Consider the following 144,179-nt stretch of genomic DNA (forward strand, 5'->3'; position numbering starts at 1 on the left):
GACGGTGAAGTATCTCGGCGTGATAAATGACACTACTCTATCCTGGCGGCCACACATTGATCAAGTTTCTGCAAAAGGAGTTCGGGCCATTGACATCCTGCGCAGGCTTTGTAGTGCTAGGCCAGCCATGAGAATGCATACACTTCTGATTTGTAAAATGTACATCCGCACAATTTTGGAGTTCGGCTGTGTTTATTCTCAGGAGCTCATGCCTATAAACTTCGCCCTCTTGTGCTCTTGGGGCGTGAGGCGTTGCGCCTACGTCTGGGGCTTCCAAAATATGTCGCCAATGCTGTTCTGCACCTTCCCATCGTTATCAGCTAGGTTTCGCCTTTTAACAGTTCAAAAATTTTTAAAATTGTGCGACTCACCTCTTCACGCCTCGAGTATAATATTTCTAAGTCAACCTTCCGCCTTTTTAGTGCCTGCCGCCTGTTCTCGTTTTCATACTCCGCAGATAAATTTCGTGCAGTCCCTCCTTGATCCCATAATCATTCATTTCACGGATGTCCGCCAAATGTATAACAACTCATCTTCTGTCCAGATTGAATTCGATGACATTTTCCCATCGAATGCAAAGCAGCAGCCATTTCCTCTTCTTCGGGATTTGTTGCAGGACCACCTAAGCTCCTTTCCCTCTCATGTTCTTATTGCTACCCTACCGATGCCTCGCAGGATCGCGAAAAGGCAGGTGTGGGAATTGTTTCACCTTCACTGGGTTGGTCTTTTGCTCTCCGGCTTCCTGACTCGACTCCAATTAATCTGGCTGAATTATTAGCAGTAATCTTAGCCTTACGAAAATTGGAAACTACTGTTTCCCAGGTCGTGGTTATGACGGACTCTCTGTCCATTTACTCTTCATTATCCTCACCCATTGAGTCTCGGGCATTACGTCTCTTTAAGTTCCTGATTCCGCTCCATCTAAATTCGGTAAGCTTGCTTTGGGTACCAGGTCACTTGGGCTTTCACTTAAATGAGGTTGCAGATTCCTTAGCAAGGGCCTCGCTCTGCGGCCCAATTATTGCTGTCCTGCCAACCTGTGCATATACAGCGGCGGTGAGGTTTCGCAGCTACACAATATTTCAGGAATTTGCTGCCTCGGCTCTTACATCACCTTCCGTATATCAGCATCTTCTGCATCCTTGGAGTAGCAAAGACTGGCGCTAGCGCAGACTAGAGGTCTTTTTCACGCGTTTGCGTTGCCGGGTTCCCCTTCTAAATTTCTACCTTCACCGATCTGGCCTGGCGGTTTCCCAATTGTGTTTTTTTTGTGCCGAACCTGAGACGATAGATCACTTCCTGCTGTTCTGCCGCCGTTTTTCTCATTTGAGGAAGCGTCGTTTGCAAATTCCATTTCATCAACTGGGCTTGCCTGTGTCCTCTGCGGTTGTTCTTTCCACTGGCGCTCCTTTGCTTGGGCGAAGCGGCAGGAATGCGCGCTCTGATGTGCAAAATTTCCATCCAGAAACGCAGCGACTCCCATTCTAATTTCTTGTTTCCGCTCTCAGTTAGTACGACATTGAAATATTACAGGCATTGTATACTAATATGCTCATTAAGCCATTGTCCCGTTTTCAATCTCCAAATTAACAGGACCCCTGTCCTTGCGTCTTCCAATCTATCACCCTACATGCTATTACCACTCCTTTTCCTGTCAAAACTTTCCTGTATCCAGCAATTAACCGCCTGTGTCTTGGCCACTCCCCGCAGTGGGTATGTGCCAGCATTGTTTGAGGCCTACCTACCTACCTACCTATCTAGGGGAGTTGGTGCGCTTACGCAGTGATTGAGGCCAAAAACTCCCTCTTTCTCACAACCTGTTGCTTACAGAGTAGAAGCTACGAGCACGAGACGACATCTTTCAAGATCCTGTGGTTGTCTGGTGAGCGTGGAAGCTATCCTTTAACGATTGCATCTGCCATTGACGGCACTTCGCGTTCCCCTGCGGCCTGTGTATACTCCGTCGTACACTGACTTCCTTATTTTCCTGTTTTCCTTCCCATGACCGGTAGCTGTTAAACGTCGCCAGGAAATGAGTAGGCCTTCTACCTCCGAGGTTCGTCCTCGCAAAAAGAAAGAGAAAACGCCCGTTTTCTCTTCGCTCTTTTCTTTACCTTCTCCACCGTTAAGAGAAAGAATTTATGAGGGGAGGAAATGGGAGGTGAGCACTCACTCCTACTTCCTGATCGCACTCGCTGCTTGGAGGAGCAGGAGCCTGGCCAGCGGAACCACATTCAATGGGAAAATATATTTGAAATTTCCCACTGACTCTAAGCGCAGCTGAGGTACCAAGGAGGCTAGACGCACGGCGCGCAGCGAGAGATCGGTATGCCCAATAATTGCAGGTCATGTCCGGGACCACCCCCCCCCCCTTCCACACACACACCAGAAAAAAATACGGTCGATTTGCGCAGTTAGACCAAATGCGAATTAGGTGCACTGCCACTTCGGTTTTCAGTTTGGTTCCAGTGTTCAGATTCACTGTAAACGGATGGAGGTTGTTCGAATAGTGACAATGGGTTTATTGTTCATATATCTGGAATTGGTCGTTCTATAATTTACATTCAGAGACCCCTGGGAGTTCTCAGACCACTCCTGGCGCAAACCAGCTCGAAAGAGAGACGAACCAATCGAAAGAAAGACGAATAGGAGTGCTAACTATCAACTAGCAATTCTAATTCAGAAAGCACGAAAATATTGGCTTCAAACGCCTTTTGTTTGCCAGTTGATAGTCAGCGCTTCTGTTGAAAGTCTCTCTTTCGACCCGTCCTTCGCGCTATTTTCAAGACCAGCTTTTCTTTCGCAGGAAACATACGAAATAAATGGGATCGCCACTAAAACATACTAGGCAAATTGGCACTAGCAGCCAGCAATATTCATAGGGGATGCCGGTGAAATGTATCTGCGGAGAATCCCAGACACAAATCCTCACATCTCCACGAAAAAATGGCTGGTGGTTTAGCGTTGCTAGGCATTAAACACTGTGTTGCAACACAACTTTATGTAAGAGGACACCGCCGCTACGTACTCGATTGAGATGTCCACTGACCCATGGAGCCAGTTACGCGTCTTCGACTTTTTCATCGTCAGTGCCAATTCACCCAATGTACGGAGGCGGTCAGTGCTCCAGTGCCGCGTTTCTGCAGCAATTTTGTCAACGCCAACGAGTATTGCTCTAGTGCCGTGTTGCAGCCACAACATTGTCCACGTCAACGCATGCAGTGCACATATCTCTGTCACTACCGCCACATAGCTGAAAGCACGATGATTAGTTTGATAGTAGTATTAGTGGATGAAGAATACTGTGCAGTGCACTTCGCGAGAGTGTATTGCAGTTTAACACGAGGCGTGTTCGGCTGCTGCGATAGCCTAGGGCTCCCGCACAGTGGACAGTTAAGCTCATCTGTTCGCACCGGCGCAGGTGCGAATCCCTGTCGCGGTAATTTATTTAATTTATTTTTTTTGCTTGCAAGAAGCCCACACACATTGCAAGATATTGCTCTGCGTTTACTCACCGGGAGAGTGCTTACGCACTAATTGTAGATATCTAAACTCTCGAAAGCACAAGCAAAGCCATGCACTTTCGCATGATGCTTTAAAGATAGCTAATAACTTCAATCTGTATTTTCAATCGGTTTTCACGCTTGATGACAATTCTGTGCCTCACATAGATTCTCAAATAGCTGGCTGTAGAATAGACCTTCCCGAACTAACTCTAAACGAATCAGGAATTTTTGCTCTTTTACATAATCTCGACGAGAATAAATCTACTGGCCCAGATAATATTCCGAATACGTTCCTCAAGAGATACGCAGAGTGGGCATCGAAATATTTGCTCCTTGTTTATAAGAAGTCGCTAGAAAACGCAGAACTGCCGAAAGACTGGAAAATCGCAAGGTTGTCCCCGTTCATAAATCTGGAGACACTACAAATGTATCTAACTATCGCGCTGTTTCACTCACGTGTGTTGCATCCAAAATATCTGAACATATTATTCTTAAAAACATCCTAAGATTCCTTGAAGAAAATACTCTTCTGAGTTCTAGCCAACACAGCTTTAGTAAAAGGCTATCAACTACAACTTAACTGCGGGAAACAACCCACGATCTGGTATCCACACTCAACAAACGCAGCCAAGTTGTCTTATTTCTTGATTACTATAAAAACGTTCGATCGTGTATCACACCCAAAATTGATGTTTAAACGTCAACACTTCTTTGGCTGTAATAAAATTACAAACTGGATACAAAATTATCTTTCAGACCACTACCAGCATGTGCAATATGACGGCCATGCATCGCACCGTGTCAAAGTAATGTCTGGCGTACCTCAAGGAACGGTATTAGCACACATATTATTTATAGTTTAGATCCATGATATAACATTCAATGCCAACGCAACGTCCGAATGTTCGCAGACTATTGCATTATTTATAAAGAAATTAAGTCACACGGCGATCAAGTCGCATTAAACAATGCAATTGGTCGAATAGCAAAATGGTGTCGAGATTGGCAGATGACCCTTAATCTCGAGAAATCAGTGTGCATGACTGTATCAAGAAAAAAAAAACCCGCTCGTTTTCTTGTATGAAGTCGGAAATAAACCTTTAAAATCAGTCCAAAAATACTATTACCTCGGTGTTGTCATCTCCTCTGACCTGAAATGACATAACATGTAGAATATATATCGTCAAAACACTTTCCGCACTCTTTTCACTTAAGCGATCAATACCGTCAGCCTCTGCCGACACCAAGCTAGTGGCATACCGTTCTCTCGTCCTTCCTGTACTTTAGTACAACATCCTGTGTTGGTTTTCGCACACACAGAAATGCTTGAATGCTAGAAAGCGTTCAGCGGAAAGCAGTAAGGTGTATTTTTAACAAATAACAACATAACGACCCTCCAACTGAACTCTTAAACAAGGCAAATCTCTCCACTATTTGTAACCGTGCCCGAACCTCGCGCCTTAAATTCATCTTTCTCCTCTTAAACGATGCTCTAAAAATAGATTCTGAACTCTACTTAGTTCCTTCACCAAAACGAAACACCAGAACGAAACAGTGACAACACTTAACAGACTATAAATTTCGTACTGACACCCTTCATTATTCATTTTTTTCCGCTAGCGATTAGGGAATGGAATATGTTACCTGGAAATGTTAACTCTGAATCTGCGAGCAGTTTTTTTTGTAACCTGTCATAATTGTTCATTTGAACTTTTTAGTCAAGCATTGCACGTGCTTTTTTCTGAAGAAATAGTTTTCCACACTGCGCTTTATATTGACTTGCTTAATATTGCGTCATGTGTATTGAAACTGTCTCCCATAATTATCCCTTTTACGAAGTTATTTCAGTTGTGTGAACATACTTTGTGAATTTTTTTCATTGTGACGCACCTAAAAAAGAAAACGAACCTGTCCCCAATCCTGAAACAGCCTCGAAAAAGCTTCGAAGCAGACTCGAAAGAGACTAGCAGTATGTTCCAAATAAAAATAAAAAATAATAAATTTCACACGCCCCCCTCACAGCCATGCGGGAGTGGGACATTACGCCGCTGGCTGCAGTAGCGAGAATCTCATCTGCTGTCACTTGGTAGCCGTGCTGGGTAATGTCGTCGTCTTCTTCGCCTCCCCCCCCCTCTCTCTCTGTAGCTATAAAGCCATGAGTGAGGGATGAATGACGAATAGCGGATGGTGTTGGCGCTAACCGTACGTGGCGAGTGTGTCTGGCACTGTCGGGAGGGGATAAAACATAACTGTTGACGACGACTTTGGAGTCGAAGTGGGCAGGCTTCAGATGGTCCACGGAGACCGTATCTTCCGAACCGTTGATTAGCAGGAGAAAGCACTTAGCAGCACGCTTGAGCACCACGTGAGGACCACCGTATGGTGGCGCAAGGGTGAGCGCACTGTGCCGTGGCGAGCGAAGGCGTGACTGCAGCTCAGTTCAGTTCAGTTCAGAAAAACTTTATTTCCGGCAGATGGTGGTCTCTCTACCCCCTCTCAGGCTCGGCCGAAGCCTAAGCCCGATTAGGAGAAGAGGCCGTCGGCTGATGACGGTGTAGCTGATGCTTCACGGCCTCAGCCGCCACGCGGGTGGCTTTGCGCTGCGCGTTGGGGTCCTCGCTCCGCAGCAGCGCCTCGCAGGCTTCAAAACTATTTATTTCTTCCTTAGCCCCTGGTGAGCTAAGACATTCCCAAGTAATGTGGTTTAGTGTACCCTTTCCCCACAGTCGATACATTTTTCGTCACCTGGGTTCTTAGCAATTTTGACTGGCGATATGTATACCCCTGCTTGGATCCTCCTCCAGATATACGCCTCTTTGTGAGTAAGGGATACGTCTGGAGGAGGGTATATTCTTCTTCCTAATTTGTAACCATTCGTAATTTCCTTGTACGTGATTGGGGCATTCTTAAGATTTGTGCAGACCGGTTGCTCCGCTGCTGCCCGGAAGTAGGTTACTCGGGCTAGCAGGTGAGCGGCCTCGTTACCAGCTATTTCTTCATGTGCTGGTATCCAGAATAGTGCAGCAGACCTATGTTTTGGCATGCTTTCCAGAATGCGTTTGGCTTCCCAAGAGACCAAGCCCTTACTAAAATTTCTGACAGTGGATTTACTGTCGCAAAGAATGTACCCTGCATTAGATCCTGCCAGGGCGAGCGCCACCGCCACTTCTTCAGCAGTTTCCGTGTTCTGGGTTCTGACTGAGGCTGTGATCAGGGGTTTTCCCTGATCGTCTACAACTGTCGAAACCGCAGCCCCCTCCAGACCCCCAGCAGCGTCTACGTATGCTACCTCCTCAGCAGGCAGCTCTCTGAGCTTTTTTGCCATAGCCTTGGCCCTATGTTTTTGTCTATCTTTGTTGAACTGAGGTTGCATGTTTTTCGGTATGGGAGGAATTTTTATTTTGGACCTGATGTCGAGAGGTATATCTACCTTGCCTTCTATTTTGCTGTCAGGCTGTACCCCCACCCATTCCATAATTTTCCTGCCTGACCGGGTTTTGCTAAGTCGTTCAAGCTGTGAAATTCTAACTGCTTCCTTAAGCTCCGCCCGTGTGTTATGAACCCCATTTTTTCTAGGTCTTCAGTGGATGTATTTACAGGTAAACTTAGGGCTCTTTTTACACTTTTCCTAATGATTATATTCAGTCTGTCTACCTCCCCTGTGTTATGTTCCATGAAGGGGGTGGCGTAGCAGATCCTGCTTGTGATGAAAGCCTGCGTGAGCCTGAGCAGGTTCCGCTCCTTCAACCCCCTTCCTTTGGTAGCTATTCTTCTAATTAACCCTGCTATCTTATCTGTATACTGTTCTAGTTTCTTTATTGTGCTAGCGTTCTTGCCTTTGGAATTGATGAAGAAAACAAGGATTCTGATTTCCTCAACTCTGGGAACCTTGCGGCCCTCAACTTTGATGTTGATGTCTGGTTTAGGTCCGTATTTTCCTTTGTCGTACACTAGAACCTCTGATGTTTGAGGAGAGCAGGCCAGCCCCCTCTCTTTGGCATATTTAACAATGATGTCCGCAGCCTGTTGTAGCTTATCTCTGGCTTATAACGTACCAGGTTCGCTGATCCAAAGATTTATATCATCGGCGTACAAGCTGAATTTGAGGTTGCTAATTCTGTTGAGCAGGGGTTGAAGTCCTCTCATTGCTATTTTGAAAAGAAATGGGAATAGTACTGCCCCTTGTGGCGTGCCGGACCCTCTATCTTAATTGGTTCCGACTTTGCATCCTGAAACCTCACTATCGCTTCTCTGTTTGCGAGAAAGTCTTTTATGTAGTTCTATGTTCTTAGGCTCAGGTTTGCTTCCTGTATGCCTCTAAGTATAGCTTCATGCCTAACATTATCGAATGCCTTAGTTAGGTCTAGGCCTAATATAACTTTCAACTCATATGAACGGTTCCTGATTATAACCTGCTCTAGTCTTAGCATTATATCCTGAGTGCCTAACCCTGGTCTGAAGCCAACAATCTCGTGTGGCCATTTGTTATTGTCCTCCATATGCCTGGAATGTCTGTTGAGCACTACATGCTCCATTACCTTTCCTACACAGGATGTAAGTGAGATTGGTCGCAAACTATTGAGTTCCTCGGGTTTCCCCGGTTTTGGTATAAATACTACTTCTGCCCGTTTCCAGGCTTTGGGAATCTTTCCGGTTTCCCATACTTTCCCAATGTAGGCCGTGAGGTTGGTGACGGATACATCATCAAGGTTTTTAAGTACCTTGTTGCCAATGCCATCTGAGCCGGGTGCCGACTTAGTTTTTAGATTGCATAACGCAGCACGCACCTCCGCTTCCGTGATTGATGCATCCAGCTCCGTGTTGTCCTCACCACCATATTCTGGTAGAGGCCCAGCCGGTACCTGGTTGATATATACTTCTGCCAGACGTTGAGTTGAGTTGAGTGGTTGTAAACTACCGGTGGGATTAGCCTCGCAGTTGCTGCCGGCAATTGCTCCACCGTAGCGACACTTAAATAGAAATCACAGAAACACTGTCCGCAAAAAAAACCAAATAGACACTCCTGAGGTCACCATGAGGAGGCCAAATCCGTGTCCTGCAGGTAAAGTAGAAGAAGGCGAGAAGCATCCCTTCTACTCGACTGGCTCCCGCGCGGGAAAACAATGTCCTGAAGAGAACTGTGAGGAACTCCTGCCTCCTTGAGGGATCCGAATAACACAGCCCGTTCCGCGTTATACAAAGTACAGCACAAGAGGTAATGTTCTATGTCACCACACACACCACACGTTGAACACAATGGTGACAACGCTAGGCCAATCTTATACATCCACGCCGGCGTACGAGCAGAATCCGTGCGAACGCGGTGCAGCAAAGTGGCTTGGTACCTTTTGAGACCCTTGGTCACACATGGCTGATGAGGAGAGCTCCACAAAGAACTGAAGTGGCACAACACCACATCTCTGAACATTTGCTTGACTTCATGAGGGACTCCATGTACTGGAATCCCGGAGAGAGCTGTATGGACGAGGTTGTCTGCTATCTCGTTGCCTAAGACACCTATGTGCGAGGGCACCCATTGAAAACGTATAGAGAAGCCTTTGCTATGTAGATTCTGCACCAAACGTAGGGATCTAAGACTCAAGGCATCAGTGGGGAACCCGTACTCTAACCTTTGAAGGGCAGATTTTGAATCCGTAATTATGACAGTAGGTTGAGGCGTACAACACCGTAGCTTCTTTAGAGCTGCCTCAATGGCAACGCTTTCGGCCATTGTGGAGGAGACGACTTTAGTAAAACGAACAGACCAATCATACTTCAAAGACGGAATATGAAAAGCAGCTGCACTAGATCCTCTGACCTTGTCCACAGAGCCGTCTGTAAAAATTTGAAGATGACTGGCATATTCGGTCTCAAGATGTTCCAGTACGAGCGAACGCATTGCCGCTAAAGGAGAATTCCGCTTAGCGCGAACGTGGGGAATTGTCAAGGAACAATCGAGGCTCGGAAAGGACCAAGGTGGCTTCAACGTCTTAGATCGATCTAGAAGGTCGAGACCCAGAGAACGAAGAGTAATTAAAGCCAAGTACGCCCGGGACTAAGATCTCTTTCGAAGGCGCTGTAGAAGCGCTCTCCCGGCAACAGTCTCTCTGAGGCGGCCAATTTGCAGCAAAAGTCTTTGTGAAGCGGCTAGCCGAAGAGGTTTCGACTGAGACTCATACAGTACTGCATTGTTTGGAGGAGCCTGCGGAACGCCGAGAGCCCTCCTTAGTCCCATTCTGTGCAAAACCTCAAGGCGTTCCAGCTGCGATACCGAGGGGGAAATTAAAGGGAGCTGGTACAATATGCGACATGTCAGCAGGGCATCGTGAAGCCTGATCATTGAAGCAGGATGGTTTCCCCATTGCTCACTAGCAACTCTACGAAGCACATTGAGACGCGAAGATAGTGAAGCCACAATCGAGTCCACAGCTCGTCGCCACTGTAGACGTGAGTCAATAGTGACGCCGAAAAAACGTATGTGGTTAACCTGACGAAGGCAAGACTGATCAAGGTCTATGCTCAGCCGCACATACCGTCGTCCCCTACCTGGAGACAGGACGAAGCCAGATTTTTCCACCAAGAGAGTCAATTCAACACCTTGAAGGTAACTTTTAACCTAAAGCACGGCCTGTCGCGCTAATAGAGCTAAGCGTTTGTGTTGATATCCGGTTAACCAAAGACAAATGTCGTCTGCATATATCGACATATGGACATGCCTACAATGTTTTTGCACTTTTGCGGGAAGACCAGCCATGACAACATCAAAGAGTGTTGGGGACAGGACACTATACTGAGGTACCCCTCGCGATACCGCCCTTTCGGAGCTCATTCTACTGCCTAACCGCACTCGAAATTTACGATCACTGAGAAATGAGTGAATGAATCGCAGAAGATAGCCCTGTACGCCTATGACCTGCAGACTATTCAGTATTGAGCTCTGGAGGACACTATCATAAGCCTTTGATACGTCCAGGAAAATAGCTAGTGTTGAAAGTCCAAAAGCACTCTGATGTTCAATGCGGCTTATCAAGTCCAGGACGCTATCTTGCGCGCTTAAACCTGTGCGGAATCCAGTCATTCATGTTGGTAGTGCCCTTCTATCCTCAAGCCACCAAGACAAACGCTTACTTGCCATCTTCTCCATGAGCTTAGCCACACACGACGTCAGCGATACAGGACGATACGAGGCCGCGTCTGTCATCTCTTTGCTGGCCTTCAGTAGTGGGACTACACAAGCCACCTTCCATGAAGGGGGAACGTCACCAGACTCCCACACTTGATTGAGATAGGTCAGGAGCATCTTCCGGTGTTCCAGAGGCAGGTTCTGTAACATTTGATTGGTAATGCCGTCAGGACCTGGTGCACAGCGACGCCGCAGGCTGCGGAGCGCTGTCTGTAGTTCTCAAAGTGTGAACGGGGCGTCCATAACAGACGGAGACGTAGCAGGCAGAGCGCAGGGATGTATGCCTGGTCTGGAATTTACAAATGCATCCGCAAATTCCTCTGCCAAGCACACGAGATGTTTCTGCGTGCGCAATGCAAGCGCCTCGAAAGGTTTACTCGGACGAGAGCCACCAGCAAGACTGCCAACGACACGCCAAATTCTCGTTATCGGTGAGAAAACAGTCAAACTAGCGCAAAAGGATGCCCACTGGGACCTACTGAGCTTGTTCGCATGACGTCTAATGGCAGAGTTGAGCCTGTTGAAAGTTGTCTTCAAGGCTCTATCGTCCTTCTTCCGCAACAGTTATCGCTCCGCCCTTCTGCGCGCTGCGCAGAGGTTCCTGAGTTTTAAATCCGGAGTCGGAAAATGATCAGGTAGCTTGAGCGCCGTGGTAGCAGCCATCTTAGCATAAATCATTTTGTCAGTCAAATCACCGGAAACACAAGCTAAGTGCTCCCTGTATTTGTCCCAATTAACAACATGGCAAATTTTAGGACCACGCAGATGGAAGTCGGCAGTAAACACAAATATCGGGTAGCGATCACTTCCCATTCGGTCAGCTCTAGTTGACCACTGCACACGGACGTCAGGTGAATGTAAGGTTAGGTCTATAGATGTGGGTGAGGTTGGAGGCCGAAAGAAAGTGGGACTTCTGTCATTGGCCACGCACAGGTCCAAACTGTCGATGACTTCTACAAGTTGGCGTCCGCGAGGATCTGTGTTCCTGTCACCCCAGGCAGGGTGGTGGGCGTTGAAGTCACCGCAGATGATTCTGGGTGCTGGGCAGCGGTCACAAAGTTGCTGGAGGAACAAAGCCATATCGACCTTATTCCGCGGGGACACGTATACTGATGCAATGGACAGAGTTCTGCCAGACGCTCGCATTGTTGTTCATCTGTGCCGTTGAAACTGTGCCTGTCTTTCGTTTGTCTAACTCTTGCCTCTGATTTGGTTTTATCTGGGTCCAATAAGTGTATGATTATATTCCACGTCTTTGTCAGACTCATTCCCTTTTCCATCTGGTCGCAAGCGCTTAGCCAATTTTGTTCGCATACCTGAAAGGCATGCTTTTCTATTTCCCTGTTGAGTTTTCTTAGGTCCCTCGTTATCCACCTGTCGTTCTTATTTTTCTTTTTCCTTTCCTCGAGGGTCGTTTTCTGCCGAAAAAGACTGAGAAGCCTGCTGTCCACGTTTTGTGGGGCGTCCTTGTCCTCTACCTCAACTGTAGTGTCCTCTACGTGTTTTTTCAGCAGGGTGGTCCACTCGCATATGTCGGTTATGCTGCCCATGTGTTCTGCTTCTCTTATGGCCCTAAATTTATCCCACTCCGTGATGGTTGGCTTCTTATATTTTCTCACCGCGATGCCCTTTCCTAAAGTGAGGGATATGATAATGTGGTCGCTACCTAGGTTCTGCCCTGTGGTGGCCCAGGTTGCCTTAGTAATGTTTCTGCTGAGGGTGAGGTCCGGAGAAGTATCCACCTTTCCTCCTGATCCTTCTCTCGTTGGCGTGCAAATATCGTTATGCAGTGTGATTCCTAGGTCTTGAATGCATTCTAGCAATTGCCGACCCTTGGAATTTGCCTGCTTGTAGCCCCACTCCGGATAGGCCGCGTTGAAATCACCCATAATAACTAAGGGACATCTGCCTGCGATTTTGATTGCCTCCTTAAAGGTGGCTTCTAAGTTGAATTTCTGCCTTGGGTTGCTGTAAACGTTAAGAAGAAAAATGCTGTTAGATTCCCTCCTTCCGGTGATTATTTCAACAAAGACTGAGTCTGGTCCTTCGGACTCTATGTCATGTTTTATGACGGCCAGATTCTCTTTAACCAAAGTTGCCACCCTGGAGACCGTCTTCCCGTTCCCGTAAAACTTATAGCCGGCTATTGTCGCCCCTGTTTTCGATGTTTCCTGCAGGGCCACGGCTATGGGTTCGACACCGCACATCGTTATGTACTGTCGCAGTAGCGCTCGTTTTCTGGAAAAGCCTCTGCAGTTCCACTGCCACAGAGCTTTAAGCTCCGGGCTTTCCTTGGGATTACTGTGATTGGGTTTCCCTGCCATTTTGTTCGTTTAAAAATTCCTCTATTCGGACAATTTTGGCCCCGAGGCTTGTCCCGATACTGTTGAGCGCAGCCGAGAATGCTTGCATTTTTTCGGTGATGTCTTTTATCTGTTCCTGAAAAATCTTAAAATATCCCTCGTATCCCTTATTTTTCTTTGCCTGATCTCTGACCTGTTTTTCAAATGGGTCCAAGTCTCCACTTTTCCTTTTTGGCGGTGGGGGTCTGGCCTCGTCTTGTTCCATGCAATCAGCTGACTCTGTTTGTACCAGGCCTGTCGTAGTGTTTTCCTCCACTGCTGGTCTCTAAGCTGTCGCCGCGGCATCCTGGAGAGCCTGGCCGTTTGAGATCTGAGCTTTAAGCACCTTAATTTCCTGAGTTAAGGATGTTATGAGCTCCCTCTGTGTTGCATTTGCTTTCTTTAGCTCCTCTAGTTCTTGATTTATAGCCTGGGAGGCGCTGCTAGCAAAGCTCACCCGTTTGGCTTCTGCTCCATTCTGCTGGCCCCAGGGGTTTGTCGGGTCCCTGGACGGCTGCCCAGGACCTTTCCGTGTCGCCGCCAGGCTCTGCCCACTTCCTGTGGTGGTCACCTCTGCATCCGCCGCAGCGTTGTCCCTGGTTGCAGATTTGGACCGGGATCTCGATGCGGTCTTGGATCCTGGCCTCGAACTCGACCTGGACTCCGAGTTGGATCTCTCCCTGTGGCCTGGTTTTGTTCTAGACTTGGGGCGGCTCCTGTCGAAGCTGCCAGTTGCTTCCTCTTCTTTTTGGTGCTGTTGTCGTTGTATTTCTGTTTTCTCCCATATCCGTTTCTTCGTGAGGTAAGGGATCCTATAGATGTTCTTGCACCTGTTGTCTCCCAGCAGATGTGGTTTTCCGCAAAGTTGGCACTCAGGATGACAATCGTGCTCTTTCTCTCGGTTTTCTTGGCAGCATCCACGGCACGTCCTCTCATTTGGGTTTGGGCATACGTCTGCCCTGTGTCCCAGTTTGCCACACTCGTAACAGACCTCATATTTCTTTCGGTACAAGTAGCACCTCATACTCATTCCCAACATAAAAATCCGCATGGGAACTCGCCAGTCCTCGAAAAGGACCATGATGGTCTGTCCCTTGCCGAATCTTCTCACCCCCATGATGGGCGGGTTGCGTTCATCCATTCTGATGATTTCTTTCAGCTGTTCACTGGTGCGTGCGGTGTCTATCCCATGGATAACACCTTTCCAGCAGTTTTCTGGGGCGACCTCGTAGGCCGTGACGTCTACGACGGAGTCCATGCTCGTGGCCAGGCCCTTGATCCTCAAGTATTTATGTGCCCTATCTTCATTCGTGGTAGCAGCTCTGAAGGTCAGGGATGACGTAGACACGACAAGAATGCTGTCGTTGACGTGGGACAACGACAGTGCGCATAGCGCTGCCCAGACGACAGGACTAAAGTCAGCAGCCACGATTGGCGAGGGCTCGAAGAATTCGCCAGGCGCACGAAGAGTGCTGCTAAATGTTAGCTTTGCTACACATATATTAGTGTGAGAAGAGAAAAAAGAAAGGGAAAGGATGTTGCCCAGCCCGCAACGCCAAAGCTCTGCGACACAAGAGGAAGTCACTCCGAAGTGCTGTGCAGATGCCAGGCAGAACGAAAGGAAGGCGCTTAATCAATGAAGAAGGGAAAGGCGGCGCCATAAATGAAGCTATCAAGTGCCGGTACAAATGTTCGATGGCAACTTTCGATATAGAGTGATAAGAGGTCGTCTTGCTTTCAGTGACACAGAGAAGCCGAGATCAGTTGGCGAATAATGTTGAGTCTAATCGACGATCACGGTCAATCGTAATAGTGGAAAAGACACCGTAGTGGCTTATCCGCAGAGTGGTGAATCTCTTGCGTTGGACTCCGCCGTTAAGTCCCGAAGGGGCATCGGTTCAAGCCATCTGGTGAACCTGCCATTGCAGGTTAAAAAGTTACTGTGGTTTCCGCAGAGACGGAGGACCGATATTATCTACGTGCAGATGGCTGGCGCAGGCGTCCGGGGGCGGAAATGTGCCACGATAAGTCGCAGGTGTCGAGCTTTGAAATGCTGGCAGGCACGAGCGCGACCTGTGGCGAACGTCTACGCTGATGCTAAGCCGCACATAACGAGGTGTGACCGGTCGCTGAGTTGCTCGAATGTCAGGATGGGTCATATAATTGAGGGCTTCAAATGCTTGGTATAGCTTGGGCAACTGGGGACGAGGCGATCGGTCGACGCACCGCAAACGAGGGGAACGGCGCAGTCAGGGAGCAAGACGTCCCCCAACACCCGAGAGTGCCACGGAAGAAGTTGCAGCTTGTCACGGCTCGCTGAGCAGCAGCCGTAGCCTTGAAGCAATGATCGGTCGTCTATGGCCGCCGTACTGGCTTCAGTACGAGAAAGAGTGTCAGCAACTGCGTTGGACTTACTGCTGAAGTTACGAATGCCACTGGTAAACCCGCGTATGTCGCGCTTGACAAGCGTGCTAAGTCGTGTCGTCGTCCTCTTCGGCCACACCACTACGACACGCTGCACATCCATGCTTCGTTCGACCGCGACAAACCGGCAGCAGAATGCCTCTTTAGGCGGGTAGGCGTGCTGCCGTTAGTCCCGGAGGGGAAGTTACAGCCGTCGAGGCAGAGATGGTCGCCGCTGTCGGTTCTGCATCAGCAATGGCGGCGCCGCACTCACGTAAGCCTCTAGTAATGCGATGAATCGCTCCCCTGCACAAACAATGCTAAACAGCGCGTTTGTGAGACTCCTGGAATGAGGAAGGCAAAATGTGCGAACGCCTTCTCTGCACGACATTTCTCGGGTCAAGCACGCGTATATCCAAAGCAAGGACATTTACCAAATGATACATCACGCACCTTCATAAAACAGACAATCCAGGCTTTTGTTTTCCGTGCCGACCCACGAGGCCACACAGCCAGGTAGTGCGAGGCACTCGGATAGCGCTGAAGCGAGCTCAGCGTCCCGGCCTGTGCTCCGCGAAGGGTAGAGAAGAGGGAAACCAGGTGACGAAGGGCGGCGTGCGCCTGAGGGGTTCCGGCTCATCAGTTCCATTTTTACGCCGGCGCGTCCTTGAGACGGCGACACTTCCCGCCAGTTCTCGCATGCACGGAGGCGGGCCCTCTGTGCCGGTGAGGCGATTTATACGTATTGCTTTCAATATACGCGCGCCCGGACGGCTTTCTTCAGGCGCAGCGCGTTCCTTTCTTGGCCGGTTTCCGGGCTGCAGTGTTCATTATTTCCTGCCTCTTCCCTTCCCGCACTCGTTCCTTGGAAGGGACGTCAGGTATGCGAGCTGATATCGCGGGGAATGAAGGGGCCTCGCTTTTTATCTTTCAGCTGAATTACGGCGCCATCTGTTCATGGTGGCAGCGCATCGCCTATCCATCCGAGTTAGCGCTTTTATGGGTTTGCACTACACTTTTGTTTTGTTTTGTTTATCCTTATCTTACTTTGAAGGTTCAGCGCTCGTCTGTCGTCTTGTGTGTTTCTTCTCTGTCTTCGTCTAAGTTTTGCGCTAACTTCTTCTATATCATGCAAAGCCAACTTGCCCGACAACACGCTCTTCTGGATTAAAATCAAAGCCCTTTTTCTTCACATTTATTTTTTAGCAGCTTCGCCTCATCCTTTTTTGACTCTTCTTTTCACTGTGGGGCCACTGGTGAATTTGACTCATGACGAAGGAGTTGAACAAGGCAGTGCTACCGCCTGCGTTCGCGCACTGAACCTGGCTGGATACATAACAAACACACCTCATTAAACAAGAAAAATGGGTATGTTCATGGAACTTCGTGCTGTCGCCGTGCATCGGCATCCGGAACAGATCACGAAACGCCGGATGCTCGTACCCTTGCCGTTGCATGTGGTAGGAGCAGACCGGCAGGTAGTGCTGGTGGCACTATCAGCCAGCGACCGCCCACAAAGAACAACAAGGGCTCACAGACCATAGCTCTCGCAACCCTAGCTGTCTGGTTCAACCACCTTTCTGTTTACACTCCCCGACACTTGACATGACCTAAGCATATTGGTGGAATTTCTTACCGCACTAACCTCGCACTCGATATCTACAGCATTCTCCTTGTCTTTCCTCAGTTATTTTTAATGTAGTGTCTTATTAGTTCCTTCATAGGCCTGAACATCAATATGCTAGTGTTTGATTGCCATCTCAGTAAACTAACCAACCTTATCTTGTATCTCACGAACTGCGCCCATAAGACCTAAATAGCCTTATAACGTATCACCGCCCTACAATCGCACCTACTCCTTCCCATCATCCTCTGTCGTCTTAAAATACTACGCCGTTAACACAGTTCTTGTCATAGTTTTCTGGCTAACAATCGCCTCATCCATCCAACCAGCGCATCGGTTCTCCCTCCATGGCCACTCCGAAGTCTCTTACCCCCGTGCGCTCGGATAGTGGCATTCCAAGAGTCTTTCCTGGGATAAGCCGTAGGCGGAGGCGGCTTTCCCGCTCATATTTCCATACCTACATATCATTTAATACCCCATTACAGGGGCTTGAGGTAAAACAAAAATTAAGTGCACTAATAACAATAACTTCGAAAACGAGGACAAAATTAGCATACGTTGTCCACACCAAAGAAACAAAAACGTATGACACAGATCAGGTCAAATCACGCAGTAGTGTACTCGAAAATATTCGGTCCATTATTCGCAGTCTTTTTTACATCCATCTTCAACAAACAGTCTTCAAAAAATTCGTATCTAAGGGCTCCCAACAACGCAGGCCGCCATTGCGGGAAGTAGGGCACAAACATACGTGGCGCCGCTTACCTACCGTGGCTCTGGTGATTAGATTCCGACAGTCGCCCTTCGAAGTGACCTTGCAAAGCAAAAATAAAAAATCGGTCATCGAGCCATTTGCTCCGCCAATTCTGCTTCCCACTCGACGGCTGCTCACTTCACCAAGACTGTCCTCGCTACCAACGTGAGTCCTATGGTTCTCGGTCGCACACAAATGCAAAAAACAAACTGCGTTCCTACGTACCGTCAAGAGTAGTAGTGCATGTTAATGACCTTTTTGAACGTCTGGGTCTCTTTACTTCGTTGAGGTTGCTGTGGCGGATTCAAATGTTTTTTAGCGCTTCTTTAGTCCATGATGCAATCTGTAAGTGCTGCAAATGTTGCTTGAAAACGGCGAGACATGCGGTAATTCTTGTATGCCTGAATAATTTCGTTTTTTTTTGCAATTAGTAAGCACCAGCGCGCCTTCCTCTCAGCTCCATAGTGCCACGCAATGTGAGCAGACGCACCAAGGCCAATGCAAGTCACAACGAAGTTGTTCTTTTCCAACATACGTTCTACCGTACAGGCACAGCGAACAACCTTTTGGAAGCTGTAGCAAGTCTTCAAACACATGGCAGTCGCTACTATTCTCGCAGTTTCAGTCTGTGTTTCCTAACAACACCGTGATTAGGACGCCTCTGGACAATATCTAGTAATAGCGATTGAACTAAAGAAAAATTTTTGTACAGTTTCAGAACGAACGGTGAGATTGCAATTATCTCACATCACGCGTTTGTATGAACGAACCATCATTAACGAGCGAAATAAAGACAACAGATGAAGAAGACGATAACACAAGCGCTTGTGTTGACTTCGTAGATCGCTTGATCTGTCTTCTTCCTCCCCTGTCCTTGTCTTGATGCGCTCTTTAACGACGAATGCCTGGTAACGTGCCACGTTCTGCATGGACGATGACTGCCCGAAGCCTTTTACTCAACCAAGATCAGATGCGCACAAGTGTGAAAGATTTTGCCGCACGCACGACTAGACACGGCAAAGCGTCTATCCTGACTTCCAGCGCCGGGAGGCAGAAGCGACTGCAAGAATGCCGTAAGGGTGGTTTTCCTTCTGCGGCCAAGAGAGCGAGGGTGTCGTTTAGCCCCATGGGAAGAACGGAGGCATCGTCGCTGCCTTAAAGATGAAGCGTTGTGAGTGTTCATTTGTGAGATGACATTATGACAGTTGTCACCACGCTGAGAGAAAGGTAAAGCCACTGGCTCTGCGTGCGTTTGTGGGATAGGCAGTGTGCTGGTTTGCGCGCACCGCTGGTTCACGGTTTTCAGCTGCATGGTTCTTAATGACCCCCCGCGATTGTCTTTGCAGAATGGGGCCGCCTTTTCATCGTCATCTAGGCGCTATTACTCGCCGTGACTGCGAAGGAATAGACTTAATGCTTTGCCTCAATGAAATGTGCAAGCCGGCAATCAACTCTTAGCATACCTTTTCCAGCCGTACTTGTATGCTCTTGGCGTTGTCTTTATTGCGACGAAAGTATTGTTAAAGCAACGCAGTTAAGCTCCTCCGTGCACCTGGACAGTTATATTCGCCATTTGCTTCCGACCTGTGAAGGCGTAGCGGTTACTGAGACAGGCAGCACTTCAGCACTGCGATCTTTTTTTTTAATTTGCTATTAAGCACTTCAGGAAAAAGAATGACCATTACAACCTCAGCCGTCCTAGATTTGTCCTTTAGGCTTCCTTTTAATCAGTAAGCGCAGTGTTTCAGAGCGAAGCATGAAACTCTTCTCGCCCGAAACGGCAGAGCCGAAGACGATTGGAATATTGCTATCCCACTGCGTGTACGTTAGCAGAGCAAAAAGATGGGGCAAGAAAACGAAGCTAGCAAAGTGGAGCACAACCGAGCGGTGATGAAGGAGACGACAAGGGAAGTGGGAAATCACCTGCGCAGAGGCACACGATGAGAAATGGGACGGTGGACGGTATAGATCGTCCGAACTAATGGAATAAAGCATCGCACGGAAAAATTATACCTGCAAGAGGGTTGCCCTAACCACGCGGCGTTACACATTCCGGCCATCCGAACTTTTATGTTAGGATTTCCCTACCTCCTCCTGCACTAAGGGTGGCCATAAGTGCTAAGTTTGCAGGCCTCTTGGTGAATATATCTGACTTCCTGTCATCCTGGTCACCTTTTTTTCTCCTGAGGTGGTGGGCAATAGCAGAAGTGAAAGAGCTCGAGAACCTGATAAGAATAGCGGTGAGGGTGCAGGCGCGCTGAATATATGACACTCTCTGAGCGCTATAGTCAGAAAAGAGGCGCCAAGAGAAAGCGACGCCACGTAGCTTAGGCTACGACTCCGTTCCATTATTAATATCTTTTTCTTTCCTAGAAATGACAGGCACGCCTGTGCTCAGCTTAGAAGTGCTTAAAATAAATCTGAAATTCCTCTTCGTGAAAGCCCTGACAGGAATCTTGCTTACTTCTGTTGTGTTCTTATATGAATGTGTAATTTTTCCTTTTTCTTTTTTTTTGCACCTTAAGCACCTGCTCACGCTACTTTCATGTACCGATCTTTAACTAAGATATTTTACAATTTACATTATTGCGCTGTCGGAGTCATCACCCTGTCAAGGAGCTTAGCCACACAATTCTTGTCGTTACATTCTGCACACATTTAATGGGATTTACATGTCGAGGATTTATGTAAGAAAAATTTATTTATTTATTTATTCATTTATTTATTTACTTATGGATACTGCGATCTTTTACACAAGATAATAGCAGGTGGGAAACATTCTGTTCACATACAAAAATACAGACACAAACAAAACAGAATTGCACATAGAAAGTCAGCAAGAAAACACCGCGGCAAGGTCGTAAACAACAATCATTTCAAGTGCTCTTCAAACAAATGCGATAACGTCTGCCTGACAACATCATCCGTGAGGCTATTCCAATCAGTGATGGTCCTTGGAAAAAAAGAATATTTAAAACAATTGACTTGCGAATGCAATGGTGTTACGGAAAGAGAACGGCGATTTCTTGTTTGGTACCCGAGGAATAAGTAAGGATATTAGAGGTGTCAAGTTTGAAATTATTCTTAATTGATTGAAAGAAAAACTTTAAGCGACACATGCGATTTCTGTTACGAAGAGAGGGTAAGCCGCTTTTTTTGAGGAGGTCACTGACTGATGCTCGCCCGTAAGTGTTGTATATAAACCTTACTTCTTTCTTTTAGATTCCTTCAAGTTTATTTATGTTTACGTTTGTAAAAGAGTCCCAAATAATTACTGCATATTCTAAGATTGGCCTAATGATAGTGTTGTAGGCAAGGAGGCGTGTACAAGGGTTTGCTAACTTAAGCGAGCGCCGTAATAAAAAAAAGCTTTCGGAGCGCGTTTGCTGAAACATAGGCTACATGCTTGGCCCAAGAGAGGTTATCACAAATCCATAGGCCTAGATACTTACATTTTGTAACTTCATGAAGAAAATTATTATTAAAAGTGTAGTGATATAGAAGGTTTTTTTTAGTGTTATTCTCATAAATACGGTTTTTTTTCAAAATTAATTGACATTTGCGACTTCTCACACCAAGAAACAATTTTTGCTAAATCAATATTCCGCCTAATTTGATCTTCAGTCGAAGTTATTTTCTCATACAGCGCGCAGTCGTCCGCATAGAACTTAACACGTACTGACAGGTCTTTAACAATATCTTCAATAAGTATTAAAAACCGTAGGGGGCCGAGAACGGATCCTCGGGGAATGCCAGAATCGACAGGAACTTAATTGGAGCAGGCTTTATGTAGTTCGGCAAACTGACGGCGATCAGATAGGTACGATCGTATCCATGTTAATATCTGTTTATTATTTATAACAATACTGAGTTTATGAAGTAGTTTCTTGTGCGAAACCTTATCGAAAGCTTTTCGAAAGTCCATGAAGATAACATCTGTTTGTTTCCGAGTAACACGGACAATTGAGCTAGTTGGTACATATTTGAAAACTATATATCTCGACGATTATTTGGTTTTTGTTGAAAACGGTGACTTTAAGAGACAAGTAGACGAAACCTTAAAAACTTTTGTAGGCAATAGTTATGGTTTAAAATTTACCTTTGAAACCCCGGACAACAATCAACTACAGTACTTGGATATCAGAGTGGAACTAAAACTGGATCATGTTTGTTGGTCCTTTCTGCAGCGTTCGGAGAAGCCTTTGCTTAGTTTCCACTCAGGGCATTCCAAGCTGGTAAAGTGCGGCATAGCAGTGTCGTGCTTAGGATCAGCAATTCCTAAGTCGTGTGCTCACGCTTTTGATAACTGTTTCAAACAGCACGTCCAGAGGCTGAAGTCAGCAGGTTTTCCTAACGACGTGATCACACTAGCCTGCAATAAACTCTTGAAAAAGCTTATGCCATTCGGAAAACAAGATCCACCAAAGCCTCCCAATAACGAGAAAAGAAAGTGTGCAGTAATTCCGTATGTTCACAGATTATCCCACCGATTAAAACAAGTAGGCACTAGATATGGGGTAAGGGTGCTGTTTTGTGCTCCCCAAAAACTTAGAAAAATCTGGGCTATAGTCGATAGAAGAGCCAGATTAGAAAAACAAAAGTCAAGAGAAAGTAAAAAAAGAGTGCAATATAAATCATAAGTTGCTGTTTGCACCATGTGCTGAGGGAGTGGTATATGATGTATCGTTCACATGCGGCAAGAGTTATATAGACCAAAGTGATAAATGTGTAAGCACACGGCTACGCCAACATAATACGTCTTTAAAGGGGGTTCCTACCTCTAATTTGGCCCTGAATTAAAGAGACTGCGAACTTAAGAATTTTAACCCGTTGGACAAAAATGCATGCGTACCTCTGTTCAAAAGAACAAACATTCTGTATGGACATTCCAATCAGCTAACAAGGAAATTATCTGAGGCATATCATATTCACAAAAACTCCGACATGTGCATCAGCATACCATCTGTTGTAATCCATGATTGTGAAATTCGGCATCTTTGTTCAACACAGTGATTCGTTTTGTCACAAGTTTTGGGGGAAGGCGCATGCGCTGCTGGCTGCCTTGTGTGAGCTATTTAACCTTGTGCTTTTTCCAATAAACTTCAGTTGATAGTAGCGCTTGTCCTTCGTGTCTTTTTCTTTGTGTCCCCTATCGCAGCGCTTTCGAAAGTTTTCAAAACTGTTTGTTTTCCTTCGTTGATTGCTGTCGCAAAATTGTGGATTGTTTCGACCGGCTGAGTGCATGTTGAATACCCTCGTCTGAACCCATGTTGAACAACTGCCAGTACATTATGCTCGTCGAGCAAATTAGTTAGGTGGTTATGAATGACTGGTTTCAATAATTTGCACGTTGTCAAAGTTAATTAAATGGGGCGATAAATTTCAATACACGTCCTCTCTCCACTTTTATACAAAGACTTAATTCTAGCAGTTTTCCAATCACACGGTAAAACACCTTCTTTCAAAGATAGAGTGAATAGCACGCGCAAATACTTGGAACACCACTCTGCAACTATTTAAGAAAGGCATTCGGAATATCATGTGGTCCAGGTGATTTCTTAACATCCAGTTTCAACAATAGATTTAAAACACCCTCTTCAGAAATTACGACATCAGGCATGGAAGGAAGGGACATGCTAAAGGGTGGGAGACGCTCATCATCTTTTGTGAAAACTTCCTTAAAGCTGTTAATAAATGCTGAGGAAGCCTGGACATTGCCACTTACATGGTGCCCATTTATAATAAACGTATCGGTAGAACGAGAAACTGGTGCAATTGACCGCCAAAACTTTTCAGGTGAAGTTTTTATAAAAGATACATCTGCAACCGGAGTAACATCAAGAACTCGAGCGATTCTCCTGACTGAAAATAAAACTTCAAATACCATCACGTTACACTCATCTCACAAAATAAATATTGCAGTTTAACAGGGCTGATAACAACTACCAAAATCTTTTGTAAAATCCCCGTTTTCCAGAAGAAGGCTCTTCGTCAATAATTCGTCTCGACTATTTATCTACCACTATACATTTATTTCAGCCCTACCAGATTCAACGCACACAACGCGTGAATGAATACAGACTTTTGCGTTCACACTACCTCACACCTGCCAGTTCTTAACAGTTATCTGAACAATTGGTCCATTACGGCGCCGTACTAACATCCTAAAGACCTGGAGAAAAAAAAATATATCATTCCTTCTTCATTTTCGCACCGATTTCAAGCTCCAGGCCATGAGCCATAATCTTTCATCAGTTTTAATTAAATACAAACGTATCAACTGTCCAGCATACGTTACACTAGTACAGTTATTTTTTTCAATTTGCAATCCGAATTTTTCTCCCAACTGTGCTTTTCTTGTTGTTCTTTTTGCGTTTGTATGCATGGCGTCAAAAAAGTATATTTGCATTGTTTCAAGCAGCTTGTGTCGTCTTCAAAATTTTCCAATTATTATGTACACATTTTTTTATGCTATATTGTCCTCTTGTGATTGTTTCTCCCATTCTTGTTGAAGAGCACATTTTCATGTGTACTCGTAGAGCGAAAGCTCTACTTCAAGACCAAAGCTGCAAAGGCCGATACATCGCTGAAGCCTTGACCTTCACCTTGAATGAATAAATATATATTCCTCGACTACGTTTCGAACCTCCGGCGACCCGAGCACATCATCTTCGCTGGCCACTGTGCGAGACCACTATGTTATCGCTCCAGCCGGTCACGCCTCGTGTTAAGCTGCAACACACTCTCGGGTTATGCATTGGACATCGGCGTCTTCATCAGCTTCCATCTGCGGTGCGAACAGATCCCATCAGTTTAACCTCGATCAGAGCTTAACCAGAGTCTAATATCGTTTCCAGACGTGTCGACGACCCAGCAAAGCAAAACTGAACCGACAAGGTTAAAAACATTGCTTTCGTACGTCTACTCTGTTTAAATATACTTTAAAACCCAGCCATTTTTATTCAGAGGTCTCGTCTGCGCTGCCTTGTAAGGGCTGTCTGGGCCTCTTCCAGCTGTTTCACTACAGCTTGTAGCCCAGGTGACACACCAGAACTTCTGGTAAGGTTCAATGTTGAACACATATGTCTTCTCTCCTACACGTAGGATGTTTGCTTGAAACGCAATAATTTCTAGGAGAGTTGGAAATATTAAAGGAAGAAAGCTTAGAAGAGGCCCTCACTATTCGGTCTGCATGACAAAAAGTATGCCGGAAGTCACGTGCTTTAGCAAGGACTACTTAGACTGTTTGGCCGATGGCGCAGCCATGACTAACGTTATAGGCGCAGCGGCGTCGTCTTCATCATCGGTGCGTCTGACAGCTTCCGATGCCCCGGCAGACGCGACATTATTGTGTACTGCGCATGCGCAAGCATGCCGAGACGACCGCCAACTAACGAGGTGTAGCTTGCACGTCCAGCTTCAAAGAATATGACGTAACGGCTTCTCCTTCTTCCCTGGCGCCATGGTTGGAAACAAAAGAAAAGGAGTACGGTTTTACCAAAGCTAAGCCAAGCAGACGCGCGGAAGCATGTGTTTAACCTGGTCGGATCATGGTTTTGCTTTGCTGGGTCGTCGGCACGTCTGATAACAATATTAGACTCAGGTTAAGCTCTAATCGAGGTTGAGCTGATGTGATCTGTTCCCGCCGCACATTGAAGTTGAAGAAGACAACAACGTGCAATCCACAGCGTGACAGGGCGTTGCAGTTTAACTCGAGGCGTGATCGCCTGCGGCGATAGCATAGTCCCCTCGTGCAGGGGCCAGCGAATCTGTGTTCGCGTCAGTGCGTGTTCGAAACCGAGTCGCGGCAATAATTATCTTGTTTCTCCAGGGGCTGTTGCTATGCAAGGTTTTGTTTGCCGAGGTCAACTTTAAGGTCAAGCTTCACAGAAACTCGGTGTGCCGGTTAGAGTTCATGCCGTAGTGCGCACTAAAACTGGCGCCTGGCACTGGCAAACCGTGATGCCTTCTTCTATTCAAGCCTTTGTTCTTCGATGCTTTTTTGTCTGCACATAATGGCGGTGAGAATTCGGCGGTTGCTCGGTGCTGCGACTTATCAATTCGCTGCTCTGCCCGGCCGCGCGTTTCCCCCTCTAGGCATTAGTAAACGCTACTTGCCTTTTGTGTATTGCTTGTAAATACGCCCCGCGTACGGCAATAAATGCTAGAGTCCCACGCTTGCCTCGTGCGCGTCTGTTGTCGGAGCACGTGCCGGGCGCATGACTGCGATGTAAAATTCGGTCTTCTGAAACAAAAGGTTTAGGGTTATGGGGGTTCAACGTCCCAAAGCGACTCAGGCTATGAGGGACGCCGTAGTGAAGGTCTCCGAAAATTTCGACCACCTGGGGTCCTTTAACGTGCACTGACATCGCACAGTACACGGGCCTCTAGAATTTCGCCTCTATCGAAATCCGACCGCCGCGGCCGGGATCGAATTCTGAAACAAAAGCCATTTCGGCAAAATAAAAGTGAGAAAATGGACATAATCTTCTCCCGATCGTTGATAATGCATGTTTCAATTATTGCACTAAGTGTACGGCTTGCACGCATCTGTTGAATCGCACTCCTTGGGTATTTATTGATCTGTGTGTCCCTCACGAACACCGGTCTCATCACTGGACGATAGACAATAAATGTGTTCCGCCTCGCAGCTTCTTCGTGTATGCTGCGGGTTAGCGAAGGGGCGTCCTTTATGAAACACCGGACGCTTCCCTAATGCACGTTTTTATCGCAAGAGGAAAGATTTGCCCGCTTCAAAATTTTACGCCATTAACGGTCGGCGCGAAGGCTGAAGGACACTTAGGATAGCATAGACGCCGCCAACGTTTGTGGAGTTATTGGAATGCTTTTTGCTGAAAACTCAACATATACCACCACTATGAAAAAGTGGAAACTGAAATGAGAGTTATCGCACGTTTGCTGGACCCTTCTGGTTTAAAAGACAGAGCACATCACCGCATATCAAGCCACAGAGAGGATTGTGAGATGAGGAGGAAAGCGAGGAAAAGCCGTACGCGTTTCCTAAACCAAGATGTAGATGGCAGATATTCTAGAACAGTACGCCCGCGTGTCCTTGAAGGGAATAAGGATTGTGTTCTTCTGTACGCGCTCCAACCGCTCTTAAATGCCGGCATATTCAAGCTCCTTTTCGGAGACCCTAAACACTCCCCATCGCCACAAAAAAAGGCGATAAACGAGTTTTGAGCGGAATGCTAACAAAACTGAAGTGCTTTTTAGGAATCCTGCGGCTCACTGGCAATGATTCCGCAGTGCGGGACTGAGTATTATTGCAGAATACAAGGAAGTTACAATAAACCCATTGCTAGTGCTTTGAACCGCTGCATATTTTCAGCCCTAACTTGCAGTCTGAGTGCGGCGGATATAAAATTCACAAACGACGATGATAGGCACGCCACAATGCTCCCACTTCCCAAGTTTTAGGTGTTTCTAAACAACTGTCTTTTTCGTATTCTCCGCAAGAATGTTATTGCGGCATTACTGAGGACAAGGGCGTATGCTTCAGGCACCAGGTTAGAGCAAGATGGCTTATTCTGCCTACAAACAGCCTGACCGCTTATGGCCTACTTGTTGGCCGTCAAGGAAATTTCGTCTCAAAACAATAACAGTGTGAACGAACTTGGGCGCGAAGAAGCTGGTTGGAAGTGAAAGCGCATTACACGTTCGTGTTTGTTTGAGTTATTCATAAAAATAAACTTCAGGCGCAAGGCTTCGTCAATCGCTGTAAATTAAACAGGGTAATCGTAGTGAACCGCTCTATAAAGTGACCCCTGATAATGTAAAAATTAGCTGTGGTTTAGCTCTGATTAAACCTGGTGGAATTTTGAAAGCTTGCTTAGCTTTCGCCTTAGAATTTAACTGTTCCGAAGCAGTGGAGCAACTAGATTCAGATATAGACTCTTCGTCGGTAACTTCCATGGCGAGACTGATCAACCAACGCGTAGCGCACCGCTATATATCCCAGTGAAGCCTCCACGGAGCGAGCGCAAGGCGAGGAGGTCGTCATATCAACGCAGAGACCACTTGATAGGGGCGGCGCCGGCTCGGCAGCCACGGCACACGCGAAGAGCGGCTCACTTCTAGCTGCGGCGGGGAGCAAGCTTGGAATTTAACTGTTCCGAAGCAGTAGAGCAACTAGATTCAGATATAGACTCTTCGTCGGTAACTTCCATGGCGAGACTGATCAACCAACGCGTAGCGCACCGCTATATATCCCAGTGAAGCCTCCACGGAGCGAGCGCAAGGCGAGGAGGTCGTCATATCAACGCAGAGACCACTTGATAGGGGCGGCGCCGGCTCGGCAGCCACGGCACACGCGAAGAGCGGCTCACTTCTAGCTGCGGCGGGGAGCAAGCTTGGAATTGAACTGTTCCGAAGCAGTAGAGCAACTAGATTCAGATATAGACTCTTCGTCGGTAACTTCCATGGCGAGACTGATCAACCAACGCGTAGCGCACCGCTATATATCCCAGTGAAGCCTCCACGGAGCGAGCGCAAGGCGAGGAGGTCGTCATATCAACGCAGAGACCACTTGATAGGGGCGGCGCCGGCTCGGCAGCCACGGCACACGCGAAGAGCGGCTCACTTCTAGCTGCGGCGGGGAGCAAGCTTGGAATTTAACTGTTCCGAAGCAGTAGAGCAACTAGATTCAGATATAGACTCTTCGTCGGTAACTTCCATGGCGAGACTGATCAACAAACGAGTAGCGCACCGCTATATATCCCAGTGAAGCCTCCACGGAGCGAGCGCAAGGCGAGGAGGTCGTCATATCAACGCAGAGACCACTTGATAGGGGCGGCGCCGGCTCGGCAGCCACGGCACACGCGAAGAGCGGCTCACTTCTAGCTGCGGCGGGGAGCAAGCTTGGAATTTAACTGTAACGAAGCAGTAGAGCAACTAGATTCAGATATAGACTCTTCGTCGGTAACTTCCATGGCGAGGCTGATCAACCAACGCGTAACACGCTGCTATATATCCCAGTGGAGCCTCCACGGAGCGAGCGCAAGGCGAGGAGGTCGTCATATCAACGCAGAGACCACCTGCTAGGCGCGGCGCCGGCTCGGGAGCCACGGCACACGCGAAGAGCGGCTCACTTCTAGCTGCGGCGGGGAGCAAGCTTAGAATTTAACTGTTCCGAAGCAGTAGAGCAACTAGATTCAGATATAGACTCTTCGTCGGTAACGTTTATGGCGAGACTGATCAACCAACGCGTACCGCAACGCTATATATCCCAGTGAAGCCTCCACGGAGCGAGCGCAAGGCGAGGAGGTCGTCATATTAATGGAGGGACCACTTGTTAGGGGCGGCGCCGGCTCGGGAGCCACGACACAAGCGAAGAGCGGCTCACTTCTAGCTGCGGCGGGGAGCAAGCTTGGAATTTAACTTTTCAGGAGCAGTAGAGCAACTAGATTCAGATATAAACTCTTCGTCGGTAACGTTTATGGCGAGACTGATCAACCAACGCGTACCGCAACGCTATATATCCCAGTGAAGCCTCCACGGAGCGAGCGCAAGGCGAGGAGGTCGTCATATTAATGGAGGGACCACTTGTTAGGGGCGGCGCCGGCTCGGGAGCCACGGCACACGCGAAGAGCGGCTCACTTCTAGCTGCGGCGGGGAGCAAGCTTGGAATTTAACTGTTCCGGAGCAGTAGAGCAACTAGATTCAGATATAGACTCTTCGTCGGTAACGTTTATGGCGAGACTGATCAACCAACGCGTACCGCAACGCTATATATCCCAGTGAAGCCTCCACGGAGCGAGCGCAAGGCGAGGAGGTCGTCATATCAATGGAGAGACCACCTGTTAGGGGCGGCGCCGGCTCGGTGGTGGTGGTAAACATTCATTATTTATAAGGAGGTGTTTGGGCCCAGGTAATATGGCCCAGGTCCTCTCAAATCTACGTGGAGCCCCTATTCCGGAGCCCCTATGGCGTCTAGCGCCGCTCGCGCCCTGGCGACCAAGGTCCGTTGGAACTGCAGGTCATGGCAGCTGAGCAGCGCTGCCTCCCAGGCCTCCCGGGAAGGGTGGGAGATGAAGGATTGGGAAGGGTGGGGATTGGAAGGTCAGGCCCAGACCATATGTAAAACGTCCGAGAACGTCGCTCCGCACAGCCTGCAGCCACCATCAAATTCTGAATTGAAGTGTTTCAATACTGCCGGGAACAGCAATGTATTTGTAAAAATTTTGAGAAGAAGCCGTTCGTATGCTCTCCGGAGACCCTTATTGGGTTCCGGAAAACGACGATGACTGTCCTTATAATATGTAGTGATGTCTTTGAATGTAATTAGATATTGGATAGGCTCCTAGTAGGCTTCCTGAGCAAGTGTGAGTGCCCGGGGAGAGAGCGCGCGGGCCGCCTGATCGGCTAACTCATTGCCCTGGAGTCCCTGGCGGCCGGGAGCCCAGATGAGGTTACAATTTGGAGGGTCGCTGGACCGACATCAATTTTGTAGGATGCGCCAGGAGAGAGGAGGTATCCAACCCAGCTCATAGTTCCGACAGGCCCCCTTCGATTCGGTAATGATGTGTTTCACTTGTGCGAGGGAGAGTGCGATCGCAATCGGAATTCCCTCCGCGTGTGTTGCGCTGTAGGCGTGGAAAGTGAGTCCTACCACTGTGGTGTTGTCGTGGACCACTGCTGCGGTGAACCACCCCCCACGGTGGCGACCGGCAATGTCCACGTAGTACACGTGTTGTTGTCGACCATAATGTCGCTCCAGTGCTTCCGCACGCGCCTGGCGACGGCCATTGTGGTCAGAGTTTGGCATGTTGCGGGCAATGGGTCGGACCCTGAGGGCGCGTCTCCAGGGTTCTGGCGCTTGTACCCGTTCCTCAAAGGTGATGGTGCCTTGCGGCCTGCTCGGGGGCCACGGCACACGCGACGAGCGGCTCCCCTCTAGCTGCGGCGGGGAGCAAGATGACGTTACGCGTCGTCATAGCAACGAAGAGAGATGACGTCACACCACCTGCCAGGCGCAGCGCCGGCTCTGGCGTACGGCATACGCGACGGGCGTTTAGACCTGGCGTAGTATCGCTTTCGCAATAAAATGTAATTAAAACGATGACTCTACCACAGAGTGCGGGGTTCGATCCCCACTGCCGCCGGGTACCCACCGGTTACACGATACGTACTATCGTCCCCTAACCTGGTGTTCGGATTATTCTGGGTGAAACGCTTGGGAAATGGGTCTTTGACCTTACCTTGAGCAATCGAAAATACCTTGTGCCATGGAGCTCTTTGGCCACAGATGTCCTTGCGCCATAAACATTCACTATCACCACCATCAAAAGTAAGGCTGTGCGTGCTTTTGAGGACTAAGCGAATGCTAACGATAACATCACTATTTTTGTTTGGAAGGATCGCGACATTGTTACTATTGCGTCCATTGCTAATGACATCGAACCAGAACATGTGTTTAGGCGTTAGGCGAGGCAGAAAGAAAGCAGGAGCAGTTTGGACGAGCTGGAACTTATTTTCACGCATAATAGTATGTTAGAACACGCGACCGGATTAATAATAATGTATGAGAATTCCACATTGGTACCTAAGAAAAAAATCACCGGACGGTTACGACTGCGTTTGAGCGAATGTTTGAGCGTAAACTGTGGTGTAGCAGCCAAGAATTTTTCACAGACATGTTTTCTCTTTTCCTTGGCGAAGTGAAGCAGCCAAAGGTGAATCCGAACTTGCTCAGGGCTGCATTGATACTCTGCAATGGGTTTCGGTTGGTTTCGAACGAACTACCTCACCCAGTAGAGGCGGACGCCCAACCCAATAGTTTATATTTGGAAAGACAGCGCACATTTAGACACGGACAGAGGCAGATATAACGTCAGCGCAGTGTCGTTATATCTGCCTCTGTCCGTGTCTAAATGTGCGCTGTCTTTCCAAATATGAGCTACCAATTAGCGCGTTTGAGCACCCTTGCAACCCAATAGGCCACCCGTTGCCCCCCACCCTTTATTCGCCCTTCCTTCTCTTCCCTGAATTGGAGAGGAGGATTTCCTATTCTCACTTGTCACCTGCCAACCGAGAGAGGTGGCCGGTACCAAATGGCAGTTAGGAGAGCAGAAAGTTGGGCTAGTTGGTTGATATGCATACTGAAGAAGTTGGCGCGGAACAACGAGGACAAGCGAGACAAACAAATACGAGCGCTTCTCAGAACTGAAGCTTCAGTTGTGAGAAGCGCTCGTCTTTGTTTGTCTCGCTTGTCCTCGTTGTTCCGCGCCAACTTCTTCAGTAACCAAATGGCAGGTGGTGTTGAGGAAGCGGACAGCGCCGGCGATGATGACAGCGCGAAACTGAGGAAAGAGCTGGTAAGAGCTACCGCTCTAAAACTCATGTATGCGCCTGTTTTATCAACGGGACATTTGATGCAGTGGTACTGTGCACACGTACAAGTGCAATTATGACAACAGTACTCCCCGGTGGTTGCAATATCTAAGTCATCCAGGCTTCATTCTAAGCTCTGTAAGAGCCTCACAGATCAAATTGTGATCGCGAAACAAGCGCAGAGAAGGTGTGTTTAATAAAAGCAGAAAACCTCAACTCAATGTGTTAAATGAGTTGTTTCTCTATATACAATGGTCCTTCAAGTGGAACCAGAACCACACCAAGTAGTGCATGCTCCTAGTTTCCTACGGATACAGTGGGCCAAGAAACTTCGGCACCGAACTTTCAGGCAAATATGGAAATGTGTGTCGTTTTCTGGACACCTGTTTGTCATGCTTTCTGAAAAAAATTCCGCCAGTAACATTTTTCGTGTTTAGGTGCTTACGTTTTCCCAAATGGAACAGAATCTGCTCGCTATAAAACTATTTATGGTGCGAGGTTGTGCTTTGAACGGCGAAATATCTCGCCGGTGGCAGAGACCCTGGCCAGTGCAGTCAGCGGCTGGAAGGAGGCGGCGCGGCGATAGTAGCCCGGTCATAATTTATTTTTATCGCTCTTCCTCGAACACCCGGAACAAGTACGCTACAGAATAAAACAAGGGTGCTGCGAAATTCGTGCGTGGCCTGGGCGGCAACTTTCGAAGCCTTTGCTCGAATAGAATATGAGACTATCACGCCTGGCCATCCACTGCTGACGGCTAGCAAATAAATCGCATTCTTCGCTGGAGTGTGGGTGAAAGAATTTTCTACATGAATTAGTAAGACAACGAAATATTTCTGAAGTAGGCCTAATGCGAAACCGAGGGACCATCGCAAAAATCAAAGTGCACTCGCAGGCTAATTTAATGATGACGCATTATGTAAGGGGACAAATGTTGTCAAGATGGAATAATTCAAGTTCCTGAGTCCAATGCAGAGACTGAATTATCATCTATCGCTGCTCAAACCCACGTCATATTCGGCTACTACCAGCCAACCATATAAGTGCAAGCTTAATCGCTCTGTGAATTCACCTACGGGAACTGCAATTTCCACGAAATAGGCGAAAGCATTAGATGGCTCATCGACACGAAAATACGGCTTCGCCCAAAGAGCAGTGCTGCAGAACTCGCGATTACTCGCAACGTTGTGACGTCATCCAAGGCGGGGAAAAATTGGAGGAGACACTTAAGCTCCGTATTAAGGGTATGACGCTATAGCGTAATTGGTTAATTGGATTATATGCAGAAGGCGATCTGACCACCCGTTGTCTGACAACCCCGCGGATATCGCCCGGCGAAATTTTTCACTCTATAGGGTCTGGAATGCCAAGCGCGCGAAGCTTTCGCTTGTATATCCAGGCTTGGCCACAGTTCAGCCACAGCTATTCTTCGCTCACAATACCGACAGCACAATACAACTGAAATAGAATTCGAATCGAATTATAATGGAATCGGAATAGAATAAAAATATGCTTAGGATATATTGGAATAGAAGTTACAATGCTTAAGCATTACTCGCACGTAAGTTCTGAGTGGGCTTGGTCATTCTTTTTCACACTTTGTTCATTCAGATGAAATAAGAAGGTCACACTGCTCAGGCCTCTGTTAGGTATCTACGTCCTGACGTTTTGATTATTGCTCTCGCTTGCTGCTTTAAAGCAACTATGATTAATATCTGATTCTTAATGGGTACACATATAGGTACACAGGGTGTCCAGGTTAACCTTAGCCAAAAGTTAAAAGATAAAATATTTGAGGTAGGCCAGGGAAACCACTTACATACAGCTACCAGCCGGCTTGCGCACCAAAGGCATTTTTTTGTTTTGCAGTTATTTCATTACCAATTAAGATGATTTCTCTAAATGCGTAAATATTGACTTGAATGTGAATAGCAGAGTTGGAGGGCACCTTCAGAAACCCGCAGTCCGTTGATTTGCGATAAAGAAAGCCTCACGTGTATCTTTTTTCCGAGCTACAAAGAAAGCCCGCGAAATGCAAAAAAAAAAAACCTCACGTGACTAGCGCATTTGCGCGCCACGCTTGTGCTGCTCTCATTCCTGGCTTGAGTGAACGAAATCAGCGACGACCCCATTCCTCCGGCAGGCCGATATGTCGACGGTGGTTGCGACGCCCGCGCGAGCCAGTCTGTAAGCGTGACGCTGCATGCACAGTCATCCTTGCAGACTGGCCCGCGCGGGCGTCACAACCACCGTCGACATATCGGCTTGCCGGAGGAATGGGGTCTTCGCGTCATACCAGCGGCTGATTTTGTTCCCTCAAGCCAGGAATGAGAACAGCGCAAACGTGGCGCGCAAATGCGCTAGTCACGTGATTTTTTATTTGTATTTCGCGGGCTTTCTTTGTAGCTCCGAAAAAGATACCCGTGAGACTTTCTTTATCGAAAATAAACGGAATGGGGGTTTCTGAAGGTGCCCTTCAACTTTGCTATTCACATCTTTGTCTAAAGTCAATATTTACGCATTTAGAGAAATTATCTTAATTGCTAATTAATTAATTGCAACACAAACAAATTTCCTATGATGCGCAAGCCGGCTGGTAGCTGTATGTAAGTGGTTTCCCCGGACTACCTCAAATATCTTATATTGTAACCCTTGGCTAAATTTAGCCTGGACACCCTGTATATATGGGTCCCTCTGTCTTACTGCAGGCAAACAGGCAGGCTTGCGCGCCGTAGTGTCAGGACTTTCGGGTTCCTTTTTTTTCCCACTTTCTCAACATGTTCCTCATTTGTGAGGTGGTAATTATTCTGCGCGAACAAAAAGCACGCAATGTGCGGCTAGTGCTTGTGTGCGGCCCCTTTGTTCCCTGCGTCCTGACTCGGCTCTGCGCTCTTGTATGAAAAACGCGTGCAACCTGCAAGCCAACATTAGCCAGGAAAGAGTATGAATCAGCGTAGCTTTATTACCACAGTGTCATTGACGCGCAAGGAATTGCAATCATCATTAACTACTCAAGCAATGTAGATGTTATATTCTATTCTAGTTCTAGTATTTATTTTTTTTTTGCAGTTTTAGCAATGTGGAATCTTCATAATATCAGATAGGAGGTGCTCCGAATTTCTATGGCACACTTCGCTGCTACCGCCTTGTTTTCTTCAGGAGAAGCTTAGCTGAGAATTATGTGACTAACCTTTTAAAGAAGAACGATCGCCCCGTCAACTAGCATATCCCTAATGTCTTCACTTTCCGGCTGCTGACATTTTGTTTTGCGTCTACTCTATGTGCATGTATTGGACAACACAACTTGCAATGCCAGTGCCAATATGAAATGAGAAAAGACGTTGTGTCAGAAGAACTTCAGGACGCTAATCTGCATAAGATGGTTTTTATTTCGTCAGTAGCACTTGAGAACACCAACCGACAAAAAAATAGAGGAACAACAGCTTCGTACGTTAAGCATTAATTGAGCTTTCGCGATTTTTACTCAATGCCCCAGGAGGAACTAAACAAGAGAGCTGGAACGACTGTTTCCCAGATTTCATTAAGGCGCCAGGCAATAGCGCTGCGCTTTTGTGAGTCCCCTGCTCAGATAAGCAGGGCGCTGGTGCGGTGTAAACACAGGTAAGACATCCGAAAGCCTAGCGCACTTTCCAGTTTCGCTGCGCTGCCGGGAAGAGTGCTTGCAGCATCCGAGGCTACACGCAGGCATCGAGCGGATCACAGACCGACACCAAAGACGTGCGCAATAAAAGAACGCCTGAAAGCCCGCACCTTTCAGGGTGTTGAACGACAATAGGGCGATGAATCCGGTAACTCAGAGCGTCTTTTCGTCGAAGCTGCACCTCTGCGAAAGAAGAAATCGGGTGGTCCCGCTGCGTAGCTCTCGTATGTTTTTCACAGTGATTTTGCGCCACTTCTCGTCTAAGCTGCATGAGACACTAAATAGAGAAATTAAAACACCGCCAACCATGAAATACGCCGAGCTATACAATTATCGTCCGACTCCATCGAACGTCGTCGCTAAATAACGGCGAAGTTGGAGCCCAAAACAATGGTGTTCAAACACCAATTTCCTCTGCGTTCAGCAAAAAAACTTCAAAGGCGCTCCGAGCTGACTTCGAACGGATCGCAGCGTAAACAGAGCAGTTTCGCTTCTCCGCGTATTTTACCGCCCGAACATCGCCGCAACAACGCGCGCAGTGTGTTGAAATTGGCACATTGCCACGTGGTGGTGACGGCAGTCAGGCTTTCAAAGGAAACTGATTATTGAGGGAATGTGCCCTCTAAAAATAACTCAAGCAAGTGCGCTCGGTGGTGGACGAAGATTAGATTGTCCACGGTGGCTCAAAATTTAAAGCTAATGAAGAACTTTCGAAGTAAGGCGTGCAGTTTGGCAGCGGCAAGCGCCGGACGTAGCCACGTTGCGTTTCCTTTAGCAATATGGTCCGATGCAAGTGGACTATGGACAACCGTTTCATTAACAACCTCTGCGACCACCTCAGCGCAACGGTTCTTCACTCCTTCTTTTAACTTTAAATCCCGTGCATTCCTCCCCCCCCCCCTTCCTTTTTTCAACTTATGCCTCATGGCACACTTCTCCGTCCCAAGAACAAAGAATGCATCCTGGCTTTAAATATCACCTTTAAATCGCAAAACATCGAAATAGTAAAGTCGTTTAAATCACTCGGGGAACACATGCAGTCGGAACACATGCAGTCGGAAGAACAAATAAACAATATTGCTCTAAAGGTATCCAAAGAAAACGGCTTAGTGTTCCACCGTAGAATCATTCTACCCCAGAAGGTTAAACAAATTTTACACAACGTTCTTTTTAGTTCTCATTTTAACTACTAAAGCCTGCAAGGATCCGGCACGTGAAGGTAGCGGGTCTTTCACCAAGCAACCCTGCTTCATACATTGCTTGGACGCAGGGACCGTACCATCGTTCTCTACTGGACTTCATCAGATCAGCCAGCCTTTTGTCATTTTATAATCACTGATACATATTTCATTACACCTTCACTCATTATTGATGCCCTGCGGCAATAAATTTCGCTTAAAAATAAAAACTACTGCACGTTAATATGGGTCACAGGCACACATTCAAATACACAGAAACTTGCTGCCTTAGACAAGAAAATACTTCGACTGGTATACAACCTCCTCCCTCGACACAAAGAAAAACATTTGTTTCCACAATTCGAAATGATCAGTGTGTTAGAACTATACTCCCACATGTTACTATATCGCTTCAAACTTGAAAGTAAAAGGCGTCTTCCATTTATAAACACGCAAGCCTTGCTGCGAGATTACCTACCATCTTATTCCCATCGCCACAGATCATACTAGACTATTCCTACCGCAGGGACACCAAATTTCACATTATCAGTTGCCCGTCATCCTAAATAAGTACGCGGACACCGAGAAGAACATTATAGATATCAACAATTCAGTTATTTGACATTACAAGTGGTTCTCCCTGAAAATCAAATGTTTTAAGTACCATTGAAAAACCATTTGTAACCTCATTACATGCAACCACCCGTGAATGAGACATGTTATCAGTACCATTGAATACGCATTTGTTTTGTACCACACCGTTAATGCTGCTGAGTAGTATCATGTAATTCGCGTGTTCCTTTATTCACTTCTTTTTAATAGTGTAATGCGTATATTGGATGACGCCCGTTGAACCCTGCCGCTGCCCACTGTAAAGGGATTGAGGATGTAGTCAAGCGCGCGCCGCTTTTATGTCCATCTCATCCAGCACTCTGTATTGATGGTAAGTAAAGATTGTTACGATTATTACTCAAAAAAGCACTTACTACAAACTCGAACAAAGTACATGCAGATGCGCGTGGCTACAAGCATTTCCGATAAGTATGGTGGCTTCGCCCATAACAAACAGTGATAGCAGCCTAGTGCAGGCGGCTTTAAGGATCAACAGATTAAGATTACAAAGCTTCGCGGCAATAGAGCGCCGGCGACGCCGCCCGAACGTTACTAAATCAGCATGCATGTAGATGCTGCACCGTTTAGAGCGTTGTTAATTGCCACGCATGAAAACGCATATGGCTTACCCCACCTCATACAAGCGAAGGGTAAAGACATATACCATCATCAATATTGTTGTCGCCATCCTTCCCGCGCGCATTCAGCACATCCGTATGTTGCAGTCGTACAATGAAGTCGAATGCGAGCGATAGGTAGAGCCTTTTCTAGGCAGGGGACGTTACGCGGGTTCCACGCCGCAGTATAAAAGGTCTGAGCAGTGCCTTATGGGTTCCGGGTGAAGACGAAAAGGCGCTCGAGAGTGTTTTCGAAGCAGCAGCAAACAAGGAAAACGCTCCTAGGTGAACCTCGGTGGATCGCTCGATTGCGTTAGCGGCCAAACGTTCGTTGAATCCGAGGTGACTTAGGTTCGTTATATCAGAGGTCAACACACTGGGCTCGTCACATTCTGGGTCCAGACACAAAAGTTGGTTATATCTGAGGCGGCATAGCAAGTCTACTTATATCTGAAGTGCACAAATGAAAGGTCGTCATATCCGAGGTGGCATATTAAAGTTCTTTATATCCGAGGTAGTATACTAAGTTCGTTCGCAGCCCTGTGGAAGGTTGCCCCTCCCCACCATTGTAGGTGGCTCAGGTGCCACTGGCTGCTGGCGGACGGCGGTCGTCATTTCCGTTTGCACAGACCCTTCTAACGCCAATGCATTAATATAGCGCGCGATTACTGTGTCACTTCAAGCAGCCAGGAACGAAGAGCGTATTGTGGTCCAGCTCAAAGGCAAGCGGCTGATGACGGCGGCCCGTAAAGGAGCGAAAGCAGCCAGGGAGGTCAGAGGTGGGTGAAAGCGCTGAGGCGTTCTGTAGCCAAGGTGCTAGGAGTACTTGGCCGAGACTGATTCAAAGAATGGCGTTTGAACGATTTTTGAACTGGCTTGCAATGCGCGACGCAGGTAGCGCAGTGCATTTCACGCTTGCAGCTACTCTCGACGAAGAGATAGATCGCAAATTTCGTTAACCGTTCCTTGAACATATAGCTGTACCGCACGCCTATGCGCTCACGAAAGTGAAGCCGAAAGGTTTGTCGAAACCTTGCGTCTCACGTCACTGATGACTGTGAATAAAAGTGAATTCAACGTGCACAAAGAGTGGCTAAAGGAATACAACGCAAGTCCGCCGCAGTAAACAAGAATGCCAAACTGGCACATCAGCAAAAAAGGTAAGCAAACAAAGAAGAAATCGCAGCCTGAAAAGGAGTGCTCTGTCAGGTGGCCCACGAAGCAAAAGACACCAAAAGTAGGGCATCTGGCGCCGGTAATTGGTGCGGTGAGCGGATGAGTTAGCTGGTCTTCTGTTCGTTGCGTCGCTGTGTTTGCTGGCACCAAACCTGTCGTCCTTGAGAGTCGAGACACACGCGACTGCAACATGCTCCGGCGAAACGGGAGAGACACTGCGGGAAAGAAGGAGGCCAGTCGAAGCAGAAAACATCCCGGAGAAGCTGACACACGCTTCCAACTAGCCACGAAGCGCCGATTCTTTAAGCAGTCCCGCAAGGAAAGAAAGGTGCCAGGACAAGAAGAGTGCATAGATGCTATTTAGAAAAAGCAAAAGGGAAGAAACGACCAGCAAGCACGCTATTGAGGGCCTTGCATGCTGCTAGTAAAGAAACATGCGCCTTAAAAGCGCCTGAAAGAGCTTCCTCAAGTGGAGCACGTGTAGGAAGGCAGACGGAACAAAGGAAAGTACTCGATGGCGCCGGTTGTTTCACGATCCGAGAAAGAGGGGGAAACACTGCCGTTCATCGTCGCTTTGTTTTCTATAGACTGCTTTGTCTGCTTCTTCACCCCCCCCCCCCCCCCAACACCCAACAGTTTTTTTTATTTTTTTTTTTCACAGCGTAAGAGCCGAAGTCCTGGGGGAAAAAAAAAGAAGGCATGAATGACCTGTAGACTGCTGTAAAGAGAAACGACCGAGTTCACTGCGGCTGCAGGTGAATGTGCAGGGCATTACGCTCATAGTTTTTCTCGTGTCTTCGTTCGCTTTGCTTCTCCTGTTAGAGGGCGATTACGGTGATTTGTTGCAGTCAGCTGGGCACGGAGCAAGCACAGGGAAACAACGCCTAAAATAATGACCTCGAAGAAATAAAATTCTAATCTATGGCCGCCTCTTCTGGTTTACGAAAGAGCCATTATCGTTGTTAGCGATTCACTCCTTCCTTTTTTTCTTTTATTATTTGCTTCAGGCTTCCCCATGAAAGGAAGCACGGCACATTTAATCAGTAATCATTTTCGTCCTTAATGGGCGCGACGACTTTAATGGATCACGGTAGTTTGAATGCAAAATCCCGCTAAACGAAGTCTTCATGTTAATGGCCGACTAAAGCAGTTTGAGAAACATTTCAAATCGCGCACAAACACAGAAATACGGGTGTTTTCGCAGCATTACCGCCCCATGTAACGCGAGACGTGTCGCTAACGCGCATGCCTCTTTTAGCTGTCATCTCTCGGCTCAGTTAAGCGAAACAATGCAAAAGCAATACTATCACTCCTGCAAACGTTGTGAAAATAACTAAAAAATGAACGGACAGCGTACGTTCAGACCATCAGCACATGGTTACAGTCACCATGCTTTATTCGCTCGTGCTACGCGCCCGGCTTAAAGACGCATGGCACGCCAGCTACTTCGGCAGGGGATCTGGTGTCAGCATCATAGCTTTAGGTAGTCGTCACACAAAAAGTTTCGGACTTCTTTGTCACAAAATTCCGCAAGTGGTCAAAAGGGTCGTGATGCCATCAACACCACATGACCACCGGTGGACCAATCTTACTTAGAGCACCACCAAATTCGAAAAACTGAACATCCCCATAATGTCAAAGTTGGCTCACCCCCTAACATTCTAAAGCACCCGTAGAATTTTGCAACTAGGCCCTCCCTAGAAAAGAGATTAAATTGAATTAGTGCGACATGATAGTGTGATTCCATATGGTGTTCTAATGGAAGGTATGCGAAATCTAGAAGGTGATGACTCACGCATAACTTATAAGGGCAATGGAACCTCTTCCAACTGGAGTTTTGACGGGATAACCGCAAGGAGGTCATTAAAGACTCATCGTAGGCACCATAGAAGGAAGCCTAAATGCTGCCTCATCTTCTTCTTAAGAATGTATTAGGAAGGTTCCCAAGTTTTCCGATACTCTTTCAAGTGCACTATATTGAAAACGAACTTAAAGGCAAGCTGAGGACAAAATAAAGTTGGCACAGATCAATAGGTTACCGTGTTTTAATTAAAAAGGACGGTTTGCACTGAATTCGTAGCATATACAAAACAAATAGCCTGAAAATTCGACACAGCCATCGCTGCCACCGGTCGTTTTAACAATTGTCTGGCGCAAATCTCTGGGGCTAGGCTACACTGCAATTGGCTTGTAAACAGTGATCATGAAATATTGAAAGGCAAACAGCGCAAAGACGAAGAGCGCCGCACAAGAAACACATGACGAGAGCTCTTTCTCATAACCTAAAGTTTATTCGAAGACAGCAACACAACATATGGAAAAACCGGCCAACCTATCAACAAGCAAGGAAACACAAACCCATGTTGCTACGTGACACCAAGGCATGCAACCTCACTATCATGCAATAAAATAGATGGCTTACTAACGCACAACCTTGTTTTCTTCCTCATGTGGTAGCCTTCCATAATCTCACGTGTCCAGCGGGACGGGTGCTTGTACAGGATATCACAATAGTGCAGGGGAGAAAACAAGAATTGCAGTCACGGATATGGTCAACGAGATTAATAGACTTGTTAGCGTCCAAATTATTTGCATGCTGTTTCAAACGTGAAGTAATGCATCGCCTAGTTTGCCCGATATACACTTGTCCGCGTGACATTGGGATTTTGTAGTGATCGTGGTGCATATTTCTGCATTCACTTCTAGGGTTTAGTTTGAGTGTCGGGGAAAAAGAATGTGCTGTGCTTAAATCCAATTTTGTCAGGAATAAATACGGCTTTCGCTGCCGACGGAGCGTAATCACAGCAGCCAAAAAGAGCTACGTAATCAATTTATTACTAAGACCTAAATTTGAATGCAGTTGTGCTCAGTGTCGCTTAAAACTGTGAGAGTTCGCACAAAAATTGCCTGGGGCCCTCAAGTAACATACGAGCGAGTAATGCGAAAACAATGCGACTTTATTCCAAATTTATTTCCATTCAATTATAATTACATTCCAATTCTTTTTTCATTCTATTCCAACGGTAAGGCGTCGACCCATGGCGTCGACGGATTTTGATGACGCCGCGGTTAATCCGGCTGAGCCGTAGTTACTCCCTACTCATCTGCCGCCTCCTGCGATTCTAGGCTAGCAGGTCCATGCGGATCGCTCAAGGGGGAGTGAGGGACAACCGGCTGACGCTATTGGCTGGAGGAGCTCTTTTGAGGGGCGTCTGCCGCTTTGTTCTTGAGTTGTATCCGACCATAGTACTGACTATTACTGGTTAACATTGAGTGTTTTCCCGCCTTTGACGACGTTACACCGTTTCGACCAATAATGAGTTTTATACTGCCGCCACCCTTTGAGCGACGCTGGGTTTCCGTGTCGATGAGCCGCCTGATTCTTTCGCATTAATAATATTCCGAGTGCACACGGGCAACGTTGGTGCCAGCGACGCGGTGTTTCCCCTTATAAAAATGGTCGACAGTAGGGGCATGCGAATACTCGGAAATATTGAATCCCGAATAAAATACGCTCTTATTCGATTATACGAACAAACCAGATACTATATATACGCTCAAAATTGTTCGCAATGAATTGAATATGTCGTCAAGTTTTGGAGTACTTTTCAAATAAATGGTTAGGCCTACCGCATTTTTGTTTCACGACTACCCAAAATCAGAGATCATTCACGTCTTTATCATGCTGCCGCGATCAGTACGCGCGGGATAGAGGGTCCATTCAAGTGGCGGTGTTCATAGTCCTCATACACGATTGAACGACGCGGCAGGGCCCAGGCAGGCTCAGCAAATGTGGCCTTTATGCCTGACCTCGGAGGCATATGATTCGTGCGTATACCTCTCACCCGTCTCGTGCACTGAAATGTGGCGCTACTTTATTATCTTCCGCTATCAAAAGCAAAACGCACTTTTCCTGTGAATATAACCTGACAATGACAAATTGAATGCACTGATTTCGTGTTGCGATCCCCCAAATCGAGATCAGTGTTGCGTAGTTTAACAGATAGAGCTAAAACTGCGAAAGCAGCGCTTCCCTGTTTCTCACGATTTCTCACTGAATGTTCCCAAAAGTAGAAAATGTTCGTAAAAATATTCGATTCATATAAGATTCGATAGCAAAGTTACAATATTCTTATTTGATTTGGTTTGGGAAAAGTACCATTCGAACACCCCTAGTCTATAGGCTTTCTTGAGATTTCTTATATATATTTCCCTTTGACTATTCATTGTCTGTACTATTTGTAGAGAAGAGACCACTAAGTGGACGGCACTAAACCTATTCCTCAAGTAGAAACTGTTCGTATTCTTGGTCTTCTTCTCCATACATCTGGACTGGCACCCCGTGGCTGACAGCCACCCGTAAATCGGCTCACGCTACTCTAGGTCTGATTCGTCGCATAGCTATGCGCTCTGGTGGCGCACGTGCTCATACGGCCCGCCAGCTTGTGCGCTCTATCCTTCAGCCACGGATAGTATATCAGGCTCAATTTCAACGCCTCACCCGCAGACAGTGGGACTCCCTTGAAGCTATCAATCGTGAGGCTATGCGTGTCACAACATATCTGCCTCGTTTAACACCCATACCTGTGCTACAGGAGTTCGCCCAACTTAATACACTCAGTGAAATCATCGACCAACGGGTGGGAAATAGAGCTCGGAAACAGTCTCTCAAACTTCATCGTTTAAAGACACTTCCACCGTGGTCCTATTGCCAGCTCACTGACCATCGCCCCACTGTTTCCCCGTCGGTATCAGCAGCGTATCTGCCTGATGGGTGCATATTATACACGGATGCATCACATTCTGCAGAGAGGGGAGTTACTGCTGTGTATAGTCCATCTCATCCGCATCTCAACTCTCGCGCGACGTATACTGCGGATACGTGCACTCCCCTGGCATTGGAACTTCGAGCCATTTATAATGTCATTGGTTCCCTTCCGCTCGTTCCAACATTCAATACAGTTCATATACACCAACTCCCGCGCCGCCCTTCAACAGCTTAAGGCTGTTCGACGGACATTCCAGATTTCACAATACATTCATGTGCTCAGCGGAAAGTATCCATGTCCTGTGCGCACACACTGGATTCGGGGCCATGCCCAGGATCCACATAACATTCAAGCGGATGCTATGACTCATCTTCATACATCAGACGATCCGCCACCTTCCCCTCTTCCCCCAGGTCCGTTCCTGTCCCATGTTTCCGATTCCGAAGTTCTGCGCCAGCGAACACGCGCTTTAATTCCTCCGTGTTCGCACCCTGTCCCCCGTAGTCATACTCGGCAAGAGGAGGTATCCGTGCGCCGGCTCTGACACCATCTGTCCGTCATCGGTGGCGTGCCAAGGATCTGCCAGCACCTGACAGGTGCCCTCACTGTAGAGCTGCACCGGACATTTGTGATGTGCGGCATTTGTGGACGTTCCCAGCGACGGCTGATATCAGAAAACGGCTCCTCAGGGAGGTGGGCCTGCGGTGGAACCACGAAAGTGACTACGTGAAGTGGACTACGGACAACCGTTTCATTAGCAACATGTGCGACTACCTCAGCGCAACGGGTCTTCACTCCTTCTTTTAACTTTCTATCCCGTGCATTCATTCCCCCCTTCCTTTTTCAGCTTATGCCTCATGGCACACTTAATAAAAAAAAATGTTTATAGATTGCCCATATGATTTATATTGTCGATAGACTAGTCTACAGAATTTCTCTACAAAAAACATCTACAGACTTCATTGACAACAGTTCATGGACCGTCTATGGACAGTTTAAAGAAAGATTTGTAAGGGCCGGCCCGTTGGGGTGTTCCACAGGCAATGGCTTTCCGTTGCTCAACTGCAGTGCTGCTTTCCGTTTACGATTGCGGGGGCTGCGCTTAGAAGGATCAAAAAAAAAACAGCGCACCGAGAGCTCGGTGCGTATTAAAAGCGGCTCAAGCGCTGAAAATGAATTTGCAGCCGTCCTTTAGGAAGCACATTTCGAAACTCGCGCACATATCACGCACTCAGAACACCACTTCGATTTTTTTTTCTAATTAAGCTTCTTCTCTTCAACATTTGGCACTTCAAACTACTTGGAGCGGCCCACACTGCGACAGGTGATGTTTTTTTTTTCTGAGCAACAGCACGTCCCAGGGCCATAAAACGGGGAAAAAGAGGCACAAATGCATACAACTCTGATGTCTTTGCTAATAACGTTCATCATTTTCAAGCCAATATCTGGCGCACCAAATAAGCAGTTTGGCGTACTTTGTTACTTCTTTATTAATACGAAAACAAAACAAGATACTAGTCGAAACGGTGTGACGTCATCAAAGGCGGGAAAATACGAAATGTTAACCAGTAATAGTTACGGCATCTCACGTCCCAAAGCGGCTCAGGCTGCCCGGGACGCCGTAGTGCAGGACTCCGGATAATTTACAGCACATGTGCATCTCTAACATGAGCTGACATCGCACAGTTCACGGGCCTCTAGAATTTAGCCTCCATTGAATTACGACTGCCGAGGCCGGGATTCAACTTTGGGGTTGAGCAGCGTATGCACGGGCTGAGCACCGCATGCACTGAGTCACCGCGGCGGCTAACGAGTAATATTGCATCTAACTGCGCCAAACACAAAACATTAGAACAGAAACACAACTGAATTAGAACAGAATTTCGATAGAATTGAAATATAATTGCACTGGAATTATAATGCGATAGGAAATAAATTGGAATTAATTCGAAAAAGAACAGGAATAAAATTGCAGTGCTTTCGCATTACTCGCACTTAAATTCCTTATGTGCACCCAGTAACTTTCTGTCGTCGGGATAAATGATGCAATTCACGGACTTTGAAACCCTGCTTCTCTATCTAACGTAATCGCCGGTGAACTGAATTACTAGCCTACTTTTTGGAATCAAGCGTCAGGCAGCAACGTATCCCAATATACACAAAGGAACGAACCAGATCTTCCCTCTTGTGATTCCTCTGCTCTCCGGCGGGCGCAATGCGCCTGTCACAGCGGAACTCAGAGTTCTATGCTTTCAATATTCTATCTTTGGACTCACCCCTGCTTCTAACGTACTGCTCAAATAAACAGAGCGCCAGTGTCCTTCAAAGCCACTGCATTCGATTCGCCCTCAAATCGCCTTGCAACAAAGGATACCAGCAAAACTTGTTGTTGGGCTGGTTGGTAAGCCATGATCTCAGAAGAACCAGCGCAAAAAAGGACAACGGACAACGTGTCTCTCCTTATTTCGTGTCTGTGGTACTTTTTTGCGCTGGTTATTCTGAGAAACAAAGGATATGCCTGATCGAGTAGAGCCACACTGACTGTACTGCGAAACCTGTGTTGAGGTATCTCGGAATGTACTTAAAGCGTGTCATATTACAGCGATACATTCTGCAAATGTAACCGAAAGGGACAAAAAAGCAGGTAAAAACTAAGCGCCATTCTAAGCTTGCACTCGTAGAAGAGAATCCGCTCACACAAGTGAGTCTGAAGGGGGAAATGATTCTACACTGTTTACCTCATACTTCGAGAGCGGCCCTACTGGGCCTGCATGATTTACCGCGCTAACGGGGCCGCTGCTTATGCGTTAGCACTGCCCTAATGCGGGACTCGGAATAAGAAAATAAAGTTAAGTCGTGGCGCAGATTTCGTCGTCATAAGTCGGAAGCATAACGATTCGCTTGACTACGTCTACTCCTGCAGGGAAAAGACCTCTTCTCATATCCCTCAGTTATGTAGTCCAGAGTGTGATGGAATACCGTCTGGCGAGGGGCGAACATTGTAGAAATAAACACACACTGGCCAAATGTTTCGACGAAAAGGAAACACGACGTTTCGGGGCCCGTACGGGTCCCTTGATCACAAAGAGCGCCCCATGGAAGGACAGTGGCTTAAGTACGGTGGAAGATTTCCACGTGTCCTGTTAAGAGCATGCTTCGTGTTATGTATATGAAAATATTCCAAAAGAAGGCGCGATGATAAGTTTTTCTCTGTGGCAATGACTGATGCTTCTTCCCAATCGATGGTGTGTCCCGTTGATACGCTGTGTTCCGCCAAAGCATCAGATGTGGAGCGGCCGTTCGTGACGTCATTCTGATGCTCTTTGAGCGCGCGTCTGAACTTTCCGGTTTCGCCAATGTAAGCGGCGTTACAGACTTGACACGGTATCTTGTATACCACGCCCGGGTACCTTGAGAGATCTAGACGATCTTTTACCCGGACCAGCTGTTGTTTTAATTTGCTGGTAGGCACATGAGAAATGTGCACGTCATAACTTTTGCAAATGCGTGAAAGTCCTTCGCTTACCGCGGAAGCATAAGGAATGCTCACTCGCTTGGCTTCTGCGTTTTCTGCTCTTGGCCAGGACGGGAGGCGTGAGCGGAGTGCTCTTGGCTTTTCATTAGCTGCTGAGCATATCCATTGTTTTTCAAGTATTGCTTCACTTTGTAGATTTCGCAGCGGAGTTTTTCTTGGCTCGAGCATAGGGTGAAAGCGCGATTAAAAAGCGATTTGGCGACTGACTGCTTGTGACCAATTGGATGTGCGGACTGAAAGTTAAGTTACTTTCCGGTGTGCGTCGGTTTTCGATATACTGAGGTTTCAAACACGGTTGTTTTTCGTTGCACGAGGACATCGAGAAAAGGGATTTTTCCGCTGGCTTCTTTTTCCACGGTAAATTGTACTGATGGCTGAATTGAATTTAGATGAAGTAGGAAAGGCTGCACATCTTCGTGATGCATAATGCTGAAACAGTCGTCCACATAGCGTAGGAACAACTTTGGTGCCGGTTGGAATGTGGAAATGGCTGTTCTCTCAATGGCTTCTAATTCGAGGTTTGCGCAGACAACGGAGACAGACGCTCCCATTGCTGTGCCGAAGCTCTGCCGGTAGAAAGTTCCGTTGAAAACAAAATACGTGTTGTCGAGACAAAATCGCAAGAGACGGCATAGGTGGTCCACGTCGAACGGAGTCCTTGAAGGCAATGAGCTGTCTACGGAAAGCGTTTCCTTGCAGCACTGTACTGCGAAGTCCAAAGGGACGCACGTGAACATAGATTTCACGTAAAATGAAACCATGACGTCCTCGTCTTCAATCGATGACAGCTTTAGTTTTTCCACAAAGTGGCGAGAGTCCTTAACGTAGGTCGTCGTTTTTCCCACTAGCGGGCGAAGGACTTCGCGCAGATGACAGGGACAGTTTGTACAGCGGTGAACGCCTGTAGTGGTACACCTGGCTTATTCACTTTTAGAACTCCGTATATCGCGGGAGCCGAGCCGTTTTGGCAAAGAAGCTTGTTGAACAAGTGTTTCTTCTCAGGAGGTACGTACTTGAACACTTCAGTCAACAGCTTCTGCAGTTCCGATTCAATTTTCTTCGTTGGATCGCGCTTGAGTTTCATGTAGGTGTCTGCATCCCCAAGAAGTTCGGACATCGTTGCGATGTAATCAAAACGGTCCAAAACGACGGTGGCGTTGCCTTTGTCGGCGGGTAAGATTGCGATTTCTCCGTTCGTCTGCAACTGTTTGATGGCTTTCTTTTCTGGCAGCGATAGGCACCCTGTTTTCGTCTGCGATAGTTTTTCAACGGCTCCAAAAGCACGGGAACGTGCCTGCTCTTATCGACTGGGCTCAACCTGTCGAACAGCTTGTTCGACCGCACAAATCATTCTTGCGGGGTTAGGGGCAGCAGCAACGTTGAAGTTCAGTCCATGGCTGAGCAGGGCATGCTCAGCGGAATCTAGTTGGTGCGAGGAAAAATTATAGAATTTTGGCGAGTGGATGTTTATTTCTACAATCCCTCAGTTAATCCTGTTCCCTGCCAGCTGCGGCCGCCTTATTCCCGCAAACTTCCCACTCTCATCCACCGGCCTGGCTCGCTGCGCGCTTTCTTATCACCTACAAGTAATTACCGCCAATTTCATACCTTTATGGCTTATGGCGGTTTAACGTCCCCAAGCGACTCGGGCTATGAGTTAAGCCGTAGTGAAGGGTTGCAGAAATTTCTACCACCTGTAGTTCTTTAACGTGCTCTGACATCGCACAGTACACTGGAGTTTCATACCTTTTTAATGATTCGTCATAGATTTTTTTCTTTTTTGTTGCGTTTATATGCAGTACGTGTAGGGGTTATATCAAAAGCAGCCGATTAGCGTGCTGCGCGTCCTCTTTGTTGTTCGGTCCCAAAGTCGCGCTCAGCTCTTCGTGACCCAATGTATCAGCTCGCCAGGCCTTCTAGTCCTCCACTGTCTCCCGGAGTTCGCACAATTCTATAGTGATTGCATCAGTGGTGCCAGCTAAGCATGTCACCCTCTGCCCTTCTCCTTGTGCCTTTCCCAGCATCAGGATCTTTCTCAGAGACTCCTCTCTTCGAATTGGGCAGCCAAAGTAATTAAGCTTTGACTTCAGAATATGGCCTTCCAGTGAGCAGTCAGGGTTGATTATCGTTAGTACTGATTCATATAACCTTCTTGCAGTCAACGGAACTCTCAAGAGTCTTCTCCAGCACCACAGTTCAACAGCATTAGATTCTTCGGCGCTCAGCCTTCTAAAGTTTTCAACTCCCACAGCGAGATCTACATGGACAGCCTCACAAGGGCTCACCCTCGTGAAGTCCTCCTCCTTACATCATAAGGGCTTCACTTGATGAGGTGAGGGAAAAGGTGGATTGGCACAGAAAAACTGGTGAGGACGAGGGCGAAAGAGCAAAGATGCACAGGTTGAGGCTGAAGGTGTGTCACAAAGTTCGTGCCTGCCCTGGCCTTTCTTTAATTTTGTCGTCCGGAGCAAATCTGAATTTCAGATCAAGCAGAGACTTGGAGACGATGATTAAAGGAAAACAAGCAGTCAAATACTGTATTATAAAGGTAGCGACAGGGGCAGCGACTTGGTAGCGACAGGGGCAGCGGGACAAAGCCTGACCGACCGCACGCTTTTTCTTGTCACCCACAGATACCCCTGATCTGCTGTGCTGTGCCGTAATCCACGTGCCAGGATTTTTATCCTTCGGAAAAGAACTTTTTGTGACGTCACGGCAACGCCTGCGGTGCCTACGTCTCGCAAGTTATTTCTGCTCATCGCCGAGGACTGCAACGACAGGGAACCACCACCAGGGGCCATCAACTACATAAGCGCCATCGGACCAGCGTCTACCTCACTTGGCAGCGACAGGGGCAGCGGGACAAAGCCTGACCGACCGCACGCTTTTTCTTGTCACCCACAGATACCCCTGATCTGCTGTGCTGTGCCGTAATCCACGTGCCAGGATTTTTATCCTTCGGAAAAGAACTTTTTGTGACGTCACGGCAACGCCTGCGGTGCCTACGTCTCGCAAGTTATTTCTGCTCATCGCCGAGGACTGCAACGACAGGGAACCACCACCAGGGGCCATCAACTACATAAGCGCCATCGGACCAGCGTCTACCTCACTTGGCAGCGACAGGGGCAGCGGGACAAAGCCTGACCGACCGCACGCTTTTTCTTGTCACCCACAGATACCCCTGATCTGCTGTGCTGTGCCGTAATCCACGTGCCAGGATTTTTATCCTTCGGAAAAGAACTTTTTGTGACGTCACGGCAAAGCCTGCGGTGCCTACGTCTCGCAAGTTATTTCTGCTCATCGCCGAGGACTGCAACGACAGGGAACCACCACCAGGGGCCATCAACTACATAAGTGCCATCGGACCAGCGTCTACCTCACTTGGCAGCGACAGGGGCAGCGGGACAAAGCCTGACCGACCGCACGCTTTTTCTTGTCACCCACAGATACCCCTGATCTGATGTGCTGTGCCGTAATCCACGTGCCAGGATTTTTATCCTTCGGAAAAGAACTTTTTGTGACATCACGGCAACGCCTGCGGTGCCTACGTCTCGCAAGTCATTTCTGCTCATCGCCGAAGGCTGCAACGACAGGGAACCACCACCAGGGGCCATCAACTACATAAGCGCCATCGGACCAGCGTCTACCTCACTTGGCAGCGACAGGGGCAGCGGGACAAAGCCTGACCGACCGCACGCTTTTTCTTGTCACCCACAGATACCCCTGATCTGCTGTGCTGTGCCGTAATCCACGTGCCAGGATTTTTATCCTTCGGAAAAGAACTTTTTGTGACGTCACGGCAACGCCTGCGGTGCCTACGTCTCGCAAGTTATTTCTGCTCATCGCCGAGGACTGCAACGACAGGGAACCACCACCAGGGGCCATCAACTACATAAGCGCCATCGGACCAGCGTCTACCTCACTTGGCAGCGACAGGGGCAGCGGGACAAAGCCTGACCGACCGCACGCTTTTTCTTGTCACCCACAGGTCTGTGGTTATTGCTCCTTTTCACGTTTATAGTATTATAGTACCTTTTGCTGCTGTCGCTGCCAAGCTGACGTTGCCTGTGAAATATGCCAATTGATGTCGAGAAGGTACGTGAAGAACTCCGAATAGAATTCCGAAAGGAAATTGCTTCGTTGCGTAGCTCAATCGAGAGGGATGTTCGGAAAGAGTGCCGCGAATTATCCAACAGTGTTGAATTTTGCTCAAAAAAATTTGATGACATAGCTCCTGAGTTTACAGCGCTTAAGGAAGAAAACAAGGTAACCAGAGTTGAAAATGCTACACTGTCATCCGAGCGTGATGCACTCAAGAAGCTTGTAGAAGACTTTGAACAGCGATGCACTGTTCTAGAGCAGTTTTCCAGAAATAAAAACATTGAAATTAAGGGTGTTCCCGAAACTGAGCAGTAGAACCTTCAAGACACATTACAGAGGGTTGGTGAAGTGATCAATGAGTCCATAGCGCTCGATGACATTGATGCTTGTCACCGTGTTCCTACCAAGAATACCACAATCCCGAACATCATTGTGCAGTTTCCCAACTGCTTGAAGCGGGACACCGTTCTAACAAAGGCGAAAAAAACCAATATGACTACAAGCGACCTTGGCCACCCCGGACATACTTCCATTTACATAAATGAGCACTTGTGTCCTGCCCTGAGAAAGCTGCTAGGAATGGCAATTTCGCGTAAAAAGGAGAAAAGCTGGAAATTCGTCTGGACACGTCATGGCCACATTCTAGCTAGAAGGAACGAAAGTTCGGATGTGGTCAGGATCGCTTGCCTAAAAGACTCCCCTCCCATGCATTCTTTTTGTTACTAATGTGGTATCCGGCCTCTTTACACATAATGATGCTTCATCTTTGTACGCAGAAAACAAAAAAGCGTCAACTTTTTTTCATCTGAACGCACAGTCACTCTGTAACAAAGAAAATGAAGTTGTTGCCCTTTTGGATGCTTTTACCTTTGATTTTGATGTTATTATGATAACCGAAACGTGGTATAAAAAAGATATGGTGCCACTGAAACTGCCGCAGTACGATATTTATCTCCAATCTCGCCTGAATAAAAAGGGCGGAGGCGTGTTGATAGCTGCTAAGAAATGTTTCCAATGCTGCCTTACTCCAGAATTCTCAAAAACGAACGAAAATTATGAGATAATTTCTTTGAAATCTGGCAGTAATGTATTTTCTGCTGTATACCGTCCGCCAGCTGGGAACATCTCAGTCCTTTTTTCCTTTTTAGATCTAATGTTATCTTGGGTAACCGAAAATGACTTTAAGCTAATACTAAGTGGTGACCTTAATATTGACTTTTCGTCCTCATCTCCTGAGTCACAAGAAGCAAACAGGTTGTTCGAATGTTACGCCCTTACCAACTTCATAAATGAAGAAACGCGACCGTTAACACAGACATCCATTGATGTTTTCTGTAGCAATGTGTCAAAGGAATTTATCAAGTCGGGAGTGGTACTAGCGCAAGTTAGTGATCACCTGCCAATATTTCTTTTTGTCGAGTTGCCAACGGCATTTCGAAAGAGTAAGCCTTCCTATATGACATACCAGTGCATAACAAATCAAGCTATCGAAAATTTCAGTAATGAAATACGAAAAGTCGACTGGAATCACGTCTACAAAATAACTGACCCTAGCAAAGCATATGACGCATTTATAAACACACTAAAAGTTTATTGTACAAAATGTTTCCCTTATAAAACAACTAAGAGGCCTAGTAAAGCGCGCAAGCCCTGGATAAATCGTCGTTGCTTAAATATGATTCAAAAGAAAAATAATCTTTTTAAACGGTTTCTTCGAACTAGGTCTTCTGACGACTTAGACAAATTTAAATCATATCGCAACAATGTAACTTCATTTCTTCGAGATACCAAGAAGGAATACATGGAAAAATTATTTTCTGGTAATGTACAAAATCGAAGCGACCTCATGTGGAAAGAAATAAATAAAGTTCTAAACCGTACAGAACAGGAACCCGTCGAGCGAGAAATCTTAGTTCGAAATCAGAAACTTTCGGGAAAAGAACTAGCAGATACTTTTAATAATTACTTCGCGTCTTTAGTTAACAGTGTACATAATCCTGATTCTCTGAGCTATCTGAAATCTAGAAATCACAGTAGTGCATTTTTATCACCAACGGATCGCAGTGAAATTGAAAGCTGTTTTCTTGCTCTCCGAACGAGTAGTACAAGGGACGGAAATGATCTAAAAATTCAACCTATTAAACATACCATTGATCTAATTAGTCCTGTTTTAGAGCATATATTTAATCTATGCTCTCTGCAGGGAGTTTTCCCACAAGCCATGCAAGTTGCTAGGGTGACAGTAGTTTTTTAAAGGTGGCGAGAAAAATAACTTGTCGAACTATCGTCCCATATCAATCCTCTCCATTTTTTCAAAATGCCTAGAGAAACTGCTGTACAAAAGGATCATTAGCTTTTGTATCAAATATAACTTATTGACACCTCATCAACATGGGTTTAGAAGTGGCCACTCCACAGATACAGCGCTTTTAACTCAAAAGGAAATAATCCTGCAATCTTTCAAACAGCACCAATTAACTCTGGGTGTATTTGTAGATTACTCAAAGGCATTTGATTCCATTAATCATCAAACAATGCTTGCTAAACTTGAGTTCTATGGCTTCCGTGGCGTTTTTCATAACATACTGAACTCTTATTTATCTGCGCGAGTACAACAAGTAGTAATTAACAATAAATTATGCGACCCGAAATCAGTTTTAGCAGGCGTCCCGCAAGGAAGCATATTGGGGCCTCTACTTTTTATCATCTACATTAATGACATCGTTCTCATTGACCCACGCCCAACATTTATAATATATGCTGATGATACCAGTTCATTTTTCAACTCTAGCAATATACAAAATCTGACTGAACAAGCAAACACGTGTTTACATCTTTTAAATCATTGGTCGATCGTCAACTCACTATCTATAAACAAAAATAAAACAAAAGTCGTGCTTTTTAGGCCAAGAAATAAAATAGTGTGCGATAGCGACATTTCACTTCGGATTGGGTCTGTGCCTTTAGAAGATGTCTCCGTCGTAAAAAGCCTTGGAGTATATTTTGAGAAGCATTTATCGTGGTCAACACATGTCGATAAAACAGCGGACAAGCTGTCAAAAATAACTGGTGTGTTAAGTAAACTACGCTATTTTCTGCCACAAAAAGTGAAACTAATTCTTTATAACTCCATGTTTGCTTCCGTTTTAAACTACTGTTTCACGGTATGGGGAACTACCACACTCTCAAACTTAAACAGGTTACATGTAATCCGAAAACGAGCCATAAGAAGCATTGCAAGCATCCCCCGCGACGTTACGACAAAACCCCTGTTTAATGCCTTCCACATAACTCCAATACACGAGCTATATAATGTCAACTTAATAAAACGATATAGGAGAAGTAATACCTATCGTAATTTTCTTGAAACTTTGTCTCAACTAACACCTAGAGAACACACTTATGCCATAAGAAACCGCGATAAATGGTTCATTCCCCAAATACGAACTAACTATGGACGTCAAATGCTCAGCTACCTCTTACCATTATTGCTAAATGCTTTGTGTTAGTCTTACAAACCAGTATTTTTGCATCTTATTTCTTTTCCTGTTTTTGTCTGTTTCTATCTCTTTTTTATTTTTTCCGAGCCAGTTGTGTCTCGCTTATTTTTCCTCAAACGCAATTGTTTTGTTAGTTGCTGCCAATATATGTAATCAAACAAACCTTGAAACCTTGTACGGGGGCGCAGGCGCGCAATCAAGCTCCAGTGAGAGCTTTTTGTCTGCGCCCCTAACATCTGGATGATGTAAATAAAGATTTGATTGATTGATTGATTTGATAGTGCAAACGCCTTCTTTGGAAGACCCTTCTGTTCGACCCATCGAGCGGAAAGTCTTTCTCATGGCACTGGTTGTTCACCTAAGGCTCTCCCTAGTCCCCCCCCCCAAACACACACACACCTTATGGCGTCCCCGTACAGGTGCCCGGCCGCGCGTACTGCCCCGCTCGTGGTCAGCAGAGGCTACACATGCTGCTGCAAGGTGGCGGCTGCTTCAAAGAACAGGATGTTTGCTGCTGAACCCCACGGCACTCTGCTAAGTCGCTGCTCATTAAAAGGGCCGAGACTTTCTTTTAAGTTCCTTCGTCAAGAGTTTGGGAGCTGTTGCTGTGACCTTTGCATCACATATCTTCAAAGTTTCTTCTTGTGTTACTGCTTTCCTTTCGAGGTCTAGCTTAAGCGTTTGCGCGCTGTTCCTGTATATCGACTTCGTTTACTACGAGGGTACCGCGGCGGGAAAAATGCTTGCAGTTTAGCTCAACTAAGTGTGGTTTATTCAAATCATCCATACGACGTAGACGGCTCCGGCCGACTCGCTCCTTCCGTACTGAGAACTGCAATGCGAATGCCGCGAGAGCGGCGCCAGCTCCTTGTTCTAGCTAGTGTTCCTGTATATGCTCCCGCAGGGAGCAGAGTTGCGCGTCTGTTTTCCCTCGCCGCTCCGAACGCCATTCGCCGACAGGCAGTCGCATGATTTTCGTGACGTCAGGTGTTCAAATCTCTGCGGGGAAGCTCACTTCACAGGCGCAGTGCCGAGCGACCCCTCGTCAGCTGGACGCCTTACGTGAGACCACGCAGTCGGCTACATTTCACACATTTCCTGTGCACACTTGTGGAGTCAGGTTTAGGGTTCTACTGTGGCAGTGAGCCATGCAGTTGTCAGCTATGACTGCGTGCAGTGCGCCAAAATGCGGCAACCGCACTGGAAACGGCAAAGCGTTTTACGAACTGCCATTTGGAAGTTCGGCGGCCGAAGTGCGTCGGCGATTGAAGTGGCTTTTGAGAATGGGCAGCGTTAAGTGCGACGAAATATAACTTAATAACAGAGATGAAAAGATGCTTTTTGATAAAAATTAGGTACGCTAATAATATCAACGAGAACGAGTACTTTCAAGGTCCTTGAAAGATTCGTCATTTTCCTGCATTTAGCAACGGGTGCATTTTGTAAAATGTTTCTGACAAGCTACTGAGCTTGAAATTTTTTCGATAGCTGAGGCTAGCCGGTTCAACGCATAGGTGTTGCTTTAGTCTGCTTGCCTGTAACAAGCTGCAGAGTCATTTTATGTGGTTCTAGGAAGATGCGTTTTCATACTTTTCGTGCATAACTCGCACAGAACACGCGGCAGTGCTAGTTGTGAAAAAAGTAATTCACCGTGTAAGACTGGACACGGGCTTTAGAATCTTCAGAGGCTGGCGCTCAACGAAGAAGACGACGAGAAGCGCCGAACACTCCGAAGCTCGAGCGCCGAACGCTCGGTCGCTCGTGCGTGCTCTGGACTGAACGCGGTCTCTGTTCTGTGCCTGGACGGATCGGCTGGTTGTTCGTGACGCTGTGCTTATTACTGTGCTGTGCTGTGGTGTGCTGTGTGTGCTGTATTAGTAGTGTGCTGTGTTCTTATTACAAGTGGTGGAGGTGCCAACGATCCCTCGCCCTGGAGCTTCGCACCCGCGCATTGCCTACCACCTCTGCAATGCCTGAGACCGTCACCCAAACCGCTTCACCGCTTCCGTCGGCTGTCTTCTGTTCCGGCGCCGCGCGGCACCGTGACCCGACCATCTTCAGCGGCACACGGATGTGGAGGATTGATTGGCCTCCTATGAACTCGTAAGCGCATACAACAAGTGGGACGATGGCGTCAAGCTCACCAACGTTATCTTTTATCTGAGCGACGTAGCCAATCTCTGGTTTCGAAACCACGAGGATGACATCTAAAGCTGGGCAGCTCTAAAAACAAGTCTGACAGAAGTCTTTGGCCGTCCCGCAGTGCGAAAGCTTCGCGCCGAGCAACGCTTGCGAAGTCGGGCCCAGCAAACCGGTGAAAACTTCACCAGTTATATAGAAGATGTCGTCGACCTCTGCAAGCGTGTCAACCCTTCTAAGAGCGAGGCCGACAAGATCAGACACATTATGAAAGGCATTGAGGATGATGCCTTCCAGATGCTCGTCGCCAAAGATCCCCAGACTGTCTCCGGTGTCATCGGCTACTGCCAAAGCTTCGATGAGCTGCGCAAACAACGCCTTTCTACCCGGCGTGCAGGCTTACAGGAGGCCGCACTTTGCAGCTTGGTTCTGCCAGGGCACGGGGCTCTGGACCAACAGTCGTGCCTCCAGAGCATCCAGCAGTTTGTACGTGAGGAAGTCGCACGCCAGCTATCTTTGTCTACCAGCCCGCCTACGCCTGCGCCGTCGCTCACTCCCAACCTACAGCATGTTATTGAGGAGCAGGTCGCTGAAGTCCTGCCACCTTCTTCTCAGCTGCCCCTGATCGCTGCTCCTCTGACGTACGCCGATGCCGTGGTGCGGTCGCGGCCCTCACCTGCTGCCCCTGTCTACAGGCCACCTACCCGGCAGTTAGAACCCCAGCGACCTGCAACCCCACCTTACCGTCCGGTTGCCCGCCCCCGACCACAGCCGCAGCCACTCAACCCCTGGCGCACACAGGACAACCGCCCTATTTGCTTCGCCTGTGGCGTCGCTGGTCATGTTGCTCGTTTGTGTCGCAGTCGTGACCACCGTCCCTATGATTATAGGCGTGAGTCGACGTACGACCTTCCGCCGTCGTCCTCGCCTGCGTCACACTTGCCGCCTCCGGATTCTTCTTCTCCTAGTTACCATCCCCGCTCCCACCGCTCGCCGTCTCCTGGCCGTCGTTCCCGTTCCCCAATGCTTCGTCGCCAACCCGCCGTCCACGCGGAAAACTAACCACCACAGTTCCGGAGGCAAGAACTTCGTCACCAGTGGCTCACTCAAGACCTGTTTCTGCGCCTGCCAATATTATTACCGTGTTCGTTGAAGGAGTCGCCGTCGAAGCACTTGTTGACACTGGCGCAGCCGTTTCGGTTCTCAGTCACACCCTCTGTCGCAGACTCAAAAAAGTGACGACGCCCCTTCCTCCCGTTTCTCTCCGGACGGTCAGCGCTCAGGACATTCGACCGTTAGCCGCCTGCACCGCCCGCCTGCTCATCGGGAACGTTCCCTACACAATCGAGTTCATCGTCCTCGCCCGATCCTCTCACGACGTTATCCTTGGCTGGGACTTCCTCTCCTCACATCACGCCGTTATTGATTGCGCCCGTGCTCAGCTTGACTTGTCGCTTTTCAGTGACGCCCCCTTGGACGTAACCGGTGCTGCTACCGCTACTGTGGTCGTCTCAGAGGACACAGACGTTCCACCTTTCTCTTCAGTGCTGGTGCCTCTTTCTTGTGCTGCGCTCTCAGATGCAACAGTGACTTATACCCCCTCTTTACGATGCACTGACCAGAAGTCTGTTTTGCTGCCTCATGCTGTGCTGACAATTGTTCGTGGCTCCGGCGCTATTTATGTGGCCAACCCGTTCTCCTGCCCTACCCCTTTACTCCGTGGCCAATCGCTTGGTAGCGTTGCCGTTCTCGATCCCGCCTCCGCATACCCCCTCGTCGATAGCGCCGCCGGCCTTCAAGTCAGCGCCATTACGCCTGTTCCCATCACGAATCAGTCGTCTGTAGATATTTTTCACCGTTCCGTCGACGCCGCCCTGACGTCTACCCAACGAGACCAGCTTGTAGCCGTTCTGCAGCGTTTTCAAGCTTCGTTTGACTACCAGCAACCTTCCTTGGGCCGCACCACCACCGTTACCCACTGTATTGACACTGGAACACATGCCCCTTTGCGCCAACGTCCGCACAGCATGTCAGCCGCTGAGCGCAGCATCAATGACGCCCAGGTGGCCGACATGCTCCAGCGTCACGTGTGACAACCGTCGCACAGCCCGTGGGCATCGCCAGTGGTTCTGGTCAAGAAAAAAGACGGTTTCATCCGTTTCTGCGTGGACTACCGTCGTCTGAATAAGATTACACGCAAGGACGTTTACCCTCTCCCCCGTATCGACGATGCCCTTGACTGCCTGCAGGGCTCTGAGTTCTTTTCTTCATTGGACTTGCGCTCCGGTTACTGGCAGGTGCCGATGGCGGAAGCCGATCGCCCAAAAACTGCATTCGTCACACCCGACGGGCTCTATGAATTTAATGTCATGCCTTTCGGCCTCTGCAATGCACCAGCCACATTCGAGCGCATGATGGACAACACACTCCGAAGGCTCAAATGGCACACATGCCTTTGTTATCTAGACGACGTTGTAATCTTTTCCCCGGACTTTCAGTCTCACCTCCAGCGCCTCGAGACTGTTCTTCGCTGCCTGGCCGGCGCTGGCCTCCAACTTAATTTGAAAAAGTGCCGCTTCGGAGCTCGGCAGCTCACCATTCTCGGTCATGTCGTATCGAAGGATGGCATTCTCCCGGACCCGGCCAAGTTGCGAGCTCTGGCCGAATTTCCAAAGCCCACTTCTGTAAAAGACCTCCGCAGCTTCGTCGGCCTCTGCTCCTACTTCCGCCGCTTTGTCCACAATTTTGCCAGTATCGTCGACCCCCTGAACAAGCTCCTTTCCACCCACGACCTTTCGGCCTGGTCGCCAGCCTGTGATGAAGCATTTACGACACTCCGTCGCCTCCTCACCACTCCACCAATTCTGCGTCACTTCGACCCTCGTTCTCCGACGGAACTCCACACCGATGCCAGTGGCGTCGGCCTCGGCGCCGTACTCGTTCAACGCAAGCAAGGCTTTGACGTGTTGTCGCTTACGCTAGCCGGACACTCACAAAAGCTGAAGCCAACTATTCTGTCACCGAGAAGGAGTGTTTAGCCATCCTTTGGACGATCGTCAAATTTCGCCCCTACCTGTATGGGCGCCCTTTTGACGCTGTCACCGATCACCACGCCCTCTGCTGGCTGTCCTCTTTGAAAGACCCCTCTAGCCGACTGGCGCGATGGGCTGTGCGACTCCAAGAGTACGACATTAGCGTTATATATCATTCCGGCCGCAAACATGCCGATGCTGATGCCCTCTCACGTTCCCCTGTACCATCTGAGGCAGCGCCTTGTATATCCGCCCTGTCTTCTTTCAAGTTTGAGTTCGCTGATATGGCTTCCGAGCAACGCAAAGACCTGTGGATCACTTCCCTTTTTGATCTACTCTCTGGCCAATCATCTCGGCCTCCTTCCCGTGCTCTCCGTCGTCAGTCCCACCATTTCGCCATCCGAGACGAGCTCCTTTACCGCCGCAACTATCTCCCGGATGGTCGCAAGTGGCTTCTCGTCATTCCGACATATCTGCGCTTCTTCATTTGCTCTTCCTACCACGATGATCCCCAGTGTGCCCATGTCGGATTCTTGAAGACTTTCACCCGTCTACGACAGCGGTACTACTGGCGTGGGATGGCCCGTTGCGTCCGCCAGTTCGTTCAGTCCTGCACCGCATGCCAGCGACGAAAACATCCACCTCGCCGACCCGCCGCTCCTATGCAGCCACTGCCTTGCCCAGTACAGCCCTTCGAGCGTGTTGGCATCGACCTCTACGGCCCTCTTCCCAGCACATCAACCGGGAACTGCTGGATCATCGTTGCCATCGACCACCTTACACGTTACGCTGAAACATCGCCTTTACCATCCGCTACAGCCCACGACATTGCATCCTTCATTCTCCATCGCATCATTCTTCGCCATGGTGCGCCCAAAGAGCTGCTCAGAGATAAAGGTCCGGCCTTCCTCTCAGAAGTTGTTGAAGCTCTCTTTCAGGAATGCAACGCTGTTCACCGCACCAGCTCCGCCGACCATTCCCAGACAAATGGCATGGTTGAGCGTTTTAGTCGCACCCTCGGAGACATGCTGGCCATGTATGTTGCTTCCGACCATTGTAACTGGGACCACGTTCTCCCTTTTGTCGCATACGCTTATAACTCCGCTGCTCAAGCCACCACCGGATTCTCTCCGTACTTTCTCCTGTACGGCCGTGAGCCTTCTTGCACAATGGACACCATTCTACCTTACCGCCCTGATGCTTCCGAATTTCCAACTCTTTCTCAAGCCGCAACTTATGCCGAGGAATGCCGACAGCTTGCCCGGTCCTTCACTTCTCACGCCCAGCAGCAGCAGAAAAGCACCCGTGATCTCCCTGCACTTTCTCCCGCTTACCTTCCTGGCTCTTTGGTCTGGCTCTGGGTACCCTCCTCAGGTCCCGGCCTTTCCTCCAAACTTGTTAGCAAGTACCAGGGACCCTACCGTATTCTTCAGCAGACATCCCTCGTCAAGTACCTCATCGAACCCCTTACGCCATCCCCTGATCATCGCCGCCGAGGCCGCGAAATTGTCCACACGACCCGCCTCAAACCTTACTACGACCCCGCCGTCGTCACATCGCCCTAGGCCGCCAGGATGGCGCCCTTTCGCCCGGGGGGAATTGTAAGACTGGACACGAGCTTTAGAATCTTCAGAGGCTGGCGCTCAAAGAAGAAGACGACGAGAAGCGCCGAACGCTCGGTCGCTCGTGCGTGCTCTGGACTGTACGCGGTCTCCGTTCTGTGCCTGGACGGTTCGGCTGGTTGTTCGTGACGCTGTGCTTATTACTGTGCTGTGCTCTTATTACTGTGGTGTGCTGTGGTGTGCTGTGTGTGCTGTATTAGTAGTGTGCTGTGTTCTTATTACAACCGCAATACTCTTTTTTTTTTCTTAAGACGCGCACAAAGGAAGACAGGACGGGACAGACGCTGTCCCATCCGGAGCGGGACTACTTGTTCATCTGAAATCATTTGTTCCAGAAAAAAAACGCGCACGCCGTTTCCAGTATTTTTCGTCAATTTGTAGACTCATGACAACAATTTGCAGTCAACCTTTGGCGATTTTTTTTTTGATCCTGTATGTACACCCTCGGCAAATCACAGATTAGTTTTCGGCGTTACGTTTAAAAAATTGCGACCGAGTGGAATTTTTACGTAAATAAAAAAACAAGCCCAAGCGCTCTACACCGCGAGCCCATGAACGCAGCCCCTGTGCTCACGAGCGGTGGCTTTCCCGCACAGATTAAAACATGATGGCACACCTTCGCGCAACTCTGCTCCCTGCGGGAGCATATACAGTAACACTAGTTCTAGCAAACGGCCAGTCACATGGTTAGTCACGTGGCCGCAGCTGCCAAGGCGGCGGTAGACGCAGCGGTCCGCACGGCGGCGGAGCGCGGTTGCAGCTGCGACGAGTGACGTGTAATGTCGCGTGGCTGCCACGCCTCCACCGCTCGTCCACTTGAAGGTCAAATTGCGGCGCCGATTACTTGGCTTGACTAGGCCAGTAAAGCTTTGGCTTTAAAAACGCGGACAAGGCAAATTGCTTGCAGTAAGTCGGTGCATGCAGACGTGCGTAAGGTCAACCTGGGATGTGGCCTTGCAAGCGAACCTACAGGCGGGGTCTGATGGAGTGCGGTGACGGTGACATTGATCCCAAAGATGTATGGCCCGAACCCACCCACATCCATGACACTACATCAGCCACACAGCAAGCATCTGGCCCGGTCCTTGCCAGTCTACAGGATGTAGATGAGCCATGGTTTCCCTCCGCTCTCTCCAACTCTTTCTTTGGCCTTGTAACTCGGAGGCGGAGCTAACGGGGGGGGGGGGGGGGGGGGGGGGGGGGGGTTGAGGGTGATAGTGCGGAATGAAAGACAAAGATGGGGCCATTTTCCCACCCCTGCTCCCAACCACACATTACCAGTGCGAAAAACCGCAGTTTATATTATATGGGTCTTTGTTGGCAAGGTGATGCCTCTGCTTTTTAATAGGCTGTCAATTTTTGCCACAGCTTTCCTATCTAAGAGCAGGCGTCTATTAACTTCATGCTGCAGTCACCGCCTGCGGTAGTTTTGAAATCCAAGAAAATAAAATGTCACTGCTTCCATTTCCTCTCTTTCCGTTTGCCAAAAAGTGATGAGGCCAGAGGCCATGATTGTCATGTTTTACGCGTTTAGTTTCCAGCCAGCTTTTGCACTCTGCTAGTACCATTATGCAGATTATTAACGATTCCAATAGCGTTCTCGGTTATTTTATCCGAACCCTTCCCCTAGCACACACATCAGTAAAGTTATTGGCTTATTTATCCTTCACTCCTCTTAAACTAGAATACTCATGCGCTGTTTGCCACCCCTATCAAAGTAACCTTTCGAACTTACTGGAAGCAACAAAAAACCCCGCAGCAAGATTATTTAACTCGGCCGATTCCTATCATGTAAGTGTCCCTGGGCTAAATATTAATGTTCATCTTACAGACTTTGTAGACCGGCGTACTATTGCAAGACTGTGCCTTTTTTCATAAATTTTACTATCATTTCTTGATTAAGTCTGTTATCAGCCCTGCCCATTGCATCTCCAGCTGCACGAACCATCAGAAGGCCGTTTGCCCTCCCCCTGCCCGGACAAGTGCCCATCTGTCATCATTTTTGTCCGCACTGCAAAGAACTGGAATGACTTGCCCAACGCCGTCGTATTTCATTCCGACCCATCATCATTCAAATCACCCATCGAATTAACAATGTGCCCTGAACTCCAGTCCCTCATGTAATACCCCTTTAATGGGGCCTTTGAGGTTGTAGAAATAAATAAACATACTGTGCTATCCTAGGGTCTGAAAGGGCCTTTTCATCGATTTGTGAACCCAAAAGGGACAGAAGGGTGAGTAAGATAGTAGCAGTGGTAACCAGTATGATGGAAAGTCCCGTTTGTCATGGACGTTCTTTAGTTGGAGCATCATGCGTAAAATGCATTCTCAGGAAGAAATGCTTCCGACATTGCGGTGAAAGCTTCCTGTTGTCTAGAGGAGCTATACTCCAAGGAAAAAAAAACAATGCAATACGCTCTTTATTGCGGTGATTCAAAAAGCAATTATTCCTTGTGACCCACCTGAGCGCAGCCGTACTCCTTCATGAAGTTCGAATGATTCGCTACAGTCCATGAGAGTATAACGCTGTTCGGGCTTTTAGTTTATCAGTTCGGCCTCCCTGTGCCAGCCGCTAGCCGTAGTAATAGGCGTTGTAAATGATATATATATATATATATATATATTCCGCTTAAATAAGTAATTTATAATTTGCATCAAAACGTGTGAAACATAAATATCTTCGATATTTGCGTAAAAGAAGTTTTGGTTTGCCTAGGTGGTAGACTGTCTGCCCCGAACAAGGACGAATATTTCTTTAAGTTCAAAGTTTCGGATGAAGTTCCGCAGGTTTTATGTGTAGCTAAAGTTAGTTGTTCAGAATGTTCGTAATCAAAAGCACAAAAATGTGAATGAGGCTCCGGAAGGGTGCAGCAACTAATGACATTCTATTCCCTCGCCTATATGGCCACGGATGCTCGACAGAAAGTGCAGCTTCCAGGTAGCGCACTATGCGCTCCTTTGCTCAAGTACATTGCTTACAAGCTCCATGTCAGAAATAGGAACTCCGACAGAACCACTTTTCAAGGCATGCAAGCCAGAAGAGACCCTACCTCTAGTAATATATGTTAGTGAATGAGTAAATCCACCCTCTAACATTGTCTTTCCGTAGGGACAGTGTGCAAGCTTTTACACTCCTTGATGAACAAGAATTGAGCATCGCAGTTCACTCTGCAGGTAATCTAGGCGGAGTAAACAACTGCTATAAGGGAGTAAATGGCTATTATAACGAATTAAACATCTGTCCGAGCGATTACATCAGACAGCCTAAACGTGGAGTGCGCCCTCTAATTTTTAAGATTACAGCAGACCGATTCGTCTTACTTCCAGTGCTGCCACAGGGGATGCAGAAGAAATTAGTTGGACGAACTTGCAATATGGCGTCCTTCTTGTGACCATCGTCCACAGGAATAGCGTGTAGTAGCTGCTATGGCTTACCTGCGACAAAAAGAAAGAGCGAGAAAACTGTCAGGCTCCGGAGGTGCCGTAATTTCTTCGTCACATCGGCAATACTATGCAGCCGAAGTATTAGGCAAACGAAAAATATTCAAAGTACGCAGAAGACAGCTCAAGCAGCCAAAGAAAGAATAGCAGGCGTAAAGTTCACATGATAGGCAAGTGAACTTTAACTACCAATATATTTTAGGGTAACGGAAAGCAAGGTGCCCGATGCCGCTACGGCTTCGCTAGAAGCGCTGTAGAAGCTCTTTTACCGGGAATTTTGCGCCCAGTCAGAGTGTTAATTTTGTCCATCCCGACGCTGGAACCCATGATCAGCGGCAGTGACAGTGAATTCACGTCAGTAAAAACTAAGAAACTAAAATGCGGGTCTATGTATCACTGTAATTGGATAACTTTAGTATAGTATGGCGTTTCCTAGTGATTCCACACGTAAAATTGTTGTGGCAGCCTGATATTGATACCATCGACTACTGCGACTACCACTTCAACCAACAATCGCAAAACCCTCTGCCGCCATCCACTAACAACCCCAGGCCCATTACCGGCGATCCAAAAGTGCTTCACACTGCGAAAGCATGGGCACCAACATTTTGTTCACGTAATCCTGCCGCCATTTCCCGCCCCATGTTTCGTGTTTCCGACGACTGCAGGCTCACTGGCGCACTTCTGAAAAGGGCTCTAGAATCCGTTTTTTGTCATCACTAAGGGGCACCTGATCGCAAGCCGATAGCATGATGAACACACAGAAGACACTGCGGCCTGCGAGCGTGGAGTACAGATTCTCCAGAACAAAGAGAGGATAGGGTGCCGACAGGATAACTAACGCTAAAAAAGACGCGGGCGCATAAAGGCTCGACAGGAGACACGCTAGTAGACACTAGCTTTTGGTTAAACGGATAGAAGCACCAAATTTTCCGTTCTCTGTTTTTCTTCGGAATAATGCACAAGATATTACTGAACATGGGCCACTTGAGAAAATTCTCCTAGAACCGCTAAATATATATTAATTAAATTTCTTGTTTGATGCACTTTCATTTGGGTGTCGCACATCGAGCGCTGTCATAAGTACACATCGGTTAACGCGAAGCATACAAAAAGAGCAATAAAATAGCTTTTTGTTCACTCGTTTTCATTTTGTTTACTGGAGCAAACTAGAGCAAGTGTTGTTAAAACAAAAAAGCAGCCATTATATCGCAGTTTTTGTATTGCATGACATGACCTTCTACCTACTTGTGACGTTGCAACCACCGTTGCAACGCAGTTGCAATCGAAACTACACAAGCAAATAAATTCGATACCAAACTGTTTACTCTAAATGCCAAAATTTCATGTGATAATCCATTTCCACTAATGTTCCATGCATACATCAAAAGAAAAATATGCAACAAAATATACCATGTCTCCACCTCTTCATTAGGCGACCTGCAGAATGTTAGACCACCTGCTTGCTTGGGAAAAAGCAACACTACCATTGCGCAATCGCTCCATGTTACATTTCTCTTGGGTCGTTTTACTTGAACCGTTTTGCGTTCTTTCTGTAACGCTTATTCGCTAACCAATAAAATCGGCCTTGCCTCGCTGCGTATGTGCGTATGTTGACGCCTTTAATCACGCAGTTTGCTTCAAATCGTCTCACAACTCCAGGCATGTCACAAAACATATCCCGAAACATATCGCGCACTAGCCTCATCTGGCCTCTTTTGCTGCCGTGTGCACCATATGTCAGTCACGGTGCAATTTTACTATGCTAGTCATGGCGCATTGGGGCCGTAAACAAGAATATTAATATTACTATTGTTTATATGTTTACACAGAGCGCTTGTCACCAAAGTGGTGAGACAGCAAAAGCCTGGACAAAGAACAACGTATGACGCAAAAGAACGCGTCGCAGTGAATTTAACACATTCGGTGGACTCATCAACCAATGCCGACAGCAATAGGAAAACGTCGGAGAGCGCCATGACGTCCTTAGCCATTTTCCATCGCATTCGGCAGCGCTCCTACATCTCCTATAACCGGGAAGCCGAGTAAGCGCGGGAACTGTCACGGAGAGCCCACCGCCGATGAAGAAGTCCGGTCGCGCTTGATTGGCGCACTGAGTCCCCGGCAGCCTATTCCGTCACCGCGATTACAGCAGCCACGCCCGGATGGCTTCGGCAATAACTCGCGGGAAGAGGCGATGCCTCGGGCGGACGCGACTGCAGACATTGCACGGGTCCCATTGCTGTCTGCTTGTTAATATAAACAGACAACCACGAGGAGGTTTTCTCTTTTATAGGGGGCCTATTTTTTTCACGTAAAGCGCGCACGACAGCGGCAGTGCTTGTAATCGATGCGGCGTTTCCGCTTCCACCAGCTAATGTTTGTGACATGCGCCGCCGGCAAAATGCCAACACTGCGTAAACCCTCTGCGTCGTGTAGTCGTTAAAGTCAGTCCGCGCGAACCGACAACGGTGCAGAAATACGCCGATGCTACTCGAGTCATTCAGCGGAAGGAAGCTCGTCAGATAAAATTACTTATTGTTAAAAATAATGTCGTGTTCATTGCAAAGACATAAAATGTATAATAAATCAAAAGGTCGGGCGGAACCATGGAAGCTTGTCCGGCAGTTCCCCACAGTCAACAGCAGACACCTGGAAACAAAAACTTACTCAGTAGTACAAATAGCGCTAGAATGCGAAATTAATTCAGGACATTGATGGACACCTGGTGAACACTACAAAAATATTAGCGCGAATATAACGTTAACGCATATTTTGTCGATGCGGAAACTCAGTCTCCTTCAAATTAAAGATGGCATGCAGTATCATGAATTCTCAAAAACCGCACATGACGGCCACAATAACAGTGATTGGAAATGATTGGTTATGATGAAACACTACTCCAAATTTGCAGCTAAAAGGTCCCTGCATGAAAAATTCTAAACTTTCAGACATAGCCGCCGCGGTGGCTGAGTGGTTATGGCGCTCGGCTGCCGGCCCGAAAGACGCGGGTTCGATCCCGGCCGCGGCGGTCGAATTTCGATGTAGGCGAAATTCTAGAGGCCCGTGTGCTGTGCGATGTCAGTGCACGTAAAAGAACCCCAGGTGGTCGAAATTCCCGGAGGCCTTCAATACGGCGTCCCTCATAGCATGAGTTGCTTTGGGACGTTAAATCCCCCATAAACCATAAACTTTCAGACATTCGCAACCTTTGCGATAAGGAAAAATTGCCGGTCATTTAGCAATGCTAAGCACGAAACATTTCGCGAAAGCAGTTTTTTTCAGGTGGACACCACCGCCTCGCAACTAAAAACGCGATAGTGGTATTCATTGGCGCGAGCCCGATTATATATCACCTTTTATGGGAGTATGTTGGAGTACAACGAATCTGCGTCGAGCGCATCAACACGGATATCCGCTGCCTACAGGATTGGATTATGCCCCGGAACTCTGCCGCCATCAGACACGCTCCAATCCTTTGTGAGCGCTACCGCCAAATGTGACCTCCCTCTCAACTTCCTCTCCCAATAACTAGGCCACTCAGCAATCATACTCAAAGGGTTTCAATAAATCAGTTGAGCCAGTTATAAGCCTTTCCTTTCCTCAAAATCAACGGCCTACAATGTTGTCAACGCCAACGCCAGTAAACCTATACAACACCGGCGGCCCATTGCTTCAGTACCACGTTTCTGCAAAGCGTTGTCAACGCAAGCGCAAGCAGCGCACATCTGTTACTACCGCCAAGTAGCTCAAAGCACGATGGAACTGATCGCAGGCCCACAGAGCTAATCTCCTCCGTAACAAAGCGACGTCTGTCATAGAGCCGGTTATGTGTGTTTTGAAGCGAAAAGCTTCACTACGCTAGTCAACACCGCGCTTCGCGCGAGCCGGCGTATGTCGGAGCACGAGTGACGTCGCGCACGGCGCAGGTTGCCGCCGCCGACTCCGTCGCCTGACCTTTTGCCGCTGCCGCGCATAACGACATGCGCGGCGCAGGTGGCCAATGCCGCGGGCTAAGCGTCATCGTTTGACGTTCGTCGCAAGGTGGTGTTTATCGCGGAGGCCGACTATATAACCGCTTGCCCGAGAATAGGCGTGCGCATTCAACATGGAAGGAGAAGAGAGTGATACGACCGGTACAGAAGTGCTACCACCGGAGTTGGCTGAATAGGACCGTAGAAATGAAAGGCTGAAAGCTCAACAAACGTCCGAGACACCCGAACAACGAGAAGAACGTCTCGCTAATCGACGCAGCAAAGCATAACCATAAGCTCAACCATAAGCATCACCGAACCTTTTCGCTTCGAGATATCCAGGCTTAACCTTAGCTAAGCCCCAACCAATTTTTCTTCTTTCCTTTAGTGACATATGCGCACAGATGGAACTTGATTAAGACGGCAACGTGCAATGCACAGGTGAAGAGTGTGTTGCAGTTTAAAACGAAGGGTGATTGGCTGCGGTGAAAACATCGTGCTCTCACGCAATGGCTAGCGAAGCTGACATGTTCGCGCCGCCGCGGGTTCGAAACCCAGGCGCGGAAATGTCGCGGCCATATTTACTTCATTTCTTCTCTCTCTAAAATCGGCACGCGCTAAAAGCTCTAAAAGCTGCGCGCTCAATACAATGTGTAATCTGCGCCAAGCGACGACGACGACACACAAGAACGGACGACACATTATGCCTTGTCATCGTATTCAGCAGCGCGCAGTGCTTATTTAACATTGCTTTTGTTCATACGCGCAAGTTACACCATGTTGTATAGCAACATGTCTCGTAGTGCGCATATATTTATCACGCCAGTGGAAAAATAACTGGGGATATACATGGAGTGGAGTGCACTTGGCAGCGGGTCAGGTGGGGTGATTAGGAAGTTGCAGGGAGTAAGGGGCCCGCAGCTGGCACATGTAGGGAGGGATAATTGAAACGATATGGGAGAGAGGCATTTGCCCCGCAGTGGTTGTAGTTAGGCTTATGATGATGATGATGATGATGATGATACACTTTGTCCTCTGCACCCCTTCCTACAAAAAGAAAAGGTTGTTGCGATAAGACCACAATAATAGCGTGAACAACTTGGCATTTAGGAAATGATCCGCCCCAAACTTCCACTCATTTTTGGAATCAACCTGACCTAGCGTTCTATGACCCTCGCGAGGAAGCCAGCGACCACCGATTAACTGAAGCAGAGGAAGGACTTAATGTGTAAACTTTGATTGAAAATTCTCGTTGGAGCTGCCGTCAAGAGGCCGACGATCATTCCACTACACCCTCAATAACATTCCGCATCCGTTGCAGCTTGTAACCTAAATGTAGCCTTTACGAAGTTTCTCCTGACTGCGTCGAGCTCTGTGCAGGATAAACTGCTTATTAATATGTGTGAAACAACGCTCCCGAAGACTCCAGGCAGTTCAACCTGAAAGCGTGTTCCACATTGAATAAAATACGGCAGTTGAGGAACGTGGTTTAGTTAACGCTGAATTGCTAAAGTGAAGCGTGGCTTTGCTTGTACCATTATCATCATTATCAGCCTTACTACACCCACTGCAGAGCAAAGGCCTCTCCCATGTCTCTCCAATTAACCCTATTCTTTGCCAGCTGCATCCACCCTTTGCCTGCAAACTTCATCTCATCCGCCCACCTAACCTTCTGTCGCCCCCTGCTACGCTTACTTTCTCTTGGAATCCACTCCGTTACCCTTAAGGACCAGCGGTTATCTTGCCTTCGCATTACGTGCCCTGCCCAAGCACATTTCTTTCTCTTGATTTCGACTAGGATGTCATTAACCCGTGTTTGTTCCCTCACCCACTCTGCCCGTTTCCGGTCTCTTAACGTTACACCTATCATTTTTCTTTCCGTGGCTCGTTGCGTTGTCCTCAACTTAAGCTGAACTCTTTTCGTTAGCTTCCACGTTTCTGCCCCGTAGGTGAGTACCGGTAAGATAAAGCTGTCGTACACTTTCCTCTTGAGGGAAATTGGTAAACTGCCACTCATGACCTGCGAGAATTTGCCATATGCGCTCCACACCATTCTTATCCTTCTAGTTATCTCCTTCTCATGATCCGGATCAGCTGTCACTACCTGCCCTAAGTAGACGTATTCCGTCACAACTTCTAGGCTCTCGCTGCCAATTGTGAACTGTTGTTTCCTTGCTAGGCTGTTGAACATTACCTTGGTTTTCTGCATGTTAAATTTTAGAGCCATCGATCTGCTCTGGCTGTCTAACTCATTGAAAATGATTTGCAGTTCACCTCCTGAGTGATTCAGCAAGGCAATGTCATCAGCGAATTGCATATTATTGAGGTATCCTCCATTTATTCTTATTCTCAAATGTTCCCAATTCAGGCCTCGAAATACCTCCTGTAAACATGCAGTGAACAGCATTGGCGAGATCGTGTCTCCTTGCCTGACGCCCTTCCTTATTGGAATTTTACTGCTGACTTTATGGAGGACTATAGTAGCTGTGCAGTTGCTATATATATCTTCCAGTATTTTGACATAAGGCTCTTCTACCCCCTGATTACGCAATGCCTGTATGACTGCTGAGGTTTCCACTGAGTCGAATGCTTTCTCGTAATCAATGAAAGCTATATAGAGAGGTTGGTTATATTCTGCGCATTTTTCTATCACCTTATTGATAGTGCGAATATGATTTATTGTGGAATATCCTTTACGAAAGCTTGTCCGATCATTTGGTTAACTAAAGTATAACGTTGCCATGACTCTATTAGCGATTACCTTAGTAAATACTATGTAGGCAACGGATAGTAAGCTGATCGGCCTGTAAGTTTTCAAGTCCTTGGCGTCTTCCTTCTAATAAATTAAGATAATGTTTGCATTCTTCCAAGCTTCTGGTGCAGTCGAGGTCATAAGGCATTCCGTATACAGGGTGGCTAGTTTTTCTAGCACGACGTCCCCTCCATCCTTCAACAGATCTGCTGTTACCTGATCCTCCCCAGCCGCTTTTCCCCTTTTCATTGCTTCTAAGGCTTTCTTTACTTCATCTTTCGTTACTGGCGGGATGACGCATTGCTGTGCACTGCTGTGTTTCTCACTGACGCTCTGATTACATTGGCTACTGTACAGGTCAGTGTAGAACTCTATGGCTACGTTAACTATCTTATCGATATTGCTAATGACATTGCCCTGCTTGTCTCTTGATGCATACATCTGGTTTTTACCTACGCCTAGTTTCCTCTTCACTGCTTTTAGGTTATCTCCATTCTTTAGAGCATGCTCGATTCTCTCCATATTAAACTTCCTTATGTCGGCTACCTTGCGCTTATTTATTAACTTTGATAGCTCTGTTAATTGAACTCTGTCGGTAGGGTAAGACGCCCTCATGCTTTGGCGTTTCTTAATCAGATCTTTCGTCACCTGAGATAGTTTCCCGGTATCCTGCCGAACTGTCCTACCGCCTACTTCTACTGCGCACTCCGTAATTATTGATGTCAGATTATCGTGCATTGTATGAACATCAAGATCGTCTTCCTCAGTTAAAGCCGAATATCTGTTTTGCAGCGCTATCCTAAACTCCTGTGCTTTCCTTCTTACGGCTAACTCGTTAATGGCCTTCTTCTTTATTAGCTTCTTCCGTTCCCTCTTCAAGTCTAAGCTAATTCTAGACCTTATCATTATGTGGTCGCTACTACGCACCTTTCCGAGGATGGCCACATCCTGAATGATGCCAGGTTTAGCGCATATTATGAAGTCGATTTCATTTTTAGTTCCACCATTGGAGCTCTTCCAGGTCCACTTCCTGTTTTCTCGTTTGCGGAAGAAGGTATTCATGATCCGTAAATTATTTCTATCCGCGAATTCAACTAATAGCTCTCCCCTGCTATTTCTAGAGCCTATCCCATAGTCACCTACCGCGTGGTCGTCTGCCTGCTTCTTGCCCACCTTCGCATTGATGTCGCCCGTCAGTACAGTGTACTGCGATTTTACTTTATTCATTGCCGATTCTACGTCCTCATAGAAACTTTCAACGGTCTGGTCATCATGGCTGGATGTGGGTGCGTAGGCCTACACCACTTTAAGCTTGTACCTCCTATTCAGCCTAATTGCTATAGCTGCTGCCCTATCGTTAATACTATAGAGCTCCTCTACGTTGCCAGCTATATCCTTATTAATGAGGAATCCCACTCCTAGTTCTCGTCTATCCTCTAGCCCGCGATAGCACAGTATGTGTCCGTCCTTTAGTACTGTATGCGCCTCACCTGCCCTCCTAACTTCGCTAAGCCATATCAAATCCCATTTAATTCCCGCTAGTTCCTCGAACAGCACTGCTAGGCTAGCCTCACTAGATAAAGTTCTAGCGTTAAACGCTGCCAGGTTCAGATTCCAATGGCGGCCTGTCCGGAGCCAGAGATTCTTAGCCCCCTCCTCTGCGTCACAGGTCTGACTGCCGCCGTGGTCAGTTGCTCCGCAGCCGCTGGGGAATGAGGGCCGAGGGTTAATTGGTTTGATCATAGAAGGTTGTGGCCAATTGCTACATCAGGGTGGCGAAATCCTGCTCTGTTGAGGGAGCGCGTTGTCGGTTCTGGTCACCGAGATCAGGCCGCACTCCAGGCCTGGTTATGCAATTCCATCGACACGCGGATTTTTTTATTTTTTTGAAGCCCGGTGGAGAATTGCGCGGCACCAGGATTCGAGCCCCCGTCCTCTTGCACGCGAGGCGGATGCTCTACCTCTACGCCATCGCTGCATCGCTCTGGCTTATACCGAAGGCCTTTAATTCATACCTCAGTACAGGCCCTTTGGCCATCTGCCATACACACGTGAAAAGAAAACGCGTTTAAGGTTTTACAGTCAAACAAGTAAAGGTCGTCCGACATGGTGTCGTGATTGCGTATGTGTGAACTCAGAACAGAAACGAGTGAAAAGGAATTACGCTTTCCTCTAGAGTACTTCCTTTAATAAAAGGGAGTGCACTAGAGGACAGCTTACCCCCTATTTAACTCTCACATGGGCGTACTCGTGTTCAGAGCGTGGCCAGCACTGTTGCTCGTGCCACACCCAGCGTGCGCTTGTCGCATTCACCCCGCCAGCGATGAAAAATGAAGAGGCCGATCGCCAAACTGCATGCTATATAAGGAGCGGTGCCTTATTTGCGATGCGGCCCCTTGAAGCTCAAGAGGCGGGATAACGGCGATCCGTTTGTGCAATGGGTATTCGTGGGAGGATTTCTTACCCTTGGAACCTTCTAGCCTTCTGCAGCGAAGCCTGCAAAGGCCCAGTTGCTAATCTCAAGTGAAAATCCACCTAATTTATATCAATGCGTGTGCGGCATTCAGGTGGGCGCAGTCGTTCTAGAGCATCATGCGTATTCCCTTTTGTCTCTCGGCTCCGTTTCCGTAACCCGAAGAGCCAGCCCTCCCCCGGGTCAGGCGATTAGTGTGAAGCGCGCGATGCGTCCAGCGTCCGTGTGCGCCGCGGGTCACGCACGTGCAGGCGCGCTTATCCGGGGAGCCGCAGTACGGAATCAGCGCCGGGACTCACGCGCGATGTGCGAAGAGACGCGCTTTGCAAACTGTCCAGTCCAGGCTGCGAACCGGATCGATGTCTGTGCGGCGAGGGTGAGCGGCGCTTCCCGTTTCTCCTTGACCGCCCCGCCAGACCATTAGCGAATAGAACGAATGCTACCGCACCGTATTTGCTTGAATGTCAGACGGGGGCTGTCAGAGTTGTAACTACGGGAGCAGTTGCGTTCTCGTAACAACGGTTGTCCGATAAGACCGCTGCTTGCAGGCACTGGATTTGACGCTAGTCGCCAACAGGGTAAATGGCGGGGCGAAAGATAGCGAGCGGTTACGGTGGTCGCGTTGGTGCCGGCCATTGCGACGACCGAAAACATGCTCAGGCATTTCTTTGTTTTCGAACAACGCGCGTTCTTGCAGGCATGTGAACAAGAGGCGTTGCTGTTCTCACGTGCTTCACTGTTACATCCGCAACAACAATGTTACATCCAGAAATCGCTCGACAATTGTGCTTCAGTTATGCGAGAAAGTAAATGTGGCCGTGTGCCTCTCGCCCAAACAATTGTCCGTGATTACGCGATTTATCTCAGCAATTAATCAGAGGACACCACCTTCTCAATGCGGGCTATGGGGCTCCTTCTGCGACATTATCACCCCACACTGTGAATTGTGATTGCAAATTATTTGACTGAAACTGAAATACCCCACCACTTCATGTGCTTCTTTCAAATACTCGCTGTCTTTTGCGAAAATTCTGCATGACAAAATAAGGGCATGGTTTCGGTGGCTGATAATGTATTGAATTGAATGTTTATTTTTTCCAGTAAAATAGAGGAAATGGACCTCGGACGAAAAGCTTCGAGCGTAGCTTTGAGAGGCGCCAGAGGCACTTTACGGCAGGTTGACCATAATAAAATAAAAATGCTGAGCAACAGATCATGTGTACACTCACAGGCAATCTTTCACATTCAGCACGGTGTGACTTCGTATAGAGCGGCGCAGTTTACGCTCATGAAACAGGGATATCAAAAAGGAGAAGAGTAGTAACCAACCAAAGACAGTCTAACAGTACGAAAGACTTCGTGGCTTAAAACTAATGAAATTATGTGCGCAAGGCGATGCTATATAGGCAAGGACAATTCAAAGTCCTTCATGGGTTCTTTAAAAATGATTAGGTTTTTTATACAATCATGATATAGCGTGCATGGTAAACTGAATCGACGGCGCTTGTCGCAGTACAATGTCCTCTTTAGCGAAAAATCCCACTCCTGCTTGTTTCTGGTGTAGAAGCGTTTTTCTTTACGCTTAAGTCCAGCAATAGTCCAGCAAGGCACTGCAGTAAGCGACATGCAAACGTTGCATGGATGCGAAGAGTCCTGTATTGTGGAAATAAACTTTCCGTATTAGCAGTGCGACAGGCGTCAGCGATATGTTTAACTGCCTTCTTTTGGAGAGGGCGTATGATATTCAGGTTTGTTTCAGATGCTTTGCCTCAATTAAGGTGATAGCAATTTATGCATGACTGAAATATTACGTGGTAAATTGTCATAATGATATCCATAGAGGAAGGCAAGGAATTCAGAAACCTTGCTTTAAATATGCATAACGTAGTGTGACCATCTCATGCGAGAGTCAAGAACAGGACCTAGCGATTTAAACCTGTCACCAATTTTGATAACGTTATTTTTTACCTTTAGATCTTTGCTTACAGTATTATCTAGGCTACGGCGCCGAAAATAGATAGCCTTAATCTTGCCGGAGTTAATTGCCAAACCATTAGCTCTGGACCATTTCTGGAGAGCACAAAATATCATTTTTCCTCTATTGATTAGTTCGCCGGCAGGGGAGCCGCTAAGGTAAAGGCTTGTGTCATCAGCGTACTGAATGCAAATTACGTAATGGGCTATGCTTGCAATGTCGTTTGCAAGTTCGCTTGCAACGTCGTTTGCAGGACCGGACCGAGAACGCTGCCTTGCGGGACACCACATTCAATCAAAAGGAAACTACACTCGTCATCATCGACCGTAACGACCTGCTTACGACTGATGCAGTAAGACAGGAAGAGTTCAAGGGAAAGACCATGGACGCCATAGCCCGCGAGTATACGGAATAGTATATTATGATTCAGAAGGTGGAGTTCTTTGGCAAAATACGGAGCGCAAAATGTTTGGCTTTCTTTAATATTCCCGAAATGGAAAGCAAAATAAGCTGGCACCCGAAACGAAAAAAAAGAATCGTTTTTAAGAAATGAAAGGCGCGGTAAATATCTCACTTCCCACTGGACACCTCAACCACTCTTGAGAGAAGGGGAGAAAGTGGGAGAGAAAGAAGAAGGAAGGAGAGAAAGAGGTGCCGTAGTGACGGACTCCGGAAAAATACTGACCTCCTGGGGACATTTAACGCGCACTTACATCACAAACCACATGATCGCCTTTTGCGTTTCACCTCCATCAAAACGCGGCCGCCGCGGCCAGGTTCGAAACCGGCTGCTTCAGCTCAATAGCCGAGCGTCCTAACCACTCAGCCACCGCGGCAGATCACCGGAACAGAGCCATGTAGGAAGGAATCAACGACGCATTGAAAGGTGGGCAAAAGAAGAAGTGGAGATCCTTACACATTACTCTCATCAAGTGCGTGGGTAGGGAGGGTAGATCCGTTTTGGAATAGTAGTGAAGCCCTTTCTGGCTGCGGCGTTTTGATGCTCAGCAAAAGGTCGCACGATCGAATCGCTGCCGAGGCCGTTTATTTCGATGCAGGCTAAGTGCAAAGACGGCTGCGTGCTGTGCGATGTCAACACACGTTAGTTTCGATCTCAGGTGGCCGAAAACAATGCGGAGAACTCGACTGCGGTCACCATTTCTTTCCCTCCCTTCACCCTCTAATTCATACCTTCTCTCGCGGCATGGTCCACGTGTCCACCGTGAGTGAGGTTGCCTCCACTGTGCTTCTGCTTTGCATAGAGCGACCCCAACCCATTATCACTGAATACCTCAGGGATGAGCCCCTAAATAAGTTTCATGCTGCACAAGTTGATGTATCACGAGCATGCCGCAAAGATATAAAGGATGTGTGTGCTACTTTTTAGTTTTCAGCATGCTTTCGCTGCTTCTTTATCTCTTTCGTTCCATAATGTGTTGACCGGATTTGAATAACCAAAGACCTGTTTTTCTATGCAGTATATTTTTCTGTTGCTTTTCTCGATATCATTTTCGTGCGCGATTCATTCCTTATCTTTTTTTTTTAATGATGCGCCAACCGTTCTTGACAACCATTGTTTGAATTTTGCGACGTTACTGGGGTACGTAATTTGCCTGCTGCATTGCAATGTAGGTGCCGAGGGGCATGTCAAGCCACAATTTCTGGCTTTTTCCCCTCGACTTTCATCATGTGTAAATGGGAAATCAATTGAATTGAAATTCAATTGAAAACTGAAAATAACGGAGAACCGCTCGTTCCAGGCAACGTGCGGCAGCAGAGGGTATAAGAAGGCAACTACCTGCACTTTATTCTTCATGCAAAGAAATCGCTCCACGGTAGCTTTCTTCGCTGCTGAACAAAGAAACTCTTGGGCGACTTCTTCTTTTGCTTCCTTCCTGTATACACGGCTAAGTCCGCTCTTCTTCCCGGGCTCGACTGCGACGCTTATTAATGCGTTATCATTAGAAGGCTCTGTGCGAGAGGAGGCGACCGCCATCTGCCAGTAGCCAGTGGAAAGTAGGCTGCCCACAACCCGTCGGCAAGGTTGCCACCTGCCCACTAGTACTAGTGCCGGTACAACTTACTACCTTCCACCTGCCAGGTGGCATACTCAGTTGGCAGCATGCCACGTCGGATATAACGACTCTCGTGTGTTACCTCGAATATAATGTACCTAAGCATGCCATTGCCGCCTCCGATATAACGAACCGTTGTGCCTGTTCCTCGTGTATAGCGAACCTAAGCGCACCATCTCGCATATAAGGAACTTAAGTGTTCGAATATAACGAACGTTTGGCTGCTAACGCATTTAAACGACCCACCTTCGACCGCCTCAGATTTTTTTTTCGCGATTTATGTCGATAGTCTAGACTACCATCGCGTTGCTTTGCGGCTTCTTATCCAAGCTTCACGCCAGCACGTAAGTGTACCTTTCGAGCGTCACCTGCTTATTCGTAATGCTAGGCGCAGTCACGCTGCACGCTGCCTTAAACGGTCTGGTAGCTGCTGCAAACGAGCGGCTTCCCGCTCCGCCTCGCGAAGATTCGGAAGCACGCCGCTGGAACGGGCGCTGCACTCGCGTCCTCCTCCGCTGCTGCTCCTATTCCCTCCGCACGCGCTTTCGCGGCATTATACGTGCAGGCAAATTCACAGCACAGAGGCACTCTTTCTCTCTCATCCTGTGCTGAGCACGCACGAAGACGTCCACTCTCAGGACAGATTGGACCCACTTTCTAAACACCTTCCTGTCCCCTGCTGGCTGCGCTCGAAACCGGCACCCGCACGTACAGCCTTTGCCAAAAGTAACAAGGCTGCACGGTTTGCTTCTCAATCGAATAGCAGAACCCTTACGGCTTCCGTAAAGATCAAAAAGTTCTCGAAAGTTGAGAACAAGGGTTCTCCTTATCATACAGAGATTTAGAGCTTGGGGGCTAGCATAATAGCTTCAATATACGACCGAGAAGCAAACCGTCCGGCCTGGTTACTTTTCGCAAGGACTGCACACGTCTTTACGCTCGTTGTCTCTGCGCCACGATGCGCCTGGAAAGTACTGCGTTCATCAACGTGAGCCGAGAACTTGAGCGCATCCGCCATTACTCGGCACTCATATCTTCGAAAAGAATCTTCGAAACACTCCACCAGATCAGGCCCCGTTACACCGACTTTAGGCTATAGGACTAAATTCTTTGCTTCTCTTCGCATCTTCTGTGAAGTAGGCTGGCCTTCTACAGAGAACAATGAACAGCAGGACCATGTGTGAACAAATGACGACAACGTCGCCCAGACATCCTGGGCGTAGACTCTAAACAATGCGGACCCGCTACGGAAGTGAGATCTGTGGTGCTCGAGCATCTCAACAATGTTTACGGGGCCTACCGGTAAGTGTACATTGATCGTTCAGTTAGTAATAATGAGCGCTCATTTTTGCTGCATTCCTGACGCCTGACTATTGATGGATGGCTTCGTGGAGTACTGCCTTTTATGCTGTTGAATCAAAGGCCGCTGCCGTACCAATTAGATGGCTATTTCTCTGGGAACCAAAGACTGCCGTGATTCCAAGTACAAGTCAGCACTACAGCGCCTGCAACAAGGACCTCCTTGAACAAACTTTGTCGCCGATCATAAATCTGGCTAAGAAAATTGCATCATCAGTTATTTACGATCTCCATCCAGTGGTTGTACTCCCACGTCAAACTCACTCCTAACAATATTGAGGGCCTTCTTGCTCAAGAAGCTGGGCACGTCCAACATTGATCGCTCTGCCAAAAGACGACAGTTGCACAAGCCGGCCAGCGCCATATAGCTTTTCTTCGGCTCCCTTTCACCATTTTAGTCTTAAGCCGGACGAATGGGGAAGCCCCTCCTCCACATCGAATCCGTCTACACGGCGGCGTTGTTAGACAGGATCCACTGCACCCCGCCACGTCTGATCAGCGGCGTTGTGGTGGGTGTGCTGCACATTCTTTTAGCCCATCGGTGGTTTTCTGACGAGCGTGAGAAATTGATGCGCAACCTCAGGAGATTTGATGCGCCACAAGATAAAGGCGCTCGCAATGCCTTTCTTGGGTGCTCACGAACTATGCGGCGCGGTGTAGCAAGACTACATTCGAACTGTTTCGACGAAACTGACCTCCTGGGCAATTGCTAGAAAATACTCTTGCTCTTTGCTATGACACACACAAAAGAAGCAATCACCGAGATAGTGAATGTAACACTAACCCGCCTACACGCGAGCGCTATAATCAGCACCCGCAATATGTGCTTTTACATTCACATCATTATTAATCCTGCCTTGCATATTGGCTCTGTTAGCATTTGGCTGCTGAGCGCAAGGTCATGGAATCAGACCTCAGCTGCTGCGGCCGCATGTAAACGCAGGTGTAATGCAAAGAAACCAGTGCGCATAACAGAAAACCATGCGAAATAAATCGGGAGCTCTAACTACGGCGTCCTTTAATGCCCACGGGACGCAAAACCTCACGTGAAGTGCCATATATTAACATTTATCAGCGATGTGTATTTTTCCTTTAAAACGCTCATATATACTTTTCCACCATGTGAGGATTACCTTTATTGAAGATGATGATGATGACGCTGATCTTCATGGGTAATTTTTTTAAGAGCGACATGTCACAAGGTAGCCTTATTCACACAAAGGGAGCTAACATACCCATTTCCAAAGCATTTCTCCTCACATGCAGATAAACCGAGCATCAGGCCAGGAGAACCTTGTACTTATTGTATCACCGGTGGGTACCCCGCAGCACTGGGGATTGAGCCCCGCACCTCCCAAGACCACTTGTTTAAGAGTCCCTGCAGGCCCCAACTTTAACTTTTTAATGCGAAAGCATTTTTCGGCTCATCGGCAACGAAGCCCGGCGTTGGCGTTGACCAGTTGCAGTGGTCCCAAAAATCTCACATGACTTCATCATGCTATCAAAGAAAAAGTAAATCATCTTCGAAAGTACGGGGAATTGCACTCAGAGCTTTCAGATTAATGGGCGAGCACGTAATCCATAGCCCACGAAACCGCGTCGCTTCTCGGCGAACCAAGGTGGACTTAGCATATGCGTTGCCTTACGGCTGAATGCTAATGAGCAGGTCTGTTACTACAAAGAAAGAGGAAAAAAATTAAAATTAAAATTGAGTAAAGTAAAAAACAATGCTTTTAAGGTTTGGAAGTCGCACCTCCGGCGCTTGCGGCTTCGAAGAGAGCATAAACCACCTTCTTTGCCCCAGTAGTGCTGGAAGATAAGGCCACCTTCCACAGCATGACGTCGACGAGGCTACGGTCACTCTCTGAGGAGAAGAATCTCTGTTGTCGAACTAACTGCACTTCAGTTGTCAGAGATATAGAGGCTCTCCTGCGATTTCTCAAGGCGGTTGGCCTATCCTATAGCACCCTTTGCTGGTCACCTGGTCACGCTATTGGCGATTTTCGCGGACTATAGCGGGCGCCGCAGTCTAGCCAAGATGGCTTTGTGGTTATAAAGAGGACTGCGTCTGCAATCAGCATGAACAAGATTAGTTGACTGCACAATTCAGTTGCGTTTTTTCGCTGAAGGTGAGCGTCAACTTTGAGCGAAACACTTTGTATTAGTGGGTGTAAAGCACAGAACCGATGACAAACTGAAGATTGTCGACCTGCGTCTGCAAACGTTCGTCGTGCAAGCGGAACCGCACACCATCGTCGCCCTCCTCCGAGACGTTTTTAGCGATGCCAAGGTCGCCAGTGCCGAGTGTTGCTACAGGGAGCGAAAGTGTGAAAAATTGAAGCACTTCTCGGGTTTACTATTGCGTTGTTAAGGTAGGCAGGGCTTTGTGCAATCACTGCATGACGCTGAAAGCTAGAATCATTCCCGGTGGTTTCGCTTTCAACCATAGTGTGCTTGGATTTCAAGTCAGCGAGCTGAATCCCAGTAGCAATTTACGTGTGGCCATCATTTCAGCCCAGCACGCAACATCCTTGCATGTACACTCGTAAGCAGACTTGTTCATAGCGGTGGACCGGTGTGCTGCGGGACAACTCGTAGCGGTCAAGTGCTGCGTTAAGGGCAGTGTTCTCGTTCCTTGCTTTTATTTCTACACTGCTCCGCTTCAGCACAAGCACTGGCAGTGAAACGCAGTACCTAACATAAAATTTCGCTGCGTTTGCTCTGCAGAGGATAGCTACAGCTCCCCGATACAAACTTACTGACGTCAGTATACATCGCGGCGTGAACTCGATACTGTTGCAAATGGGTTGCAAGCCTCAAGGGTAGCGTTGGCCTGGCGGCCTGTGGCACAGCTGGAAACATCCGAAGGTCCTGGCAAAGGATGAGTCGACTGCCAACAGAACAACTTGTTTATTCTAGCATCGCAAAAGAGCAGCCGGTCAGGGCGACCACGTTACTCGACGGAAGAAATCGAAGTCTCTCCTCGGCGTCCGGGGCAGCTGCCTTTATACCCTCGGGGTCGAGGGCAAGAAGGAACGGCTCGGGATGAGGCGCACGAAACGGCGACGCACGGACATGTTGAAACGTGACGCGACGCGTCCGCTGGGCCGGCGCCGGTCAGACCTCCACGCCTCCCAGTTGGGGAGCTCCTCTCCCCGGCTGCCGCGCTTTGACAAGCGTGGGCACCAACATGCACACACACACACGCACACACGAAGACACGTGGCATTGAAACCTGCCTGGACGCGCTTGGCGGGAGGCGTTGCGGCAGCACTGAACGGGCCCAAAATGACCGCCACTTTGAACGAAGCCCCGGCGTCCGTTGCATCCGCGCCGGCTATACCGCGCGTCGTAGGCGAAACGTAACAATACCATCGGTTCGGGGCGCGCCCTCGGAGGCGCAATGGCGTCGGTAACGCGGGTCTCACCGATTCGAGGTTTTATTTTGCGGACCATGAACACGAACCTTTAGAATGAACGGACATCAATACGAAAATATAAAACTCACAGATGAAAAAAGAATGCAGACGCTTGAATTGCAGCTTGGGTTATAAGATGGTTTTGCAAGCATTATGGTTGCAACGCGGCAGCGATCCCAACGACCAGCCACGATTATCACCCTATTGGTTAATTAAAACAAAGCTATAATGGTACTCACACCTTACCAGAAATAAAGAAGTCGTGTCCGGGAAACTGCCGCCAGCACACGACCATGGACATTGTGATTGGCTTGCTAATCCGCACTTTCTGCATAAAATATGCCTTCTTTCAGGGCTGCTAGCAGTGGTTAAGCATGGAATGATACCTCCCGGCTTTTTCATTTCAATGGCGTACAAAAAAGCGAGCAGCAGTGCTGCTCAGCTATATTTTTTACCCGAAGTTCAGGGATCCGAAAGAGCTTGCTACGCAGCAGCACGCAGCGCGAATCTGTCGGGCCTCATAGACGGAATCGTAGCGCAGCAGCATTGTGTGTATGTCTATGCCATCAAAATCGCCAATAGTTTATAGAACCTTTGAAACAACGTCTCAGAGTGGGGACCGAGCACTCGCAAAGGAACAAAGAAATGCTGCCGACCTGTCGCCCCATCTTAAACTAGTTCGCGGTGCCGCCGCACCGCGCCGTCGAATTCCTGAAGATCGCCAATACTGCCTTCATTCCCTTCTTTTTTTTTTTTCGCCTACGGCTCCTTGTTAACCCCACGCTAGTGCAGTGAAGCAAACCACGACCTTACTGTGGCTACCTTTCTGCCTTAAGTCTCTACACAGCCACCAGGAAAAAATCGTTTCGATTCCTTTTTTTTTCTTTTTTAAGAGTGTGATCCTGGTGGTCATTGCATTCGCTATACAAAGGAGTAACATCGCTAAACTTGCTTCATGCAGCCCCGAATGCTGACATCGTTAGAAATAACTCGGAAAAGGACGATGAGGAAGAACAATATAAACTCAAGAAAGGGTCTTTGAGCGCTATTCATTAGATAAAATGTGCTCCGCCCGGTACGAATAACGAAAAATAAAGGGCTGCAAACATGCTGCCGTCAAATGATGAACGAGCGTCGATGACGGGGCATCATGGGCTTGGGGAAGAAAAAACCGCGGGAACTTTGGTACGAAGCGGCGCCGCCGGCGCTTGGTGTATACGCTCGCTACGCGTTTACGCGGCCCATCCATCGAGCCCTGCCGATAATGAGGAACTGGCGCCTACATTATTCACAGCGACCACCGCTCGGCACCAGCGGGCTCGAGGACAGACATACGTCGCGCAGAGGCACGCGCACGCACCCTTTCGTGAGGCTCCTGTCGCACGCACACGACAGACAGCAAAGGAATCACGTCGCGAGGCGACGAGCAACTCTTTTGATTAGGCTGTCGCCGTGAGCCGCAAACGAGTCCCGACGCGCTCCACGGCGCGAGCTTCCCGTGAACTGCGGTGCGCCCGACGCGAGGTGGGCTGCGGGAGACGCCTGCGTCGACTGGCACGTCCGGACTCAGGCTGAGGGTCGCGCAACACGAGAGGCTGGAAACGCCCATTCGCGAGGTATACTCACAAATCATGCTGAAAATTATCTAAGGTCGCATTGAAAACAACTTTCCCTTGCACTCTTGAGTGTGCGCGTTTAAAAAAAATTACAAGCCCCAGCGCAGGCAGCGTACGTGCAGAAGGGCGACGATGACTCGGAAAAAACGAGTATAATCGCATCTTCTCCTGTGCAATAAGAAGCTATTCACCCTTTAATCTTAATAATTAAGCGGCGTCAATCTGGCGCTATGTGAAACGCAGGCATAGATGTCATTCTGGCAAGTCATTGAATTATTTAACAATCCGAAGGACACTTAAGCCTTACGTTGAGATCGCTCTTCACATTTTCCCGTGGAGCATTGGATTCCACAACTGCCTTTGTGTACTCATCATCAGCATCATCATCAGACTGACTGCGTCCACTGCAGAGCAAAGGCCTCTCCCATGTCTTTTAATTAACCCTGTCATTTGCCAGCTGCGGCCACTGTATCCCCTCAGACTTCTTAATCTCATCCGCCCACCTAAAATTCTTCCGCTCCCTGCTACGCTTGACTTTTCTTGGAATCCAATCCGCTACCCTTAAGGTCCAGCGGTTACCTTGCCTTCGCCTTACATGCCCTGCCCAAGGCCATTTCCTCTTGATTTCAACTCGGACGTCGTTATCCCGTTTTTGTTCCCTCATCCACTCCGTCTGCTTCCGATCTCTTAACGCTACACCTATCATTTTTCTTTCCATGGCTCGCTCCGTTGCCCTTAACTTAAGCTCAACTCTTTTCGTTAGCCTCCACGTTTCTGCCCCGTAGGTGAGTACCGGTAAGATGCAGCTGTTGTACACTTTTGTCTTGAGGAATATTGGGAAACTGCCATTCATGATCTGAGAGAACTTGCCATATGCACTCCACCCCATTCTTATTCTCATAGTTATTTCCCTCTCATGATCTGGATTAGCAGTCCCTACCTGCCCTAAGTATATTCCTTTACCACTTCCAGCACCTCGCTGCCAATTGTGAACTGCTGTTGCCTTGCTAGAGTGTTGAGCATTACTTTCCTTTTCCACATGTTCATTTTTATACCCACCGTTGTGCTGTGCCTGTCTAACTCATTGATCATGCTTTGCCGTTCATCTCCTGATTGACTTAGCAAGGCAATGTCATCAGCGAATTGCAGATTACTTAGGTGTTCTCCTTTAACTCTTATCCCCAACTGTTCTCAATCGAGGCTTCAGAGCACATCCTGTAAAGAGGCGGTAAATAGCATTGGCGATATTGTGTTGCCCTGCCGCACACCCTCCCTTATTCGAATTTTATTGCTGACTTCACGGAGGACTATGGTAGCTGTGCAGTGGCTATAGATATCTTCCAGTATTTTCACTTGACACCTCTATACCCTGGTACCGCACTGCCTGCTTGACTTAGATTCTAAGGATTCTCCTTAGTCACATGCTTTCTCTTTAATCAATGAAGGCTATATATAGGCGTCGCTTATATTCTGCGAATTTCTCTATCACTTGACTGATAGTGTGAATATGGTCTATTGTTGAGTACTTGAAAACCTGCCTGATCAGTTGGTTGATTGAAGTCTAAGGTTCTCCTGATTCTTTTTTGTGATTACCTTAGCAGATACCTTCTAGGCAACGAACAGTAAACTGATCGGTCTGTAATTTTTCTAGTCCCTGTTGACATCTTCTTTCTTAGTAATCAAGATAATGTTAGCGTTCTTCGAAGCTTCTGGTACGCTCGAAGTCATAAAGCATTGCGTATACAGGTTGCATAGTTTTTCTGGCACAATCTCCCCTCCGTCCTTCAACAGATCTGCTGTTACCTGATCCTCACCAGCTGCTTTTTTTCCCCTTTCCATTGCTCCTAAGGCTTTCTTTACTTCCTCGTTCGTTTCTAGCGGTATGTCCCATTGCAGTGCGCTACTGCCTCTTTCATTGACGTTCTGATTACATTGGCTACTGTATCGATTTGTGTAGAGTTATTCGGCTGCTTTAATTATCTGATCTATATTGGTAATGAGATTGCCTGCTTTGTCTCTTAGCCCATACATCTGGTTTTTACCTATGCCTAGTTTCCGCTCCACTGCTTTTCGGCTACCTCCGTTCTTTAGAGCATTGTCGATTCTCCGTATTAAGCTTCGTTATATCGGCACTCTTGCGATTATTTATTAACTATGATAGCTTTGCCAGTTGTTCTGTCTGTAGGATTACCCGCTTTTGTGCTTCCGCCTTTCTTAATCAGATCTTTCGTCTCCTGAGATAGCTTGCTGGTGTCCTGTGCCATCTCGAACCGTCCTGCCGCCTCCTTCTACTGCGCACTCCGTAATGATAGCTGTGAGAATATTGTTCAATGTCTGTATATTGAGATCGGCTTCCTCAGTTAGAGCCGAATATCTGTTCTGAAGCGATGTGCTGAATTCCTCTACTTTCCCACTTACCGCTAACTCATTAATTGATTTCCGTTTCACCAATTTCTTCCGTTCTCTCTTCAAGTCTAAGCTAATTTTAGACCTTACCATTCTGTGCTCGCTACAACCCACCTTACCGAAGACTTCCACATCGTGCACGATACCAGTGTGAGCGAATATTATAAAGTATATTTCATTTTTTTCTCGGTAGTTGGGCTCTTCCACGACCACTTCCTGTTCTTTCGTTAACGGAAGGTATTAATTATCCGGATATTATTTCTCTCTTCTAACTCTAATAACAACTCTCCCCTGCTATTCCTAGAACCTATTCCGTAGTCGCCTACAGCCTGGTTTCCGGCCTGCTTCTTGCCTACCGTGGTATTGATGTCACCCATCAGTCAAGTGAACTGTGATTTTACTTTGTCTATTGCTGATTCTGCGTCTTCACAAACGCTTTCAACGATTTGGTCATCATGGCTGGATGTAGGCGCGTAGGCGTGCACCACCTTCAACGTGTACCTGTTATTAAACCTGATTGCGATAGTTGCCACGTTCTCGTCAATACTACAGATCTACTGTATGTTGCAACCTATATAATGATCGATGAGGACTCCCAAGCGTAGCTCTCTTTGTCTTCCAGTTCAAGATAGCACAGCATGTGCCCGTCGTTTAGTACTGTATACGCCTTATCTGTCATCCTAACCTCAGTTAGCCCCAAGACATTCGATTTAATACCCGCTAGTTCCTCTACCAGCACTGCTAGGCTAGCTTCACTGGGTAAGGTTCTAGCGTTAAATGGCAGCAAGGATCAGTTGTTTCGAATGGCGGCCGGCTCGGAAGGAGATATACTTATCACCCTCCGCTGCGTAACAGGCATGACCGCCGCCTTGGTCAGTTGCTCCGCAGACTCTGGGGACTGCGGGCCGAGGGTACCCATATCCAGGAATTTTTTTCTGGCTGAACATTTTGAACAACTGAGAGGCAATTAGGCGCAGTCATGACAGTGCACTGGGGCCAAAGGCTAAGACGAGACCAGACCCGCAATTGCAGCGCCTTTATCAGCGAAGTCCAGTACAGATCGCACCACCTACTATACCCTAGCGTGTGAAATGCACTGCAGGACTGCGCATTAACAGCTGTTGCGTTTGCAGCATTGCTGATAGAGAGACAGCACTTTATTTAGCAACTTTGTTTTAGTCGCCGAGGATGCATCGTGCTTGTTCCACCAGGACCAGTTGATCCTCAAACTATTCCGCGGCCAGAAAGGCATTCCAGGAGGATGGTGATGGGCAAGGATAGTGGGGAGAGTGCATGGCGACTGGGCATGTGTGGAGGCAATGTTCTACGTTTGCGCAAGGTTCAGGACAATTAGAGCCGGCTGGGTTTGCTCGGAGACAATTTAGGTCGGACCGGGCGGCGGTGTGTAATATGTTTAGCTGTTTTTTGTGCGGTATGCGGAGCGATGCGTTGGTAGCGCTGGATGGCGGGAAGGCAGCGTCTGGAGGGCCTCCTTGAAGAGTGGGTGCTTATGTGGCGCTCTTACTGAGGATTATCTTCCCATGTCTACGTGGGAAAGCGCAAGGGAATTTCAGGTGTGTAGTCCGTGATGTTCCAGGCGAGCCGGCATACCAGCTCACTTTCTGCAATTCCAGCGTGGCCAGGGACTCAGCGGAGGATGACACTGGGAGTCGTAGGTATTCTATCCTGATGCGCAGGTCTTCTTTAAGGGTGGAGGGTATATGTCCATTTTAGAGCGCCCTTGTGGCCGCCATGGAGCCTGTGTACAAAGTGCAACCGTGGGGGTCAAGGCCAGTTGCACAGATGTACTGTTGTTATTTCCCATGTCCACGTATATTTGTTCCGCTGTGAATGTTAACATTGAGTACCCACTAGCTCGAACCCTCACAATGCTAATTCCAGGTCAATTGGAGAGTCCTTTATATTCTAGAGGATATAAACGACTGGTGATGTGAGTAATAAAGACAGCGACGATGGTTGCTGCAGCTAGTGCATTCAAGCTGGCAGGTTTACAATATGTGAAAGAACTGAAGAAAGAGCATATTAAGAGGAGGAGGCTTGTGTAGCTGAGAAATAACATGATTAACAGATTACCCATCCACTGAATGAAATTCATGCAATCCTAAAAATAACCTTTCTTTGCCTAGAGCCGGTTGTGTGCGAATGCACAACCGGCGATAATGCTGTTTGGAAAGTTGCGGAATAAGTGCTCGAGTTCTAGTTTCTTGACAGACAAGTAGAACGCGGTGTCGTTCCAGCCTCTGCGCGGTTGGGCGGTTAGCGGAAACTCAGGTGTGCGCTCACAGACAACTCAGTCGAAGCGCTCAGTGGGAACGGCGACCATTCTCTGCCTGCGTAGCTGCTCCAACTGTGCTGTACCTCGTGAGAAACGAGTTTGGCGGCGGACAACCAGCCTCGGGGGCGATTTTATACTGAGCCTCGCTGCCTGTGTCCCAAAAGTCGTCTCTCCAACGTGCATGAACGTGGAGAAAAGACCGCAAGCTGGGTCGGGTGGATGAAACAGACACCTTATTCAATTAATTCAGCGACGTATAGGCGCACACGAAGAGAGGGGCGCCGAGACACAAGAGCTTGCCAGCGACGCTGATAAAACTTCGTGAGCCGGCGACCGGTTTAAATTGCTCCGTTTGAACTGGAAAATTCGAGCTCTTGCTTCGCAGTGTATCAGGGATGGTGGGGCACCCTCCGTACTCGCGACACCTATAGCTCGGCACGAACTCATGGATTCCGCTCTTCGACGGCGTCGCTGACTGAATAAACAATCTCCGCAGCGGTAGAAAACCCCAGCGAGCGCACCGGCACGCCCACCCGAAGACGAAGGTTGATGTCCAGCTGTGAGCTCATTGGTTGCAATACAAAGTTCAGTGCATTGACAGAAGTGAACATTTCGCGGTGGGATAATATCATTTTACTGCTACTGTAGTAGCTACTGTAGTAGCCACTGGAGTAGAAGCTACTGTAGTAGCTTCTTTCTATTACTTTCGTGCACCAAAAATGGCGGCAGTTTCTGCCATTTTTATTCACCCCAAACTCAATGCAGCAATGCTTGACTCGGCAGGCGCGTACCGCTCGCGCGTTTTTTAAAGTGCAAGCTATTAGAGCGAAGGATAGGGGGAAGGACATGTTCGTGATCCCGCCCCGTCCGCACAGCCTGTGTCAAGTGCTGACTTTGTCGTCATCAGGTTGGACCGAGTGAAAGACGCCCTGAAAGGGCGCCCACGATAGCATACTGAAATGACAGCATGGCGCAGCATCGTGCGCGCCTGCGCAGTAGCAGCTGCCACAGTCATCCCTCAGCCGCCAGCTGCGACGTGGAGAATAAATCGCGTTGCAGGAGGGCTTCGGGTTCAGCCTATGCATAGCCTCCCCAGTTAAAAAATCTATATAGGTTTGGATGGTCAGCAAATACGATATGGCTCATTTTGTTCAGCTGTATTGGATTAAAGTCTCATACTGACTCAGGATAAGAAGAACGCGGTACTGGCGGGCTCCAGGTAATTCTACTTCCTAGGGTTCTTTAACGTGCACCGATATCGCACAGTACACGGAAGTCGCGTGTTCTACCCCCCCCCCCCCTCCCTCCGCGGTGGTCGCACTTCTATGGAGGCGAAATGTTAGAGTCCCGGGTACTGTGTGACGTCAATGCACGTTAAGATCCCCAGTCGGTCAAAGTTATGCGGAGCCCTCCACTACGGCTCCCTCCCAGCTTGAGTCGCTTGGGGAACATTAACCGTATAAAGCCACTCCAGATGTGCCGCAATCACATTTGCTGCCCCATTCAAACCTAGACACATTTTTCTATAGGCGTTCGTGCTTCTAATCCTCCACATTTGCAGTCTCCCAAGCGTTCTAGACTGGAACGACAAAGAGAAATCGGTCGTATCATGCGGCAAGGCCTCGAGATGCGGCAACCGGTGACAGAAGGAGGCAGGCAGAAAGAAATTCAAGATAGAGCACTTCGGAAATAATTTCATCGCAGTTTAATTTCACTGCAGCAGCATCTTTCTGTACGCAATCATTATAGAATGCCAGCTCCCGCCAGACTGCCGCATTATCAGTCTGTATACTTAATTTATTTATTTATTTATTTCTTAGAAATACCTACAGCGCCCGCTGTACAGTATGTAGAGGGTTATTTTCAAACAAAAACGCAAGAAGAAGAGCTCGAACAAAAGCATCGAGTCAATCATAAATGTATGTAAGTCTTTTTTGTTTAAATAATAATAAACAGCAAGGAAAAATTTTTTGCCAGCCCCGGCATCTGCCATCGATACTGAAGCACCGGAGCTGGGGCAGCGGAAATAAAGGATAGCAGGCAGAATGGAGAAATGAAATGAAAGAGGTGAGGGAACAGAAAGAGAGGAAAGGGCAAGCTCAATCATAAATCACAAAACAAAAACAACTCTTATGTCATCTAACAGTGTATTAACTAATCGAAGTGGTTTTTTTCAATGCGGGCGTAGATCGACCCTTTCCATCCCATTAAAAACTTATGAGCGCCACAAGTGAGCGCAGTTTATCGTCAGCCCAGAAAATCCGTAGGATTGGACCGGCGCATCTACTCGGCGAGAGTAGTAGTGTCCCCCCATTTGATGTTGTTGTCGTCAAGAAGATAATGGCGCGTGCACACTGCGGGGGATTGGCCAAGACACAGGCGGCGACTGACAAGTGCTCAAAACGTTTTCTGCCTATTCATCTTTTTTTTTTAAAGAAAGAAAGATTTATTTCAGCAGAGCAGTTACAGCATCTGCTGCAGGGGCAGAGGCTAAAGGCTGTGGCGCCTGACGAGGCCTCTGTCCCTCTGCAGTCGACGAAAGTGCAATACAAATTTGAGCATAACAAGAAGGTAAGTCACATAATTAAAAACAAATGTGGGTAAATTATGCTATTATAACCACAACATTAACACAATATGATAAGTACAAAAAAAAATGCAAGGATATTATACAGAGATTTTGTACAGTAGACAATACATTGAAGGACACTTATTACAAAAATAAAGTGAAAAACCATAGTAAAAAGAAGGATACATCCTGAGTATGCATGTCATATGTACTCGTCACTCCCCGTACAAAACACCTGATATTATTAGCATCCTTAATGTGCTTTTTGAATGTGCTAATATTAGATGCGAAATTCAAGTTACCTTCAAGTTTATTAAGAATCGAAGCCATTTGATAAGGAACTGTTTGTTTACCGTAATTGGTTCTAGTTTTTGGTATGCGTCTTTTATTGTGTCGGAAAGGATAAGTGGAGTTTTCTTCCCTGTCACAAATGTGCAGCTTCCGGAGTTGTACGAACTGAAGTAGTTTCTTTTGTTCCTTTTTGTCTTCATTCTCTTCCTCTTCTTCTCTCTTGGCTTGGTTTTTGTCCCTTTTTTCTTGCTTCTTCTTTCTTCTTCCTCTTCTCTTCTTTTGCAAATTCCATTTCATCAACTGGGCTTGCCTGTGTCCTCCGCGGTTGTTCTTTCCATTGGCGCTTCTTTGCTTGGACGAAGCGACAGGAGTGTGCGCTCTGCTGTGCAGAATTTTCTTCAAGAAACGCAGCGACTCCCATTATAATTTCTTTTTCCCGCTCTCAGTCAGAACGACATTGAAACATTACAGGCATTGTATACTATTATGCTCATTGAGCCATTGTCCCGTCTTCGATCTCCAAGTTAACAGGACCCCTGTCCTTCCGTCTTCCAATCTATCAGGCTACATCCTGTTACCACTCCTTTTCCTGTCAAAACTTTCCTGTATCCAGCAATTAACCGCCTGTGTCTTGGCCACTACTACGTAGGGGGTATGTGCCAGCAACGTCTGAGGTCTTCCTTCTTTCCTTAGGGCGCTAGCACTAGATGCCTCGCTCGCAAAAAAGCCGGCCGCCTTGCGGATGAAGCCTCGTACTAACTCGGATAAGCTCGGAGGAGCGTCGCGCCAGCTGCAGCCAACGGAAGGAAGGCGAAAGACTTGAAGAAAAAAAACAAGAAGGAGGACGAGGAGAAGGCGCCATACCATGGCCAATGACGTATGTGCCATGTTTACTGAGCTCAACAACAGCAAGACGAAGGATGACGTCAGAGGAGAAACGTGCAGTGCAGCCAACGGTAAATCGTGGAAGAAGCCGGTTCCCCCACAGATTCCGAGGCCGAACGACGTACACGATGAACTCAGTAGAAGCGCAAAAGAAGATAGCACCAATGTGAGGCAGCCAATCCAGAGGATACAGCAATGCGGCAAGACAATATAGCATTGCTAACACAGAATAATAGGATAATAGAATAGAAAAATTGAATAATAGCGAGAACAGCGAAGGAGAGCCAGAAAGAAGAGGCGAATCATGAAGTCGCCGGAGGATGGTGCAGTGGAGAAGCGTGTGCAAGTGGCTCCAGAGACCACCGAATAAAGGGTACAGCGACTGAAATCGCAACGAGCAGCTCAGGGGGCTTACCGCAAATGAACGCCCAGGAGCGACTGCAAGAATGTTTGGCTACAACTTGAAATTTCAAGCATATAAAATGCTAAACAAATATAAACAAAGTTGAACAAAGGCAAACCTGCTAGCGCAACTAAATCGTTGTTGCTGTTGTTGTTGCTGTTGGCCTCTGTTGGAGTGGCACGTATTTAGCTTAACCAGAAAAATCGAGGGCACTTATTTCTCCTTTTTCTCTTCCTTTCTCTCCTTCTCCCTATCGGCTTGGCTCTTGGACATACTGTATGCCAAACAACAACCGCAGGAATCACTAAGGGCCACGAGTTATGGCTGAGTCCTTTTATCATCTTGCTTTTTTTTGTCCTTGTGACGCTGCGTAGTCTCAAATTCGTAGGTTCGTTCTGAGTAATGGTCAGGTGCAGCACTGCGAGTGTATAGGTGTTTTTTTTTTTGCCTAAGCTGCCTTTCAGTATTTCCTGGCTGCTTTTGGAATAGCATAAATCATAGATGTATGAAATCTCCGTAAGCGGGAGAGCGGGACGGACAAAGATCATGGTAGCGCTTTCCCGTTTGTGCTTTCTCCACCCTGTGCCCGCTTACAGATTAAAGACGCTCCAGACGTCTGCCCTTCTTATCTCCTCTGCTCCGCCAGTTAGCCTCCGAGCGCAAATTGAAACACGCCCATTTCCGGACTTTTCCTGATTACCGCGACTGTCGGCTGCCTCCATGCTCTTCGTCGTTACAGCTACGCATACACAAAGCTATAGAACAGGTCTGTCGCACGCTCAAAGTGCACCGCAAGTTCCTTAAAGCTAATTTCTCGCAATATGCTCAGTCTAAAGACGCCTATGCACGCCATCACCGAAGGAAATTTTGCCGTCTCAACGAACATGTCTGCAGCACTTTGTGCGCGACCGAGTTTGTGCGTCCTGAGTGCATGCTGTGCGCTCGCTGTTAGCGTTTCCTCCCGACAGAACATATTGCGTTACAAGTTTGCGACGGTTAGGCTTTAGATGAAGACTTATTAGGTCTTAACTTAGAATTTTATACAAATTTCTCGCATACCTGGTAATTTGATTTGATTTCATTTGATTCAATTCCACAAACAAGCAGGTACAAAGTTGTGATGGAAAAAAAGGGGGAAAAGCTGCAAGGAAGGAAGCTTGACTGGCCCCAAGTTCCGTTTACAATGGCAGCAGCAGGGCAGGAGGAAAACATATTAAACAAGAACAAATCAAGGACCTAACGTGAATTGTCGTCAGAAAAGAGGGAGAGAATAAACTTTACTGAGAAACAGGTCTTAAGAGTTGCTTCACGATCAGATGGGTAGGGCTTCCTATAAAGAAATCCAATGGCCCCAGCTACATTACCAACCTGTTAGGTGAGCTTCAGCTGATCTTCGAATGATGCGCTAGTAAACTGTGCCTCCCACTGCTCGTAAGACGCATGCGTCACCTTTAAAGTTTCAGGCTGCCGCACACATCCACGAAACGTGAAAAAGTGTGAGACTCGCATCACACCAGGGCCAGGTGTCAGGGTATTGAGTAGGATACTTTTTACTGTTTTAGGTATGTTTTGGAATGAGTTTGTCTGTATTTGGAGCCAGGTTACAGCGTCTGCTGTGCTTAGACTTTCCTGCGTGGAGGGTATTGTGGAGGTCGCCCAGGAGGGCGACCGCGGCCACATTTATTGAGGCTGCCGAAGATGAGTTGGTGTGGAGCGGCGGCGGTAGCGTCCGGCCCCTGGCCAAGGTCCTGAGCGTTCCCTCTAGCGCGTGCTGGGGACACTTCGTCCTTTCTGGCATTTCACCACTGCCAGCCACGCGGGTCGCTACAGGGCACCCCCCCCCCCCTCCTCCCCTCTAGACGATCAGTCGCATGTGTCAAGAGTCGTGCAGGCCGTCCGGGGTCCGAAGAGGCGCGGCTCAGGCGGGCGACCCTGGCTGTGGCGCTGCGGCCGAGCTTTCGGAGGGCGTCGAAGGACACGTAGTGGCAGGTGAAGAATGTGGGTCAGCCTGCTAAATGGACCCAATGGTGGCGGCTGTGGTGCAGCAATTAACGGCTGGCGCATGACGTACGGCGCGGCAGAGGGAGCTATAGGCGCGCCGCGGGTTGTGAGATTCCCGTAACTGTTGCCGGGTGCAGCTGCCCGGTATATAGGCGGGCAGCTACAGAAGACGCAGCGAAGCTCGAGGCGGGGGAATTGCTGTTGTAGACTGCATGTGGCCGCTGCGACACGCGCACAGCCAGCCGTGGACTGAATGGCTTGGACGCGACGGGTGTACGCACGAGCGGTGGCCTTGCTACTGGCGTAGAGCAGGACATCAAGGGGGACGCCGGTGAGGTAGCGGCAATCGGAGGCGCCCTCAGCACCGCGACAGCAACCGGGGGAACGTCTGCTGGCCAGGCCAGCATAGGCATCTTGCTAGATGGCGGCTGATGAAGCTACAGCGTGGTTGGAACCCGAATCTGCTGTGGGCGAGAGGGTGTGGGCGACAGGATCCCGTTGAACCTGAGTTTAGCAACGGCCGAGCCATTGGCGTCAGGCTTCTTTGAAGATGCGAACACCGGTGGGGAGCAAGAAGAGCCCACATCAGTGGCCGGGTTTGACTCGAGGACAGGCGCTGGCATTGGTTCAAGGTCCTTGTCGGGCAAAGTAGAGCGGGTGACAATTGCCATGCATGGTACTGCTGTCACCAGTTTATCCGTCTCATCCTGCTTCGTCTGACCGTGAGTGCTCTGGAGACCTTTGCAGGAGCTGGAAGTCTGGCTAGCAGGAGAGGATTTCGCCGAGACCTCTTTAGCATCTGCTGGCCGCGGCTTCGACATCGCTGTAGAGGCCTGTGGAGCTGCTGGCTATTGTGGCGAGGCAGTCGGCAATGCCGAAAAACGCGACACGCATACGGTCACAGAGCATTCCTTGTAGTCAGGAGGCGAAGGCAACAACGTCAGCGAAGAGCGATGTGGTGGGGACTGATCACACTGCCGCGTTTTACACGCACGTGCCTTCCATGGGTACATGACATGTTGGAAGTCAACAGCAGAGAGTAAGGGATCGTTGCACGTGGCGGTTATAAACTGAAAACGCTGAAATCGAGTCATTCCCAAAAGAACAAGATTAGGGACGCTACAGGCAACAGGCGCATTTAGAGCTGATTTTGCCAAAAGGTCTGCTGCTTCATTTTGTAAAATACCACAGTGACGTGGTATCCAAACGAAGCACACCTCTTTCCCCGATCCAGGAATAAAAAGCTTTAGTGAGCGTCTCAAAAAGGGTTTCGTGTGGACTCCAGCGCCAACAAAACAGAGAGACAATCTGAGAGGAATATCACCTGAGAAACAGTTGTGGGAATTTTCAAAGCGGCCAGCCCAAGAGCCTTAAACTCTGCTAGAAATATGGTTGTGTAATTCGGGACTCTAACCGAAAAGCTCCACGAGAGAGACTGAAAAAATTCCAACCGCTGCCTTCTGGCCGGTCCCAGATGCATCTGTAGCAATCACAGTATGGTGCGGGAAATGGGCAAGGTGATCAAAGAGGAGTCCAGTTAATGTCTTGCAGGCAGATGCTTCGCATTAGGTGCGGTCCCGAGCGTTCCCTCCAGCGCGTGCTGGGGACACTTCGTCTTTTTGGCATTTCACCACTGCCAGCCGCGCGGGTCGCTACAGGTATCTTCTGCGGTTAAGATTTAATGTTTCTAGTCGTTCGCCATATGTGGACGGGAGGGGTGTGAGGTGAGGATTATATGGATCGAATCGGTTAACTAGCGCTCGAGCAAGTTTATGAGTCACCTAGTTGCCCTCTAACCCGCCATGACCCGATGTCCAAGTAGTGCTATTCCAACACAAAGTGGTGTTATTGTAAATGGGCAGCAGCAAGCAGTTTTACCCCTGTTCTCGGGGATCTACCAGCCGTATAATCATGGCAGGCTTGCTAGGAGTCTGTAATCACGTGGACCGTTTTGCCGCGTCTGCCTTGGCGTTTAATGGACGCTGTCTTGGTGTTTCACGGAGGCCGTAATGGAGAAAGAGAGCAGAGGAAGAAACGAACTTGACAGAACAAAGTGCTGTCCTGTCAAGTTCATTTCTTACTGTGGTGCCTTTCTGGACTAAGAACCAATTCTACCCATGAACCAACTAGCCTTCTAAAACGTTCCCGCAAGTTATGCCCTAATGGAGGCTGTTACTAGTGGTATGTGTACGTGGTATTGCAACTGTCCCGAATACGTCCTCATCCGGTTATGTCGCAACATCCTCTTATGTTGATATAGATGTCATCCTAAAGTTTTGGTCGCAAACCCTCCTCTCGAGCCTTGCGCTTACCACGTGCAATTCATGGTACATATGTTTAAGTATTAGCGCAACCATTAGGTTATGCCTAAATGTGGTGCAGTAGTATTTCTTTGGCTTTCAAAATTTTCCAATCCAACGGGGTGCTAGTCCTGTGAAGGATGGCTCTACCTGCTGCCGTGGATTTGACCGTTGTGTTCTGAGCGACAAGGATCGCATCGCAGAGTTCTTGATAGGTGTTATGAACGCCGATGGCTTCTAACTGCTCGCTTGAAATGGTGGTAGGGACGCCTAGCCCCATTTTGTAGGCAGCTATGATGATGGTGTCGATTTGGGCTTCTTCGCTTCTGTTGAGGGTGTGGTAGGAGAGACAGTGTGTGACCCTTCCGATAATTAAGGCTTGGACCAGTCTAAGGGTGTCCTCTTCCATCATACCTTGGTTATATACAGTGATGCGCACAATCATGCCAGCGATCTTTGTAGTACTTGATTTGATGGTTGGAATTTTTTTTAAAAGCCCGTATGTTGTTATGTACTGTTGCGCTCGCGCTCCCTTCCTGCTGTTGAATTCGGCGAAGTTGGATATGGGGAAGGATTCCTTGAAAACCACCGCGAAGGTGAATGAGCCCTCTGGAAGAAACGTGGCTGCAGGAACATCCGGTGCAGCGACGATAATAGCGTCCCCACATGTTCGAACAGGTCATCGGGTGCAGCGATGATAATAGCGTCCCCACGTATTCGTTCCGGTCATCAGACGACGAAGTACAAAATCAGTGTTGCCCTCTTCAGTCACGCTGGGGTTGAACAATTCACCGAGTGCCGCGCCTTCGACAGAGGTTCCGCGTTCCGGTCATCAGTACAAGATCTTTCAACACCCCTGCTGGAAGAAAGCCTGCATTCCTGTGTCACGCACGCGCCTTCCGGGTCCACATGGGCGCGGTCCGGACACACGTGCGCTCCGAACTGGAGGCCGCGTGGACGACAACGTAACCAGGTCCTGTTCCCTTTCCCTCGACCGAGCTGCGAGAGAACATCAGGACCGCCTTGCCGTGGGTGGTACCATCAGTGCCATCGTGTGATTGGACATCATTCTTCGAACTGTATTCCCCAGCTAGAGATCTGGGGAATACGAAAGTATATAACGAGCTCCTGGTTTGGTACCAGAGGAGAGCACCCCTCTTGAGAGATACCCTTTGCTGGGAGAGACTCCCGACTGCTAAGAAGCTTCCTTTACTGAGAGGCACTCTCCGTTGCCCTTACTTGTACATTATGTAAACAGTCTTTGTGTACAGTTTTCCAAGTTTTGTTCCTCCGGCCATCCTCGTCTCTTCTGCGGCCCAGTCACGCTACCTGAATCCCTACAACTGGATGGCAGCTGCGGGACATCGACGTGAAGTTACCGGCTCCAACGGACCTCGGGAGCTACGGGATGGACGGGCGTCAGCTATACCTTGGCAACGTGAGTGCCCAATGTATTCCGTTCATTTCTCCAGACCCTACTAGCACAGGCAGATGCTAGGGGCGGATTCCTGTTGTCTGGGAAATTGATTTAGGGAAACTGTTTTGTCCACTCCAAGCCAGGCTAGGGCTTTTGTTTTAGTGGGCTTGCTAACGCATGGTGGAACTCACGATGGAGAAGTTAAAAGTGCAGGAGCTGGGGATTTCGCTACGTTCTGCGAAAAGAAAAAAAGAAATTCTCGAGGTTATGCGGCAGTAGGAAGTGACTACTGAGGAGGTCGACGAGGCTTGGGAAATGATTGTTGGACGCAAAAAAGAGCAGAAAAGACGGGAGTTGCGCGAGCAGAAATAAAAAGAAGAGCTTCGGTTGGCTCAAGAAAGACGGGTGTCGTTCGAGCGGAAAGAAAAAGAAGAGCTTCGGTTGGCTCAAGACAGACGGGAGGTCCGTGAGGCAGAGGAAAAAGCGAGAGAACATGCTCGAAAAATGAAGGAGGTCGAAATCGCGTCGAACGGAGGGAATATGGCGCGTCTTAGCCCTGTAGCTTCGGTAGAGGAGCAAGGGAGGCAAAGATTTCAGGATCTCGTCTCACCATACCGCGTGGGAGGCGATATTGCACTCTTTTTGGTAAATTTCGAACGCGCATGCGGGAAGGTGCTCATCGACAAGAGCGCTTGATCGGAGAAGTTACTTCCTCTCCTTCCGTGCGAGGCGGCCGAAGTGGTGGCTCGCCTCTCACGGGAAGAGTGATGACTACGAGAAGGTAAAGAGCGCACTGCTTAAAAAGTACCGGATTTCTGCTGAAGCCTTTAGACAGTGTTTCAGACAGGCAAAGAAATGCGGAGAGTCGCATATTGACTTCGCATACCGGCTTAAAGTCAACTTACACGAGTGTCTTCAGACTGCTGAGGTGCACGGAAGTCATGACAAGGTACTGGAGTGCATCGCACTAGAGCAGTACTATAGCGCGATTCCGAAGATCTGAGGGTATGGCTGCAAGATTGGCTAACAGATATAGACTTAGACAAAGCGGCACAGCTCGCAGGCGAGTATTACGTTCGCCAAAACCTCCAAAGCAAGGCAGGGTACGATAACAGGTTAGGAAAGGGAGAAACCTATTTAAAGAGAATCCCCGACCGAAGGGTGCCACCAGCACGCCGGGATCACCGAACAGAGGACGCGGGATCAAAAGGAGGAGGTAGCGAAAAAAAGATTCAGTCACCCAAATCAACCGATTCGCCGAAACAGCAGGCACCTGGAGATCGCTCGTTTGAAGTGCGAAACCCATTGTCTGCTAAAATTGCAACAAGGAGGGTCACATCTCATTGAACTGCAAACAGCAAAGGATGGCGTTCGGGTGTATGCGAGAGTCGGAGGAAAACCTTAAATTGCTAGAGCCATACATACGGGACGTGATGATAAATGGCAAGAAATTCAGAGCACTGCAGAATTCAGCGGATACGAAGGATGTTGCTCGCCCGTCCTGCGTTTTTTCCACGGAATACCCCGGCGAATGCGCCTGGCTTAAGCAGGTCGCCAAAGAACAGTGTGCATGCTTGCCTATAGCGAAGTTGACGAAGTTGAAGTTGAGATTGGCAGCAGCAGTGGCGGAGCGAACACATCGCTAAGCACCTTTTCCCGTGTATTACAGGAGTACCGTCCCGAGAAACTTCGCCCGCCGTCCGACGCCTGTCCGCCGCTTGTACCCGTTTTTTTGCTGAAAGCCTGCCCACAGCAGTAGAGTGCACCTGTACCTGGCTGAAAAAGGATAACGGCTATCCGTGACGCCAACAGCGACAAGGGCTATATATTTCCTCAACGGAAGCAAGACATCGCATTGGCAGCAGCAGTGGCGGAGCGAACACATCGCTAAGCACCTTTTCCCGTGTATTACAGGTTACTTGCTGGATTTTTCCGGCTGTCATATTACTTTAAACGTATCCGCAACATTGCTGCTGCCAGATGCAAATTTTTCCTTGATGTATTATATCGTCTGAGTTGAAATCCTGCTTTCTTTTGCTTGCGTCCGGATCCTGCCACGTAAACTGTAAACCCTTGGAATACCACTTGAGCACAATTGTCCGAAATGTCGAAAGAACTTGTGAAACTGTTTGAAGATTTCAAGCATGAACTAAAGCAAGAATTCAAAGAATTCAAAGAAGGATTCGAGCGGGAACAAAGAAAGGATATCCGAGAAATTAAGAGCAGCTAGACATACATAAATCAAAGCTATGAAGAAATGAAAACCTCAGATAAGACCGTTGAAGAAGAAAATGAAGAGCTCAGAAAATGTGTCACCAGATTGCAAGAGGAACGTGATGCTCTGTGCTCACAGTTAAAAGATAATGAAATTCGTCTTGCCCAAAATGAACAGCACTCCCGATGTTTCAACGTTGAAATGTCGGCCGTGCCGCAAACTGCGGATGCAAGCATTCTTGAAATCATCAAGAAACTTGGCGTAGTTATTGGTGTTCCACTTGAAAATACTGACATTGAGGCATGCCACCGAGTCCGAACAGCCGGTAACACTACTGCTCCTAACATTGTCGTCCAGTTTACGCGCAGGGGAAAGCGCGACGCCTTTCTTGAAAAGGCGAAGAAACAAAACCTTACGTCAGAGGACTTAAACCTCAAACCAAAGGTCCCCATCATTGTGAATGAGCACCTTTCCCCGGCAACAAAACGGCTGTTTGGCGCAGCAAACAAGAAGTGAAAAGCAGTTGGCTGGAATTATTTGTGGACGCGGCAGGGGAAAATCTATGCCCGAAAAGCAGATGCCTCGTCAGTCGTCGATGACCGGACAAAGTTGGTTTAGTCGTACTGGCAGTCGTACTTTAGACTTCTTTCTTTCAAATGGTTCTTCAACCATGTGATTTTAAAACTACAGTAAAATCAAAATACCCGGCATTATGCGTTTTCCACCAAAATGTGCGCTCTGTTGTAAATAAGGAAGACGAACTGATGCTTGTACTCGAGATGTTCGGCATAGTATTTTCTGTTACCATTCTCACAGAAACATGGTACACCCAAGAATCACACGTGTTCAATCTGCCTGGTTACCAGTCATTTTTTCGATATCGTTCGGATAAGCGAGGCGGTGGCGTCTCCATTTTAACCAAAGAAAACATAACCTGCGAAGAAGTATCTGAATTTTGTGCGGTTACCCCAGACTACGAGGTACTTACTTTGCGCTCTGAAATAAACCTTTTTTGCGTCGTATACCGGCCGCCCTCCGGTGATTTCAACATATTTTTTAATTTTTTGGAGGATATATTTGGTTATGTGACAGACAATAAGTTAGATCTTTATTTAGGGGACGATATAAATTTGAATATGCTTTTAAGGACGAATACACAAAAGAAGCTTTGTGATATTGTGAATGCAAGTGGCTTTTGGAATGCCATTTCAGAACCCACTCGTGTCACTCCAGATAGTTCCTTATTACTAGATATATTTATCACAAATATTAATACAGATTTAACGACTGCAAATACTGTATGCACTGGCCTCAGTGACCACTTTGGAATAGTAATGTCGATTCGAAAATATTATGTCGTAGCTAATAAAACCAGAAAAACGAAATTCTTACGAGAAATTACCCCTGCTACACTTGATTCGTTTCGTAGTTCCGTTAGTAAGCAGGACTGGAACCCTGTCTACGCAACTCAAGATAGTAACACAGCATACTGCAAATTCACTGACCTCTTCAAAGCACTGTACGATACACATTTTCCATTACGTCCAAGAAGAAAACCGAAAAATGCTCGGAAGCCTTGGCTACGCGGGAATTAATAGATGCGATTAAACATAAAAATTTCCTCTATGCAAAGTTTGTAAAATACAAAGATACGCATGCCTTTTGCGAATTTAAAGCGTACCGAAATAAGCATACGTCTAGACTACGTGCAGCAAAGAACGCCTATTTTGCAGATATATTTTCTGATGAGAGCACAAAACGTTCTGATGTACTCTGGCGAAAACTGAACTCACTAATGCATTCTGGCACTCTAGGAGTAATACCCGATACACTTACACATGAAGGGAAACGGCTAAATGGCAGCCAATTAGCTGACGCCTTAAGAAGTTTTTTCGTACAGCACGCCGATCACAGTGATTACTCCGGTGCAAACAATACATCCCATGCTGAACGCTTCCTCTGTCAGACTGCTACATGCCATTCACTGTTCTTTTCTCCGACGGACTGCACAGAAGTATGCCTTTTTATCAATTCCATCAAAAATAGTAAATCCGAGGATGTATGTGGTATGCAAGTACTTCCTGTGAAGCACGTTCTTGACGTAATTTGTCCAGTCATTACTTTTATATCTAACTTGATTTTGTCCACGGGCGTATTTCCCCAAGCAAAGCAGACTGCACGTGTGGTTCCTATATTTAAATCTGGAGATCGCAGTCTTTTCGTCAACTATCGCCCAATCTCGATACTACCAGTATTTTCTAAAGCTATGGAAAAAATACTACACACCGAAATTGTATCATTTTTATCTCGTAATAATCTTCTGCTCGGTTATCAACATGGTCTCAGGAAGCATCGATCAACAGAAACAGCACTTTTAACGCAAAAAGAATTTATCATTGAAGCATTCACCAAAAAATGTATGGTACTGGGCATCTATGTCGATTTTTCAAAGGCATTTTATTTTGTCAAACACACTATCCTTCTTTCAAAATTGCACAGATACAACGTTCGTGGAACACCACATGCGCTTCTTACATCATACCTCAACAACAGGACACAATATGTCGAAATAAATAACATTAAATCTTCTTTGCAATCCATTCATGCCGGCGTGCCACAGGGATGCCATACTCGGACCGCTACTCTTCCTTATTTATATTAATGATATGGTGCACTGCACTCAGGACGTAAAGTTTAATTCCTATGCGGACGACACCACCATTTTTGTCACCGGAAGTACGCAAGAAGATTTAGAGGAGCGAGCAAATATGGCGCTTCTGGACTTGGACTCTTGGGTCAAAGCAAACCACTTAAAAATAAACACAAGCAAAACAAAAGCAGTCGTATACATTCCAAAAGAGAAGGAATTACCGGATACCTTCAGCGTACGATTAGGAACAGAAAAAGGTGAAATTGTGAACTCTGTGAAAGTACTCGGAGTGGTCTCTTCAAGGCACCTTACATGGAGCGACCACATAGATTACTTGCATTCAAAAGTGGCATCAGCAACTTTTGAATGCAAGTGCTAGGCGGCCCGGCACATTTAGAGTGCTAGGCGGCCCGGTCGCGCAGACAGGCGCCGTCGTTATCGCCCCGGCAGCATCCGTCGCGGCGGAGAAAGACGGGGCACGGCCGAAGACTCAGTCTAGCCTCAATGTCCAGGCTGGCCGTAGCAACGCTAAGGGGAACTAAACAGGTGAATACAGTTGTGAGGCAGATGCCGGGTGCAGCGTGGTTAAGCTGGCTGTCAATTTTTCCCCGTGTTCCTTGCAGCGAACGTTTACGACGAAGACGGAAAAGAGGAAAGACACGCCATACGTGTGCTCATTCGTCACTATAGGCTAGAGCAATATAAAGCAACTTCTCACGAGGCGCAATACCTTGACCGCATAAAGAGCCCATACAAGCCCAGTGCATGTAAACTACATACATACTGCATACAAGTTAAGTATCCAGGGTGACACTAGCGTTCTTAACCACTTTCCCGGAGGTGGTGCATTAAGCCAGTTGCGAAGAAGCGGGACTGTTCTGGGCCAATATTTGGGGCAAGGACTTGGTGAGGGTGCTTTCGATGTAAAGGTGTGTGATTGTACGAAGGGCTGTTGCCGATTGGGTGATTCAATGCGTGGCGAATAAAAATCTATGTATTTGTCAACTCTCGACACCTCTCTCCAAATACCGCCACTGGATTTTAGTGAGAGCAGCAAAATGATTCCATACCAGTTGCAGCCTCAATGTACCGATATATACGTACTGTACACGCCACCACTCTCGGAGAGACGGGTGTCATTGAGCGTCCTTTGGCGAGGGTCGCCAGACATCCCTTCTATTTCCCTGCCTCTCTCCTCAGTCTCGCGGACTGTCCTCTGTCCGGTCGTATCGATCCCTGTCGTCCCATCCTTCTCTTCGAAAGCTCTTCGGAGAATCGGTCTTCGTTGCTCAGCGCCCCATCTAGAGAGGGCCGTTTTCGTGCACCACTGCCTTTTCGTTTCTTGCGCTAAGACGAGGAGAATAGAAGGCGGCATTGAGCAGAAGAATGAAAAAAGAAAAATCAAGAAACTGAGGACGCAGGTTACCTCCTTCAGCTGTCCCGAAGGGGCAGTCCTCATATGAACCTTGTATATCGTGGAGGTTTTGCTTCGAAAAAATGAGGTTCATCATGGTTTGCCTATGTAAATTTTCTTGCATGCGCGATTTCTCAGAGCGCCGGATTTACCCCAGGAGAAAATTTACGGGAGAGCTTGACCCCCGCTCCCTCCCCCTACCTCCCCCTACCTCCTCCCTGCGTCCACAAAAATCTGTCCATGCGTTGAGATGCAAAGGGCTAAGTAAACAATTGCAAACTCAGTGCGGTTTCAATGTTCTATTTCATCACGCGATGTCGTCTCCTTGTTCGAGGAAACATCAGTTGTTTCCCCGTTCTCAGATCTGGAGAGGCAGGACCTTTTGCTGGCCAACGTGTTCTGCGGCTGTGTGGCCAACGATCCGCACGAAACGAGTGAGGATACTTTCATGCGAAGCTGGGACGCGCCCTATCGCGTGCCCGGGCGCGCCAGGGTGTGGCAGTCTGGCGGTTGGTGCTCCTGCGTGCTCCCTTTTTTCGCTGCCCCGAATGAACTTTATACATTTATGCGATGAAAATTTCCAATTAAGGCCAGTTCCTCACAAACTGCTTTCCGTAAGCTCCTCAGGTCCAGAAATAATAAAAAAAAAAGCGATGAGGTCGCTAACAGCTACACTATAACGCGACGGGAGGCAGATGAGACACTTTGCGTCCACCTGCTTCGAACTGTATTTTACTTGTGCACGAAAAGTAACGCACCTCTCAAGGTGCGCAGCCGAATAGTGTAACAAATTTTATCAAACGGCTCGCAGCGGTTTTTTTTTCTTTTTGAATTTGGTCGTTGTTAGCCGCGCTAGGATAGGGCGAAGACAGAGGTAACTTCACAGAGCAGCGGGCTATACGAAAGGGGAGAAAATATTCTCCGTCTTTCGGGCAGAAAGAAGATACTGTCCGTGCTATATAGAAAAATAATTTACAATGCCGTATGACAAAAAGCACACCCTTTGACCGCAGCCCTCTTGCTCGAACTTTCTCACTCAGGGATTATTTCTACATGATCATTATCACAAACGTCATTATTCCTTTAGGCCATACTGCCACTCCCCAACATATATGCCTTAAACTCTACAAATAGAGGAATCGTGACACGAAAAGCATTATGTGATTTTCATCCTTCTCTCTTTATTCCTTTTCGCTTCATGCCTTCGCTTAAGTTCCCATTCAAGTTCATCACGCCTGGGTGAACTATATAGTTGCCTCTGCCGAATACGTATACATAACGAGAAACCTTATTTCGCTGAGTGCATGGTGGGGAGACAAAAAAAAAAAAAACGCTGTTCCATAAAAGTATAAAAAAACGGCCAGAATTGAAAGGATTTCAAGTGACTGCTTGAGGTCACCAACATGCAATTATAGCCTGTAATCACTTTCCATCGCACTCTCCAAAGAAGTGCAAAGCAGAACAGTGCACTATGTTTCATCCGTGTTTCAGGTGAGCGTTGTTTCATGAAGAGCGTTGCACACCTGCTGATCCTTCCGTAGCTTTCGTCTTGCCTGAGGATATTTTTCTCTGATCCCTGGCTGAGCAGAGCTGTCGCTATTTGTTTTTGCAAAGAAATAGAGAAGAGCATGGCCGTGGGTAACTGAAGTTTTGTCAAAAATGCATAAAACACGCTGAAAAGCGAGGCTAACCGCGATGCTTGAAAAAATGCAACCCCGAGTCATTCAATTCCTCAGTTTATTGCAAATGGTCATTGCTTTTTTGAGCATTATTCGAAGTAGGCGCAAACGTGCGCATATTCTAACGCAGCAGTTCGAGGAAACTGTCTACTACAGTAACGCCACCATTTCCTTGGACCGTCTTACGTCTTGCCCACTTCGACGGAACTTCGCTGCCATCTGGGAATCGCCTTTGCTCTCGCAAAACGATGCTCATTCCTCATTTGCAAGGTCCACAGGACTGCCCCTGGCACCTATGGCTGTGGTGAAAAGATATAGTATTGACTTTGTGAATGTCAGTGCTTACAGCTAAAGATAAAATCATCAGCTGCACTGAAAGTGGTGTCGGACAGAGAGCAAAAAGCTTGGACGGTGACCACATCGATCGTCATCCCTGAGGGCTTGCCGAAAACTTCTCCGGTTACTGAGGTTGTCGTGCTTGCAAGCCAGGGTGACTCTTATCGCGCACAGAAATGTCAGCGCATGAGAGCTTTTCCATTTCACCTTCATCGATTTATTGAAATGAATCATCCGAGTCCATGAACGAACCCACAAACTTGTACTCAGCAGACGAACACAATATCCGCCTAATCCGTTGGTCTTTACTCCCCGTTCCTCTCAAAAACGTTGAACTAGAAGCGTCTAGAAGAGAAATGAAAATGCTGCACCACATTTCCCTTAAGTCTTCGAGGCGAAAAAGTTTGCCCTTGCGGTAACCCGCATTTATAAACGACTGGGGTTGCGCTAAGTTCCGATGTTCGTTAACTTTTGATAGCGGTGTATAGTACGGCTCTGCGAGGGGAGGGGGCAAGGGTGTAGCATAGCCGTGGCTCAAGCACGGCCGTGTGTCCGCGTGCGACCCGGCGTCGCACACTGTCACGCATGGTCGCTCATCTTTTTTTTTTATTTGATACTGTAAGTCCCATCAAGGACTGTAACAGGAAGGGCTCTGAATGATACAGTTGTAGTGCACATGTTGGTAGTAAACAATTTAACAATAACATATGGCAAAAATAGGTACAGAATCGGTTAGAGAATTCAAGTTGAGGTACAAATCATCATCATCATCATCATCAGCCTTACTACACCCACTGCAGGGCAAAGGCCTCTCCCATGTCTCTCCAATTAACCCTATCCTTTGCCAGCTGCATCCACCCTTTGCCTGCAAACTTCTTAATCTCATCCGCCCATCTAACCTTCTGCCGCCCCATGCTACGCTTACTTTCTCTTGGAACCCACTCCGTTACCCTTAAAGACCAGCGGTTATCTTGCCTTCGCATCACATGCCCTGCCCAAGCCCATTTCTTTCTCTTGATTTCGACTAGGATGTCATTAACCCGTGTTTGTTCCCTCACCCACTCTGCCCGCTTCCGATCTCTTAACGTTACACCTATCATTTTTCTTTCCATGGCTCGCTGCGTTGTCCTTAACTTAAGCTGAACTCTTTTCGTTAGCCTCCACGTTTCTGCCCCGTAGGTGAGTACCGGTAAGATTATGCTGTTGTACACTTTCCTCTTGAGGGAAATTGGTAAACTGCCACTCATGATCTGCGAGAATTTGCCATATGCGCTCCACCCCATTCTTATCCTTCTAGTTATCTCCCTCTCATGATCCAGATCAGCTGTCACTACCTGCCCTAAGTAGACGTATTCCGGCACAATTTCTAGGCTCTCGCTGCCAATTGTGAACTGTTGTTCCCTTGCTAGACTGTTGAACATTACCTTGGTTTTCTGCATGTTAATTTTTAGACCCATCGATCTGCTCTGCCTGTCTAACTCGTTGATCATGATTTGCAGTTCACCTCCTGAGTGACTCAGCAAGGCAATGTCATCAGCAAATCTCAGATTATTTAGGTATTCTCCATTTATTCTTATTCCCAACTGTTCCCAATTCAGGCCTCGAAATACCTCCTGCAAACATGCGGTGACCAGCATTGGCGATATCGTGTCTCCTTGCCTGACGCCCTTCCTTATTGGAATTTTATTGCTGACTTTATGGAGGACTATAGTAGCTGTGCAATTGCTATATATATCTTCCAGTATTTTGACATAAGGCTCTTCTACCCCCTGATTACGCAATGCCTGTATGACTGCTGAGGTTTCCACTGAGTCGAATGCTTTCTCGTAATCAATGAAAGCTATATATAGAGGTTGGTTATATTCTGCGCATTTCTCTATCACCTGATTGATAGTGTGAATATGATCTATTGTGGAATATCCTTTACGAAAGCCTGCCTGATCATTTGGTTGATTAAAGTCTAACGTTGCCCTGACTCTATTAGCGATTACCTTAGTAAATACTTTGTAGGCAACGGATAGTAAGCTGATCGGCCTGTAATTTTTCAAGTCCTTGGCGTCTCCCTTCTTATGAATTAAGATAATGTTTGCATTCTTCCAAGCTTCTGGTATAATCGAGGTCATAAGGCATTGCGTATACAGGGTGGCTAGTTTTTCTAGCACGACGTCCCCTCCATCCTTCAACAGATCTGCTGTTACCTGATCCTCCCCAGCTGCTTTTCCCCTTTTCATTGCTTCTAAGGCTTTCTTTACTTCATCTTTCGTTACTGGCGGGATGACGCATTGCTGTGCACTGCTGTCTTTCTCATTGGCGCTCTGATTACATTGGCTACTGTACAGCTCTGTGTAGAACTCTTCGGCTACGTTAACTATCTTATCCATATTGCTAATGACATTGCCCTGCTTGTCTCTTAATGCATACATCTGGTTTTTACCTATGCCTAGTTTCCTCTTCACTGTTTTTAGGCTACCTCCGTTCTTTATAGCATGCTCGATTCTCTCCATATTAAACTTCCTTATGTCGGCTACCTTGCGCTTATTTATTAACTTTGATAGCTCCGTTAGTTCTATTCTATCGGTATTGTTAGATGCCTTCATGTTTTGGCGCTTCTTAATCAGATCTTTCGTCACCTGAGATAGCTTCCCGGTATCTTTTCGAACTGTCCTACCGCCTACTTCTACTGCGCACTCCGTAATTATTGATGTCAGGTTATCGTGCATTGAATGAACATCAAGATCATCTTCCTCAGTTAAAGCCGAGTATCTGTTTTGCAGCGCTATCCTAAACTCCTGTGCTTTCCCTCTTACGGCTAACTCGTTAATGGACAGGCCGCCATTGGAATCTGAACCTGGCAACGTTTAACGCTAGAACTTTAGCTAGTGAGGCTAGCCTAGCAGTGCTGTTCGAGGAACTAACGGGAATTAAATGGGATGTGATAGGGCTTAGCGAAGTTAGGAGGACAGGTGAGGCGTATACAGTACTAAAGGACTGACACATACTGTGCTATCGCGGGCTAAAGGATAGACGAGAACTAGGTGTGGGTTTCCTCATCAATAAGGATATAGCTGGCAACGTAGAGGAGTTCTACAGTATTAACGAGAGGGTAGCAGCAATAGTAATTAGGCTGAATAGGAGGTACAAGCTGAAAGTGGTGCAGGCCTACGCACCCACATCCAGCCATGCTGACCAGACCGTTGAAAGCTTCTATGAGGAAGTAGAATCAGCAATGAATAGGGTAAAATCGCAGTACACTGTACTGATGGGCGACTTCAATGCGAAGGTGGGCAAGAAGCAGGCTGACGACCACGCGGTAGGTGACTATGGGATAGGCTCTAGAAATAGCAGGGGAGAGTTATTAGTCGAATTCGCGGATAGAAATAATTTACGGATCATGAATACCTTCTTCCGCAAACGAGAAAACAGGAAGTGGACCTGGAAGAGCCCCAATGGTGAGATTAAAAATGAAATCGACTTCATACTATGCGCTAAACCTGGCATCATTCAGGATGTGGCCGTCCTCGGAAGGGTGCGTTGCAGCGACCATAGAATGGTAAGGTCTAGAATTAGCTTAGACTTGAAGAGGGAACGGAAGAAGCTAGCGAAGAAGAAGAGGTACAAATAATAGGCGGCAAACATGATGACAAGGATACCAAAAAAAGGAAATCGGCTGCAGTTAGTGTTGTATATTCAATCTAGGCACAAACAAAACGGTAAAAATAAACAGGGCAGAAAACTGTGGAAAATGAGAATAACTACTGGGAAACAAACAGGTGATCTATAACCAGGGCACTGAACGCATCTAATGATGAGCTGTTAGTAATATCTATGTCTAGATTGTTCCATTCTCGTGTAGCTCGAGGAAAAAATGAGTATTTGAATATATCAGTACGGAATGGAAACTCGTTTAATTTGTGTGTGAGGTTGTGGCGGATCGATCTAGTTTTTGTGGTCGTTATGTATTTTGTAGCGGGCACTTTTAGTTGGTTGTGTACTAGCTGATACATAAGTTTAAGTCTTGCGAATTTTGCTCTGTTCTCCAGGGTTAGGAGTTCTACACGTTTTAGTAATTGTGTTGGTGAGTCTGTAAGGGAGTGTTTATTATATACGCATCTTAGTGCCTTTCTCTGCACCCCTTCAAGTTTTTTAATGAGCTTGTTAGTAAAGGGAAACCAAACGGTGTTGCCGTATTCTAGAATTGGTCTGACAATAGCTTTATATGCTAGTAATTTTGTTTCAGGGGGTGCTAGTTTAAGGCGTCTGTTAGTGAAGAAGACTTGTTTTAGTGCATTAGATGTGATGATGTTAACGTGCGAATCCCATCTGAAATCAGAGGTTAGTGTCACACCAAGGTACTTATGCACAAGGACAGATGCAAGATGAATATTATTAAGCGTGTATTGAAAAGCTGATGTGTGTTTTTTCCTAGTTATAGATAAAAGTACAGATTTATATAAATTGATGTCCATCTGCCAGTCCTGACACCACTCGTACACTGCTGGTCACTGATGGTCATCAAAAGAGTTAATTTCCTTGTAAAGGACGTAGTCATCTGCGAAAAGTTTAATATTCTGTGAAACACAAGCTGGTAGGTCATTTATAAATATTAGGAACAGTACTGGTGCTAGGACACTTCCTTGAGGTACTCCCGATGTAACATTAGTTGTCGCTGATTTCTCATCGTTAATTTCAACAAATTGCATGCGATTACTAAGATAGTCTTTAATCCAGTTTAGAATAGAGCCAATTCCTAAAATAAGTTAAAGCTTTGCAATAAGTTTAGTATGTGACACACCGTCAAATGCTTTCGGGAAGTCTAAAAATATAAGGTCAATTTGTTTCTGGTTATCAATGCTCATGGATATGTCATGTGTTAATTCAATTAATTGAGTAATAGTAGAAAGGCCCTTACGAAAGCCGTGCTGACACGGGGTTAAAATGTTATTTACTTGAAGATAAGCGTTTATGTGTTTTAAAACAATATGTTCTAATAACTTGCAAACTGTGCTCGTTAGTGATATAGGTCTGAAGTTCGAAGGGTCGGAATTATTTCCTGATTTGTGTATCGGTGTTATCTTGGCTGTTTTCCAATCCCTAGGGAGGGTGCAAGTGGATAATGATTTGTTAAAAAGTAGTACCAGGAATTTAGCTATCCACTCGGCATATCTATGTAGGAATATGTTAGAGATGTTATCAGGCCCTTTCTAAGTGTCCAGATTTAGTAAAAGGTTTAACACTCCTGGTTCAGTTACCGTTAGTGGTTCGATTGTCACGCCTGTGCTAGAGTTCATTCCCGGTAGCTCTCCGTTATCCGTTGTGAAGATGGAGCAGAAGTAGTTATTTAAAGTAGTTGCTGCATTTCTGTCATCCTCCGGCGATGCCTGTCTTTCACCTTGTTTTTTAGGGTTTATATAACGCCAGAATTTTTGGGGAGAATTTTTCAGAAATTTAGGAAGTGTTTGTGTAAAATAATATGTCTTGGCCCTTTTCATTTTTGATTTCAAATCATCAACAGCGGAAATAAGGTTTAGAACTGTTCGTTGTGACGGATGGTCTTTCTGTCTCTTTCTGAGTAGTCGAATTTTTCTTTTTGCGTGGATTACGGTTCGAGTTATCCAGGGGTCATGTTTGTGGGTCCTTTTAGTTTTCAATGGTACGTAGTTAGTGACACAGTGTGACACAACTGTTTTAAATTTATGCCATAGGGATTCGATGTTTGTGTTTGAATCGTGTGCGAGTTGGTGGAAAGATGAGAGTTCGAGTGATAGTGTATCAATGATGCCTGTATCAGCGGCTCTGCTGTAATCTTTATACATTATTGTTGGTCGTGAAGAAGGTAGAGAACCATTTTATGGGATAGCACAATAGACCAGTTTGTGGTTTGACAGGCCGGCTGAAACTTCGAATTTTGCCTCATGGATAGGCAAATGATTACTAAGAAATACTACGTGTAAAATGTTTGAGCTAGATCCCTGTATCCGCGTAGGCTCGTTTATTATCTGGGTTAGATCGAAAGAAAGCATGATATCAAAAAGAACATCGGCGCAAGGTGATCGATGGTGTAGTGTGTGCCAGTTAATGTCAGGTAGATTGAAGTCGCCCAGTAATATCACCTTGTTTCCCTTCACATGCTGCTGCATATACGCGTACAAAGATTGCATTGTAATCAGATCGGAAGAAGTACAGCGATAGATGCATCCCACAGTGATGGTAGTATCTACAAGGCAAAGTTTACAAAAAACTGCTTCAACTCCTTCAACGTCCGGCAAGGTAATGAACGGTATTTCTTTTTTTATCAACAAAGCAACGCCTCCGCCTCGTGTTGGCCGATCTTTGCGAATAATAACGTAGTTTGGGGGAGTAATTTCAAAGTCTTTGATTAGCCAAGTTTCTGTTATGGCGATGAATTCTGCCTCAAAGTTTAATATTATCGATTCGAGGGGATCAAGCTTGTTAATTATACTTGGAGCGTTAACATTAGCGAAGGTTATTGTGGACACTGGGGGCGGCGTGGACGCAGGTTGCGCGTATCGGGGTCCTGGTTCTTTGGTTTATTAGAAGTGGATACTAAGGGAGACACCGCATTTTTTTCTTCATCCCAAAAATAAAGTCGACTGTTGATCTTTAGTTTGTCGTAAACCAAAGCCACTTTATCACCAGAGTCCTTCTTTGGATTCCCATGGCGCGTTTCCACGACATCAAGAGTGACGTCACAGCATTCTGGCCAATCAGCGTGGCGCGTTGTTACCTGCTTTCTTTCGCTTCCTCTTTCCTTTTTTCCTCGCACCCGCCATGCAGTAGCGCCGACATCGAGGTCGCGTAACTAGCGCAACATGGCCTTCACATCTGTCGCTCTATCCCCCTCCATGTCTATGTTTTCTTTACCCCAGATGGCCCACTATGGAGCGCCTAGATCACTTCACCACCGGTCACACCAACTATTAGCCAGCGAGTGAGGACGGTAATGCTGTGTCCCGACACCAGGATGAGCTACATGATGAACACTGCACAGGGGACAAAGAGGTGCACAGCTAGTTCTCAAAAGCAAGCGCTGCTTCGTATTGACGTTCCTTAGTCACACATCTCGGTGCTTTCTCTTCTGCCTACGGATGGTTCGAGATCTTCTTCGGCTAAAATCACTGAATTGCGGAGTTTACACTCTGAACACGAGTACGCCAATATGGGAGTAGAAAAGGGAGTGAGCTGTCTTCTAGCGCACTCCCTTTGATAAAAAGGAGGGAGTGTGCTAGAGGACAGCTCACTCCCTTTTTTACTCTCTTCGTGCTTACAGTGTAGGTACAAGCTTACGTTGGCTCTCACGTGCCATCTCCATCATCTCACTTCCGGGTCAAAAATGTAGCGGTGAAGCGGTCGTTTGCCCCACGGAATCGCTGCATGTCCCGCACAGAGCCAGGAACGAATAGCAGCGAGTGAAGGGCGCGCACCGGGAGCCCGTCACTTGCCCTACATACAAGTAGGTCCCACTGAAAAGCGTCTGTTACTTCGGGCGTCTCGAGTACGGGAGAGGCGGAGTTACAATGCACGTGCACAGCGTCAGAGCGGGCTGGCCTGCGCACAGCACAAAACGCGCGGTCGCGCTGGAATTGAGCAAAGCTGTCGATGCAGTCCCAAAGCATGACATTTAATTGCGAAAACGCGTCAAGGACACGTGTAATGCTTCTTCCGCGAGGTTAACTGGGTCATCAAGAAAAATAAATCAAAAATAGAAGAACGAGCACTTGGTATCGTGGAGGCAGCGGGTATCAGCCAGCAGGCAACGCGTGCGACAACGGGCCATGGTCTATACTCTGCGTGTTGAAAGGTGGATTTCCTCGACGGTGAACGATAGAAAGCTTGGATCGACAAAGCGTCTTTTGCAGCTGCGAAACTGAAAGCACTGCTTCTCAGTGCAGCTCATGAAAGAAACATGCCTGCATTATTTCATAATGGTTTCTTTTGCGCTGTTTGTGTCCCACTGAAGAACGGCAAATCTGCCTTGCGTAGTCGCAGCGAACGTTTGTTCAGGTTCGTTGCACTGATGCTTTGTTGCACCAAACCTCAGAAGTAGCTGTCTGGCATTTTGGGAGCAGCGCGAAACATCTGAGCTCGCTGTGCCCGGTTGCTTTCTTTTCTTTTTTTTTCGCGCGTAATTCATTTAGTGTATATAATCGCAGGCGTGCTTAACAGGATGTCAGAGAGACTGGCGGGTCAGCAGAAAAAAAAACGCAGCTTACGCAGGCAGTCCTCGGAGGAGGCCCCAAAGGCGAAATAAGCAAGGCGCCTGCCGCGCTGTTTGCTTTCCCGTTTTCTATTTTGATCCGCGGTCTGCCATTGTATGCGCGGCGCACCAGCACATATCGACTGAGCGAAAGGAAGCGCAGCTTTCACGCATCGTTGACGCCACCTGGGTCTGCCCACTTGGAGGGAAGCCATTCTGGCATCTTCTCTTCCAGTGCAGCTGAGAAGTACGACAGAAGTCATCGACGTAGAGAAAAAGAAGCCGGCTTTCATCAACTGTTTCCCTCTTGCGGTGACCCCCTATGAGGCGTTGCTCATCGCGGGAAATACTTCGAGCAGCGTGTGTATCCCAAGGCAACCAGCTCCAAAGATTTCATGTCCAGCACAGAGCTTAGGGCACAGGGCACTGCGCACCAGGCGTTGTAATACTCCTTCAGCATTTATAAAGCGCCGCTGTGTCAGGACTATATGGCGAGAACACATTTACAGCGAGCTGCGCGCTCTTCTGACCGGGCCGGCCACCGTGACCCGATCCCCATCCATCTTGATGCTCACTAAGCGACAGCAGAAACCCCTCCATCGCGGGAACTGCCGCTGACTCTGCTGCGCTCCAGCAGTTAACCACGGGTCCCCCCAAGAAAGGAGGAGCATGTGAGCCTTCTCCGCGGCGTGCCTCGGCGGTCGTCGACGAGCTCAGCATCTGCAAAGACGACTCGCGCGTGCTCTCCGGGCCGCGAAGGCGTTTAGGCGCGTATTAGAGGAACAGAGGCCCTTTGTTGAGGCACTGAAGTGCTTTCTGTTCGATGACTGGCGCCTTGCCGGAATCTCGAGCCAGGCGGACATCGTTCCGAGCGCAGGCTTATATATTTTCCCACTTTATTCCACCACTGTATTGGATGTAGGCGGTGTCTACGCTTGGCAGAGTCTACGTCTTTTCCTCTCCTTCCCCCTTTGGCTTTCCAGCAGATGGTCGCTACTACTACGAGGACCCGCTCTGTGGCGAGTACACATGTGAAATGGTAGGAAACAGAGCACGTATCAGGAAGGACTTAAAGCAAAGCGATAGTTAAGCCCCTAAACCAGCTTCGTGCACGAAGACATCTTGCTCACGGCGAAAACGTCGGTAAATAGTTATCCATTACTGTAAAAGCCTTAATACTCAGTTCTGAACTCTATCTTTTGACTCGTCACTCTGTTTCATGTGACCGTTTAAATTTTTAGGATTCCTTGTTGGCTCATAAGCCTTTTATCGCCATCTTTACGTATGTCTTGTTCCGCTGATTAGGAGAATAGCTCTTCTTGGACTGCATTAAGCGCATAAATTTCTATATGATTCAGTGCGCATCACTGCTTCCATTTTTTATCTATATAGCAGGGCTGAATATTAGTACCTGTTGTGTAAATTATGTTGAAGTTAGCGTTTTTTCATTCGTAGACTGCAATACCACTCCTGCTGCTGTACCCTCGGGAGGTCAGTACCCAGTCAGGAAGTTCGCCGCCTCTTTTTGTCTGGCCTCGTGGGAAATACCTGTATGTTGCCCGAAGAAACAAATAAACACACACCCACAAACATATATATATATACATATATATATATGTGTGTGTGTGTGTGTGTGTGTGCGTGTGCGTGTGCGTGTGCGTGTGCGTGTGTGTGTGTGTGTGTGTGTGTGTGTGTGTGTGTGTGTGTGTGTGTGTGTGTGTGTGTGTGTGTGTGTGTGTGTGTGTGTGTGTGTGTGTGTGTGTGTGTGCGTGTGTGTGTCAACACGTTGCGCGCAAAGCGATCAGTTATTCATCAGCACAAGTTCGTGTCACTCTATTTTCATTTTCGTGCGTGCTTCTTTGAGCCTTTTTATTCTGTTATAATGTGTTCCCTTCACACGCAGCAAACTCCAACACTTGACAGTAAACGGCGCGGATGTTAATAATCTCATTGTTTACGAGATTTCAACTGAGCTCACTGGCTGTCACTTCCAGGTGGCTTGGACTGGAGAGGATATATGCGATTCACGTGAGATAAAAAAAGATACCGCTGTGCCCCTTCACGCCACCAATAGGTGACCTTCTTGCGAACATTTCTGCCTCCAGGTAGCGCAGAACGCTGACGGAAACTGAGGCTGCTCATCGCATCTTTTTTCTTCACAGTTTACATGCTCATCACAAGCGTGGTCACACCTACGTAGCCTGCAACAATTCTGAGTGCTACTATCTTTAAATGGCATCAGGAAGAACGCCGAAATGAGGCTCACAGGTCTGAAATAAGCACGCTTGAAACAGACGCAAAGGTGCCAGCTGCACGTCTGCATAGGCGGGTCACTTGAACTCAGCCGTAGCTGTCATCCCGGCAATATCTGTCTTAATCAAGGTGAAAGTATCTCACCAGATTTCGACGGCTGAAGGACTCAACTCACTCCGCTTCGTGCTGGCATTGAGTTCATTACCCATGAAAACTCATAGAAACGTTCCTTATTTTTTCCGGAGTTAAAAGCGACCCTATTAGGCATCAAAGCTGTACTTCGCCGCAGGTCTCATAACTCGAACCAGAAATCCGAGAGGTTTGCCGCTGTTTCATCCTCAAATGACCGGTGTGCTTTCCTAATTCCAGGTTCGCTCCGGCATTACAGCATTACATAAACCATCGCGTGCATGAACCCTCGCGACCTGCGCGCAGCGGATGTTTTTACGCGAACATCCCGAAGTCCACGGTTGACGCAGTAAGTAAGGTTCGCAAGCTAGCGAGGGAGGCTACGCTCGCTTCGTGAAACTCGAGCTAGTTTTTGAACTCAGTGTCTCTATTTCCTGCATACCCGTCTTACTTACACGCGGAGAAACTTCTTTACGCCGTGTGTGACATGGTGTTGTTTTCACAAAATACAATTCATTCCTGATTGGTATAGCTGACAGCCATGCGTGTAGCACCTGCGGCCACCCTGAGCCAACAATGCATTTAATTTGTGAGTGCTCGTTGCTGGGTTTTGATAGGGAAAGGTTGCGCCGTGCACTGGGCTGTCATGATCAGCGCCCCACGACGGACAACAATGTCCTCAGACGGCTGCGTCACAGCGCTCCTCAGCCCTTAAGGCGCGCTTTCAAGACAAAGCTCCACTCACTGAGGCCGCCGTGATTGCTATACTGATTGTGACTTTACAGCGCTCTGGTCCCAAGTCGACGTTCTCTCTCATTACCTCATTCCTCCTCTCTTTCCCCTTTACGTCTTTTCTTTCCTTCCTTCAGTACGTCGTACCCAACCTGAAACGCTTTCCGGTTGCCCTCTACGTCTTCTCCCACATCCACGCTCTCTCTCTCTCTCAAAAACCACGTCATCTACAAGACTGTCAAGTACCCCGTACAGATAGTTTTTCGTGTGGCCAGTTAATTTCACCGTCTGGGTTGACATCTGCAGTATGAAAGTCGCCATAGCCGCTAACACTCGTTCCTCCGCCATCAGCATGGCCCACACCAAGACACTCTGTAAAATGGCTTACACCACCAGCACCATTCACATCGCACTCTTCAGAACAATTGGCCATCCTTTTCACAAGTCGTAAGAGGACAGCACACGCAGCGGCTGGTGGGCACCTGAAAAGGCAGCACCCGAGCGCGAAGCCATCGCCTGTGCTCGCCCAAAGTCACCCTTAAGTATTTACTCTAAGGACGCTTCCCTCCCATGCCTATCCTCACTGTGTTTAGACAGACTTCACCATTGCATCATTCTCGAGGTCTGTCCCTCACCTAAATCCACCCATCGGCCCCTTACAAAAATTTGTTTAAAGAGTCTTGGACTATCCGTAGACTTATGTCAACCAAATCTCTAGACTTTCTATAGAGAAATCCCATGGACTAATCTAACTAGGATCTATAGATTTATGTCCCTTTTGATAGACGTTTGTCTAGAGACGTTCTATAGACGATGAAGCGGCTAAAGGAAATATGTATGAAGACAACAGTGCCTTTAAGAATGCTATAGAAAGTCTATCTGTCCATACACCATTTTTAAAACGGGACGTACCACTGCTCCCGCACCCCGTACTGGAGGTTGGCCCTTGAGATGGACGTCACGAGTCTTCTGTAGCCTCATTCTAATTCCATTCCTTCCCAGAGTGCGCCGCTTATTAACCTCTGAACCAGGTCTGCTGACCAACGTGCTATTCTCCGGATGTGCCCTTTATGCAACCTTCGCTGCAGCGGTGACGGAGCTGAGAGGTGCATGAAGCGGTCACTATAGCGCAGAGTAAAATGTAGATCGAACTTCGAGGAGCTGTGTCCAAGGAGAGGGCTGAGTCGGGCTGGCTGGTTTATTTTGAACGGCACGACGAAGCAGCGCTGACGGACAGACGGAAGAGGAGACGGTGGAAAGTTCTCTCTCTGCAGCGCCGCCTGGGCGGCACCCCCAGACACCAGACACCAGCGCATGTGTCCGTCTCCTCTTCCGTCCCGTCCCTCAGCGCTGTTTCGTCGTACCGTTCAGCTGTCTCCACGTTGTTCATCGCTCAAGGAAGTTTTGTCAACGGTACCCATCAGACTCGCTCTGAGACCGCGCAGCACCACTGGCTTGTATCCTGGGAAGAAGAATGCGCACACTCGCATAGCTATGCAAACGTCACGGCCCTTCATGTGCGTGAGCTGTCCTGACTGGCTCACGCCAATCATGGCGTCCTCGACGTACACTATTTTATTGAGACAGGGCGTAAGGCCACAGCCAACACAGCACCAAGTGCTTCTTCTTGGCGTGCGACCTGCGAGCAGCCTGGCTCAGTGCGTACAGTTCCTCTCTGCGCTTTATTCCTGTCTCGTACGCGCAATATCCTGGGCCCTGAGTATTGCTGTTTTGATATTTTACTTTCTTTTTGTTCTTTAATGCCATACATCTTAGTATGGGTGACGAACCACGCTGAAAAACAAAAACAAAGAGATTCACTTTCAGCGATATTATATGGGGTAAAATTTTATCGTTTTGTTCATTTATTAGAAATGACATTCAAAGATCCTACATAGTGGTGTTAACAAAATGAGTGGCGAATAAATAAAACTTTAAGATTAGTCACGACAGCAATCACTTTCAAAATAAATAAAATTATTTGCTAGTACCAATTAAGTGCATCGCAGATCCTTCCGTAATACTGAATTTTAATGCCAGCAGAAATGAAGAAAAGAGGTCACTGCGTGCGGACCGTGGAGATAATTTATTCGGTGACCGCGGTGCGCAGTGTGCCTTGATGCGCAAAGTGTGAAGGTTGAAGCTTCCTGTTATAGCTCGAAAAAATGCTGAAGGAATGCAGTGTGAGGGTTGTAGTTTTGAGTGCTCGTGGAGAGTGCTTATACTGCCGTGTGTGTAGTAAGCGTAGTAGCGTGAAGAAAAACTGGTGCTTTGTTTTCTATTGCACCAAGGTACTTAGTTCTGCATTTCTGGTTAGGGTGATAAATAACAGATGCATATTCTTGTATTTGTCTTTCAAGCGTATCACACAATATCTGATGCAGCCGTCTCTAACCCTCTGCAGAAGTCCTAATGTCATAACTTATATGTCATCACTATGGCCAGTACGTTGCTTCTTTGTGAGATTAGATGAGCGGATTACTCAGAGGTATTTCTACTTAAGTAAGCGTTCAACATAAAAATCGACACTGCCGTTGTCGCAAGGGTGAGATGAGTGGCTGTTTGGAAATATCTTAAATTTAGTCTTGCATGCGTTGCCATTTCAGTAGTGGCAGAATGGAGGTTTGACTTTTCAAAACTGCACATGAGCTATGTCAGACATCGTAAGAGAGGTCTTCGGATTAATTTCGGGCCCCTGTGTCGCTTCAACGTCCACTGGTATCGCGCAGCATACGGGCGCATTTTGGGTTTCGCCTCCGTCGAAACGCGGTCTCTGCGGCCGGGTTCGAACCCGAGAACTCCGGCTCAGTAGCCGAGCGCCCCAACCACTGAGCCACCGCGGCCCTGGGCGAAGGGGCGCAGACGCGCTCAGCATAGCCAAACGCTCTCCGCATAGCGGCGCTGCTGCGGAAACAGAGTGGAACAGCCCTGCGTTAATATTGAACAGCGAACGCCAGGGCGGGGCGATGAATGAATTCAGAATCGATAAAGTCCCGCGCCGATTGACGCCACCGCCGAAAAACACCCCGCCCGCGTAGCCGCCACTGCCGTCTGCAGGCGTCCAGACGCGCAAAACGTGGCGGTTGCAGGCACTGAAAGCAAACTAGACGTGTCGATGTTGGCACAAGAATACATAATTCACTTAGAAAACCATAGCTGTATAGTCACTGTTTGGTCTTTCTTCAGCTGACTGCTCCACTTCGCTCCTGCCGCAGCTCTGTATGAAGAGCTTTCCTCAATGCGGTGACTGCTACAAATTCTGGGTACAGCGTGTCAGCGTCTCACTCCGGGTGCAAAAGGCTAATATGAAATCGTCTGCGCCTAATATAATTCCGCATTCGCACACAAGCGCGGAGCTGTCCATCTGAAACTTCACAGCTTCCACGTAATCCACACAAAAGTAATAAAATTGTTGCATGCAGCAGAAATATGAGCACGGCTAGCAGCAGTCTGCCAGAGAAGGTGTTTGTATACTCAGCGATGGACAATCGACTAAATACCTTTTATATTTCGCTTCGCGTGTTCCTCCCAGAGAGCAGTGAGGAGAGACGTCGTTTCGGCGTGTAGTGTCAAGCCCGAATTATAGGCGTGGAATGGTGGTTTCCCTCCTTTGTTTACTGCGCTTACAAACGGGTTCTTAAGCCTTTAGGTTAAAGTAAGCCATCCGGAAAATGGATGCTTCCATTGCTCTCGTAGCTATGCCAGAGTAACTATTCTATGCAAGGTGGTCGTCAAGACGCTTTTTTTTGACGGGAGCATATTTACTTGCATGAATAATGAAGCTTAGTTGTACTTCTGGGAATTCGCGGCATTGAATATAATTAACTTAAAACGCTTCTACGCTCCCAGGTGCGCGTCAGTGCAACTTCGCACGTGGTGCCCATTACTAGAGCGCAAAATGTCTACAACGTTCCAGAAGTTGGCATAACGTTACCCATACCAACGACGAACAGCCGATGTGCCAAGCTTTGAACTGCGCACACAGAACCGACAGTACGGCATCAATTTTTCCTTCGTACAGCGTTGGAGGCTGCATAACTACAAATGCAATAAGCGCCGAAGGTATAGGCAGGAAGCAGAAAAACACGTCGAAACGTGCTATCTCCGATACGCATGCCGAGCAATACGCGTTTTCAATCGCATCAATTCATTCCAAAGAGTACAAGGAAACGCTGCCATAAGCCCAGGCAGACACGAAAGCGTGTAATCTGGCTCAGTCCTCGTGGCGCGTGGCGGCTTCATGACAGAAATGCAACGTTCTGAAACATGGGCCTGTAACTTCTTGCTTCCTTTTCCTCGACGTGCGTTGTGCAGCATAGGAGAGGAGAATAAGACTGCCTCCTGTGCAGACTGCCGCGCATGCAGTTGTCTAGGGCACACGAACAGCATTCTGGGAGACTGTACTACATGGCATTGTTTCCGAGTGGCATGGGGCTCGAAACAACTCCTTATCGTGCATGTATTTTCGCATGGATCGTGGTTGGGTTCTCATATCTTCTAGAGCTATAATGAACACGACACACGACTGCGATTGTCAAATACGCACCGTCTGAGCGCTCTACACAAAAGTGCGCAAGTTTGTACCGGCCCGCTAGCTCACCACGAATGTTCGAGTGCGTGGCTTGAACTGACATTAGCGCCGCAGAGCGTTGCTCGCTGATGCATGTCCAACATTCTTGGCGAAGAATTTTAAATATTCAAATATTGTAGGCACCGTTATGGAAATATGGAAGGAAATTGTTCATTCTTCCGACGCGTATCAATATCTTTCTTTTGAAGTTTTTCCATCGCTCGCATCGAGCTTAAGACTGCCATAGAAAACCAACGGCGACTAGGTTCAGGCGACAGCAGAAACATTGTAGCAAAAAAAAAACTGAAGCCTGCCAACGGGAAATCTTTGGACATACTGATTTTTATTGTTAAACGTTACAATATATGAAACAACTGCGTTCATAATCTCCTTCCCGTTGAAAAATGTTTTTGTCCACAATTTTTGGGCATCCCATACAAAAATGTCCTATGGCTGGCTATAGACATTTGGCCCAAATAGCTATAAACCTTTCCTATTTCTATCTATAGTTGTAGATACAGGCTGATATATTTTGCTGTAGAGAGCTTAAGACAGTTGTATGGTTCCAAAGCAGAGTATGCCTGCCATCTTCAAATTTTCACGGATGGTTCTGTGGACAAGGTCAAACAAGCTAGCACAGCGGCTTTTTACATTCCTTCTTTGGACTGTAAGTGGTCCGTACGCTGTACTGCTGTCATATCTTCCACAACGGCTGAAAGTGTTGCTATTGAGGCGGCTTTACGGAAGTTAGGGTCTTGTCCGGCTCAACCTGTTGTCATCCTAACTGATTCAAAATCTGCCCTTGAGAGGTTAGAGCGCGGATTCCCTACTGACGCCTTGTCTCTAAGCTCTCTGCGCTTGGTGCAGAATCTGCACAGCAGAGGCTTTACTCTACATTTCCAGTGGGTGCCCTCTCAAATAGGAGTCAACGGTAATGAGGTGGCAGACAGTCTCGCCCATAAAGCTCTCTCAAGGATTCCATCAAAAAAAGTACCTCAAGATGGGAAAAGTCTCTGCAGGAAAACGGTGGTCGATCACTTCAGTACCCTGTGGAGTGCGTCCCACAAGCCATGTGTGACAAAGGAACTGAGAAGATCTCAGGCGACCCTTCTACATCGAATTCGCACGGCCTCTGCTCACACTCCTGCATGGATGCATAAGACCGGCATAACATCGTCTCCGCTCTGCTCTTTATGTGGTGTGTGCGAGGATATCGAACATTATATTATGTACTACCCAGAGTACAACGCGGAAAGGCTGGTGATGTTCGCTTCCTTCAAGAAGACAGGAACCCGTTACAGCACAGTGCAGGACATTGTCTACCCGAGTGGAAACCAGACATGCAGAAGGGAGGCTGCACGCCTTCTTTTAACATTTCTGCAGAACACGGATCTTGCTTTTAAATGGTGACAGCAGGAACGGACAATGGCCTACTGTGATTGAATGTGTGCGTAGATTGTGTATCATATCAGATGAAAGCACGCAAGCTATCTCTGTAGGCTTCCTTACCACGTGCTTATCCCTCGCCCTCTGTTTTCACTAACCCCTTTCCGCCTTCGGCTATAAGTATCAGCGCTGAATAAACAAGCACGTTCTTTGTTATCCAGACACACTGGCTGTCCATTCCTGTCGTCCTGCTCGAGGACGATACATGGTGTCAGAAGTGGGGTGAAGGCGACCAGTTAAAACGATAGCTTCCGGGGCTAGCCGAACGTAAGGATTGACGCCATGGAGCACCTAAGGCCGCCCGAACCGCTGCGTTTGACCGCCGATGGAGGAAGGAACTGGAGGCTGTTTCGTCAGAAGTTCGAATTTTTTCTTCAAGCCACGGCATGCACCGACAAGCCAAGAACAGAGTCGGCAAAGGCGGCCCTGCTGCTCAGCGTTGCTGGAGAGGATGCCTTGGACGTTTTCAACAACTTTGTGTTCACCGAGGGAGAAAGCAAGAAACACTACGCCACCGTGATTGCCAAATTCGAAGAATACTGCGTGGAGCAACAAAACGAAATCCACGAAAGGTACGTCTTCCGTTCACGTCGTCAGGGCGAGGCGGAACCTTTCGAGCAGTTTGTACGTGCCCTAAAGAGACAAGCGCAGCACTGCAACTTCGGGGCCATGACAGATGATATGGTGCGCGACCAAGTTGTGTTCGGAACCAATTCGCCAAAGCTTCGAGAGAAGATGCTAAGGGACAAAAACCAGACCTTGGGAAAAGCTGTCACCTTATGTAAGGCGGAAGAGACTTCAGTTCGCCAAGACGAAGTCTGGGGGAAGGCAAATGAAGAACTTGATATGAGCGCTGTTACGGCCAGGAAGAGTGCTCAGACAGGGTCCAGGAGCGACCCAAATTGTACGCGGTGCAACCGCGGACATGCTTCGAGATGCTGCCCAGCCTACGGAAAAACCTGTTACTCGTGTAATGGGCGAAACCATTTCGCGTCTTGCTGCAGGAAACAAGATGACGTCTACGAAGTACAGCATGAAAGCGACGACTTCGAGGTGCTGGACGTCGCTGTCGGCAGCGCTAACAGAGAACATGACTGGCAAGTGGACGCATGCATTCTAGGCCAAAACGTGAGGTTCAAGGTTGATACAGGGTCGCAGGCGAACATTTTGCCGCTCTCTAAGTTCCGCAAGCTTAAGGCCATTACCCTGATGCCAAGCGGCGCCGTTCTGAGATCCTACGGGGGTAACGTTATCAAACATATCGGCAAGTTTTCAGCACCCGTGACGGTTGGCGACCATAAGGTGTGGGCTGAATTTTTTGTTGTAAAGAAAGACCACAGTGCTATCTTGGGCTTGGCAACCAGCGAGAAGCTAAGGATCGTCCAGCGTGCTGTAGAAAACGGGACGATGAGCCAAGCTGAACCGATCGTCAAGGAATTCCCACGGCTTTTCCACGGGATAGGACGCGCCCCACGTGAATACAAGATCGTACTGCACAAGGAAGCCCTGCCAGTCGTCCAACCAGCTCGAAGGGTTCCCCTGTCACTGCGAGAGCCTCTCCGTGCGGAACTGGACCGGATGGAAAAGGAAGGCATCATCCAGAAGGCCAGCAGCCCTACAGACTGGGTAAGCCCGCTTGTCATTGTGTTAAAAAAAAGACGGCAAGTTGAGAGTTTGCTTGACCCGAGACGCATAAATGAAAGCTTGAAGAGAGAACATTACCAAATGCCTCGCCGCGAGGACATTGAAGCGGACTTGGCAGGCGCGAAGTTTTTCTCGCATCTCGACGCAAATGCTGGATTTCACCAAATCCCACTAGACGAGCAATCGTCCAAGATCTGCACATTTGCTACCCCCTTCGGCCGATATCGGTTTCTTCGACTTCCATTCGGCGTGGCATCAGCTAGCGAGGTGTTTCAGAAGGCCCTCAACGAGGTTTTCGATGGCCTCCCAGGTGTACGCGTGTACGTGGATGATGTGCTGATTTGGGGTGCGACAAGGGCGGAACACGACCAGAGGCTGCGCAGTGCACTTAAAGCAGCTGAAGAAGCGGGCCTAACGTTTAATGCATCCAAGTGCAAGTTCGGCGTACAAGAAGTTTTGTTCTTGGGAGACATCATTAGCCACAAGGGCATTAGGCCCGATCTCGTGGATGGTCTTCTGAAAATGCCCAAGCCTCAAGACAAATTGGCGGTACAGAGGTTGCTCGGGGTCGTTAACTACGTCGGCAAGTATCTGCCATCACTTTCACAGCGCACGTCGACGCTTCGTTCTCTACTCCAACAAGACTCCATTTTCGATTGGACATCGAATCACGAAAACGAGTGGCAAGCTATATGCCAAAAGTTGAGCGAAGCACCAGTGCTTGCCATATTTGACCCATGCTTGCAGACAAAAGTGACTGCAGATGCTTCTCAAAGTGGCGTTGGCTCGGCGCTCCTACACCGTCACGGGGATTGCTGGAAACCGGTAGCGTACGCGTCAAGAGCGCTGACCGAATCGGAACAAAGATATTCACAGATTGAAAAAGAGGCATTGGCTTTGGTGTTCGGTTGCGAAAAGTTCAATCATTTTGTTTATGGCCGCCCACTCATCCTCGAGAGTGACCACAGTCCGCTGATAAACATATCAAAGAAAGGCTTAGCCGACATGCCGCCCAGGGTGCAACGTTTTTAACTTCGATTGCTCAAATACGATTACACCTTCACCTTTGTTCCCGGCAAACAGATGGCCCTGGCTGATATGCTGTCCCGGTCTCCTGCTCCTGACCACAAGGCACCTGCAGACACGTGCGACATCGAAGTTCACGCGGTGACGGTTGTGTCAGCACTCGTGAGTGCACAGACAGCCGCGAAACTTGCACGACAAACTGCTAACGATCCGTACCTTGGCGTAGTGCTGCGGAAGCTAGCGAGGGGAGAGACTGTGGACGGTCCACTGATACCGGTGGGTGCCGAACTTTCTGTGGTCAACGGTATACTCCTGAAAGGATCGAATGTAGTAATTCCGACAAGCATGCGCAGAGATATGCAAAAGGGGATTCACGCAGGTCATCTTGGTCAGGTGAAGTGCAAAGCTAGGGCTAGGCAGATGGTCTATTGGCCGAGCATAAACTCTGACATTCAGTCTCTGATCGAAAGTTGTCCAACGTGCAAGACTTATGCTTATAAGCAACCATCAGAGCCTTTGATTCTTCGGGCAACCCCTACTCAACCATGGCACCGTGTCGGGGTCGACCTCTTTCAATACTCCGGAAGACATTATCTGTGCCCCTACGACTCGATTTCCAATTTCCCAGAGGTGGAGCTGCTGCCCGACACGACAGCCAGTTCGGTTGTCGATAAGCTAGGTGCAGTATTTTCCCGGTACGGCATCCCTGCCGAGGTTTGCACAGATAACGGCCTGCAGTTCAGCAGCCACGAGTTCGCTCTTTTTGCGCAGCTTTATGATTTCAAACATGTGACATCAAGCCCGGAATATCCTCAATCTAACGGGCTCGCGGAAAAGGGTGTACAAATCGTGAAGCGCATTCTAAAGAAAACGAAAGCTGCTAGCGAGTGTTTCTGGCTGGGCATGTTGAATTACAGGGCAAGTCCTACTGAAGATGGCCGGTCTCCAGGCGAGCTGCTCCAAGGAAGGCGGCTGCGCACACCCATGCCGGACTTCAATCCCCTGCCTACTGTACGGGTGAAAAAACACCGACAGATAAGCCACAACGAGCGAGCTCTACCACGCCTGAGCAACAACGACGTGGTACGTGTGAACGGCAAGTCATGGTCACGAAAAGCCAAGGTGGTTGGATCGGCCGGTCCGCGGGCCTTTCACGTGCGCACCGAGGACAATACAATTCTTCGGCGCAACCGCCGACACCTTTTGGCAACGAAGGAACAATGGTCTGATGACTCATCAGACGACGAAGATTTCGGCGACAACAGGGCATCGTCACAAGGTGTGGCGTCAACTGCCCCTGTGGCTCCACCGACGCCAGCTGAGCAGTCAGCGCTTCAGCCACTGCGAAGGACAACACGACAGATGCGACCACCAGAGCGTCTGGGTTACGACCAACACTTTCAGCAGACAAGCCAGCGGTGTTGAGCTTGGCGGTGAACAACTGTTGAGAAGGAGGATGTATCATATCAGATGAAAGCACGCAAGCTATCTCTGTAGGCTTCCTTACCACGTGCTTATCCCTCGCCCTCTGTTTTCACTAACCCCTTTCCGCTGAATAAACAAGCACGTTCTTTGTTATCCAGACACACTGACTGTCTATTCCTGTCGTCCCGCTCGAGGACGATACAGATGGTGTCTTCCGGAGTGGACTACTTTATACTGTGAGTGAATGTGTGTATGGAGTGTGGAACTACAATGGCCTATGTTCTAGTGTAACTGAATATGTGCATAGATGGTGACTTCTGGATTGGACTGTGATGTGAACTGTGTGGAGTGATTGTGTGCATAGCTGGTGACTGCGGGAGAGCATGTGTGCTATTATAAGCGACTGTGCGCTTAGCGGGGTAGATGCGGCATTGTTAATATCGAAGGGACGCTGCGGTGGAGCAATTGCCGGCAGACAAAGCAAGGCTAACCCCACCTGTAGCATTCAACACCTCAACCTCAAAGCTATAGCTTTAGTGGCATAGATTTTTCAATAGCTAGCAATAAGCACCTCTGTAGGTGCTTATAGATGTTCATAAAAGGCCATAGGCGGACGTAGATTTTTCCACAGACGCCCATATGACGTTTTTATATGGGATGAGACCACGCGGCGCATTGCGGCGGCAGGCGATAGCCCTGCAACGACCCTGGTATTGTCTCAGACCCAGCGACCAATGTTCCGCGTCGCTAATGTAAGTTCAAGCCAAGCGCTTGAAAATGCTGGTTATGTTTGCCGGCGGCGGGCACATCTTCATCTCTAGCACAGACACCAACCACTCATCTTGACTTCGAGCTATTTGCAGCCCAAACACACGTAGACATGATAGTAAACCGGACAGCGTTCCGATTACTTCTTTTACGCAACTTCTTCCTTCCCCTCACGTAAATTCCTCTACGCAATCGCCGCTTCAGCACGAATCTGTGTGGTCGCAGCAGCGGCGACCCGAGCAGCCACTCCGCGATAAGCGATGGGGAGCACAGGGCAACGATGCCTCGCGCGGTGGAGGCCTCGTGTCGCCGGCCCCGCATACCACCGCGCCAATCGCTGACAGAGAACGCGGGCGACTTCGTTGACTCGTCGCGCGCCCCGCCCTCGGCAGGCATCGATCACAGCGTGTACCGCACCTAGCGGCATGCACGCTTTCAGGTCCGCTATATATAGCGTGACCGGCTGCTGGATCGCGTGCCTGAACCCCGCGGACGTGTGATGATGCAACGCCCGCGTCATATTCCTCCCCTTCCCCATACGCCAATGATTGCCCATCGTCCGCGTATTTCCTCATCGGCGCAGAGTATGGTCTCTTTTCTGCAGCAGATCATGCCTCGTGCTGTGCTAGCCTCTTCTACGGGAAACGCAAATAAGTATCTGCTTCCGGCAGTCGTTCATTCATGCAGTCGCTAATTGCTATGGCAAGGCTGCCGTCTTGTCATATTTCACCTCAGCATCGAAGCTGAAGATATCAACGCACGTCGTCATTGGCGATGCTCTATTAACGTTTGTTTGTTTATAGTCCTTTAGACACTACAGAGGCACTGTCGTGGGCCGATGCAAAAGGCGGTAACAATGATCGCGTGACTAGGCCCTTGTCCCAGCAAGAACTTACAGCACAAGCTGCACCGTGCCATCGGTATCCTTTGCACATACTTGACCTCTGCGAGACTACTGAGATGCGGTGCTCTTCAGGGTGACGCCTCCGTGCTTCCCTTAACCCCACGCAGCATTGTGGAATCGTCATTTAATTGCAGCTCTCTTCTTTCTCGGACTTTAGCGGAATCAAAATGCGCAGCGTACGATATCTTGACCATAAGGGGTAGTTACTCCTTGGCGTCCACTCAAGAGCAGCCATACGGCTGCAAAAGAAAGTTATACGGCTTTCTCAGAAACTTTGCAGTTAAAGAAAAATTTGTCCTGGTGCGCGGTTTCTTTAACTACCAAGTTTCTGAGAATGCTGTATAGCTTTACTTTGTAGCCGTATGGCTGCGCTTGGATGGAAGACCCCCCCCCCCAATGAGTAATTACTCTCTCATTTCAAAATCTACTGCACCATGGGGGAATCCCTTAAACATGTGACGGCGCTTGAACAGTAAGACCTGCCTTACCAAAGCAGGTTGTTAGAGCGCCGCACCAACCGTCGAAAGAAGGTCTAAGGGATATCGCTATGAGAATAGCGAGGATAGGAAGTTACACTTTCAGAATTGCGACAATATCTCAGGACGAACATACCAGCCGTGAAAGCACATATCACTGCGCACATGCTGCACATATGTCGCAAGATGTGAATATGAATTATGGAGCTCATAACTGTATTCAGATATTAGGTTGCCACTTCCTGTAGTTTCCTAATCAGGTCGTGATTCTCTCAGAACGTTCGTTAGCTCTGAAGTCACTTAGGTTGTTATTGCATTGGAGCAAGCACTCGAAATTTTGCGTGGCCACTGCGGGAAACCAAAGCCTCCGAAACGCCTTTATTTCCATGGGGTTTCAACGTATGCCACGTAATAGTTAGCCTGCGGTTCAAAATTCGACTTTCATTCTCAATCTCAAGACCTTCCACGACGGATGTAGGACAGCGTTGTGGTTGTTATGTGTCAGTGATTGATTTCATTGTGGCGTTCTGTGTTTTCGCTAATAGTCGTTATGAATTTACATAGTGTATGTCAAAGCAGGACAGGGAATCGACCTTTTCCTGCTTGGATCTATCCTGTCTTCAGAATTTATAACCAAATAATAAAACCATAGGTACTTTTCAATAAAGCCGTGATAGGGTGCCATCAAACACTTTGCGCGTCAAGCTGCCCTGGCGCAACGATACGTAACTTCAACTCACGATGCGTTTTGGCGTCCTGGATCCCCCTAAAAAAAAGGCAACGTAGGTCCCAGCGCGGTGCAGGCGCTGGCTGCATCAGCTGCAGCGTTAAACGTAATCACAAATCTATCAGTGAATATACTGGCAACGTGGCGTCCTTCTAAAACGCTGTGAGGTATGCGGACCGTGCAGGGCTGCTGCTCGCACAGCAACCTTAGCAATTCGAACCGTTGGAGAGAGCAAATTCATGTCGCCAGGGCTGCAGCGCTTTGACCTGCCAGCGTGAATTCTCTACTCGGAACAGCAGCAGAAACGGCGGCCTGGTAAGCTTCGAAGGGAAGGTGCGTATTGTACCATTTTAATTCCGCTCACTCGGCGACTGATTGATTTATGCGCACACATCACCTGCATACGCGGAAGCATTGCTTCTATCCCGTGCTGTTAAACCGCCATTCAATATCTGCTCAGCAGGTGTCAGTGAATTTCATATGCCGTCGCGGCTTGCCGAGTGAGAAAAGCGTTTTATAATCTTCGTCTCCCTCAAGATCACAAAAAGGATTACAGCGTTAGTTTTTCGCTACCGCCCATCCTGTGTCTCCTCTCGCGAAAAGGAAGAGTGCGTTTACGCCACCATGAAAGAAGATCAGTATGTTGGGATAGAGGCAGGTGAATTGGTTTACCACAAATGAAGCAGTGGTACGTTGCTCTGTTCCGGCTGGTTAGCGTGTAAGTGACAGCAGTACTAGCGAATATTTTCAGAAGTAACGCACCAAAGGTTTTCGTCATTTAGGCAGATTATAGACACAAATCAAATCCTAACTCCGCACTGCAACGAGCCCTCACTCGCTTTCGGTTCAGAATAGCCACGTCCGTGATTCGGAATCGAACGACTCCTGCCAGGGTCGTAAGGGACGGCGTCGAATATTAGAGACCTCCAACACGATTAGCGAAGTGGCCGTGATTTAAGCTTGCGTGAACGGCCTAGTACTGCATTTTAAATAATCAGCGTTCCTTTCATCCAGACAGTCATAGTTTCAAAAGAGCAGTTGTCTCGCGGGGACCGTGCCCCCATGTGGACACCAATATAAAACTTGTTTGCTCTTTTTCCATCGCCTTCCAGAAAAGTGCTTTGTGACGTAGGCCCCTGTAGCAGGTGGCAAGCAAGTCATAGACACGAGGCGCAGAAGAAACTAAATCGGCTGCCTTCGGTGTTAAGTAACTGGTTCCATGTAGTGCCAAGAACATCTCTGACAGCTCTCTTGGCAGCGGCAGGGACTTCCGCTAATTGAGACTGCAAAGAGGGGACGAGGAGCAGCGAGACTGAAGTCGATATCGATACTGTCCCACACGTCACTTGTCGGGAGCACGGGAGGAAAGTTTTAGCGCCAGAAAAGGCTGACAGCGTCGCGGGGCCGTCTCACCTTCCGAGAAGAGGCGCCCACATCACTTGGTGGGCCCGGATGAAGGCCGACGTGGATGAAGACTGGAGCGAAATCATGTTGCGGCACTTTGCGGGCCCCTGGAGCCGAATAGATGAGGACCGAGTATCCGTCAGAGAAACTTAATTCTACGAAGGCAATCCACGCGGTTCGACGTGCTCATCAATCTGGGAGGAGGGTGCGGGTACTCCGAGTTTTCTGTGGAAGGGCCGCACTTTTGTCGACGGATGCAGGATGTCGGGAAAAATAGGCGCACACACGGGTTGGTGACGATACTCTCCGGAATGCAGACTCCGGACCAACACACACTCACTCAACACGCACACACACGAGGGAGGGAGGGAAGGCCGATCGAGTCTGGAATCACGAGTCACCGGGTTGGTGGGGTCGGGGAAGCAGGCAGGGTCGGGACCCCCGCCGAGAGAAGACGCACGCCGTCTCGCGCCGCGCTCGCACCGGACCGCGGCTAGACAGAACCGCTCGGGTGGCGGCCCCCCCAGAGGCCGCCACCTTGTCGCGCCGGGCCCGAGCACCAGCTAGCACCGCCGGGCGCAGCACCGCTACTGAGGAAACACAGCCGCGCCAACGACGGCGAAGCGCCACGCGCCGCTTGGGCCGCGAGAGAGTGCGGTGATGGGGGGGGGGAAGAGAAAGAGAGAGAAGAGGGGAGAGCCCGCGGGAGGGCGCGGGGAAAACAACTACGCGCGCTGCCGCCTTCACTCCGCACCCACGCGGAGGAAGATGCAAGGAGGCCGGAGAAGAGGAGGATTCAGAACGGAGAGCAAGAGCAAGAAACGCCGCCCCTGGAACGCCGCGAAGCCGTCGCTTTTGCGGCTCAGCATCGCACCCTTTTTCCGCCCGCTCCCTTTTGTTCTCGCATGCTCCCTACGGGGCAGAAAAAAAAGCCACCGCTTCTTGACTTTTATCTCCAACAAGCATTATGCACCCCGTGCTGGACAGGATGAGAATCGCTCCTTCTTGAACTTCCTGTTTTTTTTTCTTTTGGTATTTTACTACGTACCTAAACGCGTGACCTTCATTTTCTTCAATCTACAGTTTACATGCAAGCAGAAGACTGAGGAGAAGATAAAGCCAGTGAGTGACACATGTTTTTTTGGTCACGTCAGCGACAACTGGAGTCATCTAATGGTGCCCAAGAATCTATACTACCATTCGAACCACCTGACGGCATTGCAGGGGACCTCCTCATACGCTAAGACGTCCTGTGCCCCGCCTATTGAGCTAATGAAGGAAGGGAAAACGTGCGCGTAGAGAAATGACTCCTTATATCTCCGATCGTTCCCTCGTGACGGCTCTGCCGAGACGACTGGCGAAAATTCTGCACCCTGGAGCCCTTTCCTGTAGCCTTAGATGCCGTCCTCTGGTGCATGACCGCTCGCATGCACTCACCCGTGCCTCTTCCCCTTTGCACCCTCTCTCTGTGAGGGAACCCATTGGCTGTTCCAGGAGTACGGCCGCCTATTGTTCTTGCCCCACGCTGCTGTCGAAACCAGGCATCTAATATCTCTCCATTATTTCTTGAAAAACGAATTCCGGCTCGTTTATAGCCTTTCTCTCTCTCTCCCTGCCTGCGCTTCCAAGTAAGCACTAGCTTCGCATTATGAGAAAGCAGACTACTCTCCACTTGCGTGCATTTTTTATACTGCGCTGCCCGTTTCTCAGCGTGGTAAGTTTTCCTCCATCTTCCTCCAGGTAAAAACAATTTGCGGCCCCTGTTGTCCGGCAAAGGGAGCAGGGCTTCCGATGTTTTGCCCTCTCTTGTAGAACTCTGTGGCTTTTCTCTTTTTGCTTTCATTCTCCGTCCCCAAATTCACAGTGAGCCGGTCCATGCCCCCTTTATTCCCCGCTACGCGGCGTTGCTTTGATCAAATTGTCTTCTCGCCGGTGGCACTTCCCGCGTGACACCGGGGAGGCAGCACGTGACCTGAAAGCAGGGCCACGCTCACCATCTGTCCTATAGTGTGTTTACTTTTTTCCTTATTTTATACCGAAACACTTCGTCCGCATTCTTTCTCCGCTGCCGCCTCGCAGTGCGCTCTACCCAGAATTCACATAGTTGTTAAAAACCAGTCGGCCTAAATTTAAAGCATACCCGGCGACCCCGAAGAGCAAGGAAGGAGGAACCAAGAGCAAATAATGCACTGAGGGTTGTATTTCGTGAGGAGCGTGATCACAGCCCAGCAGAGCAGTAAATAAAGAAAACGTCGAAGAGAGAGAGAGAGAAAGAACTATTTCATTGCCGAATGGAAGCTTATAGTTATGCGACAGTTTATGCTCACAACGACACTTGGACATTACATGAACCAACCGGCGTCTTAAAACGATGCAGTCCCTCAGTGGGCCATCTGATTCGACGCCTGTGTTTGTATTTGGTCGACATCGACACCTTGAGATCCGCAAAGCTGCTTTTCCTCCTCCTGAACGTTTCTAAAACCTGCCTCAAAAATTGGCAGTGGCTTAGCTCGGCTATGCCAAGATATACGTAGCGAGAGGTACGTTTCCCTGGCTGAGCTTGTTGTGGTCACGGTATGTTTAGCAATGAGGGACATTGGGTAGACACATCTTTTATTCATTTTGCTTGACAGAGACGAAGACTGCCTGATGACCTATGAAGGCGCATGCAGCAGTCTCACTTTTGTCGATACAGTATTTCTATTTGGTAGAACCTCTTTAGTATACAAGCTCTATACTAGTTCCCCATTGTGTAGTCGGGACGTGAGGGTCAGAAGCTAAATTAAAGATAAACTTTTCTTTCATACACTGACTAATAGAGTCCTGTTTCCTGTTGAAACCACCCAAAGTCACACGCAACTGTGAAACCGTGCTGTAGGCTGGTTTTTTGAAGATGTCAGGACGGCGCGAAAACAACAAGGACCAAAGAGGCTGGTATACACGTGGCAGCGACATCAATCGTCAGCTTGACAGATGTTCCTGGTGCCACGTAGACTCCTTGGATGATAATGCCGGTTTCCAGAAGCCGAACACAGCAGGCTTCACCATTATTCACCGCGATCGAAGGGATACGTCTGATAGCGGTATTACCTTGTTTCACGTACACACAGACTCCAGCGTTCTTGTTGTAAACTATAGGAAGCGCCAAATACCGGACGACGGACAGAGTAAGGGACACAAAAAACAGGTTCACGAGCGCTTGTTGGTTAGGCGCCCGTCTCGGCTGCGGGAGGTGGTTGGTTCGAAACCCACCGCCGGACACTCACCGGTAAAAATGGGTACAAGCGGCCCCCGGCCTGGTGCCCGGCTTCCTTTAGGGGTGTTCGCTTGGGAGAGGCTCCGTAAACCTCGCTGCGGCCTTCGCGGGTCGAGTTCTCGCCCAGCTGCGAACGTACACCTTCGGCCAACGTGGCTAGAAGGTATCATGCATAAAAAGAAAGGGCCACAAATGGGCTTCTACCGCACGAGGCGGATTTAACGTTGTTGACGGCGGAACTTATCGCTAATCCATCAGAGCAACTGTGAACCTCAGAGCGCTCGTGAACCTGTTTTTTGTGTCCCTTACTCTGTCCGTCGTCCGGTATTTTGCGCTTCCTATAGTTTACAAGATGCATCACCAACTAGCCCGGCAGCTTGCTCTCCTGTCCAGCGTTCTTATTTGGTTCGAGCCAACTGCCAGGCGACAACCTCAGGATCGGAAGAGTTTTTCTTCCCTTGTCTATACCGCCGTTTAGCAGCGGCTGGAGTCTGCTTCTCTGCGTGCATTTCAAACGTTGTGATACAGACGCCCACTACATTAACGCCTTGTATACGCAGTGCTGCGTATGCGATGCGCGGTTCGGGTGATAGAGCGGCGTGCTGCGAGGCGGCGACGAAGAACGCGGCGCAGCTGTGGGGTCTCTCCGGTTACCATGGTATCGGCGCATGAGCACAACTGCTCATCCACGTGACATCACGCTCGGCTTTCACGGTGGAGCGGGCGAGCGGCCGCGGTGACGACGAAGCGCACGCCGCATTTTCTCCTCTTCGATTGCCATGGTAACGACGCATGCGCACAACTTTCCTCTCCCATGTACCGCGAAATGCTCGACACGCAGCCCAGTGTAGCTCTCTCTACGAAAGTGACAGCAGTTCGGGAGCGGTCTTCGTCGGCTGCACAGTGAATTTCGCACCAAGGTCCAGTACCGTGGCGCTGTCCATTGGGAGCTCCAGGTTTTCTGTTTTGTGGGCCTGCTAGGTTAAGGTCTCAGTTTGGGGTGGTTCGTATGTTCTAAAGTACAACATGATCTGCCAACTACCCCGCACCTCAAAGCTTGTAAACCAGTGTTGTCAGTGAATAGAAGGCAGTGCTGGTAAGCGCACATTTTGAAATTAAGCGCTATAAATTCGACGACGATGACGAAAGACGACAAGATGAGCGCTGGCAACTAGCCATCTTCTGGCTACTGACACTGAATGAAGCAGTGCCATTGGGAGCCCCAGCGTTGTTGTTGAGGAAACTTGCGGGCATTAATTATCCCAAGAAGGCGGCGTCATACTCTTTTTTTGGCGCTGGTCCTACAGAGGCTCGCCAAAAAAGAAAGAGCTTCGTGCTCCCAACGCCCATCCAACCACCAAACGAGACTGTGATTGTGCACGTCGACGAAATTCAGCGTCTCTTCCAGCATGCCAAACCTGACATAAACAAGGATATCAACTTGTTAATGCGTGGCGTGAAGCAACAACTTTTCGCTGGGCTGGTACGAACCCCCCCCCCCCCCCCCTCCCCCCAGTTCGCTTGCCGAGCTGATCACAGCGGTATCGACCATTGAGAAGAGACTGGGTGGAGGTCCGTCCGTCTTAGCGAATTAGACCACCAGGCGCAAGCTTTCTCAACTGACCTTGAAGATGTCCCAACCGCCAGCTGCACCAACCTGCGGGACATCAACAGCAAAATTGGGTTAGGAGGAGCTTCGCAGACTGCTGCCATATTGTTCGCTGCCTCACATCGTGTCACTTAAAGAGCCAGAGAAAGGGGTCCTTGAACTTGGCTTTAAAATGCTTCAGCTATGTAGAGTAGAGGCCACCGAGCGTCCATGCCGCGTACGAGACCTCAAAAGCGAGGGAAAAATTTACAATACATTTTAAAAAATACCCGTTTTCGCATCTCGCGGCGACGCGCGGTGCAAGGCTTTCGCGCGATAACCTGGCATACGACGTCACGTCGTGCAAGTGACGTCAGCATGCGGGGGTTATAATTGGTTCACGGCGCCAAATTCTTTCACACGTCACGCGCTACTCCACGCGCGCCGCAGCCGGTGGAAGAACGCCACTGTTTCGGCGTGCGAGAGAAGAGGAAAAGGCGCGAAGACGCGGAAGTTCAAATTGTGTCTACATATAACTCAGCTTCCAAAAAAGAATTCAAAATAATTCTTTCTGGAGGATACTTATGAAGAGTCGTCTTTTAACATCCCAGACATATCGCAACTTTATTGAGAGCCGCTTTCAGTCCAAGGAGTAGTTCACGAGGCCTTACACATCCCCCACACAACGAGCCCAAAGGAGTCACGACCTCCGGCCATCATCTACGCCACAGTTCTGCGCAGTCCCGATCACAGCCGCCGGCCTAGCCACTTGTGCCTCAGCGAGACACGGAAAGGAAGGGCGACGTATGACGAACCCCTGACCAGCTCCTCAGATGCCTGCTCTGCGGCGAACATGACCATGTTCTATGGCACTGCCCATACCAGGGAATATGCCTCTGGTAATTTTCGTGCGGTGCACCACCACTGCGCCATGGCCAACGACCTCTCTAGAGATACTGACGAATACTTATGCCAAGAGGATTACGTGTCCAGTCGTCCCCCACGCCCGTCGCTGTCACCTCCACGGCAGCCGCGCCGAAGCTACGCAGTGGCCGCATGCATCCAAGCCCCACCTCCTGGGGCAAAATGAAAAGAGCAACCTCTGGAGGTGGGGTTGCTTTACAGCGAAGCTCTTTCACGGACGACGGCGCACGACATTGCCGCGTCCACTGGAATAACTCTGCGCACGAAGGTAAACCAGACAGCGACGAAAATTATGCATTGTATTTCTGTATTTATCTTTCTACTTGCACTATGGTGTAACACTTCCGGAACCATTGTTTTTTGTATGCATTATTTTTCATGTTTTCCCTTCATCCTTGCTTCGAATGTTCTCGTTATTTGCGTTCTGTATGTTGTACTATTAATTCAATATTTTGTATGGTTTACTTTTTATTTTTATTGCACTGTTTTGCTTTCCACTCTCCCTCTAATGTGCAGTGTACCCTGAGAGCAAAATAAGTAAATAAATAAATAAAAACTTAGAGACGAATATACGCCTCAAAAGAAATGCACCTATGGCAATCTTGAACATCGCAGCAACAGTTGCTTGCGGCTACAGTGTTGCCAAAAAAATGTGATCGCTTGTGGCGTCGAAAAAAAAAAAGTGAAGGGCATGTGTCGGCGGCTTCGGGCATGAACAAACGAATATCACAAAAGTCTACGCCAGTATGGTCCAATGTCTGTTTGGGACGAACACCTTTCGCATTTTTCCATCTGTGGTTTAAGGAAAGGGTGATAAAGATTTCAAACAACAGAACTATATGTGTAACATAAAATCAGTGCTAATAGCTGTAGCCTGTATTTCTTACCGGTTGTATTGAAGGCGCACAAATCTAGCATTTGAGTGTATTCGCTGCCTCGCATTGTAATGGAGCGTAAGCGCGTTGAACAGAATTCCGCTCACTTTTTGTATCCGGTCCACCAGTTCCTCTTCGAAATGAAATGAAATTGAAACTAATTAGAAGAATTAATGCCCACAGCGGAAATTATGAGTCGGACTGTGGTGGTACATTGACTTCAAGCGCTCACTAACATAGCTTATTTCTACTTCAGGTCGTCCACCCTGTACTGGTACGTTCCTTGTAGCAGGTGCAGGTATCTCAGCAAAAGAGCGACCAGGTATCAAAACCACTACCTCGCGGCAGAGAAAAGCAAGGAGGTGTAGTCTTGGTCAAAAGTATTAAGGCAAAGGCTTTTCGCTTAAGCCGCATAACAGAGTCACTATGGCTCTATTAAAGACCGAATGACCTTGAAATTACAGTAAAAGGTTTCTTAAGTAGAATAGACATTTTGGCCATTTTGTATAGTATTTGAGCAAATTGGATGGGCTTCCAGAGGATGTGTTTTCTCTAGCCTCTAACAAGGTGCTCGAAGAGTTAAAGATGTCAACAGGTCTCTTACTACGGGTTCAGCGGAGGAGAAGAAAAAGAAAAATGTTGCAGTTCTTCCATATGTTCATCGGTTTTCGCATCAACTAAAAAATGTGGGTAACAGATATGGTGTTAATGTTTTTTTTTATGCCCCCTCTCCCCATCCCCCCCCCCCCCCAAAAAAAAAAGTTTGCAGTATTTGCGCGAAGGTTGCCGCACGGTTCCGCAGCAGCGTGCATGATAAAAGGAAGCGGACCATGCACCCTGAACCGCGGGAACAGCTGTGTGAGATGTGCAAAAGGAGCGGTGGATCGCATTCCTTTCTATTGTGGCTGGTCCTGCATGGGTCAATCTGGCCGTTGCGTTAATGCGCGCTTGTAAGAGCACTTTGTCCCTTAAAAAGCCGCCTTCATCCAGTCTTGCTAAGCACTGTTCGAAATGCAGTGGTTGCAAGCCTTTGCTTGATCAAACCACGATCTTGTTTCGGCACCCAAATGAACTACCTTGATAGGTCAGTGGCCTATCACATTCGTAACATTGAGCACACGTGTGCTGCAAACATAATGGTGGTCCTGCATGAAAGGGAGTTTTCTTGCCTTGACGCGCCTGCATGAATATTTATCCTGATGCCCCTGCGGGGAAGCTTTTGTTTTGGTTGTTGTTTTTATGTCTTTCGCTCTTTATTCTGCGTTTTTTCAATAAACGACCAGTTGTGAATAAGCGCTTGTGTTGTTTGGTCTTCCTTGTCCGTTGTCCTGAGTGTGCTATATATATATTTCTTAATTATGGAGGCTTCTTCTTAGTCTGGATGATTCCTTACACGGAGCATTCTTGGAACATTCATTTCGCCGCAGCTCAACGCTGTGGCCCTTAGGACTTTTGACGGAATGAAGAAAGGAAAGACAGGAGCGAAAAGCAATCCCACACAATAAGATGCGATGGCGCAGAGGTAGAGCGTTTACCTCGCCTGCAAGTGGATCGTGGTTCAAATCTCTGTGGGGCTGCAATTCTTCATCGCAAAAAAAAAAAATTCCAGTGTCGATGAAATTGAACAACATGGCCTGGGTTGCGGCCGGACCACGGCGATCGCAGTCGGACAACGCACCCTTTCACCGGAAAATAATTTCGTCAACTTGGTGAAGTACTTCGCGCTACAGCAATTAATCGTCGACACTCAGTCTTCAGCAGCTACGAAGCAACTGACCAAGGAGAATTTCAGACGTGTGGGGCAGCGAAGCTAGGTACTGAGGTCCTTCGGATCCAGACAGGCTGCCACCGGAGACTGAACCCGTGGCAACGTTTCACGGTAGAGCCCTGTGCAGTCTAGCGCGATTTAAAGGTTATCGCGTGAGCGTCGACCGCCCTAGCCTTCCAGGCGCCTAGCGGCTGGCTATGGAACAATGAATATCACGATTTCTCATTCTTCTCTCCCTGGCTCGCTGTTCCATGCTACAACCATCACCCTGCGACTAAATAACCAATCTTTCTCTTTATTCTAAGCTCTCCATTATTTGCTATCAAGTGTGGGCTTGGTTACCTCTTATCTTCGCGGGCGATAACAATAATGTTCGGAAAGATCTGGTAAAGCGATACCATCGCTACCTGTTCGATGAAAAAAAATATGCTACTTGCCCAGCAGGGAGTGACGTCTCCTTAGAGAACAGCAAAGAGAGTGAAGAAAGCTGGCCTGGTACTTCCCTCGCCGCGGGAGAGAAGTGCCTACTTTGGAAATCCCGTAACTCAAAGCTAAGTAGGGTTGTGTTTTTTTACTGCAAAGAAATTTTTTCTGCTCCTATTTTGATTGTAGTAATATTGCGGGCTTGAGCAGCTGCGGCGCAATAGGAAAGGGCGGATTGACTTTCATGAGGAAGTTGTTGATACATGTGCGTGTGGAGGCAGTCAGACCATTACCTTACGTTATCAGCTACCTGTAAAAAAATTTGTAGTTTACAGGCTTTTATTATCGCAGAATAATCAAGGGCAAAGGGGGAGGGATGTGACTTTTTATAAAAACATTTGACTTTCATATTTTGCAACGTTCTAATCGAACACTTCTTTAGCTTTCAGAAAATATATTACAGTTCCACACTGAAAATTTTAAAAGTGCTTTCTTGATTGATCTCTGTGGTGACATTGAGCGGAAAAGTCGCAGAGTTAAGAGAATTTATTCGCATTTTTCTTGTTTCTTACAATTCAATTTTCAGATATAGCAACGTTCTGAAAGATGATTTCTTCAGCTTTCAGAAACTACAAAACGCTTGCGTATTCGAAACTAAAAAAATGCATTTCTTTATCGATTTTCATGGCCATGTCGAACAGGAAAGAGTTGCCTTATGCTTCGACTGCATTTTATTTGATGAAATCATCTTTTTAGGTTTATGCACCTTTTTCGCAGAAAGTGTGAGGCGTAGAAAACAAAATTTTCCGCCAGCATCAATAAATTCCTCTCACAAAACTCTGACTGCAATTAAAAAAAAAACCCAAATCAAGTCCTTTTTTATAACTAAATAGAAACCATTCATGAAAACCATTATTTGAAGATCCACTTTTGACTTACCAGCTTTGCCGGGCTATTACTCCTGATAGACATAGGGACCAATAAGCTTTTAAATTCTCAGACTTGTATATTGCTGGCAGTTCGAAGGGGTGCGGCTGGTAAACAGAAAGTAAGATGTATCTAAGATAACGATTTGTTTCATGTTTGCAAATGCGACATGCACACCATTGACTTTTCCAATGCTCTGTCTTAATTATATGTTGTCAACATATAACTTGCCAGCGATGCTACTGTTTTGTAAAATATTTGCGTTATTTTGTGAAAAGCAGAGCTTTTTCAAAGATCGGCGTAGTGCATCTTCATTGCTACGAAAATGGTTGTCGTAATTTCCCGAAATGGAAATGTACTTGTCTTTGATGAAGTGGCGCTGATTCTTTCCTAATGCAAAGACCATTTTTTCTTTTGAAAACTCTCAACACATCCTATGAGCCTGCAATGATGCATTACAATATTTTGAGCTCCGACTGTCCAAAGTAATGTATCAATGTGAATTCTCTCCTCAGCTCGGCGCCAATAGTCCCGTACAAGCCCGCATGCAGCAAGCATGCTGTTTTCGTTCCAAAACGTGCTCCACCGGATGTACCTTAATTTGCAGACTCTACTGCCACTTCACATTGATTGGTCATTCCAGCTCT

The sequence above is a fragment of the Amblyomma americanum genome, chromosome 4 (assembly GCF_052857255.1).
Source record: "Amblyomma americanum isolate KBUSLIRL-KWMA chromosome 4, ASM5285725v1, whole genome shotgun sequence".
In the NCBI taxonomy this organism is placed as follows: Eukaryota; Metazoa; Arthropoda; class Arachnida; order Ixodida; family Ixodidae; genus Amblyomma; species Amblyomma americanum.